At 38.7% G+C, this 121,896-nt stretch overlaps 2 long non-coding RNA genes across 4 annotated transcripts; one reads left to right on the top strand and one right to left on the bottom strand.

The window, feature by feature from the left end:
* Positions 1–75,604: 75,604 nt before the first annotated feature.
* On the top strand, positions 75,605–79,996 carry LOC138114788 (uncharacterized). The gene is made up of 4 exons (XR_011152812.1): positions 75,605–75,642; positions 76,049–76,131; positions 78,789–78,862; positions 79,847–79,996. It is a non-coding gene; the product is annotated as an uncharacterized lncRNA (long non-coding RNA).
* LOC138114787 (uncharacterized) lies at positions 78,847–119,983 on the bottom strand. 3 transcript variants are annotated; one of them, XR_011152809.1, is made up of 5 exons: positions 119,900–119,983; positions 86,310–86,506; positions 80,587–80,722; positions 80,393–80,483; positions 78,855–78,922 (listed from the first exon to the last, which is right to left on the bottom strand). It is a non-coding gene; the product is annotated as an uncharacterized lncRNA (long non-coding RNA). The 3 variants fall into 3 exon arrangements; XR_011152810.1 differs by lacking the exon at positions 119,900–119,983 and adding an exon at positions 94,581–94,608; XR_011152811.1 differs by lacking the exon at positions 80,393–80,483 and having other exon boundaries at positions 78,847–78,922.
* Positions 119,984–121,896: the final 1,913 nt, after the last annotated feature.

Raw genomic sequence — 121,896 nt, forward strand, 5'->3', positions numbered from 1 at the left:
TGACTGCTAATATGAAATTTTCAGTGGAAAATCTGTGAAGGAGAAAAGAGTCCATGCCTCTTTAAAAAGCAAGAATTTAATTATGAAAAAAATCCTGGTTTCTATACACTGTGTTAAACTTCCTCATGTCCTTTCCCTGTTAATTTATATTCTACCCTGTCCTAGATACAAGATCTTTTCCCCAAACTGCCTTCAATAATACAGAACATTGTTCGAGGGAAGATTTTTCTTCTTTCTTTCTGTTGAATGTGTGATGAAAAAGTTGAATAAGACTCAAGCAAATGCATTTTCAGGAAAATCTTGTGGGGGTTGGAGGAACAAGCACTGAAACAACTGCTGAGTCACTTCCTCCTGCCGTGCCAGGTGTCCTCAGGATCCCAGAAAGGCTTGTTGAAGGCAAAACCTTCTTCACTGGTGTAGAACATCCATCTGGGACATCATCAGATGAATTCCTGACAAGGGGGAAGGACAAGATAATTAAGGAACTGACTTTGGGATGTGAGCTGTTGTGCACTGAGCTCAGTGGAGCAGAAGACTTGTAAATGTCACCATCAAACCAGATATTTATTAGTTGGAGCTGACACACTCCAACTTCCCAGTAAGTGGTGAGAAAATATTCCCCATCACTTGAGACTTTTAAAACTGTGGCAGATTGAACATCGCCTGAAAAAAATGTTCTCTTGAGCTGAGTGCTCTTATAGCAGTGGGAGGAGTGATGAGATGAGCAGTTTTGGTCTTTCCCTCCAGGTTCTGCCCCCCTACTTTCCTGTCACCACCTCCAAGAGGCTATTGGTTGTTTCTACAATCAAAATTGTTTCCAGGGTGCTATAGAGTAAGTGAGAGCTTGAGTTATACACTAGTGAGTACTGGCCAGAGAGCAAAATAATGGGAACACTTCTAAAGAAATAATATTGACTTTTTTCCCCTCCTTGCTTACCAGTTGCAGACTGTGCCATGAGAGAAACCAATCACAGACTCATTCCCAAACTGTCCAGATGAAAAAGACCTGGAGGCTACTTTGTTTATTGCCATAACTCTCTGGAATTGCTTCCTGCCATATATCTGAGTACTATATTCAGGCTAATTTGCCATAACTTTCCACTAGAAACCTATTCCATACCCTGATAAATCTCATCTCTAGCTCTTCCTGCAACCCCCATCCTGAAGAACTCAGTCCATGTTTTCATTTGTCCATTTTCATTCCAAATCAGAGATGCTGCCTGAAATATTTAAAGGCTAAGGACCTCAACAGGCACTGGAGAATGCTGTCGATGCTTTCCCTGTCATTTTCTTTGCTCTGTGAAGGATCTATCATTGTAATAAAAATTCCAGACAGGCAAGAAAAATGATCCATATTACTGGACAATCTGCTACCCTTATCTCCTGCAGATGAAAACCTTCTTACCTATAACTTGGGAAAGTATTATTTTAAAAGTATGAAAAGAGAAGTGCCTTATTACATAGTTGGTTCTACCATGCCGAATTAAAGAAATACCTTTATAGAATATAGAGGACAAATTGAATTTCAAACTAACATTTCAGGTGTGTAGATATTCTCCTGGGCCAAGAGGATGTTGAAATGATTCAGGCTTCCTTCTGCAATGCAGAACCCAGCAGAGACTCGTGTACCCCACTTCTTGCGGTGCCATTTCGTCACTGTCTTGATGTGGGGTAGTTTATGTAAGGCTGTGTATATACAATACACTGTGATGACCTCAGAGGAGGCAGTCCCAGCTGTAAGGTAGGACACATCCTCATGAAAATCATTCTCCAGGTGCTCAGCATTCCCATAGGGTACTATATATTACCATATCATCCCTTTTTGATTTGGGAATGCTCATACCTGATTCTGTAAATGCTCATTTATCTGTTTCACCTTGTCCATGACACCTCACTTAGCCCACACCAAAACTAATGGAAAGTTTTTCTGTCCTTTATGGGGGAATTGAATCAGACTCAGCTGGAAGATAAAATGAAGTTCAGATTCAAAGATATTGTGGATAAGACCGTAAAAGTCCTTGGTTAGAAGATAGTTTGAAATTTCCTCTTCCATTGCAGCATTAATTATGTGTTGAAATATAAATATTTTGCCATTCTCATCCAGATCTTTGAGCTCTTCATCAGCTTATTTTCAAATACTGTAGCCTTAATACAGGTGTTGAATCCTTTTACATCTTTTATCAGGAATCCTTGTAAGTGTCACTAAATACAAAGAAAGCACTATTTCTCTGAGCAAGTGGTGATGAAGGTATACTGTCTTGGGAAAAATAGCACTTTTTCGTGTGTGGATTATCACTTTTGAGCCCCCTCTTGGTTATCTCTCTTTGTTTCACACAAGGATGGTATTAGTAGCCTGGAGCAATCTCTGTGTGCCCTTTCAATCGGAAACACTTCTTGATTTGTATACTTATATAGCACAGGCCAAGCTGAAGTGAGAATTTATTTCCTGAAGAAAACAGATTTAATGTGAAAGGTGATCCTCAAAAGTTTCACAGTTCCAGTTGCCTTGGATAAGCACCAAGAAAGGCAGTGCTGCTCCGAGTGAGTCTCCCACGTCCCTGAGAGCTGCACACCACAGACGAGGTGGGGGAATGTTCTGTGCACAGGCCCCTCTTTTCAAGGACAGTGCACATACTAGAAGTACTAAAGGAGGATTAATATGAGAACCATGAAATCCAGGCTTTCAGTTCCTCATTCTGCATTGCATCGTGGTTCAGAAATCTGCCCAGCACAGCCTTCAGCTCCTGCCCCTCACTAATTATGTTCTCCCTCTGCCTACTTTTAACTTTGCAATCTTCTGATTCTCATAACCCCAGACCATTCTAAACTTCATTGTGTTTATAGAAAAACAACAACAAAAAAAGAATAAAGAAACAATATTAGCAAAATATTCACTATCTTTTAGAGCACTAACAAAATTATGCCAATAAGAAGGTTTATTGGAAATTTAAGACTGTTTATACATTTGTTCTTAAATTAATGAGTGCAAAAATAGAGGGAGGACAGAGTGAGTAAGCAGCTTACTGTCTGGAGTGCTGAGAGCTGCCTAAAAGGATGTTGTACTGAGAATACAGTCCAACATGAAAAAGAGACCTCCAGGCAAACAGCTATTATCTGAAGTAATCTTCAGCAAAGAGGATGTGTCTATGAAATAACTTTTGGAGACCTTGGGTAATTCAATGCCTCAACCTCTGCTCACCAACCTATTAGATCAGAAAAGAAATGTTCATAAACCCTTTTGAAATACTATTCATTCCCACCAGAAGTGCACTAAAGTGTATGGAATATGGTGAATGAAGGATGGGTTAGTGTGTGACCTAATGATGAGATGAACAAAAGAGGGGAAAAACATTGCACCACCTTTTTGCAAGTTCCATTTATCCATAAAATAACAATTGCATTCATATTTGCATTTCCATTACACAGAATTGCATCTTCTGACTTACCAGCACAATGGTATTATTTATTTAAACTGGATGGTTTGCTTTCCATGGTGTGACCAGCTGGGAGAAAAATAGGACTCAATAATGGGAACATTTCACAGTAAATAAATTGCATTGATACAACAATATAAAAGCTGTGCTCAGCAGTTTCTGTAGGACAAGGTCTGTTCTAGAACTATGCATCCAGCTTTCTAAACACTTGGAGAACTATAAAGGTTACATCTTGGTGTATGAAATAATACAAAAATGTATTGAATTTTCACTTAGGATTCTGTTTACTCACATCTCCCCATTAAAGAAGTTACATGTTTAATTGGCTGCTTTCAAGCAGAATATTTGTCTCTCTATTTCTTGCTCATATTGCAGGCTTTTCTGTAAAATCTTGTTGTGATTAAGGACTACCCACAGCCATTGGCTCAGTTTCAAATTCACTCTATTCAGACATCACAACCCCCCAAAAAGAAAGAAAAATGAGAAAGGCTTCAGAAAGATTCTTTAGGTGTTAGAAATATTGACTTGGATTGCCTGTCAGATTTAGTGTTTTCTGCGCAGAATCCCATCTCCTCTGTGGGTTCTTCACCAGGACAAATGCTCTTCACTTCTTTGAGCTGTCAGAGACAATGGAGCTCCCTTCCTCTTCTTTGGTCTTCTCTGGATACCCACAGGCTCTCTTAAGAGGTAGTTTGCTGAGGAAGCTGTCAGTGAAAGCTCTGCTTCCACCTCCTAAGCAGGTGCTGTTCGAAGAACGAACACTCAATCTCTATTCAACACTGCCTCCCTTCCTACTGATGTTTACAAAGTTCTGAAGCTGAGGACACACTCAGCTGCAGTCACGACTGCTGTTCCACGTGGACAGTGGTATGAATTGACAACACTGCTACTGTATGGCTGTGGATTTGTTACAGCAGTCGATGGCAGGGCTTTGTGGCAGGAGAGCCCTTCCATAATGTGTTCCCTTGACTCCTGATTTCTGTTTCTCATGCAGTGCTTCCAGTGCACGGCCCAGCTGGACACCAGTCAGTCTTTGCTGGTATTTTGCCAGCAATAAATCTGTGCAAACCCCATCCTCCTCAGCAATGATAGTGTCCATCAGAGAAGGGCAGTGAATTATTTTGGTGGCACTTGAGCTTGTTTGGCCTTTGCAAGACAGTGAATTCTTTATCTACTGCTTAAAGAATTATTTTAGCATTTTGAGTTTCATAGAAAACCTGGATTCTCTCAATATGAATAAAAAATTCTTGAAGGAATTAAACCAGTGAGGTCATGTCTTAGTTGGAAGGGTAGCAAAACCAAAATGGAAATAAAAACCCTTGCCTCCTTTTAATGCTCCCAGTTGTCCTCTTTCTCCTTGTCTACTTTGTAACAACTGCAATGTTTCTATTTCTGTTCCAGTATGAAGGAAAAAGAAAAGCCTCTTGAAAATGTAGTGCTTGAAGATGGACAGCACATATTTTTATTCAGAAATTATTTAACTATTCATATGTGCATAAAAGCATCTCAAACACTTAAGTTAGAAAAAACCTCAAACCATTTTGTTTTTAACTCTTCATTATTCATTGTGATGGGGTAGTTTAGGATGGTGAACTCAAACATTCAAACTTGTTATGAACTTATGTACATAAAATGATACCCACAGTGATATACAGGTATAACAGTATTTTATTATGAAGCATTTGTGGTGAACTCTTTTTTTATAGATAATACATATAATGATTGAAATTGTAAAATAATTAAGTCAAGCCATTTCTGACTTTTTTGAGACTCTATTTCTGCATGCCTCCATAAGCATCTGGAGCATGGAGACATAACCAAAATCTGTAGCAGAAAGGGATGGAAATCATTGTTATACTTTGTCTCTCAACAAAAAAGCACACATACATTCTACACCTCCTGTTTCTACCCTGCACACACGCTGAAATACTCTCTTTATCTTTCTTTAGAGATACACTTTATATGGTGTGTATATATCCAGGGTGAATAAATTGAACAAAAAATACCGTAGCTATATTTGTATTTATCTTTAGCAAGACAACTACAGCCTGCATCCTCTGCTGATGACAATTAGAATGAAAGAGTAGAAATTACAGCAAAGAAAGAACTTCTAACACATTATGCATGAGCATCCACAACATCCACACAGCAGTCAGAAAGCTTGAAACAATTAAGCATAAAAGAGATCTAAATATTAATTTTTCTTTTTATGCCACTGGCAAATGAAAACCTTAAAAACATTGGGATTTCACTGGTGCCACTATTTGATGTTCATAAAGAAACCGAGGAATTTACATCTCCAGTTTTAATTATATATGATCTTTAATTCTATTTTTGTGCATAGAAATAGAAGCCTTGCACCACCTCTTCTGCAAGGGTGAGAAGCAGAATTTCCTCATGGTATTGTCTTTAAACACCACTTAAGTCAAAGCAGAATGGATGCTTGAGCAGACCCTTCATCTGTGTAAGGGATGGCTCTGTTTCCATTAAAGCTCCTGAAACTGTGATAAGTATCCTCAGGTGTGGATCTGGCCTCCAATTTTTTTACCAAGAAGTAACTACAACACAGCAAAGGTTGTAAAGCATTCACTTTGAAAATCTGAGACTTTCTGCAACAAACACTTTTTTTCCCCATCTCAGTATCCTCCTGCCTGATGACTCTTCTGCTGACAGTAAACTAAATATTGAACAGCCCTTCAAGGGATTTGCCTCTTTACTCCTGAGCTCTTCAAAGAAACTGATAAAATGTCTAATTATTTGAATAATCAAGGGAATGAATATTTGATCACCAACATCAAAGATGAAGCCATAATTCAAGAGCTGAGGTATATGCTTAATATTGCATTACTCATAACACAAAGAAAGTTATAATTTCCTTGAAAATGTGTTTGTTAAAGGTCTTTTGGAACAGTGGAATGGAGAAATATTGGGAATTAATTTATATATATTTATTTAATTATCCAAAACTTTCCATTGTGTCATTTGTCAAGCTGTTGGATGGAAGAAATCATGGTCAGTTAAGGACAATAATCTCAAATTTGGACACACTTCACAATGCCAGTAATGGTCTGAAGTCCAACCAGACATTGTGAATAATATTAGGTTTCACACATATGTATTCTTATTATATTTCTTAATTATTTATAATAAGCCAGGCATGGAGGCTGTATTACCTGTTTAGTGTCAATGAAGTAATTTTGTTCCTGTTTCTGACTGAGATACACTGAAAAGTGACTGTGGAACATTATCATTGCCACTACCTGCTAGATCCTGCTTGCCTTTCTCTTCCCAGCATCCTAAAGAGAAACCAATTTAGTCCTAATCCCCCTCTTCCCTCATTATCCCTCAAAGTTCAGCGCCACAGCTAGCACTGATCATTAAAAAATACACTTTGACTTTGATGTGACCTAATGCTCAAACTGGAGCCAGCCAGGAAACAAAGCAGCCATTTCTATTTTAATATTTCAAACACACCTTAAGCAGTATGGGGACCTTCCATCAAGAGCAGTTGCTGCCTAGAGAGCCACTGTCAACTTTATGAAGCCCTGTACATTTACCTGCCCTGACAAGTTGTTCATATCAAGATGCCAGGTTGTTTTGGTTGAAGATAATTAAAATTTTTAACTACTATCTATCAAGATATAGAGAACTGCAAATGCAGAAAGGCCACTTAATAGAGCCTGGGCTAATTGAGGAATGTGGGTTTGGACCCTTTCCTCCCTTCTGCAGTCCCTGGAATAAATTCTGATCACAAAAGACCAAGCCCTGGCTCACTCAGGTATGTCCAGGCACAGGGCTTCAGGCCTGGATTTGCCACTCACTCCCCTTTACTGAGGCAGAACAGTGCACAGTGAGTGCAAAGCTGCACAGAGAGAGCCCAACAACACGCTGAGAGCTCCAAGTCCAGTTCCCAGTCCCTATTTTACACATTTAATCACTTTCTCATTCATTCTGCCATGTGTTTCCACTGATTAGATCTCAAGTCATGCATCTCCCACTCACATTGAGTCTTTTGTTAGTTAGGTTGCGAGTACACCAAGCATGACTCTGAGCTTCATCGATTCATAGAAATGTTATGTATTTTCAGCAATATATTTGAACATTTTCTGGTGTGAACATGCACCTGTGCAGTGCTCAGGTGTCTGAGTGATTGCCAATGCTCTTTAGTGGACTGCAGACATCCTGCTTATTAACCTGAGTAACTGCTCACCACTCATATTCTCGAGAACCCCATCACTTCTGCAGCACAGCAACAATATTTGGGCTTTCTACTTTCTGAAAGGCATGTAGCAATATTTCACACCACGTACTAACCCAGGTTCTCAGGCAGAAAACACATCAGTCAGCTGCAGTTATGCAGTTAAAACAACAAAAAAACCAACAAAACTTTTGTATTTAAAAATGACTTGTGCTCATTTTGTTTGAATAAATTTCAAAAGAAATGAAAATTCATAGCCCCCCCCCCAAGAAGATAAATCTTCCCAAATCTTCTAAAAATTCACAGCTAGACAAAGAAAGCGAGGTCATGCCTCATTGCCCTTAAGGGCATTAGGACTCTGGACTGTGGCAGTGTCATTTGGCCACCACACCTTTCCCAAAATAAATGAGAAAGAAGGAAAAAGGCCACCTGTGTTATGCTGATCTCATTGTCAGTTAAAAGAACAAAATATTGTATGGGTTTCCTCTCAGTTATTAGATCTATAGTGAATAAATGATCCAAGTGAAAGGATAAGGAGGTTAAAGGAAGTTTGTTTACCCACAGAACTCTTCAATTCTTTGATAATAGAATTGTTCATTGTAAAAAAAAGACCCCACCTTCAACTGAGGAACAATAGCTCAAATTGCAGATATTCACTAGCAGAGACAAAACTTACTTTGAAAGAGGCAATACAACTACTATTATAATTTCTGCTGTTAAGAAATAATTGCAAATTGTACTTGTGCCTGAACCTCCACTTGGAGATCAAAGACCAACTGTAATAAGAAAATATCTCTTATAAAAAAGAGACCCCATTCTAACGAATGCCTAAAATAAAAATGGGCATCCAGACAAAATGTATGTACTGTCAACTATCCTAGGGGAGCAAGAGCAACCCTGAAGCTTCTCACAGAGCTGCAGCTACTCTTTTTTATCTTACCATACCTTAAAAGCAGCTTTTCTTCCTGTCTATGCCAGCTCTTCCACAACAGGAGCTCAGCAGGAATCCTCACGGTGTGATCCAGCAGCTGCCCTTGGACATCCCAGAGCCGTAAATTCGCTGCTGATGGGAGAGAGGGCATTGATGGGGAGAGGAGTGGCAAAGCACAGCATTAAAACACCCTGCAAAAAACCTAACCAAAGAATTGTAAGCATTCACATGAGCTAAAAAAAGAAATTCAAGGTAATTTAGATATAGCTTGGCTAAAACATAAGGCACGGAAAGCAGCCAGCAGATATTTTAAGGCCATGTTTGCACAGGAAATACTTAGAATGGAAATACAAAGAACTGTGAAGAATTGCGTAAATAGGAGAGTTCAAATCAAGGGAAAATTTAAAAAAAAAAAAAAAAGGATTTGACAGCAAGGCTGTGTAGTTGCTTCATTTTGATTTCACAAGGGAAACACTCCAACCTGTTTCACTGAATACAGTAAAACACAAAACCAGTTGGGCAAAAGCAGAAGAAAATGTACTGCAGAGAAAGTCAGCAGTCAGAGGTAGAGCATGAGAACATTTCCATCCATTAATTACCCATTTTCTGGTGTTTCACTGTGACTCTTTTATTTCCCCTCTGGAACCACTAACATCCCACCACACAGTGATCCCAAGCAATGGGACAAACATCCCAAGACCTACTTGGGACACTGATGCCACTGTAACTTAGCTGTCCGTGCCATTTGTGTCTCTGGAAAGAGCCAGCAACTGGGGTTAGGTTCTGAAAGAAATAGCCAGAAATTAACTGCTCTATTATAAGACATAAAAATGTAATCCAATCTTGAGAATCTGTGATAATTTCCCTAGTCTATTTTTATAATTGCATGGAAAATATTCTTGAACATTCCACATAGATTATTAGAGAACACTTAATTTATGCTGCTAAGTACTGCCTTAAAATACCTTTACTGGAGTCTTCAAAATGACAAACACCTGTCTTATCATTCACACTAAGAATAGGTTTCCAGCAGACCATAATAACAAAATGATAATTTGTGAGGCTCTGAAAGAAGATGGGACTAGTAAAAATCATCACAGAATTAACTTTTTAATATCCCAATATCACTGTTGCTTAGTAAGAGTGAGGTTTTGAGAATGAAATTAAAGCATAAATCCCTGGAAAAGACTTTCAGAGGCCTAAAATTCAATTATTAGGTTAAAAAAAATATATCAGCTTTAAGGTTTTAAATGTGTCTCTATCAATAGAAATGCAAGCAGAGGATGTAAGAATATTAGAAACAAGAGTTAGAAACAAGAGCAGCTCAGCACTGGAGATGTTTAGGGAATAGAATTCTTCGATAAATTCAGGGTCCAAAATTGTTCCATCCAGCATAGCAGTTTTATAGAAAGACCTCAAATTAGACAACTGTTGGTGCAACCAAATTTTTCTCCGTGAAGGTATGGAAGGAGTAAAACATGTTTTCAAGGTGTTCTCCAAAATCCTGGGCAGCTCAGACAGATGTCCAAAGATCTTCCCAGTAATTTCACAGCTCTGCAGACCTGGGACACCACAGCTGGCACCAGGAGAACTGGGGAGAGTTCCCCCACCCACAGCCACACACAGGGTCAGGTCTGGAGGGTGGGGGCTCTGTCAGCCCCTCCCCATGCAGGGGTGACCTGCAGACAGGGCTGCCCACAGCCTTTAGGAAACTCCTTGCTGAGGGGCCACAAGGAAGCCTGGAAGCCACAAGTGCTTCAAAGCCTTTCCCAGGGCTCAAAGTTTGCCCTCTTCTGGAAGGCAGTCTAATGAATCCTGGCTCAGACCTGTTTCCAGATGCAGGGATGTTTTCCATGAGATACTTCAATTTCTGGGAAATAGCAGGGTGGTTTATCTCAGCAGAAGACTGTCTTGTCTGATGAGGTCTGACTGGCCTGTTTCTGCTTCATTTCTGTAGGAGGTTGCTTAACGCTGGTCATTATTTTTATTTTTAGAAGTTCACATTAAAAAAAGTCAAGCTTCTACTTAAAAAAAAAAAAAAAAAAAAAGAAATTGCATAGCTGAAAGCAAATGGTCAGTTTTGTAAAAAATGGGAAGAATTTTCTGATGGTAAGGCAGAAGTCTATGCATAATAACATAGAAAGAGATGCAGCTGCTGTGGCTCAAGTGTGGCAAGACACAGAGCTCCTGCAGCATCCCCAGTTTATGTCTTACAGCAAAATCCAGGAAGGAGACATACAGCAGTTTGCTGCCTCAGCATTGTGTTCAGCCTGGGCTGGCAGACTCATTCAGAGTAACCTGGGTGTTTCTGTACTGACTGGTAGGTCCAGAGGTGCAAATTGCAGCAAAAAGCTACTCAGTTTGTAGAGGTGAAAGCTATTTCTACCCCAAACCTCTCTTCCTGTGATGGGCCATGAACACCTGCTCAGCAAGTGAACTCCTGCAGAGTTCACTGATGTCTCCAGGCTCAGGATCACATTTATGCTGTTGATAAGCAGAAATTTGATCTTTAGATACAGCTTGCTTCAAACTACACAGATAACGCAAGGTGAGATGCCAGAGTTTCAATTACTTTTCTTCAACTGGGTGTGTGTAAGAGAAAGAGCAAATAAAATAGACAAAACTGCTGTTATTCAGAAGACACCCCGAGAAACAGGGAGACAGGGAAAGATTAAATGTGACAGGGACTCCCTGGAGGGCTTTGGGGGAGTTAGGGAGGACTTTTTTTTAACCCCAGCACATCTGAAACTGAGAATCTGAGGCAACAAAGGAATAACAGAAGTTCAGTAACAGGTAATTTTATTCTTAATTCCTCTGAAAAACGGCTAGAGAGCTATTTAAAGCACAGTGGAACTTTATACAAATAATACTTCCTTGGACAACAAAAGGAAAAGTAAGGCATGCCTAATGTGTGAGAGGAAATTGCTGGAGAAGCTCAGATAATACTGTAGCCTTTTGTTGATTTTTCTTAATAGTGACTACAATTATAGAATGTGTCTATGTGCTATGAATAGATGCTGTGAATAAAATTCAGGTACCCTGCTAGTCAATTTTTCTTACCAATAAATACACACCCCAGAAAACATTCACCTGTGTTGCAAGTAGCATTTAATCCATGTACTTTGCACAATTGATGGAATTACAATGGGGATTCATTAGAGGCTCCCTTGAATGGATATTTGGCATTGCTGACTGTCCTTGGGCAGCTATCAGCCCAAGTGTGGGTCAGCCAGAGGAAGGATGAAGCCAGAGCCCAGCTGGAAAACAGGTGTGCTGGAACAGAGATATTAGGAATCCGTGATCTGAATTCCACAGCTGGACAGACACCTACACCACAGAGTTCTCTCTCAGCTTGGAAAAGTGAAAGTGGAGAAGAATCTCGCTGGTTTTAGTCTCTCCAAAATGAAAGGGGAAGCAGATCCTGTTTAACATGAGAAACAATATTTAGTGACTCTCAGTGACATACTTACCAAATATTTATGTGTTAATGCCACACAAAACTGACTTCAGATGGCATAAGCCACATTTCGTTCACTGGATAGTCTAAGTAATGTTTCTGCTTAGTTGTTATTGTGCTTGAAGCCCTTCATTCTTCCCAAAAATATCTGGGCAGTTGGGTGTTGCATGGTCCCCAACTGGAAAGGGAAACACACTGATCTTTCTTAACATGACTGTAAATTTATTTAATTGTGTTGGATTCAACTATTTTCATGCCTGTCCAGCTGAGTTACTGCTTAATCTGAGCTGAAATCTATGAAATCTAAGAAACCAGAGGTTTCTTTTTTTTTTTTTTTTTTTTTTTGGAAGAATCTGACTGAAAATAACACCCTAGCTTGGTTTAGCAAAGTCACATCTGGAGAACTGTCCTTATCTAAGCTTTGCCAGGAGGTGAGATGTGAGGAGCAGTTGTTGAATGGTGTTTCTTGGAAAATCACACAACTATTTCAAATAGAATTTCTAATATGTGGCATCTTAAGGTAATGAAAAGACTTTTAAATAATGGGGTTTTTTTCCTTTTTTGTTCATATTTTTTTTTCCTAAGGTCCTTCCTTTTCTCTGATAGTCAAAAATATAGAGAGGCCCTCAGAATAAATCTGCATGGGTCACCTGACTTCAGTGGTTTCCTGACAATTGCAATGAGTTAAATTTCGAGCCTTGTGATTTAGAGCATGAGATCATCCACGTCAGGTCTTAGCCACTCTCCAGCAGTGCATACCTAGGGAAAAGTTACAAGGCTAAGACTTTGCAACTGAGGCAGAAATTACACCTACTAAGTCCTCTATGGAGGTTTTTTCCTTTCATCCATTTGGCTGCTGGACTTTTAACCTCAAATATATTTCTGGCTCAGCCATGAATTTGACTAGTTGTTTAACTAACTAGTTTAACTAAACTAACCATTTAACAGGATGTTGGAAAATGACCTTGTAATTGTTTGGAACCTGTAACCTGAACAGCCCATTTGCTGTCCTCTTGTTCTTCTATTTTGAGAAACAGGGAACAATTCCTTTCTCTTAATTTCTTTATTTATAATTGCACAGACCTGTGTCATATCACCCTGACTCATCTCTTTTCCAGCCCTAGGCTTGCTTAGTTGTTTTCTCTGACAAAGAAGCTATTCAATATGTTTGCTCATCCTTCTCCCTGACTGGAGTTCTTTTTTTTTCTCTTTCCAGATGAGAAAAGATCTAAATAAATACTACCCAGAGACCTCTTACTTTCTTTGAAGACCGCAGTGATCTTTTTAACAGTGCTGTGTAAAAATGACATATGTGAAATACAATGAAATTTGTTGACACTTCCAACACTGAAGATTAAGTAAATATGATTTTACTCTCTGTACTAAATCTGCTGATGAAGAAGCTAACTTCTGATCAGCAGCAGTTACAGTAACTAGCTTGCCTGCTTTCCTCATGCTGGGGATAATTCTGCCTTGGAGATGCCACTCGTTGATATCTTTTTGCCACGACAGATGTTTAAGCTGATACTTCCTTAGATGACAAGACTGAAAATAGACTTAACATCATTTGATGGAAACCCCCCAGCATCAACAGAACCAGTACAGACCCCAAGCCCTTTATCTTGCCTCTCAGACAGTACTTTGGCAGCCCTATATAGGATAATGTAAGAATAATTGCTTATTACATCTCTGCTGTAGCATACAAGCATTGTGTAATTCAGCATTAATGTCTGACAACCCAGCTGTCATCTTTCCAAAAATACTTGCTCTCTAACTACTGTAGCTGCTGCTGCTTCTACTTCAAACCAAGGGAAGAGATTCTGCTCGGGGGCATTTTGACAGGGTGTTATCTTTTGAAAAGACAGATGTTTGTGCTGCAACTGTCTGGTGGTTTTAAGGCTCATGCACATGTTTCAATAAATAAGTGCTAAATTACTTGCCAGGTTCTGAGTTAAAGTGGACTTCTAGAGAAATATGTGGGTGAAACCCAAAAGTAAGACCAGCATGCTCACAAGAAAAGTTTCAAATCACCTTTGAAACAACAGGAAAAGCCAAGAAACTCTGGCTTAAAGGCTTATGAATATGAAAAGACACTTAGAATTTATAAACTAGATGATGGTGTCATTTTCTGCCCTTCTTCATTTAATTTCCCAAGAGAAATACTTCAAAGGGAGGGCAAATAATTTCTCCCCTTGTAAGGGATTTTATTATTTGAAGTAGCATGTTGGTCCTTATTGACCCAACTTTGATTGGTAAGATGGTGATGAAATTAATCTGGCCTTTGGTGTAACCACAATTAACTTCTCCAGAAGGGAGGTGATTCCATGTCTTGCAGTAAAAAAGTCTCCTTGGAAGGAGCAGCCCAGGGCATTTGTGCTGTTTGAGGCTTCAATAGACTCATGCCAGGCTGATGTGGTTTGCCTTCCTCTGGCTCAGGTCCTCTGCCCTGGGTGGAATTTCTCCTTGGCAGATAAATTATGGAAATTCTCTCACATCAGAACCACTGACTATTATCTGATGTGGGAGTTGAATTCCTCATTCAGATTCTCCATAATGGACCAAACAAAGACCTGGAGAATGACACTGATTGAACAGAGTTTAATATTCTTTAGAAAGCCTAGTTAACCTGTCACTGCTAAATGAATATGTGTTGTGTCTCTGTGCACTTTAGATGCTGTCTTGTCTTAATAAATGGAAGTAGGATAAACTACTTGAGCTTTAAAACAACTTGCAAGGAAATACATGAAACAGTCCCCTCCCTCTGGTAATCTGCAATTCATTACTGAATGAAGGGTGAGGAGGAAGAAAGAGAAAAGAAAAATAGGGATCCCATTTTCTAAAGTACTCTAAAACTCAGTCTTGTGCTACTGACTTACCAGAATGCCAATCTGAGGACTCTGACTCTGGGAAATTTGCTCAGTAGGATCACGTTGAGTCATTCTGGAATTACAGAAAAGCAAACATAGGGCAAATAATTCAGAAAATTCATATGAGATGTGGGGAGGCAGTTAAATGGCAGTTAAATGTATATTACAAAGTACAATGAAAGTACAATGCCTTTTATATAAATACATAAATAAATATGTATGTATATATATGTATGCACATACATACAAAAACCTTATGAAACCTCAAATTTGCAAGCTGTTCTGTACAAAGATTTAACATACATAAACTAGATCCTAGGGCAAAAAAAAAGACCACTTTGCAAGTTAGAACCTAACAGTATCTCTCCTCATGCCAACATGCTCACCCTGTTCAGCTAACCACATGCTTAATTTTATTTTGGACATTATGAAAATAGAATTAATGAAAAAAAGCTTAGTTGCCTGGTGCTATAGCTTTATTCTGTCTGATATTTTCTGCCCTGTTAGGAGCTGGAGAGGGCCATGGGTGCTCATTGATTCCAGAGGCTGGAAGAAAATTTTGTTGGAATAATTTTGATTTTCTATGCCAAAATAAGATTTTTCCATATGAAGATTATTTCTTCTCCCCTTTGTCTTCCTTGGATTACACTCCTCCCACTGCACCTCATGCCCCAGCTGGAAAACCTGAAACCAAGATTCCCCAGGAGCTGCCGTGGGGACTCCTGAAAACATCACCTCCTATGAATGTGCTGCACACTTCTTACATCCTGCTTTAGTTTTTTTAGAATTGTTTGTGGCACATCTTTGCAAGCAAGCAAGGCCACAGCAGCAGGTTCTTAGCAAGGCAGCACAGTAGCTATCAGCAGATAAAGTTTTTAGTTCTTCTTTTTCCTCTGACCAGCTGTTCAAAGCAGTATGAAAAGCTGCAAGTATTCCCTAGGGAGAAAAAAGAGAAAGAAAATTAAATTTAAAAAAAAAAGGGGAAGACAAAATGGAAGCATTTAAACATTAAAACACTTTGATTTCTTTTTTGTTCAAAAAAAATCATTTAAAAATGCCTTGTATATTTTTTTCAGTGCTCATACTAGTTTAAAGTATATGAAAGAAATGAAATAAAATCTATTTACTTGATTTCTTTTTTTTTTTAGATTGGCACTTTGGAAGCAATTCTTACTTTTTTTTCCACTTATTGCACATGGGCTTGCTTGCAAACTTGAGTGTGTGAAGCAGATTCCTTTTGCATGAGTGAGGTGGAGGAGGCACACTGGGCTCACACACAGCACTCTGCTCGTGAAGGGTCTCCTGGCACAGAGCTCAGCCTGTGCCTTCCCTCCCTGCAGCCCATCCCTGGCAGGGGAGAGGAGCCAAGTCCCACCTGTGCTGTCCCACGGGCTACCTGGAGCACTCGTGGAGGTACAGCTGCTCTACAGACACAGACCTTACAGGGCTGATGCATTCCTTTGTCTCTGAAATTCCAACAACAGCAATATTTTCAGAGAACAATGGCTTTGGAATTTCTTTAGGGCAATCTAGTGAAGTAGCTGCTTGTTCAAGGATTTGCTAAGAGCGGGAGAGGTTTGAACGTGCACCCTCTTACTTTTGTCAGGAGAACATTGGCCTGCAGCCCCTGCAGGGTTGTAGAGATTTGAGATAATCTTCGAGATGTGTGCTTGCTTTGCAGGTATGTTCTGCTTTCAGAAAAGGCTGCAGCAGGTGATGTGCTCTCCAGCTCCACTCCTCCCGTTTTTTCTGAGGATTTGGCTTCCTTATTGGATGTCTGATGGTGCACTAAGGGACGTGTGTCATAGAAATGACAAGTACAAGGTGACTTGTCCTAAACAACAGCTCTGTGCAGGTTATGAATGTGCAGGAGGGCTGTAAAAATGACAAGCTCAAAGGAGAATCAAGGCCAGGTTGGGTGGGGCTCTGAGCAACCAGATTTAGTTGGTGGGATCCCTGCCCATGGCAGGGGCTTGGATTGAGGTGATCTTTAAGATCCCTCCAACCCAAACGGTTCTGTGAAAAATGAAGCACAAACACCCACAGTTCAGACTCCTTCACATCCCCTCCACTGCAGTGCAGAGGGGACACAGATTTTCACTGCTGGAGAGGGAATTTCAGGTGCTCCAGGTGCTCTCAAAGGCAGCTCCATGATTCCTCATCAGGGGTTTGCTGTGCCAGTTGTGCATTTGTGCTGCTCTCATCCCTTCTGCAGCGGGTCCCACAGCTCCTTCAGGGAGGATGACTGACAGTGCCCCAACAGCAGTTCTTACTTATTTTCCAACTTTGACAATTAATAACTAATAAGGCCTATATAATCAAATGGGATTTCAAGCCCATGGTTTAAACTCAATTTACTGTACTTTCACAACTGTTAAATTTTTCTTTTCCTTCCCCCTAAGGCACCTGCTTCCTTGAATTCTGGGAGGTGAAGATTAAGCTGACAGATGGTATCAGCAGAAGAATGATTATGAGTTTTAAAAACCTTGATATTTTGGCTTAGTACGCCACTTTTCATGCAAATACTGACATGGATATTAGCATCCAATTAAGAAAGTATAAAACTATGCCATTCTGTTACAGTTTACATTACAATCATTTAATGTTTCATTAAAAATACTAGAAGAGCTGCTCTGAAAGGGATAAAAATCAATGATCTATTTATCACTTCTGCTGCTTTGCTCTTCTGGCACAATGTGGCAGTGAAAATGGGCTATAAATGTCCTTAAATTATTCTGTTAATTTGAGTTGCTTTCTCCATTTTTTTGTTCTAGCCTTACCAAAGGATCAATTTCTATCAAGACACACTACCTGGTGTTAAGGGAGTGTTAGTAAGGTAAAGTGTTAACTCTTCTGTGGTCATAGAGTATTTCCATTTTTTTTCTATAGGTTAGGCTATGTCTAAACATACACCATTTTTTATTTGGACAAGGACTGTCAGTGCAATTTGAACACCAAAACCAGCTGATTGTCCACAGATGAATGTTTAGAAATATCCTTTGTTTACTGTTTAGTTTTGTTTTTTGTGAGGAAACCTATTTTCTTGGCACTTCCATTGAATAATAACACACTCTGTTATTAAAAATAATGCTCTGACTTGTTTAACATCACCACATTCACACCACTTTTTAAAAATAAGGAATAAATGGAAAGAAATTTCCCAGTCTGATGTGAGGTAACACATGAAATAACCTATGTTTATTATAAAAACTTCAAAATAATTCATTTGATACGAGTATTTTTCTCTGCAAACATTATTACCTAATTAGCTTAAAATTAAAATGAAATTTGGAATGTCCTTAGAAAGTTTTCAAATGAAATGCTTTGAAAATTTGGAAACAAGTGGCTTTGGGTGAAGAAAATTCAATATACTTTTTTTTTTTTTTCATAAATGTCAGGGATTTAACACACTAGATGTTGTTATTTTAACCAAGAAAGGTGTAATTCAAAAGGTTTTTGACCAAGTATACGTACATTAGTTTAGCTCTTTCTCACAGACAGGGAAAAGGTATAAATCTCCTCCTTCTCATCATATCTATTATCAGTGAACAAAACATGATAATGAAAATTATTCAAGTCTCATGAAATTCTGGTTTTGTGAGAAATTTTGGACATGCAGCCACATTATTTAGCAAACTATTTAAGTGTTACATGATGAGTAAACTAGGGGCAACGTTGTAGCTGCTGTAAACAGAGACAATAAAATAATACAACTGAACCTTCTCATCACAGACTGCACGGACCCTCAGATTACAGGACCCTCAGCTTGGGAACAATCACCTGGACAAATGCCACTCACCCAAATAGCTCAGGCAGTTTAAAAAGTACTTGAGGCTAAGAAACCTGTGACAATTCTTCCTGCTTTGCTTTGTCCTTTTTTTATGAAACGTGAACATCCATCCCAACTCTGTGTGTCCTGCAGCTTCTGACTCCAAAAGCAACTGCTGGATACAGGAAGGATGACAAACCTGGGTGGATCAGCCTGTAAAAAAGAAAATGGAGGTTCTGAGTGCTGAAAAACAAACAGCAACAACGGAGTTGCACCATAAATAGCAACAGCTGGTTGCAAGTATTGCTTGCAGACTGTCTTCTTTATTAGGAAATATCAAAACCTCCAGTGACAATTCATCACTTTTCTAATCCTATTAGCAGTAATGGAAAAGTGCCAAGTCATTTTCCACAAATCTCCCTCAGGTCTCTTTAAATTCATAAAGCACCCAAGATTAGAGTACAACCTGAGTCAAAGAACACTGACTGGCCCTTAGCTGACCAAAAAATACCCAGCCCTCTGCTAGAGAGGCATTGCTGAATTGTTTTAAAGGACAGCAGGACATCAGAGTTGATTTTTTTTAACTGGAGATGCTGAGGCTTATTTGCTTTATTTCATTTGCACATGGGTTGGTAACAAGACTGCCCTACAAGGCCAAACTTCACCATAGCTCCTAATAGCCATTGCCTTTGATATCAAAATTACTTGTAAAATTTGAAACACCACCACAATAACCAGTAGCCTGGTTGATTTTGCAAACTCTTGTAAAATTTTTAGACTAATGTTCATTTTTATGGTTGGCATAAAGGGTAGGATATAGTTTGGTTTCATGCAATGGCTAGAAGCTAATGCTAACAAATTCGAATTCAAAGGAGTATATTGCAGATAGGTAGCCAGCAGGACAGTTTACCTAGGGAAGCAATGGATACTTACATATATAAAATCCATATTAGTAATTTCATTCAAAGAGCAAATATTTTAAATCTTTTCTACCAAAAAGTCAAAATACCATAGTCTCAAAAAGTATGAAAAAATCAGAACATTTTTTCTTAGGTAAAATATTTTGACATCTTTTTACAACATTGTTCCAGGGTTTTTACCCGTTCCCAAAATGCACCATTGCAGGTATTGTAGAACATTCCAAGAGCCAGGTGAGAACAGAGTGTGGACAATGCAACCACTCTGTAAAAAATAAAGAGTTTGGGGATTCATGCTACAACCTTTAGAACCTCCTGTGGTTTCTATTCTTCAAATGCAAGGCAGCAGTTTTACAATATCACTTAGTACTAAGTCACCTTTTCTGCTGGGATTCAGCCATACAGGATTCAGACAGGGCTGTTCCTCAGCTTGGAGATAAGGATATAATGAATACTCACTCTGTGGATCAGCTCAGTGCCGAGAGAGAGGTGAGCAACGAGTGAAAACTTGCAGTTCTCTTCACAGACGTGCCTGCCATTTATCTCACACTGTATTCTGGTAAACAAAATTCAAGGGAGAGCATATTAGAGAACAACCAGACTAATGATCTGCAGAGATCCTTGTGTTAATGTTATCTATTTATACTAAAAGTATGCTTTTAGCTAAATGCCTTTTCAGTTCCCTTCCTGGGCAGCTAAATGAAAAAAAGGGTGATAATGGCATTTTCATTATTTTAGGAACATATTTACACCTTAACAAAAGGGCTCTTGGGGGGCACAAGAGATGAAGATGCAAGTGCTTAAACCAATAAGAAAATGTTTTGTGGATCATGTTAGAAATGAAAATATAAACTGCAAACAAAGTCATCTCAAAGAAAAAACCCAAATGGTAATGAGATTTTTAAAGCTGCAGTCAAACTTCATCTTCTCATTGTATTTCAGTAAGTTTTCAGGAAGAAACCTGCAGGAAATTTTCTTGGACAACCAGGAACTAAGGAATTTTTTTCAATACATGAAATCATAGTTTTCTTTTGTGACAAATATCATCTCTTAAAACAAAGACTTCAAGTACATATAGATACCAGCAACCTTGAGCCACCAATCTATTTAAAAATGTGGGGCTCTCTGCTCTTAGCCATTTAAAAGGCATGCATTTTAAGGAAAATTTAAATAAAGTTTATGCTCTGTGATACATTACATTTACTTATGAATTATGGAGTTGTCAGGTTCTGGTCTCATATTCTTCTGGACTGTTTTCAGTGCAGTGTTCAGCAAGATGCAACTTCTCAAGTCTAACAGAGAAACACAGGAAAATTTCTCCTTTCATGTGGTTCTTCTCACTTTGGCATTTGGTGATTGGGGGAAAAAAAACTTACAAAAAAAGCCAAAACTGTGGATGAAATCTGAAGTCAAAATTTAAAGCAATGCAAAACACTGAAATATGCCAGCATTTGATCTAAGGAGCCTACAGAATTAGCATAGTGAGCATATGTTCATGTTCAAAGATAACAGACATTTTTGATAACCCTCCCTAAACTTAGGTCATCTCTGATTTACATATTTAAATGTTTTTTTTTTCTTTTTTTTGGGGGAATGACTTAAATCAGGGTCACCTTCATCATTTGTACAGAGATATATACACAGCTTTCATTTACATAAATGTTTAACTACAAATATTTCACCTCAATTTTTAAACAGTAAATCTGTATAAAATTGCTCATTTTCTTGTCCAATAATTTTTGTAATGTATAGTTATGTTTTCTTTCTCTACATATGTGCCAAAACTCTGTCTGCAGAAATGATGCCTGAATCTCGTTCGTCCACACCTGAGTTGATTATTTGTTGGATCTGTTTTCCCTGTTCTCCATAATCTTCTCTTATAAACTCCTTATTAGGGTCCTCCTGGACAGCAGCAACCTAGCTGCTTTAAAGTTTTTATCAGAACATCTATATTTCCAGAGAATATTTGGGAACTCATAATTCTAGCACAAGCCATTGCTACTAAACATTTCTGATTAGCCTAGCATTAGCCATGATAAAGATCATTTGATGTGGACAAAGAGGGTGATCTAACAGCATAAATCCCATAATTCCATTAAAAACATAGGTAAATGCCTAAAAAACCCCAATCACAAAATTATCTTAAAACATTGTGAAAGCATCTTAAAAATGCAGATGTTTTCTTTTTTCTTCCTTTTCACATGTGGCACTTGCAGGAAACATAGCACTGATGAGAAGGAGACAGGAACATTCACAATTTTACCTGAAGCAGCTGTGTGGTTTGCTGTGACCAGTTACCAGGGCCTGATGTAACATTTCAGCTGTGACCATTTCTGTCTGATTTTTGGCTGAAACACAAAGCTGTATTTCCAAGCTGGCCTTTGCTGTAGACACATTTCCATCCAGAACAAGCTGATCCTTCTGGTTTACTCACCTCTCCAACTGCACTCCTGACTTAGAGGATAAGAGCTGTCTGAAATTGGGGCCTGGCAGGGCTGTGTACAGATCCAAATCCTTCTTGGAACTGATGGGAAAAGCATCTTCTCCTGTTGTTTTTTTGCCAAGTGAGCTCTGATTAGGTTACAAAATTCTCCATCAAGATACCACAAATACTCTTATAACAATGGGTAGATGTCACAGCATTTGTATGAGAACAAGCTGGACATCTAATGAGGTCAATTTTGGAGCTGTGTTTGTGTTCCACTTGTAATTACCCTCCACAGGCCAGGGAAGCTTGCCAAGGGCACTGCTATAGCTTTTTACAGCAAGTTATGTACTTACATTTTATATCTGAATATCTAAAGATACTTCAGGGCAGTACTTCAGAAGCAAACTGCATTAGTTGCTATGCCAGTGGATATGCAGCTTCCATGGCTTCAAACAATGTTTTCCCTTTATTGGGAAGATTTAAAAGCCCTGCACCCATTTTTACACTTTGGCTACACCACTAAAAACCCCAAAATACAGCACAGAGTGTTTGAGAGTGTGCATTAGCTCTGCTATCATTCATGCTCTTGGTAACGAAATCCCCCAGGCCATTTGTCAGTGTTATGAAGCTCCCACAGCTAGTGCAGCCAGCCAAAGCATCCAGTGTGCTAAGTGCTGGGTGTACCTGCCTTCCTAGAAAGGCTTGGGGCACTGGATGAGCTCATTACAGAGTTAGATAGGCATTTTAAGGCTTTTTGCTGTTTCCATCCTCAGTCCCTTGCACTGGCTGCCGGAGGCACTTCCATACTGCCAGGACTGAACGGGGATTAGATTGATTCTTTCCCACTATGAATATTAGAAAATATACCACAGCATATCCAAGTGTTATGATACTAACTGCACCTTTTGTACATGCAATAAGTGGGCTTTCAGAATAAAATAACTCCTCTGTGCTTCTCCTCTTCCTCCAGCTCCTGGCCTCCCTGCGAGCAGTTACTGCCATTGAAGTTCTTCACCTCAGCCCTCACTTGCCCCTGATGCCATGGTCTCTGTTACCTCCTTGGTTTCCCCCAAAACCTGGGACTCGCAGGGATGGCTGCCTTTGCTCTGAGATGAGAGCAGAGGAGCCATCCAGAGGGCAGCAGAACTGGGGACCCTGCTCTCCTTGACAGTTCACCCAGGGAAAGCCACTTTAGCTGAAAAGAGAGGGAGAAGTAGAGGCACAAGCACACAGGGGCTAGAAAAGCACAAGTTCTGTATTCAGCTGCCTGGGAAGGTGCATGTGCAGGTTCCAGATGAGAATCATTGAGTCATTAAGCTTGGAAAAGACCTCTAAGGTCACCAAGTCCAGTTATTAACCTTACAGGACCAGGTCCACCACTAAACCATTTGCCTTAGCACCACATCCATGTGATTTTTGAACACAGCTACCAGAGAGGGAAATATTTTACATCAGGGTGTGCTGAACAATGTTTGGTATTCAACAGCTCTACAACTCATGGTTTAACAAGACAACATTATTAAAACGAGAGGTTTATATTCAAATGAATGCTATACATTACAGGAGTGTCCCCAAGTGAGACAGGCCCAAAGGACTGCACTGGGAATGGGTTAAAATTTAGCCTGGATAATGACCTTCTACTGCTATTAATCTAGTATGTGGCACAGGAATATAGCACATAAAGTTACAGATTTTTCTTTCCTACAATCACAAAAGCAATAAAATTAGATATTCCCAAGCTTCCTGTGTTCATATAAAAGAAAAACATAATTTTAAAAACAAAGACCTATATTTGAGTTCCAATTTTTCAGGCAGGTTTCAAATCTTAGAAGTGTAAAATAACAAAAAATTATCTCCCAACAAAAAGCACTGCCTTTCAGTTAGGTCCAAAAGCCTGCTGATATTTCATTCATCTGCATCAAATTAAGTTCAGGTGGGAGGCTGGGTTTATTTGCTTTCTTTTCTCCTAGGAAAGCTGACCTGATTATTGAACTTATCTCTGTGGTGAAAAACTAAAATATAACTTCCTTGGTGCTGCTATTTTCCCACAGCTTGCACAGTTCTGCATTCCCAGGTTATCAAAATCTGCTTATATGAAAACCTTAAGTGGGAATGTGAAATTAAAGAAAAAACTTTTTATCATTCCTCTGTTATGAAGACTAATTTATTTATTGCTTAATCTGATAAGTAAGCAAATATTTATTGAATACCTAGTCTTTAAATTGCCAAATAATTATATATTGGGCTTAACTAGTTTAGTGGCCTTCAATCTACCAGTCTTCATTTCTCTGCAAGAGTATATCACAGTCTTCATCCTTTATCTTTTAAATATTAGACATTTGTGGCCTGGTACCACCCTATGTTCAGTGTAGAGTTTTATTACAGAAGGATGAAATGGGGCTTGCAGATATAAAATCTCCCAGGTTGCCCTTGGGTAAGTATAATACTTAAATGCAAGAGTTATTATAATGAAGCTGATAATTATACCATACACAAAAGGCAACGTGGAGGATGGTGCAGGAATGCACTGCACCAGAGCTTATTTCAGCTGCAAGGGGAGTGAGAGGTTAACTATTGCCTTGCTGAATTCAAAGGCAAATTTGCCACAGTGAGCTGATGAACAGGCAGCTTCTCTCCCAACACACTCGTTCCTCTATAAACACCAACAGTTGGACTAACTTCCAAGTTGGCTCTTTTAAGCCTTAAATATATGTTTATGCAAGCAGCCACCATTTCCTGTGCTAGGTGGGAAATGCTGCACATGTTAGTTGAAAAAATAGCAAAAGATCTTGCAGTTGTGCCAGCAACAGACACTTTCCAGCAGGCGTTTGATGGAGGTTTCAAGCCTCATTGGTGCTGTATTTCCGTGTTTTGAGGTTCTAGCAAAGTGATCAAAATATGTATATTACCTTACTTAAAAACAAAATAAAACCAAGGAATAAAATTAAAAAGAAAAGACAAAATACATTGAATAGTTTGCATTCTCAGCAAATTACGATTCATGATATTCCTCCCTTTGTTTGGTTCATTTTCTGGCTTCTGAAAAGCAGGCATGCTGCTGCCTCAGTAATATTTACAGCACATGGTAAAGCACATTTCTCTGTGATCAAAATCTCTCATTTTTTACTTCCCTGCTTATTCTTAAACACAATACTGCTCTCAGTTAGGCTGCATAATAAAAGCAGGTCTAATAACAGCAACTTTTTGTTTGTGCTCCTCACATCACTGACATTTAGAGAATTATTTTACAATGGCATAATGGAGCTCATAGAACATTTTCAACAACAGTAGATGGTCACAGTTTCACTCCTACCTAGTATTTCTAGTGCATTTTACATTAATTGTACCTTAATTGGAAAATTATATCAACTGGATTAACAGACTGTGTGTCCTGCTTTTGCCTGGGATAGAGCTAATTTTCCTCACAGAGCTAACATGGGGCTGTGTTGGATTTTTGCTGGAAAGTGCTGATAGCACAGGGACGTTTTAGGTATGGCTGAGCAGCACTTACACTACAAGGGCCTTTTCTGCTCCTCACCCTCTCCAGCAGCAAGGGGGCTGGGGGCACAAGGATTTGGGAGGGGATACAGCTGGGATAGCTGACCACAACTGACCCAAGGGTGTCCCATACCCGATGGTGTCATGCTCAGCTGGGGGAGAAGCAGCAAGGGGGCACATTCAGAATGATGGTTTGCCTCCCCAAGCCAGCCTTAGCAGTGATGGAGCCCAGCTTTCCTGGGGAGGTCTGAACACCTGCCTGGACATGAGAAGTGGGGAATGAATTCCACATTTTGCTTTGCTTGTGTGCTTTTATTGTTCTTATTAAACTCTCTTTATCTCAACCTGCATGTTTTCTCCCTGTTACTTTTCTGATTCTCTCCTCAATCCCACTGGGAAGCAGTGAGAAGAGGATCTGTGAAACTGAGTTGCTGGCTTGGGTTGAGCCATGAAACACGAAAAAATTATCTTTTCTTGAGACACAGCATGAGTATTTTCTTCATCTGTAAAATGGGGCAAGATCCATATTTAATTACCTCATGGGGAGTTGGGAGAGCTGCCTAAGGATGCCGTGCAAAGGGCTACTGACCAGTTAAAGAGAGAGCAAATTCTGCTCTTGTTTAAGATGTGTCAAAGCCTGAATACGAAGGTGTGACTTGTGCAGCCAAGCCTGTGAGACACCTCGCCTGGGCAATGGCAGCAGTGCTTAAGCAGTGACACTTTGGTATGGCCTTGCACACCTTGACAAAAGGTGTGAACATGAGGCACATGTGTGGTGTTAACCCACACTCCTCCTGCACTACAGCATCTGCGCTGACAGAGGTGCCACGAGTTACCCAAGGCTTCTACTGTAACTTCATTCTGCTGGCAGGACTTCTCTTGAAATCACTTTCTGGAATAATTCCAGATATGTCACAGTGTAATGCATGTAAGAATTGGAAACAAAGCATTTATTTAGCTACATGGTTTATACACTGCTTTGTGCCCATAAACGAAATGAATTATTTCTTACGTGCTAAAAATGTTCGGTGTGTCTTAGATGCCATACACACGGCAGAGTAAGATGTTATTTGAAACAAAATAAAAAATATTTATACATATCACGTTTATATACATTTTGGATTTCTTCTCTTCCTTCTTTGAAACTGTGTTTTATATTTGCAGTTGAATCATTATGCTAAATTCTCCTTGGCACACAGACTCATATCCTTTTACAAGTCAGTTGGCTGCCTTATAGTGCATCACTGTATTGAAAATCACAGCTGGTGAGAACTGGCACATCATGGAAAAATACAGAGCATTTTACAGATATTTTAAATTCTGAAGTGGGCAGTTGGGGAAAGACAGTGGAGAACCCTTGTCAAACAAAAAGTAAATATGCAGAAACTCCTCTGTGCCAAGAAACTCTGGATAACTCAAGAATGCTGCCTGCAGACAGTGTACTTTAAACCCCCACTGATAAATCAGTGGGAAATCCAGTCAGAGCTGAAGGAAGGCCTTACCTTGGCACACAGTGATCATCCTCCTGCCCTGTGTTCAACTAAAGTCACTGTGAAAACTTCAGGGCACTTCCAAGTGTGCCACGCTTAGGGCACACTCCAGGAGCACTGGTGGACAGTGATTGATGGTCTCAGTGCATTTCATAACAGATGGAATTTGCAGCTTAAACATCTAACAGGAGATATGGTGGAGTTACCTGCACATGAAAAACCTGAAACGAGTGACAAAGCCAAATATCAGCCAAAGTCTGGTCAGAAAAATAAAAACTGAAACAAAGAAGGAAAGAATTTGGTCTGCATTGTGAGAAATCAATGTTCTCTAGTGCTGTTTCTTAGTGACAATTGGCAGTTGAGTTATGCTTGGAAGAGAGGTCTGAAAATCAAAAGCCTCGTAGAAAAAGGGAATAGTGCTGGCTGCAAATACTTCTAGTCCTGTCCTTCCTACAGCCTGCAGTGACACTACCAACACCAGAAGGTAAAAGTCCTGACTCTGGCAATACAGTCTAGGAAAACTGGGCTGATTGCATCTATTTAAAAAATACTACAAGACCAAGGGCTCAATAAATGGATCATTTCTGGAGAAGACATCGTCATTCACAGTACACCTGATGGTCGCTCTGCAGATCCACACAAGGACACACTGTCACTGTAATGCCTGGAATTCAGCCTCCTTCCCCAGCAAAATTAAGTTTTGAAGCCACTGGGATTTATGATGATACCTCAATGAATTTTTGGCTGAGTTTATTTTAAAAAGAGCTCTCTGACGTTACTAAGCAGTAAAGCAAAACTTCATTACTATTAAAGATAAACTGCTCTTTGCCCAGGTGGCCAAGAAGGCCAAGAACATCCAAGGTCATAAGTCAACCACTTTTGGGCCAAGTAATGGCCTCCAAAGAAGCAAAATCATCCAGTGTCTCTGACAGAGCTCATAGCAGCTTTTCACAGACACCAGGATCAGGATACTGGTGTCTGTAAGCTCGTCAGGTACAGTCATGTTCTGTCCTGTTGAACAGAGCATTTTAATATGGAAAGCCTTTCCTTCAATGGAAAAGGCCCTGAAAACAGAAACATTCATGTGGACTATTCATTTTTAGAACAGTTAATCATAATTGATCCTTACACAATGAATAGTAAATAAGAGTTATTATTAATAATAAATAATAGGACTGAATTATAATGGTGTGTTTATTAGGCTATCAATAATTAACAGGGATTTGCCAGTTATTGTAAATACTGTTGCTCTTTATGTTGCAGCTTTGGATGGCACAATTTATATGGTAATTTTATATGAAACAGCACCAATTACAGCATGGCTATTACAATAGAGTAGAAGCAAATGATGACTTTATCAGTTTTGTTAACTTTTTCATTTTATTCGTTGTCAGCACAGCCTGCAATGTAAACATGATGTAGAGAAGGGAATTAAAAAGTTCTGTTCAAGTCCAATAACTATGGTTGGTAATCTAACTTCCCCCAGGCAATCACATGGCAGAAATAAATACAATGGGACAGAAATAAAGGCAGGCAGGTCATAATGATGGGGCGGAAAAAAGGGTATCAGGGTTTGTTAACTACTAATGTCACTGGAAGGAAAGGCAGAGTACTGTACCAGCCAGTGTTACAGTAGTGAAAACCCAAAATACTACTGAATGAATATTGAATAGCATATTAATAAAAATACTAAAAGGATGAAATATGATTTCAAAATAAAGGACTTGGAAATATTTAAACATTTCAATATTTGGTAAATTTTCCATGCACATCAGTAACCTGTCTGAATGTTAACATTGCAGATTGTGGCTGTTTTCAAAGGAAAAGCATTTTCAACATGTTCCAAACATAATAATTTGTGAGTAAAGTAGAAGATATATGTTAGAGATAAACAGGTAGATTACACGTGATCTAGTTAAAAAAAATAAGTCTGTATTTTTAATCTTTGTATTACTTGAAGAGAATTGCCACTAAGCTGTCCACAGCATTTAATAAGAGTCTTGAAAATTTTAGGAAACAAAGCCCATCTTTAAAAACATCTAAAAACAATTCTACAACCCTGTCAGAATCTGCAGCTTTGATATTAATAATCAGTGTTTTCAGAACTGCCTTAGATGAACCTGGGTGGTACACAGATGGCAAGTTATTTACATGATAAAAAGGAGAATTGGCCCATCTCTGGATCCCTAGGGGTGTTGTGACCCAATAACAGAAGAAAGACGACCTTTACTGAATAATAATTGAGAACTATTACTAAGATAATTACAAAACCAATTGACTGCCAGAAGGCCTAGACCTTGGCTCTCCAATTTATATAGCAACTGCCAGTGATCTGCCCAGAAAAAAAAAACAGGCTTAGGGTTCACAAACACCATAACCTCAACATCTGCCTGCCATCTAAAGATAATGATCTGGTATTAATTAATTTGAACAGTGCAGTCATTGCAGAGGTAAACTGCATCACAAATCAGACACTTAACTTAACCTGAAGTTATCATGTTTCCATCCAGCCTGTATTAACAGGAAGAATGCTCTCAGGTAAATTAAATGTTGCAGGTCACAACATGAAAATGAATTAAGTTAATTCTCTTTAACAGGGAGCATGATTGTGACTCTGTGCTGGGTGCTGTACCAGTTAACATGATAAAAGCTTTTTTAAAAACGTTTTTCAAAATGCTCCTATGCTATCATTTTGTAGTGCACAAACCTCCAATTGCTTTTTCAGTTTCCTTCCTCTACAGGAAGGAGGAGACAGAAGTTATTGGCCTTTGTTAATTTTCAAAAGAGGGATTTCTGGGAACAAAACTATTAAAGAGTGTCTGTGGTGTGATACCACCAATTCTCTGTGGGGGAAATTCTGGACAGCACTAAAAATCCATGTAAGGTTCTCCTGGGCTTCTCCCATGTCTTCTGCGGGCGTTTGAGGTATAAAAACTACAGTCAGCACACCATATGTGCTGCTGATTGGATTTCCAAAATTATGCTTCCTTACATGTGAAGGATATTTTGAAGAAGCTTTAAAAGCTGAAGGATTTAACAACTTAATGCCAAGTTTCACACCTGGGAACTGATATTTAGGAATGTAGAACAGCAGAAGTACCTGGAACTCTAAAAAATCATAGCAAGCCTTCCTCCTTAAGGTGGAAACAGCTGAAATTACTGTGACAAATGCTTTGGATAAAATGTTCTTTCACCTAAAACCTGCTTCTTGATTTTTAACTCCACTACTGAGTCCCATAGTTGGGATTCTTTGAGGACTCTCCACTAAAAGGAGTGTTACAGGTAGTCATTCTTCAAGGGAGATAATTTAAGTCACAGCATGAAATTTATATAAAATTCAATTCACATTTGAGACCTGTAGTAAAAAAGAGCTGCCAACACTGACAGAATGCCTGTTCTGCATGACAGAAATGCTAATAGAGACAATTTCTTACCCAAGAAGTACCTAGATAATAGCATGTGGTGGAAAAAGGAGATAATGCATTCAATTTACAACAAGATGTGTGAGCTAGGAATCAAACTAATGAAGAGCCTAAAAAATTAACTGCACTCTCAGGTGAACTGAGATTCAAGCATGCAAGATAACTGGAACCTGAGGACACTTGCACTGAACTTCAGGAGTCTGACCAGTGGCAGGTCACCCCCACACAATGGATTGGATTGGGATTGAAGGTTCAGATTAGTGAGGATTGATAGATTGTTTTTTGGTTTTTTTTTTTTACAGCTCTACTTTTCAAGGGGAAGTGTTTTGGGGGAGTTAAAGCACTGCTGGCATTTTTCCCTCTTCTTCACATTGTCCTGACTGGAACAAAATCTGGATCAAGAGCAATGAGTCCATGGAGTTAGGGCTGAAAGCAACATTGACCAGGAAAAGGTCCTTACAGACACACAGGGCTTGGGAAAAGCGAATTGTCAATCATCTATCCATGTTTAAGTATGGAGTAACCAAAGCATGGCATTTTCAAGACCTGTCATCAGAGCTTAGACAGGAAAGCTTTATTCTGTATAATGCCTTTGTTTACAAAGACCCTCGCTTAGAAGAGAGCATAATTTTATTAAAAGTCTTTGACAATTTATTCCTGTGAGCACTCCACAGTCACAGTAATTTATTATATTTTTCTCCCGACCTGCCATAAATAAAATCTGAAAAAATAGTGAATATATGAATAGATGAATATATCTTCTAGGAGAAAGGACATCAGTGGCAATCAGAAATAGGAAGAAGATAAACACCCGATGAGACAAAGTGAATCAAACCAAAAAGTGTTTGGAAGAGGGGAATCACATTCTGGAAGAGCTGATGGAGGTAAATTCAACAAGGTGTAAGAAGGACGAGCGGGGGTTAGGGCAGAGTAGGTGCACACATTTTTGTACTAAACCAGCACTGCAACCATAGCTGACACTCCTCAGAAAACAATCCTCTGAGCTCCTTGATAGGGCATTTTGGACACAGATAGTTTATAGTGTAACCCCACCCCACCAATTTGTCTGAACACTCTCACTGTCACACATCCAACTCAGTGCAATTTCTGACTCACTCAGGCAGAATATGGAAAAGTTAAATCAATATATGCACTGTGTCCTTGGAATCAAGAAAGCATCTTGCTCTGGGATTGGAGCTACTGCAAATGTCTGGTGGCACTTTCTACCCAGTGATTTGTGGGGAATCCATCCACAAAGATTGACACTGAAGTCAGTCCATTCTTTGTGGGTTACATATTTGTGCTGTAATTCATCCTAGAAAGGTTTGGGTTTTTCAAAATTTCCTGTCAATCACCCTATTCCCATCAATAACCCCTGTGATATAACATGTTTTCAAGCAGTTTTTCCTCAAAAGATTTAAGATGTAGGATGGCCCTTATGCAGTTTTTGACTGTTGTAATTGTAGTAGAGATCAACAAAATCGGATGCTGTTCTGTCATCCTTGACTGGGCTCCTGGTGCTAATCAGGAGTTGGAAATTGCACATTCAGATGGATTTAGAGACATATAGTATGTGACAATTCAGCAAGCAGTAAAGAGCATTGTTTTGAATTCTTAAAGGTTAGTGATGCAAGCTGCAGTGACTAAAGCTTTTTGAGCCCTGAAAGAAAACCAATTAGGTGTACGAAACAAACACATTGCAGTAAAGCAATCTATATTTTCATACATTTAAGGCCAGGAGAAGAGATTAGTTCATCTACACTGAGTTTTTGTTTCAGATACTTATATTCCATCCAATTACCTCTGATATTGAGCCCCCCATTACTTGTGTTCAGCCAAAAAATAACTTTCAGAAAGTATATAGTCTATATCTGAAAGTCTCCAGAGATGACGTCTACCATTTTCCTACTGCAATGTAGCCTGCCCCAAAGTTTAATTACCATCTCTGTGAAACAGAGAGAAAAAAGCAACAGCATGTGCCTTATTTCTAATTTGAAATTGCCTTGCTTTAGCTCCCAGCTACTGGTTCTTGCTATATGTTTCTTTGGTAGATTAAAGAACCCTGTAGTATTTCATGTTTTCTTCACAGAAAGGTGTTTATACAGGCTTAACTTTCTTTTTTTATAAGCTCAACAGAAATCTCCCACTGGAATGCGTTTTCTCTGCCCTCCAAAACCTTCTTGTATCTCTACTTTGTACATATCCTTTTTTTTTTTTTTTCCTGCAGCACAGATAGCGGGAACATTCCCAATATTCCACTATTCATCTCTAACGGTTAGAGACTTTAATACCACCATACTACTTTAAATTCTGTTTTTATCCATAACCTTAAAGGAATTTTTACCATTATGAAAACTGAGCAAATTTTGCCATTGAAATCACGAGGGAAAAGCGATGAGGCATTAAATGCAAGCCAATGTACTGAAGAAAGCAAAAATATTAGGTCAGATTTAGAGCCCAATAGGCCAAACCTGCAGAGCAAGCTGGATGAGCAACCCACACATTATAATTTTTTTCCATAGTACTGGAAAAAAGCATTGCCTTCTAACAAGAAAAGCATGCATGCATTTTCAACAAATCATATCCTAGAAAAGGAGGAGGAGAAAGCTAACTCAGTTTAACTTATTATGGCTATGATAGAGCCTTGTTTTTGTGTTTGATATTATGCTAATAATGGTGTCTTTCTAATATCCTGAGAGCCAAAGGGATGACCAAACAAATACCCTGTTCCCCAACAGCCTAATGCAGACTTTGAAGGTGGTCACAGTACTCACAATTGATTTTCATTTACTAAGACTGTTTAGAAACATGAGCAGTTCAGCTTTTCCTCCCATAAATAGTTAAAATAAGAAATTATTTTTCTTATAGGGGAGGGAAGGCGGGGAACTCATAGAAGTGCAACAAATTCTGAAGCTTATGAAATCACAGCCTAATTTTAATGGAATACAGTCAATTAAATAAACATCACAGAAACACAACAAACAATGCAAGTTACAAGTCTTGTTAGCTATGGATATGTTACACATTTGTTAAGATGACCTTGGTTTGTGTGACATAAACTGGGCACCAGATGGACAGCAGCCTGAGGGAATTATCTTTACTGCCAAAGTACCAATATTCAAGTCAATTTTCATACTCACTTTCTTTTGTTCTCTTTCTTATGAATTTGGACTAGCATAAGTTCTTTGTTACTCTTCATAATCACTTTTCTCCCTGGGCAGCCTTATGCTTATTGGTTTGTTATATTGGTCTCTATCTGTGCAATGATCTGTGTTTCCATGATTTCCATGGATTTATTATTCTTACAAGAATCAGCTTTAGTTCTGCGACTGTCATGCTTCATTTCTGTTAGAAATCTTAAATATCTATGCACATTTCTTATGGATTATGGCTCACAGTCCACAATTATAATTCTGAGTTTATAAAAAATGAAGTGATGTGTGACATACAAACACGACACATAAACCATTTTTAACAGATCCTTAGTCTACTTTTATAACCTATAACTGCACTTCTAGCTAAGCCCAGCTGCCAGTCAAAGACTTAAATGCTTGGTTTTATCCCTCTCATGGCCAACAACACAATTAAGTGAAAATAAACGAGTGTCTCCCCAAAATCTGACTCAGATTACACAAAAAAAAAAAAAAAAAAAAAAGAGTTAGGGATCACTTCAGGCTCATTCAGAACACAAGAAATGTTCAAACAACATGACAACCCAGCCAGTCTGCTGTGAGGTGCTTTATTTGGGGAAAATAATTTTCTGCACATCCAAGTGCATAGGGTCTCCGTGAGTGCAGCCCAATTATTTTTTAGAAGCTGTGTAAAGCTGAAGGTGAGGAAGTTAAAGTTTTAGGAATAATCAAGATATGGTATGAAATATGCTTTTCATCTAGGATAATAAAATCTTGTTCACAAAAAAACACTGAAAAAAGATGGCTAAAAAGGTAACAGAAGCTGTAGCCATGCCAAGCAATGTGCAAATTTGGTTCATTTGTTCAGACTATTCATCACTATGCCAACCCTGGGGCACCTGCCTCATTCTTCTCAAGGTGCTTTGGAATCCTGTTTCTATGAAAAAACTGAGACTCACTTTTTCATTGGAATTTTTATGCCTTTGCTGTATAAAAATACTGATTACAGTGATTGTTCATACAACAGTCTGAGCTTTTTGAAATCAATCTTTTCTTATAATATCCAATAACAGCTTTCCCCAGCAGGCATATTTAATTTTACCAAATCCCACACCAGCTGAAGCTCATTTCTTTCCACATACAAAGCCCAACAAAGACAAATTTCTTATTTTGTGTTCGGATTTGTGCATTGAGACCATAACTCACTTTTGACCAAAGAAGCAAAGCCAAAAGTCAGTCCCTTTTCATTAAATTGACCCCAAAACTTCCTAATCACTGTAACAGCCAGTCAATAAAACCTGAATGAAATAGTTAATTTGTATTAAGTACCAAGAAAAAAGTATGCTTATCCAAAAATCAGCAATATAAAGCATTTGCAAGCTCCTATGCTTTTGTTGCTTGCACATTTGCAGAGTATTTGGGTGCTGAGATGAACTTCTGCATTTGTTCAGGGACAACTGTCCCACATGCACTCATATTTTTGGAGAGCAAAAGACACATTCACATAGTGCTGGACCTAACAAGGCTGAGTAACCTGCACACAGCAAGTAGAGGGCCATGACTGAGCTATAAAAGTGGGGAAACCACTGAAATTTAATGTTTTTCTTGAGGCAATATCTAAGGCAAATATAACCATGTGTCACTGTGCATCCCAGGTATTGTAGGAACAACAGGAATCACCTAGCACAGTCTCACAGTGCAATGGTTTCCCATCTCTTTCTGCTTTCCCTGCCTTCTGCACCACTGCACAGCCCTGAGGTAAGGCTGAGCAAGCAGGACCTGGCTCTCCCCCAGGGGAATCTTGGTTTAAATCCCATGCAGATAATCTTTGTTCAGTTCATGGCAAAACCACAAGTCTACGGGGTGCAATACATTCAACAACAACTATAAAAATCAAAAATTAGATTTTTTTTTCATCTTTTCAATTGTCTGCATTGGATCAGACTGCAGTATTGGTTACCATTTGGTTTTGGTAGGAAAGCAGCTGGAAGGTAGTTAATATTGACTGATTTTTTTGCAGTAACTTCTCATTTCACAGTTTCTGAGCACGAAATCAAGCCATTCCACAAAATAAAAGATCTGATGATAAAACCCATTTAAAACAGCCTTCTGTGTGTTGAAGCAACTGTTGAAATTAATTAAAATAAGGCACCCAACTTTTGACAGAACAAGCTGATGGCCTCTTATATTTTGGTTCTAGCATGCACAAGGAGCATATTCCAGAGACTGGCTCTGCTACTTGGATGCAGCAGTCAGTCTCTCACACCAACACAAGGCATAAAGCACCAGGCTTGATGCTCTTATAATGGGATTTAACATGAAAGGAAAGCTCTCAGGTACCTCTGGTTGCTATGAAACCATTGACATTTTCTGTTGGAAAGTAATTTGTCCTTAGTATACTACTAAATTAGAAAGCAAGTAAATGGTATGAGGTGCAATATTGAGGACTCTAATTACTTTTGAATTGAAGGTAACATCACCTGAGCAGGCCAAAAAGCTTAACATTGCAACTTCTATAGTCCAAGAGCAGCAGTGATTCTGAGATGGCCACTCTGGGGCAGCAGCTCTGTGTGCAGAAGAGCTGCCTACCTGGCATCCACATCTTTTTCCACCAAATGAGAATCTGGCCCAGAAGTTATTAAGCACCTTCATGTAAATTATGCAGTAGTCAAACAAAGATTTCAATAAATTCCCAAGCACTCAGCTAGGTAAGATTGAGAGATTTCTCAGAAATGTAATTAGGGAAGGTTGGAATAAAAAAGGTTAAGGTTGGAAAAGGCCTTTAAGATCATCAAGTCTAATCATTAAGCCAGCACTGCTGGGTTTACCACTAAACCACATCCCATAGGAAAGGAGCAGGCCGACAGGGAAATAAGGACAAGAAGTTGAGCAGAATCTTTGCCTCAGACAGGCCTGCTTCTGGGGACAAACTAGGGAAACCTCATTCCAAGATCACCCCAAAGTTAAGATCATCAGCACAAAAATGACCTTCAAAAAGAATCTTGAGAGTGCAATCACTCTCCTAAAAATTACATTTCATTTTCACATTCCTCTGTGGTAGGCTAATAGCTTCCATTACAATCAGCAGCTCAGGTCACAGACCTGAGTGTAAGAATGATCCTTTCCCTAAATTAGTTATTGGCTGCTTGGGTCTCAGAGCAAAATCAAGTTGTAAAGGCAATCAGGATAAACAAATAGATACTAAGACTTCCTGTGAGCAACAGGACAGAAAGACGTGTTTGGACATTAAGAACTACACAGTTGAAGAATATTATTGGGTCGTAAATATAACAGGACAGCATGATTTTGAAAGTTTTCTTGGGTTTATATGAATAATAATATAGAACATTCTTTTGTATTTCTCTCCTTTGTGCATTGAATTTGGTGTGTATTACCTCCACATGAATAATGCAATATAGCAAAATTGATGGCACAGTTCTTTTGTTAAAGCAGTTATGAAATGAGAAAACAAAATCTACAAGGAAAAGTTATGAAAAAAACAACATTTCTCCAAGAATAGAAAGATGAAGTTGCCTGACCGTTTACATTTGTCTCCTGTGTCATGAATATTAGATCGGATTCTTTTTATTAATCCATTGATAGTTCTGTAAGGCAGCTCATTTTTGATAAACTCTGTCAGGGCTGCTGTAAATACAAAAAAGATTTATGAATTAATTTTCATACGTAAATGACAAAACCTTCTGATACATTTGAAATATGTGCCTTGCAGTTAAAATAGAGATATATGTGCATGCATGCATATGTATTAATTTAACATTCAGATCAGCTTGTTCTTCTAGAACACAGCTTTATATCAACTCTGTGTTTCTGGGGGAAAGAACAGTAAACTAAAAAGGTAATTGACACTGAAGGCATACTAAAAATTAAAGAAATGGACAATCTGTGATCTGGGAATTGTGCTGGACTAAAGGTGTAGTGGGTTTTATTTCAAAAGCATTTTTGTTTTCAATTACCAATGGGTTGTGCAGCCAGTATGCTGTGAAAACACAGGTATCTACAGCTCATTACTATTATTACTTGAATTGTCTTTACAGCTACAAGTCCCAGTCATTAACCTATTAGGCTAAAAATAGCACAAAAAGCATAAGCTCTAAATCAGTCTGCAATTGATGTGTACATGGGTAATTCACTGCAGCCCTAAATATCTGCATAAAGCCAGAAGTATGTCTAAGCTCCACGTTTCTGTCAGCAGTAAATCACAGAGCTGCTTCAGCCCCTCCATTTCCTTCCTCTGCCAGTGAGACAGGGGCTGTGATGGCCCTGCCAGGACTGTCACTGCCAGCACATGCTGAAAAGGCAATGAGCTGAAATCAAATTTTTCTTCATTTCCTGTGTACCACAGCAGTGACCTGTGTACCAGGGCATCTGTGCTGACACTCCAGAAGTGTAGCACCCTCCACTTTTCTGCACCTTTCAGGCATTTTACAAAGGAAACTCAGAATCATTCTTTTGATTTTACAAATGGGAAAACCAAGGTACAAAACCATCTGGTGACTTGCTCCAGAAGGATGGATGTCCAGTCTTTTTCATGGACCCTTGGTTAATATAACACAAACTTGCATAGCCCCTCGACAAGATCATTTTTAAGTTCTACAAGTGACAGATAGCATTAACCAGCTCATTGCTAGACAGAAAATGAGGCAGGGATGATACCCATGAGGTTCAGTTCTGGATCTCCTTCTTGCAGTCATTGTACTTGTCTGGCACTTTGTTGTGTGTTCTGTTTATGGTGTGCTATTTGTGTAAGCTCCCTGGAGCAGAGGCTGTTAATTGTGGTACCACCCACACAAACTATTGATTAATTCATAAGAATCACAGATTAAAAAATATGCACTATCCTGTGAGAAAAAATAAAACAGACTGAACTTCACATCTACTGTGTGCTTCATCCCTGTTGTCTGGGACCTGAGTAACTTCCAAAAGCACAGAGGGCAATTTAGCCTCCCTTCCTTGTCTGTAGTGTGTTCTCACATTCTCTACACCAGGACACACTTTGTACTGTGAAATATTCTGTTCTGACATTGTTTTGACCTAGTTTTAACATACCTATAACCTGTGGCTTGGTGTAGAGGGGTCAGGTCGAAGGCCAGCAGGGTAATGGGATTTGTAATTCTAAAGGATCTTGTTCCAGCATATGAAATTGCTTCACAATGCTCCTGCTTAGCAGCCTGTAGTCATGTACTAGAAAGCCAAGTAATGCCTGACAGTGATGTGAACCAGCTTGCCTGCACTAAATCTGGGGTTACACTTGATGTAGTAACTCTGTGTTGTTTTAAATAACAGCATTACACCCCTGTTATGTCCTACAGAAGATCAGAAATACTCCTTTAGGTGAAGAGAAAGTAATAGATACACTTAATGAAAACACTTAAATGAGAAAGTTAATGCAAAAACTTGTAGTTGAGGTAAACTTATTTGCATTCAGATAAAAAGTCTAGATATACTAATCAAAGCATTCTTTTCTACATTTACTATACATTTTATATCAACTGTGTCCTGAAGCCAGACTACAAGTCTATCAATAAAGGCATTTGTCATGTGTTTACAAAATACATCCCCCAAGCTTATTTGGATTACATGAATCCTTTTAAGGTTATACAGAAATGTGGCATGTGTGGGCAGACATATTGACAATCCATGTCTAGGAGCATTAAAAATAAATAAGCAAGGGAAAAGATAAGTACAGAGAAGGATTTTGTACATCCAAGTTAATGCAGCATGTCAGGGAGCTGATCTGTCCTCCACCATCCCACAGAGTGAACCATACATTATTTCTTAGTACTAACACAGACAAGTATAGCATTATGACTCTTCATTATAGTCTCAAGAGAGACTTTGCCAACTGTGCATCACGTTCTTTTGCTCTGAAATATATTGGCTTAAACTCCTTTAGTTGTAAAGCATGCTTATTGATGCTATATTTCTTCTGTTTATTTACCTCATTACTCATTTACTTACATTACTCTTCTCATGTTAGTCTGACTTATTCAGTTAACTTTACTGTAAAATTGTTCAAGCCCATTGTACAAACCATCCATGTCAAGACCTGTTCTTGCAGATGGTTTCAAACACTGAGCAAGGAACTCTTAGTTCATATCAAAACATTCCATAATGCAAAAGATACAAAAACTTGTAGATTATATGTTAGCTTAATTGCTAGGGCAAGATGGTGGGGCTTGCAAAGTCCCAACCTCTTTAAATAGTCATTAATAAGGAAAAAAACCTAACAAACATGTACAATAAGTAACAAAATACACATTGATAAATGTTATTTTTTGTTATTAGGAAAAAAATAGTTTTATAAGGAAAACAATGGGAATAAATAGAAAGGCTATAAGAAATTAAACAATTTGAATAACTCTTACTCCTTTATTTTTGTAATATTCAAATATTTCTGTTGGCAGCTGACCAAGAAATCAGGCACATATTTTGTTGATGTCAATAAAACTATTTGGGCTAAATTCTGGTTTAGCCCATGTCAAAATGTGGCCCACCATCAACTTCAGCTGGGCTCCAACAATGTATTTCCCAGGTGACTAAATTCAACACGTGCAGCATCCTTGCAGCAATCCTGCAAGAATTGTCTGAGAGGTGGAAAAGGTAAAAGTAAAGCCCTAATGAGGTTTGAGCAGGGTGGGCTCTCACTGCACCTCACTTAAGGAAGTAGTTTAATTCTGTGTTTCACCACAGTGTTAAGGAATACACAAGAAAGCACGTTGGTGAATTACAAAATGCATCTGTCCTCTACTCATAATGTTATTTTGCTGCTGAAGGAGCTCTAAAAGGAGCAGAGAGATAGAAGGGACTGGGAGAGCTAGAACACTTCTATTAACCTATTAACTCACAGCCCTGAGGGCTTGTTCATCATGGTGCCTATCAAAGTGTCAGTCTTTTCTACTACCTTTTCCTTCAGAAGATGTCTGTCTATCATTGTCATGCTCTTCCAGCAGGATTATCCATCTTTTGGGTGAAGCCAAATCATTCATTGTCATGGCTGTCGCTGTTAGCAAGTCGGGATGGAGAAAAAAAGTGTTTTATTCAACAAAAGATAAATGATGGAATTCCCCTCTTAATAATTTTCTTTTATTACTTAATCCAAAAGGTTGGGAGGAGGCTCTGCAGTTTATTATACCAGCAGTCACAGGCACCATTATATTTCAGGGTGTAGCAATACGTCCTGCTTTCCAGCAGCTTATAAAACCAGCCATAAACATTAACTCCAGGCAAGAGTTTGTCACAGTGCTCTTGATTCAGAGCACTGGTTGACTCCTATGCTTAGTACTGTGATATCCCTTCCAGGGGTTTTTTTGAGGTAGGCTGGGATAACTGGAAATCACCATGGGTTGGTGTGATGAGCTGCAGCCTTGTGCTGCTGGACCAAGTGTGCCCTGCAAGGGATGTCACCAATGCCAGTTCTGCCTAAATGTTAGGCTCAGAGCACCTTGACCTAGGTTATTATGATTTCAATTATGTCTTGTAACTAGCGAGACAGCACAGGGCACATCCTTCTTATCGATAAAATTTTCAAAATTAAATGCTTAAAGAAAAATAATCATGTTGTTAATTCCCCATCAGCCTCTGACATAAAACAAGATGAATAGAATAATACAAGGTGAACCTTCTAGAAGTTTGGATGTAATTGTTTTTGGCTGTTCACTGTCCTAACACACTTTTTGTTATCCATATAGCTACTAAAGTTACAAGAAGAGTTTATAATGAAATATGTAGATATATTCAGAAAATGTGTTAAATAAGGCTAACAGCCCAAATTTCACCCTATTCCATGTTAATGTCCTGTAAAAGTCAGTCTCAAGTTTTGATAATGTACAAATTGAGGGGCTTTTGTAAGGAAAAATTATGACTGTGTTTTTGGCTTAGTCCAAATTGAATAAATCCTCCTCAGTTCTCTGTTGTTTTATGTGAATCTTTATATCGACTCTCCAATCACAGGAAACTAAGCTCCTGTTGCCACTATTCTTTCATGGATGAGCACTAAGTTTACATATTCTCTACCTCTGCCTTGGCTGCCTATTATTATTATTATTATTATTATTATTACAAGTTTTAGTAACTCAGTGACTCTGAGATGACTTCTGCCATTTTAGATTTGGTAAAAACTGGCTGCACATTCAGAATATATTAGCCATTGGTAGGCAAGAATGTTAAAACAGATTAAAACTAGTCATGGGCAAAACACTTGGAGTGATAATTGTAGTTGCTGTAATCAGGGGGAAAATAACGTTTTTATCAAGGAAGAAAATATCAGAGAAGTGTGACACAGTAAGGACAAACATCTTAAGCTCAGTCGTGTGAATGTCTGGCAGCAGTGTACCCTTGTCCCGGTGAGTTCCTTTTTCTACCATGTTCTGATTGCAAGACTAATGAAATAAATGGGGAATCACCTTTTCCTTTCACTAGGATTTGGATTAGGCCATGGGGAAGAGGAAGACATACTGGGTAAGTCCTGAGCCTGAGCTCATAAGGCCTGTGGAAAGGTAGAGTGCACTGTCTTGAACCCAAAACTGCTCTGCTGCAGTCACAAGACTCCTGGTCAGATTGGCACGTCAACCAAACAAACAACACTGGTGAAGTGCTCCAACATCTGCCTGAAAAATCCCATGTAAATAAACCCATCCCTGTGCAGTTACAGTTATGGAACATCCCTCACAATCTCAAATGTGACTGCACTGCAAAAACCCCTAAATATTTGTACAGAACTAGAGCTCAAGAAATAATTACTTGGCTAATTCTTGGTAGTCTGGTGATGATGTCTCATTACTCTGCAATGTCAGTTGCTCAAGTACTACTAAAGACAACACTTGAGAAACATTGAGTGTCTTCTCCTAATCACACTCCTAAGAGCTGCATTTTTCAGTGATGTCCATAAGTGGTTCCAGGATAATTGTGCTAACCTAATAAAATCCTAGGTCAAATCCCACAGAACACTTGAAAACCAACTGGCACTTTAAAATGCAAAATTTGGATTTTTGAATTGAAACTTGTACTTTTTACATTCTCAGAATCCCTTCCCTACCCAAGAACGTGTCTATTCAATGTGACAGATGTTCATTCTATAGCACTGTCAAAGGCTCTGTAAAGGTTCTTCTTTTGAAGGTACTGATTATACAGCCTGTGATCTCAGCATACTGGTCCTTTCACCTTCCTCTCAGTGGAGGATAAGGAGGTTATTTTTCCTACAGATATCCACAGGCACCTGAAGAGATTAATCTTATGCTTTTGAACCCCAGGAGCACCATAGATCTCCTGCACTGCCATGGATTTTCTGGGAGGAACACCACTACATCCTCCCTTTCCCAATTACACTTTTTTAATAGATTCTGAGAACATTTGAAATGCTTTGAGTCTCTCAAAATTCCTTATGCTTTCCTTACTTTTGCCTCAGTAACAGATCTCAGTATGTCTCAGTAATACCTACATAGTAAAACATTCGCCAAAATTATTATCCAATTTTAATATTACAATCAAGGACAATAAAGCAAAACTCTACAGAAGTAAACACTCATCAGGTGAACCATACCCTGACAAGCAGCACAAAGTGAAGATTCACCTAAATTCTCCAAAATCGTTGCCAATCCTGCCTAAAGAAGCATAATTCCCAGCTCCAGCTTCAGGTTGACAATCCCAGACACAGCATTCTGCCACAAGGCACGAGGATCTCTCATTTAATATAGTAACAACATCTATGAGAGAAGTAACCTGTGCTCACTGATATGCAAAAAGAGCAGAAACAGTGTGGGATGAATGCTGGGTGAATTCTTGGTATCCTGGCCCACGTGCAGTCAGTCCCAGTATCTGTGCACAGGATTTTCTCACAGTTCTGGTTCCAGCCCCTGCGCACACAGAGGCAGCTCAGATCCACCCACTCTACACACACATCCCATCCAACAAAAGCCATTTTTCTCTCGACCTTTAGCCTCACATAGGAAAAGAGACCCAGCAGGTTTTCTAGGAATCTATCTTTCTTGCCAGTGAAGTAATAGAGTTTGGACTGTAACTCGGATAAATGTCAGGAAATTCCTCGCAAAACTTTTCATAAGAGCTGTTCAGTTCTCTTCAAAATGTAGGAGAGAAAACCTCAAGGAAAGCTGCCTTGAGTCAGGGGTATATATTTGGAGGACACCAAGGATGCACACTTGGAGGACATCAAGTCCACCTTGCATGCTATGATCCTACAGCACCTTGAGAAAATCAACAGCTCATCAAAAAGGAATTCCCATCTGCAGCCACAGCAAAACAGGAAAGTGTTACACTTTGATTTACCAGACACGTCCCACACATATGAAGATCACAGATGGTAAAGTTTCAATCAAATATAGGTGTTCTGGGTATTTGCTGCTACAGAGTAAATAAAAATCATATTAAAGTAGACAAAAGAAGCTGACAAGGAAAGTATTAAACTTAAGCAAACCCAGCAATGAAGGTAGAAATGGATGTGGATTCTGATTTTCTGGATCAATTCAGTGATTCCTGTAACTCAGGGAAAAAAAAGAAGCAATTAATGAGTAGCTTCAAAAGACACCAATTCTATAAAGAACACTCATGGTTTTTTTAACTGCAGTTCATAAAAACAAGGAACTGTAGTCATTCACTCATCTTTTGAAACTACTGGTTAGAATGAGAGCAGGGATGGATATGGCCAGAAGGCTCGAATTTAAATAATATTTAAAATAAATCAAGATTTATTTCCTGTAAGTAGAAGAGATGCCTTTTCCTTATGATGCCTCTTATTCTAAATGCCAATTCAGTCAAGTTTATGAACAACAGGCAGCTGAACTAGCAAACTTTTCCTTTAATTATAAGTACAAAGTCAGTTGTTCACTGTCAGAAAGTTAATTACTATTAGAGACACTGAACATCAGTGGAACATAATTTCTCTTTGCTGTTCTAAACAGATATAATAAAGGAAGCAGAACCAGCATTTTAAAAATATGCCTGAAACTGAGTTTGTCCCTGATCAGAAAACAGGGAGACATGATCCCCTCTCTCTCACCACCTCCTTCAAAAGGATTAGAGTAAAAAAATTAAAATCAGGTGAAACACTGCTCTGATCCATAAGCTTCATTCTCTTATCCCCTGAATAGGTGACACAGGACCATGTATATGCCCCTTTTTCAGGCCTGACAAAACATAACAGCTTCTGTAGAAAGCAATGTCCCCATGGATGGGCCCCTGGGAAGGAGAAGGGAATCTTTCCTCCTGCCTTTAATTTTTCAGCTGAGAAGCGGCAATCAGGACACAGCATCAGCACGAGCAAACTTCTAGTGTTTATGTAAATGAGAGTAACAACTATTGAAGAGGCTGTAAGGAGTTTCTAAGAGCACAATCAGAACAATTAAACGCCTGATCTGGCACGCAGGATGTGGTATCTGTACACACTTATCAGCACACGCCTGAGCAGCCGCGCTCCCATCTTTGACAAATTACCCGTCACTAAGCAGTGCCAGCGTTCGACCCACTCGAGCTGATAATGGGGGCTGGAAAAGTGTGCCCCAGGGAGTCACCTTCTGAGCAGACTGTGAAAAATCTCGATAAAAATTAAGGGAATGGGAGGGATCTGTGCATGAATCGTGTTCCTTCAGCTTCTCCAAAGCAAATTAGAGCTCTTGCTCCCTGCCTTCAAGGGAGTTTTGCTCTTCTGTTTCAAAGTTCCTTTGAGTTAGTTTCAATAGTGCAGTTCTTTGAAAAAGGCTCTAAAACACTGCCCTTTATAAGAGAAAATATAAAGCTGTATATTAAATTATTTTCAACCAAAACCTCAGCTTAGCATGGTCTTCTCCTTCTCACAATATTCTACTTTCTTGTCAATAGTATCTGCTTTTATTTCCTTTATTCTGCTCTAAACTATTTTATTTCTATGGTGTTGCTATATAGTAGCCCTAGTTATATTTTATTGTCATATATTTTTACTACATCGTATAACACTCTACAAAATCACTTTATGCAACACTAGGGTGTATCTGCATATAATGCTTAGATTAGGTTCTCCCTCTCATTGTGCATTCTGCCTCCAGCACTGTGCAATGCACAGGGATCGTCAATGGGAGGATTTCCACTGACTTAACTGAGAACTGGAGGACGCCTGTAACTGCTGAATATGAACTTTGCTTTGGTATTTTGCCCAAGTCCAAAGAATTTAATTGAAAAAAAAATCCAAACCAAAAAAAGCACAAACAGCAAACAACTTCCCTCTACTCTCCAGGCAAGGTGCATTGTTTTCTTTTTTTAAAATAGAGATTTACTTTCTCCATCGTTGATATACTGATGGCAAGGGAGGGTTACAAAAAAAAAACCTCCTTTCCTCCCACCACCCTCCCACTCATTTTATAAACAGGTAGAAACTACTGTAAATTTCTGTCATTTTTCAAGTAACAAAGTGTAACGTCCTAGAGCAGCAAATTCTGGGAACCATTTAGTTTGTTCCAGTTGTGACAGTTCTTGTTTTTAACTTTGGGGACTTCCAGTTTAATAATCCTTGACAAACAAGACCTGGTCTTTTTTATCACTATATAATGCATATCTGTAGGTAAATCTGGGTATCTGTATGGATACACTGATGGGTGAGTTCCTGCACTGATATATTTATATGCACAGCTATTTATACATTTTTATCCTGGTCTCACACAAATTGTAACTGTTTCCACTGTGATATGACTTTTTTTTATTTGTTAAAAAAGCAGTAAAAAAATAGTTGCCAAAGCAGTTTACAGTAGAAGGAGGAAAAGCAATAACTACAGCAATCACCTAAGCTGAGACCAAATTTTCAACAAGTAAAAAAGTGGACTTTTTCAGACTTCTCCACTACTATAAGTATTACTTACAGCTAAGAACATTTTCTAGCTGTCAGATGCCAGCCTGTTATTTGCTACTGTGGAGAATTTTTCTGTCAGCCTCTCTGTCTGCTTTTCAGGGGGTTACTAAAGAAAGGTGGAATGGGAGGTAAGACAGATCTTTATGTTTGTAAATTAAGTTATTTTTCATAATTCTAAAAATAAAAATTCACCCTAGGACAGACACTTAACTGTCTCCATCTCAGCTGCAGTTGAAAATTATGCAGTTATGTGCCAGCAATATCCTAATACTGTAAAGTCACCATATAAACAAAATTCATGGGCTTGGGATGAACAGACCCACAAAAGTCCTTATTTGTGCACTTTTTTTGGTAGTGACAAGCCAGCTATGACTGCAGTGACAAAAGCAGATATAGAAGGTGGAGAATAAGGGCAGATATGTTTCCTGTGGGCAGAAAGATCAGGTCACCCTCAGAGGCACCAGGAAGAAGAAAGAACCTGCTGCAGTCTAAGCTCAGAGCATCACGTCATGGAGTACAGAGGGTGTGTATTTGTATGAAAGAATTGCATGTGAGCTAGGAGTGGTGTGGGAAGAAATACACAAACACCAGATTTTGCAACTTGCAAGGGCAGGGCAGGAGGGAGGGGATCAGTAACAGATGGTGGGAGCAGAATCCTGGTGGGTTAGAGCTGAAACAGAGCTACTGTACACCGGTAGACAGGAGAAAAAACATGTGTCTAATGGTCTTCACCTTTTCTTTATCTTCCAGTCGGCACCTACACTTCACACAGGCTGTTCACAGCAGCAGAGCCTTCTGATGGAGCTCAACAGGTAAAAAATTTGAACAACCAACCACCCAGCATTACCAGAGAAGTAACCCTGTTATGACAAGACCCTCACACCACAAACACACAGTGATGCAGAGCCAGTGCACAGGAAAGTCTTTACACTGGGAGGGACAAGAAGCATCTCCACTATCAGAGCATGGCCCTGGAACCTCTAGAGCCACAAAAGACATCACTTTATGCCTTTCAATTACTCAGAGCCAGATGAGGGTAACCCACTCATAACTTCGAGGACTACTGGAGAAACCAAGGACACCATACTGAAAGCAAGATACTGGAGTAGGTCCCATGAATCCACTGTGATTTACCCTATGAACTAAATAAAAACAATGCCAAGGGGAAAAATAAAGAATTAGAAATCAAAACCTTGAGCCTTGAGCAAACCTCACAGATAGAAAGCAGAAAACTTGACTTTGGATAATAGCACATCCCCCATTCCCCTCCCTCCTTCATTAACCTTTATTCTTTTTTATTAGCAGTCTTGGCACCGTGGTGCTGAACTGAGCCCAGCAGGCTGCCCAGGCAATGACATTTCAGAGATTGGCAGAGCAACACAGCCCATGTCTATCTTAACACTATCTTGAGTTTTTTAACTTCACAGCAGGAGGAAAACTGGCCTGTTCTTTTGGTACCTTTGAGAGGGAGATGAACAAAAATGGGAGTGAGGGGTGGGAGCATGACAGGGAGACAGGAACCAGTTAGAAAGAGAAAACAGACTGGAAAATATACCACTGAGATTTTGATAATCTGGAAAGCAGACATCACATCTTAGGCAAAACATTAGATTATACATTCTTTTCTCTCTAAACTGTATCCTTGTGGAGACTGTAGGAAAATAAGCTGAAGGGTTTTGGCTGCTACATCTTCCTCTTTCATTGAAGATTAGCAAAGCCTGTGATAGGTTACTTTAGACACGGATAGGCATAGGACAGGAAAGCACCAAAAGAATGCTTTGAGTTCATCCCTTCACCCCAAGACTAAAATTATCATTAATTGCCATCTAGTCTATCAATATAATACTGCTGAACCAACCATGAAAAACACCCAACTGCCCTTATGCATCTGTCAACCAACCAAGCTCTCTGTATTCAGCTGGAGACAAAAGGGGAAATTAAAAATGTAATCTCTTGTTTGGGGTTTTGATTGTTCTGATAGAAATAACAATAGAACAATAACTATTATACTTGTGTAATATTTATATAATCAAAGGACTCATCTCAGGTATACAAACTTAACAAATTCCCATGAACCAGGAAGTCTGTGGCAAAGTTAAGAATTCAATTTGGATCTCACCACATTCCAGGAGAGTTGTTTCCTCAGTACTAATGTATAAATGAATAATAACAAATCCCATGTAGGGATGTTTCATTTAAAGATTAAATCAGAGTTATTATAGCTGAAAATACAACTATCAGGACAAGATCTGGTGCCTTTTGTCTGCAACATGAAAAATACTAACTGTTTTAAAATATTAAGTTAGTTTCAATTTCCCTTATGTGTTATAAAGTCACAACAGTAAAAGAAAAATGAGAAGGAGAAGGAAGAAAAAATGACAATATTAATCCAGTCAAATGCAGTAGTAACTGGAAAAAACCTATTCTTCCTCAGGCCTCTGTTTAAATTTCACCAGATTCTTCGTATGGAGAATGAAGAACATATGATTGTTAGGCAAAGACGGACAACCCTGTCAATAGTAAGATCAAGATGGAAAAGGGTGGTGAAAATGTAATACCAATGTTCTATAAGCATTTAAATAAAAAAAAACATTTTAATACCAACAGACATGAACTTGAAAGGTTGAATCTTAAAAGTCATTCACATCATACAGTGTTCAAAGACTGAGTATTGGCATTGTCATTTTCCAAACACACTTGCACTATGAATGAAAAATTCTTGCTTTTAAAAGAATTAATTGTGTTGCATTGCATGTTTGCATTTTAATTGATAGTTCAGTAGTGTGTCTGGTTTTCCCTTTTCTTCCAAAACAGAATTGCTTAAGCAGACACAAGTTAAACTCAGCTCTTTTGATTAGTAAAAGCTTTTGCCTCCAGTGTTCACTAATTGCTTCCTTGTAATGCAGAGAAGGAAGCATATCTTTTTTGCATGTAAGAGTTCTGGCTTAATTAATTCTTTAAGTGAATTTTCAGTACGTTTTCAGAAAATACTACGGAAATAAGGTATTTTCTGTCTATAGAATTTACACATTTTTGATATATTAGAAATGGTCTAGACCTAAGGAGGGTTTCTGTAGCACTGTTGGCCTAGAACTGAGTGAGACCTTGGAAAGATTTTCTGCATGATGCCACACCCCAAAAAGAAATGAGGCAAAACAAAATCCCAAACTTTGAAAGTGGAGTCTTAGTAAATGGTTCAGTGCAAGATCCCATACTGCATAAACCTTTGCTGTGCCTTATTTTTGAGGGGGAAAAATTCTGTATGGGAACCAGAAAGGTATTGAAAGGAGCAGGTCCCAATTCAGAACAACCTGAGAAAAAGGACTGTACAGTGTGCTCCACCTATTTAATAGATGTAACATGACAGAGTGTTTGGATTTATCCTGACCACTGGATATGGAATAAGCTATTGAGCCCTCTGAATCTCAGTTGGGATTTATTAAAGTCAGAGGCCAGACCTGGCCATAAGAATTTTCCACTGTTTTTTCCCTGTATAGGAAAGAAAAAAATGAATACACCACCTCATTGGTTAAACAGCTCATTTGCCAGTAGAAGAGTGAATTGTTCTTTCAGTGATTTTAATGTGCTTCAAAAGCATGTGTTCATCCTAGAACCCTTGAGATCTCTATTTCCTCTTACCCTTCAAAGGATATTTCTTGTTAAGGTTTATTTGCTGTTCACCAATAATTTTCCTTGCATCAGAAATAATGGCTGCATTTTACCAAATGGGAAACATTCTTCTCAGAGGGATAACAGCTTTCATTTCCTTCCTCTCTTTCAAAATCCAGAGATGGAAATGCAGAATTGCTTTTCTTAGGAGTTGTCTAACAGTGCAGCAAGGATGTAAATGAATTAATTGTCCTGAACATGCCAGCTGCATCTCCATTTTCTACTCTGATATCCAAATTACAGCCTTGTAGAAGCCGTGTTGTTTTAACACCTCCTCCTCTCCTGTGAGCTCAGCAACACACACTGTATTCCAGCAAACTGCTGGACCAGTGCTTCAGAGATAAAGAAAAAGGCTAACAAAAGACACTCCATCCTATTAGGCTATGCTGATAATGCCAACTATCAAGTTTGCCACAATTACTGCATTGCTTCTTTATACAACCCTGATTTGTCTTTTTTATTGTATTTTCCCTGATTGTACTAGATCACGTCTCTTCTAGAATGAATGCCTCCTGCTCTCTCCTGTCTCAGCAGGACAAAAGCTTGTCCCCAGCAAGGACTTGAAACTATGAAGCTTCAAGAAACAGAATATTTTTAGAGAAAAATGTTTTAGAAAAGACAATGGTGTCAGTATAAATGAAGAACTAACAACTTATACAGGGAGAAAGACTGTAAAAACCAGTAAACACATGAGAGGAAGTCAGTTGAAGAACCAGTACCAGCACACAGACCCTGACCCAAACTCTTGTGGCATTGTCACTGATAGCTCCTGTCGTCACAAGGCTGTGAACAATGAGTGCACAAGGCACAGCTGGATTCAGTGAACCTCTAAAGTCTCTCTGAAACACTTCTTATGGCATGAAAGAAACAGAAAAATCAACGTCATTAACAACTGATTAGGGGTTGAAGGTTTATACAGAAAGCCTGCATACATGGGCACATTTCTTATTTCATGTCTTTGACACTTAATATTGGCTTTCATACATCAATAAATCCCCCCTCTATACACATAAAAATCACCAAAATCATTACAAGAATCTTTAAATAGGCTGAAACCTCTGCTGAGCTATTAAGGCAGAAATAACAATGCAAGCTCTTACTTCTGCTAGACAAAGCAAACCCTCTGACTGTAAAAAAAAGCCACCTTCACTTTATATGGAGAGGTACAATGAGAGAAAGGAGCAAATGCAACTTGTCTGAGAGCCCAGAACACGGGCACAGGAGGTGGTGAGCCCCGTGTGAACAGAGGACACTGCCCAACCCTGCAGTGCTTTGGGGCTTCTCTCAGTTTAAATCTACAGGACAAACAGGCTGAAGGGTCAGAGCCCACAGGGACACTGTCTGCAGTACAATACAAAGAAGCATGAAGTAAATATTCCAGTTGCTAACTGGAGAAGCAAAAGGCAGTTTAAAAAGATAAATTTTCCTTAATTGTTCTTCAGGTGATATTTGACTGAGATGCCTAACCTGTTCCCTACAGCATCCATTCCCTCAAGCTTCTTATCCTTAGGGAGAGAAAAAGTTTTATGCTCAAATTCCAAACGCAGGATGTCAGCTGCACTCCTTTCTCTTGGTTTCTAAATATGTCTGCTTTTGCAAACATTTCATGTTTAGGTTTGAACAAGCCTATCCTAGCTGGAAACCAGTTCATGAGCCAGAGCTCTGTAAATCTTCTCCAATATGTTTTCTTTCCTGAGGAAAACGCCAATGGCTCTCATGCCATCGTTATCTATGGCAAAGGTGGAGCAAGGCACCAAACGTTCTCCCAACTGAAAGGTGGAGATCATCATTTTCAAATAACATCTGCTTGTTATTCTCTGCTGCTGCTGGGGCTACAGGTCTGCTTTCTCCAGGCACACTGCCCCACTTCCTGCAGCCAACTTCTCTGTCACTGCCCGTGCTTTTCATTTGAGCTATTGAACCACCCAAGTGTTGTTTTACCATTTGTAAACCCTCTTGAAAGTGTTCAATCTGCTGCAGGAGCAAGGTGTTTACCTGCCTTGCTCTTGTGTGGGAGATCTCCAAGCTAACAGACGGTGCTCTCTCATCCATCTGCTCTGTCAACACTTCCTGGGAGAGCAGGGCATGGATGGAGTGCTCCAGCCCAGCAAAGAGCTGCACCAATTTATTTGCTGCCTGAAGCATATAAACCCCACAGAGATAGACTCAAGGCTTCTCTAAATGTTCCCCCATGAAAATAGAAGGGTACAGTCAACAGGAACCCCTGGGAGCACTCTTCACACGCTGCTGTGACACCTGTTCATCCACTCACAATCTGTGTGTTTGTACAGCAAGCACAACATCAACCTCTTTATGGGGTGTAAAACCAGAGAGTCTTCTGGAGCACTGACAGACTTGGCCACAGTTCCCTCTCTCTTTTTCCGAAGATGTGTGAGGAATAAATGATGGATTCAACACAAGCAGTATCAGTTGACAAAGAAATCTCTTCCTGCAAAAGACTCCTGCAGACAAAACCTTGCTTATAAAAACCCATTACAGAAAATGCGCTTCATGGAAATGTTTTTTGTGCATGCTCAAGGGTGCAGAGTACTTCACCACGTGAAAACAAGCCTGCAGTTTGTGTATCTATTTACATATATCAAGGTGTGATATCCCAAAGCCCTTGAGCCTGGAGTTCCTGTTCTACTAAACAGAACAAATCCAGCATTCCTTAGTGAATCTGTGCCCTCAAACTCCCTTGTACAAATGGTCTTGAAAATTCTAGTGTAAAAACATGTTATAATACAGATGAAAGAGATTTCAAAAAGGTTTTCGAAAGTCAAAACTTAGGCTAACCAAACAGTTAATAGTTACAGAAATCCAACAGCAAGCACTCTATTGAAGAAGAAGAGAAATATACTGGTTTGGATTCTGAAAGAACAATAGTTATTTATGTGAATTTGGACTGCAGTAATTATTTTTACATAGTATCATATACTCATTCCATTCTTACTGTTACTTACTCCCTTTAGAGGTTCCAGTAATTGAGTTATTTTGTAAAACAGACCTTTAACTTTTTTGGCTAATTCTAAAATAAGTGTCTGAATGACAGAGAAATATGATTATGTTGGTAGAATACACTGTTTTCTGCTTCCCCAAAGCAATGATTTGTACTGCTAGCAGAGACTAAATAAATGAGATGGAAGGGTGGAGAGTGCTTACACCTGTTGTAACTAATTTCCAAGTAAGCTTCATGTTAGAAGCTGAGTTTCCAGGGAAATGAGCAACCTACCACAACACCAGGTCATTTTTCTTGTTTCAGATGCAATGTTTGCAAAATAGTTATAAATACAAATTAAGTTACAAAATAAATATAAATACATCTGTGCATGTTATTTTAGGAGCTGGTAAAATTCAATAGCTCAGATTGTATTCAACACAGAAAATATTTCAGTAAAGGAAGTAAACTTAAAGCTTCATGTGTGCAAAATTGCTCCCATCTAAAAATATCCCATTCCATACAGAGACTATAGAAAAAGTTACATCTCAAGAGATACTGCTGAGTATGTGGCAAATGCTCCTGCAAAAAAAAAACCAACAAACATCTTAAAACAAAAGCAGCAATAATTCCATAAATATCTTACAGGTATACACAGCCTCAGAGGTGCCTTCCAGACCCATTTTCCTTACTGTCACCAAGGACCATCTATCTACAGATGCCCCTATATAAGAGTGGAAGGACTGTCTCAGCCCATCATTTACTAAGCCATACCAGAAGAACAAGAAAGCAGCAACTCACAGGAGAGGGAAAATGCAACTGCTCAGGAAAGGAAATAAAGGCAGAGATTCTACCTCTGATAAGAAAATCCCTAGCAGGGGACTACAAAATAAGAGAGAATACAATGAACACAGTCTGTGAATAGGGTGGGGACACCCTATTTGCAGTTTCTGAGAAGTGTTTTGATTACCTGAACAAAGTTAGATGCTCAAGATCTCTGCACTGCCTTCGGCACGAGGGGAAAACTTACAGGAATGAAAGTTAAGCTTATACCAGGAAGGGCAAAACCCAACTCTTTAAAACCAAATGTAGCTTATCTTCTCCTAAGAGACACTGGACACAATGGCCTGAAAGCAAAAACTACGGGGTGAGGTCCTGTGACCTCCAGAGGCAGAGATTGGAGTAACCTGTCCTGTCAGCCTTCCCTGGCCCCGACAGCTGCGTGTGCCTGAATTTACCAAGTCAGCAGCAACAATAACTCTCCTTTAAAATGTCTCTGTGGAACATTTAAATTAGTTTGGTCTTATGGCTTGTCTAAAATGCTTCTGATAGCACAGTGTACACTAAAGCAGTGTTATGAATGCCTAAAAATATGAATCCTAATTATGGTAGCTCTGCAACCAGAGTAATGAGAAGCGAGTGTGACTGATAAGAAGTGAGACAGGCTAACGAGCTGAACCACTGTAGTTCAAAGGAAAACAGAGGTCTAAAGGAAACACCTGTGGTATTGCTTGGGGGAAGATATGTGGACTAGGAAATACGAATGTACAGCATTAAAAAAGATATGGCATGAACTGAATACACATTATTAATTATTAGAGCAGATACTTAGCATATGGATAAAATAAATTGTTAATAAGGATGTGTAAGACTGAAGATGATTGCTAAGAAAAATGCAGCTGATGTAGTGAATAAGAAATTACCTGCTGTAGATAAGAGGAAGCTGTGACTTTAACTGTTTGCATTAATTCTGCTGGACAGGCAGAGCTCCCTGAAGGCTGCATGGCCACCACAGACAGCGCTGTCTCTGAGTAGTTGTTACTCTGCCTGAGCAAGAGCACTTGCAACACATGGAGTGGCCAGCGAGGCAGAGCTGCCAGGATCAGAGACATGGAAGGAGAAGTCAAAGCAGACATCCTCTGGCACGAATGAGAAACAGGAATGGAGGGACACAACTCATGATTTTGCCTTCCTTTATGTAAAGGACATACTCTATCAGATCAGTTAATGCATCCACAGCTGCAACAATTCCTGCTGGACTGTCAGCATCTGACCTGACCCTTTGCAGAAATTCTTGCCACCAAATAAGACTGCTGCCCAGTGAAATATCAATGAATTTTCTGTATTCATCCAGACTTGCCCAAGATCATCAATTGCTGACCAATTTGTACTCTGTGAGAAACAGTGAAAGCAAAGCATTTACTAACAACTTCCTTGTTCTACTGTGCACCAAAACTGCTGTAGAAGAAAACAGCACTCCATTAAACAGAAGATGGCAAAAGCCCAGCAATGTTCCTGCCATTCTGCTACAACCAGCACCTCACAGCAGGTTTTGTGGCTGCATGTCTGGGCCTAAGAAGGACACCTCAGAGCTTACCCTTCCATAGAATTAAAGAATCACAGAATCATTTGGATTGGAAGGGACCTTAAAAATCATCTCATTCCAATCCCCTACCATGGGCAGGGACACATTTCAGTATCCCAGGTTTCTCCAAGCCCCATCCAACCCCGCCTGAAACACTTCCAGGAATAGAGCAGCCACAGCTTTTCTGGACATCCTGTTCCTTCTCCCCTTGGCTTGTTTCTATGTGGTTAAAATACACAAGCAAGGGGACTCTTTTCTATGTACATACAGCACTGGGGGGGATGGACGATACTTGATGAGATTTCCTTTGCTCAGTTTCTCCAATTTGCATTAACAATAATGCTTTTTCCTGTTCTTACTGGTCTCCTGAAATGTTTCTCACAAATTATATAATCAAGTAATAAACAGCAAATATCTATTTGTTTTAATTCTCAGGTTGCAATGATGATGATCTTAACCTTACCAAGTATCAAAACTCTAGAGACAGTCCTCCTATTTAACAATATTCAGTAACTTACTTTCTTACCCTGCTGCCTCCACACTAGTATTTTTATCTCAGTGCTGATTTTCCAATCTGTCTAGGCTGTCATTCAAAATATGGGGAATACCAGAAATGGTGCATTTGGATTTGACAGTACCACAGACTATTTATTAAAAATAACCAAGGAAAAGACTTTACAGCATTGTTTGAAAATATTAAATTTCCATAGGAGTCAATAGAGGTGCTTCCCCTATGCAATTTATTTACTAACAAGTTCCATGGGCTTTATGAGACTATTCACCTTCCTGGTTAATAGAAAATCTGTACTTGCCATGGCAACCCCTATATCAGATGGCTCTACAGTAATACTCTGGAAATATACCATAGATTTTTTCAGTCTTCATAATCGATCTGGTCATAAATGTCACAGTAACTTGTCACTAAACTCTCCCCTCTAGCACCTCCAGTAGTTGTGTGATCCTTCCTGCCTCTCTGTCACGCTCTTCCCTGTGCACAGCTGCATTGTTCTGCATGCAGCCTTTTCCCAAACCTGTCACTTGCCAGCGGTGTCAATCCCCAGTGATACATGATCAGGGAGCTGATGACAACAGACAGGTTCACACACACCTGCTGGTTAGAGCAGTGATCACTTCCAGGCAATTCTGATAACCAAGTGCAAGCCAAGATGGAAAAAAAAAAGGGAGAATCTTGCAGTTTAATAGCAAGCTAAATTATTTGCCTGTGTTCCTCATGTGACTCCTGGGATTTCTTTTCAGGTTCACCAGCTGACAGTGGGAGATGCTGCCTTTGGGAATAAGACAGACCTGTCTCACACCAGCAGCGTTTGAAAGGAATGCCGTGTGCAAAGTGAATTGAGGAGTTGTGGTGGAATTCAAATTTCATCAGCTCCTGACTGTCATGAGACTACCAGTGTATTGTAGGCCTAATTCTTGCTGCCTTGCACTTCGCTTTGCAATCAGAAATGTGGGTGTAAAATGCTATCACATCAACATTAGTAATGCATTGACATTGACTGCAGAGAGGGAAAAATGCCAACAGGAGGGGAAATATTGAAACCTCAGAGCTAAGCATGTATTTTGAACATATTTTTTGTAATCTGGAAATACAACCAGATAGAAGTGACATTTTGCTAAGGGTGAAAGTTAAAGTCAGTACATAAAAGGGTGAAAAAATTATTTTAAATTACCTGAATGAACTAGGAGATAAATGAATAGTTTATGCAAGTCATTTAGGAAAAAAATAGAAGGTAGTGGTAGTGCAGAAAACTGCACAAAAATGGAATATATTCATTATAAGAGCACATGCTACACAACACTGAATAGGAAAATAAGGAAGTTATGGTGGGTCACTCCCTAAAAGCTTCTGCAGTGCATATAGTACACTTCAATCTTCCAAAAGCTGTGTAGCAGAAGTAAAGCAGATTTCATCTGCGTATCTGGGGGTATTGATTAAAGTCCAGACTGCTAGAAGTATATAAATATCAGCAAAATCTTTATGCAAAATGTTAGATTCATCTCATCTGATTCTTTTTCACGTGATTTCAAATATACAGCAGTGCTGTGTTATCGATGGCAGCACAGTGGTTCTGGAGCCAAGCCAGAGTAATTCAGGAGGGAATCAGATCCATTGTGTTACCAGTGCCCTCTCTACAGACAACTCATCATATTTACATTAACTAAGAGAAAGGTTATTAAATATACAAAATTTTAAATTTCCTTTACTATATTTAGACCAGTAGGAGTGAAACTGCCCAAGGTTCACAGTATTTAGGAGACACTTTCCAATGACAGAGAATAAAAAAGTTCCCAGCTGGAGAGCCTTAACTTTGTTTGGATCTTATAATTTAAGGAATCATTTTCTAAAATTACCTCTTGTACAGTAAAATGACAATGATTAGGCTTGCTATCTTACAGTCTCCTGCTGTGCAAAACATTCACTCAGTGGGCTCAGGATACAAAAGTAGCTGCTTTACAAATAATAACACAGATTAACTATCACTTAATAGCTTTGAAAACATCATACTAGTTACAAACCCTTTGGAACGAGGACAACTAATTTCAGCATCTCAGTTGTTGTCATGTTTAATCACTTTCTAATGCTGGTGGCTGTTTTGGTTTGTTTCTTTGTTTTTAATTGCTGGAAATTTTTAATTCCTGGTTCAAACAACTTAATTTCACAGTTTTTAGATTAATCAGTGATCACTTGAGGGGGAAAAAATGATTGAAGTTCATCAGGATGTAGTGTGGAGAATCAATGTAATTTTGCATTTCAATTCTACATTCCTGGCTTTAAACTCTAACACTTGAATGTAATATTGGGAGAATTGTCTGAGTACGTGACTTTCAGGGATTCTTTGCCTAATTTACAGAGCTGATCTTCACTTCCAGAACTAAGGCTGTGTCAGCTCCAGGGCTGGTGTGCTTAAAGGGTGGGAAAATAACTCACTCGCTAGAACAAAAGTCATCTCCTGGCTCCGAGTTATCATTTACACTCCAGGGAAATTTGCCTGCCTGTCTCCTCTGACTGCCTTGTGCACTAATGTCTCCTCCTGGAAATATTAAAGTACTTATACATCATTTTGCTGAAGAAACTCTGGGAAAAATGTTAGCAGGAATTCAAATGCAATGTGAGAATGCGAGCTACTTCTGAGAAAAAATAAATCTGTGAAGAGATCCCATTCTCTGTTTTCTGCACAGAATTTCTACAGCTGGCAGAATGTCTTGATGGTCATGCTGAGACCATCATGGATGTGGTGAGAGGTGCTGCCAGAGGGGTCTGTGGTACCCAGAGTGGCAGGGGCAGGGTGCAGGAGAGCACCAGAACTACCCTCACCAACACACCCTAGCTGCTCAGATTGATGAGAGAGAAGCCAAGAGCTTTAGAATCTTTCATAAATAAAAACTTCAGCCTTCAGTAAGTCAGGCAGGCAAATCGATGGGGTTCCTTTCACCCCTATTTGAATGCAAATCAAGTGTTTGACCCAATAAATAATTGTGATTTCCCATTTCCTACACACTGAGGGATAGCCCACACTGAGTCCTACCCCACTAAACAAGTTTATGTTTAGGGAACATCTATCCAACAACTAGGAAAGTGGGTTTATCAGGGTCATTCAGTCATCTCCTTGGCATTTTTTTAACCATGGCATTTTACCACTGCCTTTTTATTTTACTGTCTCCCTAAGTAAAGGAGAAAATAAGAGATATTTCCTCATGGTTTTAGAATGGCATTTTTTTATTATTTATATATAAATACAAACTTACTTGGGTTTATTTTTAGGACCAGCTCTGAATTCAAGGTCTATCCAGACATTATTTGGACACCCAACAATAAATCCCTGATTCTAGGCTTCTATGTATGTGCAGCACTTTTGCATTAGCTGTAATCCAACCAGCAATAAAAATCATAAATCACTCCTGTGAACACAAAAGTACTGAGAACATTTGTAAAGGTCCCGAAACTCTCAGATCCAATTCTCATACTAAAGCCTTCCATCACAGATAGGGCATCCCTACTCCTATAATTAAAAGTACCCACATGTCTTCTCACACCATCAGCCTCCCTCAGTCTATCCACCAGCAGCAATCCTTTTTCAGTGTTTTAACACTGCTGTTAAAGAAGATTATCTGTATCAAGGCAGTCTTTGTTCACACCTCACCAAATCCTGCAGCAGGTTCAGCAAGGCAGTAATGCATATGAGACACTGACTCATTTTAAGTTATTCTTTGTTAGATAACTTAGCACAGAATCCTCAGCGGACCCTTTTCCAAATAAATTTCTGCACTGAAACTTACCTGGGGATGCTCAAATTCATAACTGGAGCATTCCATATAATAGAGAGGAACATGAAGGCATTAATGTTTTATTTAGTCTGAAATGAATTGTATCAGCTGCAGCTACAGTGACATCAACATCTTTGATTCTTATCTCTCTTTCAATGGCAATAAACTGGTTCATTTCTACTGTTCTACTCTGATTTGATATTTATCTGATCTAGGTTAGAATCTGGCCTAGTGGGATCTTATGAAATGTAAAGCAGCCCAGAATTTGCTCCTGACTGAGCTATTTCTCATGCCACAGAAAATATGCTTATCTTTAGTCAATATATTTCACATTCCTGTAACTTTAATTTATAATTTTAGAACTTGTCATCATCATCTCTAGCAGCATGTCCCCCAAAATGCTTTAGGTATTGTGACACTATTATACTGTTAATATCTTGATGACCTCTTACATCTTATGGTATTGGTTCTATAAAACATGAGGCAAATGGTTGTGACTTGATACTGAGAAAAGCCTGAAAGCATCAAAACATGTGCAAGGAATTAACTCTGTCACGGAAAATAAAAGCTGCCACCCATTACTCCAGACTTACCTGTATCCCTAAATTAAAAAAATCCAGCATATGCATCCCAGTGGGGAAAAAAATTTGAGCATCTAAAGAACAAAATAGAATCCTGCATTTCTAGTTAGTTCCCTGTTCATTTCTGAGTTCATATACACTCAAGGGACTATTTCAGTGTTAAAACATAACTCACTGAAGACACAGGAGATAAAAGAAGCTGAAACATTTTGATGGAATATTTCTCAAAGGGAAAATTTGTTTTTGAAAGTCTCTTTTTAAGCCTTTTTTAAACCTTTAGGTCCTGTGCATTGCGCTTTTCCATAATTTTTTCCCATTTTGATTTTCACTGCTGTTTTTACAGGGTGTGAAGTCTCTTGAGCATTTCAGATCTGCCTTCTTCATCTTTTATAACCCAAGGGCTTAAAACTCTGGAAAGTAAAAAAATATTTAAAAAATAAAAATGGAGACAGACAGAGGAACAAAAAGGCCACAAGGTGTCTTGAAGAAGGTGGGAAAATAGATTATTATAGAAGAAGGAGAAAGGGGATAATTCCAAGAGAAGTGTGCAGTTACCCACCATTTTCATCATCCAGAAGCAAAGTATTTAGGGGAAACATTCAGATAAAATCAAATCATGGCTCTAAAGTTGTTTGGGTAGTGAATACATTTTTATAGACCCATGAAGAGTTCCTGCTATTCCATCTTTTGTGCACCTAAACCACAAATATCCATAAAACTCCCAAACAAAAAAATATAATCCTTCCTTATCATTCACATTTCATTTATGTGAATTTATTCATTTAATTGTGCAAGAGCAGCCATAAGCACCTGGCTGGTTGGGAGACTAATGTGAACTGAGTCCCCCATCCCTGTGGTTTTGGTATCTTCCCTCTGGGACTCTGAGTCTGGGTTCCTTGGCTCACACCCCACTCCTTCAGCTGGAAACCCAGAAGCCCTGGCTTGACTCAGATGTTGAATTTTGGCTATCAACTCCATGGTGAAAAGCTGCAGACCCAGAGATTTTGTTACAAAAAGCAGCACTCTGGAATTGCTGCCTCCATGCTGGGCAGCCAAGAACAGGCCTTGAGGGTCTGCAGCCCCTCGCCAGTCAAAGATACTGGATTTTAAGGTTACCCTTTCCTGCAATGCTCACGGAATCCTATTTCACACAGGAACAAACAAGGAAAAGGAACAGGGATATTATGGTGTTGGAGTATTTTTGAGATTGTTTTCCCCAGTAGTCTTTTCAAAATACTATAACTTCTAATAGAAAAGAAGAGTTTTTGGGAAGTTTAGTTAAAATTGACTAAAATTCAAAAGGCCTAATGTTCAAAAATAATTTGTTACTGCAGCCATCAACTGCTCCTGCTCTTCAGCAATCAGTTTCACTGCAGGTTACTGATACACTGCCTTGATTAAGCTAATGATGAAATGGAGATAGTTTCTTTTCTTGCCCGTACACTTAACTGTAGAAGGAACATGTGATGGCTGTAAATTATTTATTATTTGGAGGGGAGGGGATGGCAATCAGTAACTGCACAGTTTGTACAGATTATTCTCCTCTGCTTTGCTAAGATCTAATGTGGGCAATATTTGATTACTTGAGAGATCATTTCAAATGTGACTGCGAAAACTATGCAAGACTCAATATGCTTGAAACAGCATGTCAGCTCTATCAAATCAGCTTTAAGACCACAGCATGAGAAAACTAACATAGGCCTTTCATTATAAGAGTAAAGCAGACTTTCAAAATGGGAAAATTCAGTAGTAATAACCAACAGTTTAAGAGATATTGTCTTCCTGCAAACAGACAAATGTCAAAAAGGGATACACAGAACAGGAACATTACAGTAGAAACTGTAGAAAGCTGATCTCTTTTATAAATTTCATCTCTTTTTATAAATTTTGAGCCATCAGCAAACACCAGAAAAGCAGAAGTTTTTGCACATCCCACACCCTGATACACAAAGGTCACTGCTCATTTTTACAGGACTGCATGTGCCCCCTGCTTTACCACACTGGATGTTTGGGTAGCCACCCATCCCTGACAGTGGGATCACCTTTCCTCCCAGTAAATTCAGAAATGCAACATGGAACACATTCCCCAGCTAAGGAACACAAGGAAAGCAGCAGCACTCAGTCTCCCATGGAGCAGCTTTTAAGCATGAAAAAATCTTTACTCTTAATCTTAGGGTGAGTTTACTTCTTAGAAAACAGACATAACCAATTTTAATTCCCAAGTTTTCTAATGAAGAACAGATAATGGATAATTCTGGACTAATTCCACTAAGAGGTCGTGTAACTCAGTGGCACACTTCCATATATTCATAAACAATGATTGACAGCATCTAACTAACCCCAGAGGAAAAAGGAAAAATAAGTCACCAAGATATTCAGGTTTATTTTCAAATTCCATCAAAAATGCCTATAATGGCACTTCTGTTTACCCAATGACTTAACTATTGTAAATTACACAATTATATTTGTTCATTATTTTTGTTCTGCACAGTACCAGTAAAAGAAAACCTGGTTTGCTTATTTAGAAGAATAGCTGAAAAAGTTTAATTTCTTACAGTAGTTAGATCTGAAGGTCTTTCAGGCAGCATATTACTTGAATTCTCAGAAAACAGTGAGATTTTTCCCAAATAAAGGAAATTGGAATGAATTTCTATGTTATAAATCAAAATATTTCCAGTCATTTCCTCAAATATGTTATAAATAGATTAGGGTTATAATTCCAGAATATGCTCACAAGAGCATTAACCATACTTAAATAAATAAACCTGGTAAAAAAATTCCAACTAATACATTTCCAGTGGAAAAAAAATGTTTCAGCATACATTCACAATTTAGTCACCAGGAACACTGTGATTTTTAAAGAATCATTCAGGAGAATGAAGAAAGTCACAGATTTTCCTTATTACCATTTCTAAGTGGAATATCCTTGCATTCAAAGCCAATTTACTTTTTCAAATGTTAATAAATTTGTCCCAGGAAAAAAAAAAAAATCCCTATTACCTAGCACAAGAGTTTGCAAAAAGAGTTAAAATTTTCATGAGAATTTCAGACTGAAATGGCTGAATATCACAAGCACACGGAACTGTAATTTTTTGCAACAAGTCATTTCAACAAATCAAAAATAGATTTCAGTCTGAAAACATACAGAAGGTTAAATGAGCAAGTGAAGGGCAAGTACCATTGAGCTGCCTCCTCCTGACACACAGGGCAGGGGCATGAGGGTGGCCAAAGAGATTTTCAGGAGTTTCTCTTCCCACATCTGCTGGAAGCAATGCCCCACCAAAGAACAGAAAGATTTGCACATCCTGTGTCTTCCTGACCCAGTTTTTTTTGAGATAATACCAATTTTTCAGTGTAAAATAATGGGGGATGAGGGAAAGGGAAAGAAAACAAGCCCTTCTACTTCAATGCAAGGCTTTCAGGGAGATGTAGCATGAATATTTCATGCTCAGTCTCATCTCTATGCTCAGCTTCCTAGCTGACACTATAGTTTCCATGATGTCCTTATAAAAATGGAAATGAAGAACACAAATATAAAACCTCGTGGACTAACTTGGTGAAAGTGCTGCAAAAGGAAACCTGCCTGTGAATTAAGCTTACAAAAAGAAATGAAGATGAAGAACTGCAGCAACATTTAGAGATAAAAAAGGACAATCTAACAGCATATTTAGTTTGGGATGAAAACTGAGAGTTTTAGAGATTTGACTTAAAAAAAACCCCCTAACAAACCAGCAAAACTTCATGAAAAATTGCAGAAAAACAACCAACAAGACCTTCAGTTTAACATTTCTCAAAAAGAGCCTGTCTTTGTTGCACCCACGTATTTTTTCTGCTCTGTGTAAAAGAGAGTTTGATCTTGGATAACCTGGACAGAAATTAACCTTGACCTGACTGAATCAAGCCTTTCTAGTATGCACAAAAATCAATATATTCCATTTAATTAATAGGAAAATACAATTGGGCTAAAAATTACAGACAATATTAACCAGCAAACACATCCACGTATATACTGCAGAGCTCTGACCAAAAATATTAACTCAGATTTAATTAACACATACTAATGCTTGTATCTGTCTCTGATTTTTCACAGGAAGCATCACAGAATATAATTAATGTTCCAAAAACAGATGCAAGTTCAGAACAGCATTATCTTGAAGAATTTAATTGGTCTTACTAGTGTACAAAATACAGCAATACATTTTTTCCAATAAGTTTAAGAATGAAAGACTCTCTTTCCAAATCTAATTATAGATATTTTAAAGGTGAGGCAAAGAGAAGCAGAGATAACACCTGTATTGGAATAAAATATCCCTATTGGTGTATTCAACTCACAGTAATTATCAAATGAGATGAATTCTCAATAAACGGAATGAAAAAAAGCTGAATATTCTTATTGTAGATGCTTCGTTGTAGCAATTTAACATGTCAGTCTCAATCTGACCCTGGAATTAGTGGGACAGATCCTTAAATCAAAGCTTGCTGCCACCAGGGTGAGCAGTGCAAACACAACCAGAGGATGTCCCATAGCTCCCATAGCTTTTGCCTCTGCTGTGTCAGGATATGAGATTTGTGGGTGCTCTACTCTTTGCCATCGCCTTCTGTGAAAATGATTGCACCCAAGCCTGTCAAGCCCTGGTCTTGCCAAGCCTTACCCAACACTGGAGTGATGATTTAGCCACAGCACTATTTACATCTGGCCAGTGAAATAACACACTATTCTTTTCAAATCCCTCTGAAATGGTATTTTGGCTTCAGTAGTGAAGGAACAATAACTGCGTTAGAATTTTCCACCAGAAATTTTATACCCCATTCTTTCTTCAAAATACTTCAAGCTACTGGGGTGCCTGTGAAATGGATTGTCCTTGAGAGATGAAAATGGACGTGCAAGCATGGTGTAGCAATGGAAACATAAAGAGATGTTCTATACTTTAAGATGGAGACACTATTCCTGCAGCACCATTCCTGGTCTGCACAAATTTTTCTGACAAATTAGAATAATGAAGAAAATTTATTTGGCAGTGTCATATATAACATAAAAGTGAGAAGTGGGTGGGTTCCTGATCATAAAGAGTTCTTCAGGCAAAAGCAGAAAATTCAGATTTTGAAACCATCAGCCTTTTATGTTTAGATGTAAAGAAAACGTATTTTGTGTGGATAATTGACTATTAAATTGGGCATACAGGGATGTTTCAACATTTGATGCCTTGAAAAATCCTCTTTTCTAGCTCAATTAAAAATTATGTTGGTTGAGAGAAGCATAATTTATCAAATTCTAGTGATTCACACTGAGCAGGTTGTCATGCCAGATTATTTTAGAAGGGCATCTGTCATTTAAGTCTATCAAAACCTCTGTGTCCACGACACACAGACTGAACACTTCAGTGAAATGTTCTCATAATGCCATATGGATTCTAGAAATCAGCCTTTGCAGTGCTGTGTCTGATGCTTGATACCTTAAATTCACATTCAGCTGACCTTGGGGTTTCATTTTGTCTAGAACAGAGTTTGGCTCACTGACATGGAAAGAGACAAGTCACCATCCTGAAAGGAAAAGCAGAAAAAGCAGTATAGGTGTCCTCTTCATGTCCCCACTTCTGCTGAATGTAATTACCTCAGGACTTTCCAGATAATTTCAGTAGAGAGCAAAAAGAACAAGCTGTCTTAAAAAAAAAAAAAAAATCAAAAGAGATCTGTGGATCCCTGGGGCTTTTTGGCTTACAAGTGCTTTGATTTATTAAAAGTTATACACATTTACTTGCAAAAGTTCATATTACGGCTCCAGGTAAGCTGAGGTCAAGTTGCTTGGGAAGAAATTTGCACTTAAATGAAGCAGCCTTTCAGCCTGACAAAGATGAAGACATTCAGCATTGACGTTTCCCCAGTGGGTCTGGGATCAGGAGTGAAGGGAGAGGCAGTGCCATTTCCAGGTGCCAGCACTGCTCACAAAAGTGAAGGCAGCTTTCTGAGCAAATAATTTCAGTAGAGCAAGAGGGAAAAGAAAACACAACCAACAACAAAATCCTGACCCAACAAAATATCATCCCACAGGCTGTAGCAAGACCAGACTATCCAAATCTCACCTGAATGAGGGCACAGAAGAGCAGAGGGAAAAACCCCAACTTCTTCATGTAGGGACTGAATAACTAGCACCATGTATTCAAGAAGGACAGCTTGTGCTATCATAACAGCTTTGAAAATAACTTTGCTTTTAGGAGAGGCACGCAGAAGACTGAAAGGGAGAGGGGGCACCGAAGGACCAAAGTATATACTGTACTAAACCAGAAATGACAAAACCAGCCTCTGACCAATATATTGTCTTTAGAAAATTCTAAGAATCTCTAAGTGCCTATTTATTTCCTCTCTTGATTGCTTAGTTCAATAGACAGAGTACTCTGTGCCAGATAAAACTGTCTCCCACATATCCCTCCTATTAGATAAGAAGAGAAAAGGAAACACAAGGAAAAGGAACAGCAGCATAATGTATGGTTTGAAAAAAAATGAAAACTTTAAACTGGCTTTAAAGTACACACCAATGAAACTGAGATTAAGGAAAAATTCATTATTGTCTGAATGATCAGACCTTTAGTGACCATTCAACAAACTGTGATACCACGAGGGGTCCAAAAATACTTCCCTGGGAAAGTGGGTGCTCTTTTCTTTATTCAGCAAGGGGTGATCCCAGCTCACAGTGAGCTGAAGCATTTTGTGTGTGCTTGCAGTGCAGGTCCATGGCAGGGTGAGGGACAGACCCTGGCCTCCACAGCACTTTTCAGGGACACTGTGCACTTTTTACTAAAACACTGATGACAACTAGGAGTCCCCAGTGAACCACAATTGCTTTATACGATCATAGCATACCCATGAAAGGTATCTCAGATAAAAATGTTTTTTCCCCAACAACCTGAAGTCTTATTCCATTATTTGCACTCAAAAAAAAGGCACACAGTACCCAGCTAGTTTTCATATTACCTCAGTATCTGCATCAGAGCCCCAGATTGCACCAATGTGTTTGTTCCATATTGTATTAGCTCCGTATTCAGACCTAAGCTGCTCAGTAATATTGTAACAGGATTAATCAATATTGTGTCCCATATTACAACTCTGCATAAACAAACCTTTAAAAATACTGTCTTACTCTAATTACAGTCTCTCATGATACTGTTAGAGGACACAGAAAAAAAACATAGGTGAAAGGACAGCACTTTTTGTTGTAAATTATCTGATCACAGCTCCCCTGTAAATCTGGGAGCTGTACATATTTGTTACACCTGAAAACAGTGAGAAGAAAGCTGTACAGTGCCTCACATCTTCTCTTACCATCAGTTACTAACAACGGATCTCATTCTGACAATGAGCTGGCTGAGGCTGAGATACTGTACCTCATTATCACACAGAAGTCTCCTGAATTACCTTCAAGATGTGCACGAGGAGTCACAGAGCACACTGGTAATTATTTGTGCCACAGCAGTGTGGTGTGTTTTACAAGGGACAGTCAAGGACTCAAGCAGAATACCTGAAAGGACTTCTTTTGATGTGTTGCCAGTTTAGTTGAATTTAAGAACACATACAGGTAAAGAAAAAGTGTTCAATTATCCTATAGGGATTTTATTCTACACTGTGAGATGATGTGTAATTAGATTCTTGCAATGCCTGACTACACTTTTGGATTTTTCAATTTAGGTTTGATTACCTGATGATTAATAAAATTTCAAATTTCAGTTCTGATCTTCCTCCATAGTTTGCAAGTAGGAACAATTTCCATGACTGCAGAAGAACTTCAGCTCCTCCTGAGGAGAGGCAATCACTCCACAGGATTAGGAAAGCAATGCTGCTCACACCCTGCACTGAAAGCAGCTGTATGGGAACTGTCAGGATCACAATCCTTGCTGTTCATAATCTCTCTTTAGTCTGTAAAAGGGATAGGCTACTCACAACTCTAAGCATGCCTCTAGTTTCATTCTGCTTGTGGATGTTCCTCCCTGCATGCTGGAGATGCTCAGGAGACACAAACGTTTCCTTGAGAATTGTTCCCACTACGAGTGTCCCACTCTGTAACCTAAATGCAGACCTAGAGGGAAGCAGCTGCAGCCCTGCACCAGATGAGCCACAGCCTTCAGAGAAGGAGATGCCTGCTCTAAGGAGCAGCCTTTGGGGCACCCTTATCCACACCACATCAGGAAAATAATAAACTAGTAGTCCAAAAGCAGACAGTTGAAAAATCAGGTTAAGATAACTTACGACTTCAACCACTACACAACCCTCATTAAATTCAGACAGCCAAGGTTGGCTTGGGAGCACCAAAGGATTTAATGTACAGCAAAGGACATATTCCAGCCATAAATATATAAGACAGATGAAAAAAGGACAATCCAGTTAAGGTAGGATGTGCAGAGTGCTGGAGAAAAGATGGTGGCGAAAAAACTAAATGAGCTTTCAGCAAAATTTGAAAGGGGATGTGGTAGACGGAGGAGACAAGAGAAATACTGTGAGATAATGATTAATATCAAGGCCTCAAATCAGTAAGAATGGTTGGAGGGAGCATAAAATTCAAACAGATGAATTTATCTGATTTTTGGTCCTCAGTCCATGTGAATCATGGAAAACAACATAAATTTGACATGGGGAGAAGTAGTACTTCAGAGGGGCAGAAGGAAGACTGGAGGCAAGTCACTGCTCTTTCTATCATCTATCCAGTAGTTCCTCACTGTTTACAAAGTAAAAAAAGCAGCATTTACTGGACTGGATGACAAAAAGAATCTAAATTTTCAGCAGGAAAACAAAGCACTGGAAAGGCTGGATGAAATACAGGGAGACAGCATGGTTCAGCTTTGTTATAGAATGTACCAGACAGAACTGAGAATATCCTTACAAGCACACGTTGCTCTAGTGAGCTGTGTTGCTTTCATAATTGCAACTAATTTAGGCACTAGAATGTTCAGTCTGAAATGTCTGCTCATCACCATCTATCAAAGCCTCTTCCCCTGTCCCCCAGAGCCTGGCTGCAAGGCTCAGTGCAAAGTTTACCTCCAAGCCAAAGTCAAGGGAAAAGGAAGTCCCACTGTGCTGTGAAGAAGAGCAGCAGATCATTCCTTCTTTAAAATAAGCACTACTTTATGCTGGCTGATGTGGCTTTGTTTTCAAATTTAGCCAATCACCATAGAAAAGAACAATTAGGAACCTTTCAACTCAGAAAATGGAGCACACGCAAGGAGTTTTTGGACATTACCACAGGTTAAATTTAGTTTTCCAAGAGACATCCTAAATTTAGTTGTATTTTTTTTTCCTCCTTATAATATTTACAAGGCTCTTGCAATGGTGCCAGATTTCTACCTAAGCCCCCTACATACCAACAGAGATTTGAAATGTGAAGGATGGGAATGGAGCATGACAGAGACACTTACATCATTCCAGGGGTAACTGCTGTGGAAGAAGCATGTGGCAGAGCAAGAATGATATTCAATTTACCAACTGTCAAAGAATTTGCTAAGGAACACATAGATGAACATAAACACCCAGCAACATCCCTGAAACTTGTGATGCTTGGAACAGCAATGTACCATTAGCAAAAAACAACAAAGCAAAAGCATGAAAGACAAATCCTCCCTAGCATGTTGCCTCTTTCAGAAGACTGGTTCTCATTATGTTGAGCCTTCTGTTCCCAAATTCAGAACCTGAAAAAGCTATTTTGAGTATAAAAAAAGAAAAAAGGACTGTGTTTTTCAGCTTAAAGATGATGAATGCATCATTTGCTGCTAGAGGTAATGAGGATTTCAGTTGCTTTTGGCCCCTGTAGGATTTTCTGAGCTTTGCCAAAATGAACAAACAACAATCTGTATTAATGAACAACTCCAAAGGCTTGGCTAAGATGCATAGCTCACATTCACATGGAGTTCACTATTGCAGCACCATAAATTGTATGTGTTGTGTGTAACAGATTTAGGTGGCAAACAGATGTGCTCTAATGCAAGTTTACCTCTCTCTGTACCATAATTCTGCAGGAAAAAAACAGAAACCTTTGGCTGAAGGACAGATTGATGCACCTTCACCTCTTAAAGTCACTGCAGCACACACCATGCTCCTCCTTATCATGGCTGCAGCTTCCCTTGGCAGTGGAGGAGATGCAGGCAGGGCACAGACTGCCTTTGGAAAGCTCAGCACATGCAGTGCCCTGCACAGGGTCTGTAAAGGCACCCAGGCCATGCCATGGAAGGTTTCTCCCAGTGGGAGATCATCCCTTCTGCTGCAGCACTTCTGTCACAGCTGGAGGCTCCTGCAGCCAGACCTCTGTGGCACGGGGCACATGTGAAACACCTTGTGAAGAACATAGCCTGCTTTGCACAACTTAGAGCACAGCACCATGGCTAGGTGTGCTTTAAACTACCCTTCATGGGAACTGGTGAATGTAAAAGATATTCATGTTACCTGTGTACACACACAAGAATACCCTTATGAAACAAGGTGTAACACAGCAGCAGCAGCACCCAAACAAAGCAGGGTCTGGGGCTGCTTTTACACAGAGCTGAGTGAACCTGTTTGAAAAGGATAGAGCCAAGGACCTGAGGAGAGGAGAAAGCCAAGGACATTGGAAAATGCAGCAGTTGGATTGTGGCCCAAAGCAAACTTCCATGAGATGAGTTCCAGCATAATCACCACGTGAAAGATGAATGATGAGCAGAGCCCCACCTCCTCCTGCACTCAGAGGAACAACACTTTGTCTCTGCAAGAGTGTTACCCCCTGGGGTAAGCAGGTGGGGAAACACCCAGGCACCAAGTTTCAGCACTAATTTTTATAACTAGAACAATCCTGTAGGTCCTGCCTTTATGCTGATAGCAGTGTTTAAGAGTGGGTGTGAAGTGTACAAAACAGGTCCATGAGAGACACTGCAACTTCCCAATTCCCCATCCTCCTGCATGGTGGGGTGCAGTTTCTTCAGCCTGCAAACAGTACATGGATCTTTCATCTGACCATCCTCTGGTCATGCCACGTTCAGAACTGCATCTTACCAACAGTGGGATGAGATCAGTCACCTGAGAAAGGGCAGCTCTGCACCTAGCGGAGTAAAATCAGTGACTCAAAAAAGGTGAAATAAAACTATTATCCAAATAAATAAAGTCCTCCCCCTAGAGAGAAAGGCAGAATTCTGATGTAATGATAGTTCTTCATGCACAGTGCTCTTGAACTGCGTCCTTGCATGACAGGCAACCAGATAACTTGGAGGCAAATCAAGCCCAGAATACTCCTCTTTATTTTTTTTTAAAGACACTTATTTTGTATAGTACCACAAGAAAAATTTATGTCCCACTTCTCTCCCCTTATTTTCATGTGATCAACTGGAGTTTTTTTATTTTGGGGAGTGGAACAGAAGGAGAAGGAGGTGGCTGACGGGTTAGTAATTTACAGATCCATATTTCTTTTATACTGCAAGTATGTTCCATTTGTTCTGAAAATATGTAATGATCTAAAATGGGGACAATTTTAATGAATTGGATTCATAATATTTCATATCTTGCTGCCAGACTCTTAGTCAATCAAACTAATGTTATAAAGGAACAGCCAACAGCCAATTTTGACATCCTTTAAGCAGGTCAGTTATAAGCCAATTAGCTCTACCTACTTGGTCTCCAAGGTCTGAATAAAATATAGCCCATTTTGATTAGAAGCACTACTCCCACCAGTGTGCACATGTCTTAAAATAGACTGCAAAAATACTGAAAGCCCCATGGAATTGTTAGAGGAAGTCTCGATCCTACCGAAGTCAATTACTGTAACACAATCTCTCCTGACTTCTCACAGATTACGAGAGCTCCCAGATTCACACAGTGTCGTTCCAGTTTTATTGGACTGCAGAAAAACTAAGTGCTGCATTCATCAGAGCCCTTCCATCTGCTGAATACAACTTTTCTGCAACATAAGACAAATTAAAAGCATCAATCCTGAATTCCAGCAAAATTCCTGGAGAACTAACTTCAGCAAAAGGAAATCAAACAAAATTGCATTTATTTGCACCTCACATTAATTTCCCCAGTTTATTTTAACACAACTTTCACATTAGTAATAACTGTCAGATCCTCCTTGACTGGTTTGACAAGAAATGCAGTTATTAGAACTGGGTTAAATAACACTAATCAAATTATTTCTAAAATGAACTTTGCATTAACTTGAACTTATAAATTTTATTTTATTAATTAGTAAATATTTTTTTTCTTGTTAATCATGTAATATTTAAGAGCTGAGAAATATACAGATGTTTCTCTTCCCAAGAATCTCCTGCTTTACATTCCTTAAAAAATGGGTGGATTTTTTCATTATTTGTTCCGCTCTCCAATAAAATATAATCATATTCTTTGGAATCATACTGATGAGTAGGGAATGCTAGAAAATTCTTGTTTTCTATTAATACACTTAAAAGGACTCTGCATGTAACATATAGGGAGTAAGTCAGATTTTTGTTTGTTTTCCTTGTTTCTGCATAAGCCAAATTCCCAAATAACAGAACTTTCTGAAACCACACCAGCAGCAAATCCATTTTACTTCGTTTCACAACATGTTTGCTACTGTAATCATACAGTCAGTGAAAAAATTAGGAGAAAAGAGGTGAAAAATAAATAAATAAAGAAAAAAAAAAAAGAAAGCAAGAGAAAGATGTATGGCTAATAATCCAAGGGCACAAGAAGCAGTAAGAACAGGCTTCAGAACCATTTAGAACTGTCAAAAAAGCACCTTATGAAAAGCTGGAGGGGCCTGACGCCCAGGTATAGGGAATGGCACAAGCCATATGAAGCCAGATGGATTCCAGCCAGGCTGGCCTGGCCAAATGCACAAAGACATAACATGAGTTTGAATCCAACCTAAGAGGATTTCGTTGACAGGAACTGGAATTAAGATCATACAAAACAGCAAAAATGTAATATTGAGGGTTGTAAAATTTACTCATGCTCAGGAATGTAAATAAGCTGTTCTAGAGTAATTTAAAACAAAGATATAACTGTTTCTTACAGTGAATAAAGAAATATTGAAACCCCTTACCAAGGAACAAAAATACAACTTCCTTGATTTAATGGTTAATTATACTGAACCTAATTATTAAAATTCTTGATAACTGATGCAGTAGAAGCAATTGTATCTGCCTTCTGAAAATAAAAATCTGTCATAAACTTTTTCTGTAATACACCACCTTTTTAATTTTCAGATGATTGCCTGTCCTATGTCCATTACTCTCCTGCATTTCCACTGAGCTTTAATTAGAGTTGAAGTATGTCTTGATTTGCTTATTAAACATCAAGCAATTTAAAAGAAAGGGTCCTAATTTTAAATATGCAGGAAATCAGGAAACTGCATTTAACTTATTTCAAAAAACATAGTATTAAATCAAGTAATGTATTTTTTAAGAGAAAATTTCTGATCATTTTAAGGTATAAATTAATTTTTTACCAAGGCTGGGAAAAGCCTGACCTATTCTTGAAAATGAACCTAGGGAGCAAAAGGAATATCAACTACAGGAGGGCATATGTGTAATTTGCAGTCCAAGGTGCTTGTACTCTAATGGGTACATAAAAGGTGGAATGGCTGGAAGTTGTTCACACAGGCATGATCATTATTTCCATCCCAGAGGGACTTTCTTCAGAGACTTATCCTGCCTGTCTACACCAGCACCTTTGGTCTACAGCACTTATTTAACTTGAGGATAAAACTAAAGTCACTTGCAAGCCATCTATATGGATAAATGCATACATATTCTAATTCTTCTTCCCGGATATGGAAATGTGAAGAAATGTGTTCATTGGGTTTTTTTCTTAGCAGGACAATTTTGGGCATCTCACAAGTTGCTTTTTGGCAATATCAGAGCAAGGGATCTGTGGAGAAGGAGATTTAATACAGGTGGCCTTTTTTTCTAAAAGGTTATTCATTATAGAGAAGTGCAACCAACATGTTTGTGCATTTTTCATCGAAGAATCTTTCCTATTTCCTTTTTCTTACAAACAGCTGTCATAGCATCATTTCATTACGTAATCAGCTTTTCTCTACTCACATGCAGTCAACAGACATTGTAATTGCTAGTTACAGGCCTAATATGGGAAAAAAATAACCCTGGAATCAGAGAAATGGCTTAAAAGGAAATATTTCACATGAAAACAAAGTGACATTCTTAGACAGTGACAGAACATTCAAAATTTGATACGTCAAATTAGATACCAAGTCCCCCTACCCACGAAATGTTATGCAAGAGTTTAAGCGAACAGCACTAATCAGTACAAAATTAAATATCCTTAGCTTTTGCAGAGCTGGGGTTGTGTTCTATTGTTACATAACTCCATAAATTACTTGCTTTTTGACAGTCCTTAAGTCACTTCTTTTGGTATCTGAATGTAGCTACAGGCACATAAATTTGAACGTGTGATAATAGATTACCTAAGGCCAGACAGTGAATCAATGTCTAAGACAGAAGAGGAAACCAGGAATCCCAAGTACCTGTTGAAAGACAAGGTGACACTGCTCAGTGTAGAGAAAAACTATTTCATTTGCAGCCCATGCAAATATAAAGCAATTATGCTCCCCAAACTGGAGTTCTCTCCTTGAGATTATCTTAAACACATTGTGTATTCCTTTACCATCATTCTTAGAGAGGTAGGTGTGAAAGGATTAAAAGCACAAAAAGCCAGAGCTGAAACTCAAAGCATTCTTCACCAGGATTAAATCACTAATTGTTTGCACACTTCTTGCAGTGGTCCTAATTACACTGTAAACAAGACTATGTACAGGATCAGCTGAATTACTTAAACAATTTAATTACCCTGAAAAATGCTTATAAACAAGTCTATAGGAAGCCAACAAAGTGGCTTTGCAATTAGTACAGAAAGTTGAAGTCTAAAGTTGTGCCAAAATAACCCCCCCATACGGAAAATTTCTTATTTCGAATAAATGTGGTGCAAAATTTTGGGGCTGTCGAGGTGAGGGCAGGTTATTAACCACTTTTTACTTTTATGAACTGCAGAAAAACTATTTTAAAGAGTTCAGTACCTCTTTCCCCACCACTGCAACAATTATTCCCCTAACAAGCATCAATGGCACTAGGAAACCAGAGAGCTGGGAAGTAGATGACAGGGAATCCAATAGCTTCAAGGACCCTAAAACCTACCTACATTAGAAATTTGTCAGAGCTTCAGTGGGTTTCCACATGCTTCAGTTTCAACGAGCCTTCTTTTTCAATAGAAGCAAAAGCCTTCAGAAAATTTCCAGCTAGATTAACGAGAGCTGCTCCTTGCTTTTCAGATAGAATATAAAGTCACTTTAAGAGCATTTAAAACTGCTGTGGCTCATTGTCTTCAGCTGGGGCAATGTGAAGTGATAAAACCTGGTCACTGCCTGAGCCTGAGCAATGAACTTCTGTGAGAGCTCAGACACTATTTCTTTGGTGAGATAAGTAAAGGGGAAAAAAAAAAAAAGGAAAATTAAATTAAAAAAAAAAAAGTATTTTCCACATCTGAATGTCCCAAATGTTCCTAGCCTCCTTTGGGTCTGAAATTGCTCATTCTCAAGTCAGACCTATGACCCTACATTTTTTAACCCATGATTCTTGACAGCATCTGGTGCTCCCACTACCAGAAAATATTTCTGGATGTGGAAATGAATAAGACTTACTTAAGATGCCAAAAGACCTTTTTTGGCACTCATAGAACATCTCAAATAAGTGGAACAACAGTGATTTTTACATAATGCTGAAACATCATTTCTTTTTTTGTGTGCTGCATTATGTATTTCCTTTGGTATCTGGTAATAGCTAGAGATTGGTAAGCAAACTAAAAACCAAGTCTTTACAGAATTCAGTAGGCTCTCGATACATCCCAGGAGAGACATGGAAAATAATGCTTCACCTTCTAGAAAACTTAATGCAGTCTGCAAGGTAGGACATTCCAGGTACGATCTCTGCATTCCAAAGCAGCACGTTTGCACATGAGGCACCACCTCTGATACAGCACGAGCAGCCTCAAGGTTAAACAACCCCGAGGCTGAGAGCTGAGGCAATGGCTATGAATTACAGCTGGAGCCAAGCTGCACTTCCCTGGAAGCGAACTGGTGGCCCTCACAAGCACAGAGCACTGAAACAAATCAATTCTGGAATAGTAATACTGTTTCTGCAATTTCTAAACTTCTCTAGATTCATAATGGATAAATTTTCATCTCATAGAATCAATGAAAAAGGACTCACCATGTTTTCTTGGAAGAAGGAAGGAGTGATGTTTTCTTGGAAATTATGTCTCTTACCACCTTTGGAAAGCCTAGGCAGGTTAAACAAAAGTAGTGCACAGTGTTAATCAGTGCCTGACCAGGAGCAAAGGCAACATCATCCTTCTCAGGTGGGAATAAAAGTCTAAGAACATTCTCCAGTGGCAAGATGTAAATGAACATAGAAACATCAGATGCTCTGAGGGTGGGCACACCTCTGCTATAGAGACAGGCTGTGAGAGTTGGGATTGTTCACCTGGAGAGGAGAAGGCTCTGGGAGAAGCTTATAGCACCTCCCAGTACCCAAAGGGGGATACAAGAGAGCCAGAAAGGAACGTTTGACAAGGACATGTAGTGACAGGATAAAGGAGTTTCAAACTGGCAGAGGGCAGGTTTAGATTAAATATTAGGAAGAAATTCTTCCCTGTGAGAGGGGTGAGGCCTGAAAGATCCACGTGCATGCTGAATTTAGCCATTTTAAATGTGCTAATTTCCAGTTTAGAGCAGCAAACAAATTGGATGGCTCCTATTTGAACACTTCCCCTTAAGAGATTTGTCAGGTTTGGACTGAGTCCTCAGAATACACTGGGACTCCCACCAATGTAAGCTGCATGTGCAAACTGAAGGCAGCTCATGGTCCTGTGAGATAAACTGCTTGCCCTTTTATATCCTGCAGCACATAATTTGAAAAAAAAAAAAAAAGATCTGCTTTGCTTATTGCAATTCAAAACTGCAGTGTCCATAACATTTGAATCACATCTTGTTGCTAATCCTACTTATAATTCCATACTATCAGAAGTCCTATTTTAATGATTCTACTTTGATAACAGCCAAACTTCCTGACCTCAGCCATCAGATAGTGAAGTATCTCATACATAAGTGAATGCTCCAAGGCATCAGGTACTTCAGAAAGGCCAGGGGAAAGTGGTATTTAGATGATGACTGTGGCTCACATGGGAACCCATCATTCCCTAGATGAACATAAAGATGAAGGCAAGCCTTAAGGCACAACAGGGAATTTGCAGTCCCTGTAAGTTCTTTACCTCAAAAAACAAAAACCCTAAAAAATCAACAACCCAAATCAAAAATAGATCCTCACTGCCAATAACATGAGGCTTGTGCTAGATGCAGCCACCAACCAACTGCACTGGAACTGTTTGAGAGCAATCACCTGCCCTGCTCAGCAGGAGCACACCCACAATCCTGACAGTAGAAAATACAGAAAGCAGCAAAGAAAAAGAGGCGTGAATAAATCTTTCATCCTGTTAATTCTGGTAGATATCCAGTAGAGATGTGGAAACCCAAAACTAAATTTGGTTATAAAGACTGCTTTCTATATCCTAGACAAATATCTAAAGGCTAACACATATATTTGTATTTTTTGAAAGCAGCATTGTGTGGTCTCAGGAGATTGCAGCATTTAAATGTGGAGCATTTAGCTTTATAACTAAAAGTCGGAACAGGTCACGTCCATAGAGCCCAGTTTTCAGAAAAACAGGTATTCAGCACTTCCAGTAAATGAGGCGCAGTTCAAAGTGTCAGATCCCAGCCATTGGTAGTCACATCAGGAAATCCTGGCCTAAATATTCATCAAGGTAACTAAGGGTCTGCTCCATTATGATTCAGTATCTGGTGCCTTTTCCAACCATCAGAAGGAATGTTCAAAATGTCACCTAAGTCAAATATGTTCCAAATGTCTTGGAAACTGGGGAGAACAACTTGAGTGACCTGGAGGAGCGGGGATTCTGTTTTTAAATGTGATGACTGCAGCTGCCATTTGCTCTCTAGATCTTCCATTCAAATCCAAAGTCAGTCATACAATGGACTTCTATGGAGTGGGCTCTGACCTACACATATCTCAAGTACCAGACATCTTAAACAGCAACACAATTTCATGAACAGCAAGAATCCAGATAAATTTACATTAACTTCAGATAAAATCCTCTTATAAGCCAAACACCAGCTCTTATGGGATTTGTTCATCGCCATTGCCAGAATGTCCTGTAACATGCACCCTGACTCTGGCTGTGCAAGCTAAATTTGCTGTGATTAGTAGGGCTGAAAGAAAAACGACTGCACTAATATTCAAGCTGTTTGAAGAGAGGTTTACTGCCCCCAAAAGAATCATTTAATTATAACACACCATTTTCTTTAGATCTACATATAAAAGAGTTAATTTGCCTAAGCATGCACCAATGGGGCTAATGGATAAAGGTTTTTATTAGGGATGTGCCAAATGGTTCAATAGTTATTTGAATACTGTAGAGACCTCTCAAACATGTAGCTTTGGTGTGCAATAATTCTGTTCAATTAATGGTTTTATTTCCTTCACAGATATTCTTTCAGAAGTGCTTCATCATCCATGCAGTGCTGTTCAGAGACAAGCTGTAAACATTTTCTCTTTACTGGTAGGTTCTAAGGATATGATGCTGTTCTTTCACACTCCTGTACTTGATACGGGAAGAAACCTGCAGAGGAATACATAAAAAATGCTGTACAAATTCTCTTTGGACCCGAGTTAATTGGTGATAATATTGTTGCAACCAAAGAAATCACATCAGCTTTCAAACAGTCTCTAGCACTCTTTTCTCCACTTCAGCTCTACGTGGCAGAAGGTGGCACACTCAGCATCTCTTCCAGCATTAGTTTCCACAGACAGCCATTAATATGACTCTAAATCTCCTAAAGCAAATGCAGCTCTGATAGCTGTGCATTACTGCTGAAACAGCACACCTCCACATTAATCTGAGGTTTTAATAGCTGTCAGTAATAAATTAAAAAAAAACAACAAAAAAGTCTTTCTTCACCAAACCCACACAATTAAAGGCAGGCACAGCACAGCCCAATGCACAAATTAGCAGACATCACTGAAGTAAAACTCTTCCCTGAGTGGTCTCCTCGGCTTGTTGTTTCTGCCAATTGTTTCTGAACCCTCTTCCTTTAGTTCCTCTTTCCCTTCAATCTGAACTCTAAACAATTCCATCAATAGGGCTGGGAAAAAATCAGAGACTTGATATGGCCATTGCTATCCAGCTGTCAGCTGTCCTTGAATGGTCTCTGCCTTTAACCTTCATCCAGGTGGTTTATTCGAATGCTAGAGAGCAGCATTTGTATCAATAGACCTTCTTAGATGGTCTTAAGGTCCACAACTTCAAAAGTGTTTCAGTGCCTATCTATCATTGGAAAAAAAGTCTGGTAAATATTTATGCAAAGCTGTCTCCAGGAATTATTTATTAAAAATCTTTGCCTGTGTTACATTACAAAGATGTATTAAATCTTTATGTAAAAATATTTTTCCTATTCAAAGGGAGCACAGTTAAACTTATAATACTTGTGAATTATCTGCTCTGCGTTTAAGATTGTTAAGTTACATTTGTCATGATTTTTCTTAGCTTTCAAATGGAGTTGCAAGTAAACAACATGAAATGCTGCATGAGTAGCCCAACATGTATTGACAGAGAATATGAACATCTGAATAGGAGAAAAGTTTGAGATTCTCTCCAGGAGAATTCTTCTATCTCATCAATCATAGGCATCATGGCTCCAATACTACCTTAATTTAAAAAATAAAAATAAATCATTAACTTGGGAATACATATTTCTAAAATTAAAGGCTGTGGATTCCCATATCTGTACTCCTGTGCCTTCCTCTACACCTTGCTGTTTTTTGGCTGTATGATCACCTAGCCAGCAAGCATCTCATTTTCTGTACTGTACTACAGTTCCTGCCTTCGATACAGATGCTGAGAGACACTGGCCTCCTGCGTACAGGGAAGGGACTCTGCTTTTGCACAAGGCTCCATGACAACATTTTCCCTCTCTGAAACACCCTGGCAGCATTTTTAATTTGATATTGTGAAGCAAACTTTTCATATTCTTCAACAATTAGCAACATAATGGAGGTGATGCAGACACGTCTAGCTAGCTAAAGTCAATACCTCCACTATGGTCTTTTGGTGGTCTCTTTGTTTTTCCCCTCCTTTTATTCCTTATTTCTCAATTTCTGAGAGTTTAGGTCTTTTTCTCCTGCTATAAGCACAATAACAAAAGGAGGGCAGAAGTCATTAATACAAAAGAGCACAAACATTACAACACTTACATGGTGATATTTTTACAGTGGCCAAATGATTACCTAATGACATCTCCAGAACTTCCAGAGGTTCCACCAGTCAGGGTCACGAGACAGGTCTTCCTTTCTTCAGCTATCCAGGGTAGAAAAGGTCCACAAAGGAGGCACCTTGCTCTTTCTCTACTAATGAACTTTGCAGCTTGAGATGGAGGAAAAAGTACACAGGTTCTGGAGACTGAAACTAATCATCAAAATAATACTTCTGAAATTGTTTTCCTAAATTAAGCTATAAAAAGACATAGATACGACTTTGTCCTGTTCACCCTTCCTAGTAAGGATCTTTTATTTCCTAAACAACAGGGGCATCATATTTAAACACAGCAACTCTTTCAGCAGTTGGAATTGAATACCATTGAATACATTGACCTTTACAAAGATTTAAAAATAACCTTGAATGTTGTCTTGCATTAGCTTTCATTATTATTCGATTGCATCTGATGAGCTGGCAGTAATTTCCACTTCTGGTTGCTATTGTTTCTTGTGGAAGAAACACCTTCTCATATCCACAGGGCAAACTATATATGGAAAAGCGCACAAAAGCCTCCCTGATAAAATTCAGAGAAAATATGTCAGTGCAGTGACTGTCTGGGGCACTGGTCAGAGCAGCATCTCATTGACCCACCATCAATACATTAAACAAATTTCTGCAAATTTCTCCTATTTTTGTCCTCATACCACTCAATATTTTTAAGAGAATTTATTTAATCAGAGACATTTTCTACATACACAGAATTCAGCTACATGCTTCTGGAAAAAAAAACTAAACACAAACAGCTGAAAATTGCCATAACTTAAATCCTCTCAAGATTTGTTGTTTTAGGTAGACATACAAGACAGGTTTCCCCTTTGTCCACATTTGTATGGGTAACACCTGTTTTCTCACCTCCATTCTACTTCTACTTGCACCACACCACATCAAAGTAAGTTAACAAGTAAGTGAAATATATTGCTCTGACCTACTTGTTAGTCACTTAAATACCTTCAAGGATCAAGGACCAAACAAGTGGACTATTTTAAAAAGCAAAACACAGGGTAAGAATGCCCATTGTTTTCATTCCATCAACAGCCTCAGTGATTTACAAAACTTGATGTGTGTATCAAAGAAATGGTAATTTCCCCTCCAATGGTAACTCCCACCCAGGTATCCCACCTTTCTTGGGCAGATGTCCAAATATCTGCCAGGAAGGTGACAAGTCCTGCACAGTTGAAACGTGACTAGCAATAAGGAGGCTCAAATAATCTTTCTTGGGACCCTCCCTGGTACTTTGCTCCTTACAAGCCTTGCAGTATGATATAAGGAAAGCTATAGGCTTTTAATTATATTTTGAATGTTATGCTGCTACAACTGTTATGAGGCACTGTCATTTTTTTGAGTCAGCTAGACTCTCTGGGGAGAAATACAGGGTAGGAAAACGCAGCTTCATTGACATGAATCCATTCATAGCCACATTTTAAATCCTTGATGAAAGGTGTGATAAATAAATATTTTTTAAATAATGCAAAAAAGAAAAAAAGTTGACTTTTTCAATTTCTTGTTCTTTTGTTTGTAACTTCTAAGTAAAAACAAAAGGTGGAAAGCACTAGTTTTTCTTTACCTGCTAATGTATGTTGCAAGGATGCAAATGATGGTTCCAAAGTTATATTTCCCTCCCTGGTGTAAACAAAGTAAAGTAATTGCAGGAAAATGGATTTTCCTCTACCAACACAGTCTAAGTTCTGAATTCAGTAAGACTCTTGCAAACAACCCGAGTGGTCTGCACTAAGACCTTAGCAGATCCCCCAGGCTTAGTCTTGATTCAACACAGATATTTTCTTATTTACCCACATTCACAAAGAGGAGAACTTCAAATATAAGTAAACATTCATTTTTATAAACTGCTTGTATTAATAATTCATTATACTGCCATCAGTGACTTAATAATTCTTTTTAAACTCTTATTGTGATGATGTGAAGCTAGTAATAAAAGTTTCCTTCCTGCCAACAGTGCTCAGAAAAATAATTATTCTCTCCTGGTAGCACCCAGCCTCAATATTCCATGTGGGGAGGAATCTTTGTTTAATACCTGGCCTGCAAGAGAACAGGCAACAGCCAGGTGGGAGAAGGCCTTTCTGCAAAAGCCCCATTCCTATATTCAATTTTCATTGAATAATGATCCCACTGGAGTTCAAAATATTCTGTTCTTTGTAGCTACAAAATAAATTGGGAAACAAATGCTTCATTAGAGGAGGAACTCTTTCAAATGGTGCCAGTTACAGTGAAGAGCCATCTTTGCCCCACTGTTTTACTATTATATCAAATATTCATAGAGATATAAACATTTCTCCTTAACTACTCAAAATGCACAAGCAAGACTGGCAGCAACTTGCAACAAGTAAAGGGGCCATATGTCATTATTTACATTCTTTGCCAGGTACAATTCAGGCTTAAGCTCTCCAAAGGACAATTGTTGTTGTGTAGCCCAACAACCCCATTTCTAGGTTCTGCCAGTAATGCAAGGCCTAATTTCTAAATGTGCTATTTATTTTTATTCTGCAAACACAACATTACTGTTTTCATAGATAAGTCTTTAGGTTTCACTTATATTTAACTGGAAGGGGCTTATACAATATTTTCCAGGTCATATCCTGGCCCTAGGTTACTGGTATATGGAATAATGTCCTAGCTGAACATGTAGAAGTCATGTGACTGAGGACACTTGCAATTCTAACAAAGTTTTCAAAATTATTTCGTGCTTAACAGTTTCTGTGCTAGGAATGGTTAAATACTGTTCCAGGGGACAATAAGAGGAGTTTAGGCTTACAGATTTGTCTTACTGGGAAAGCATTTTGTATGATGTAGGGCTGCATACACAAGTCAGGTGTGTTTTAATGAGGCACAGGATGCATGGAAACAGAGGTGAATGCTGTCCCTTGTGTCTGTTGCTGTTTTCCTTGCTGCCCATGCAACATCTCCAGAAATGTGTGTGTGTGTGTGTAAGGCTCTATCCACAAAGCTGTATTTTGACAGAGATAATGTACAAAGCAGCATAATGCTGGAAAACTCATCTAGGCTGTGCTTCATCTGAGACTCCAGCTCATCTATATGCTAATTCAGATGGGATGCAAGTTGGATTCTTCCAAAGACCATGCCCCTAATATCCTTTTAGCACATAATTTAATATTATGTTTTGGGGACAGGCAGTAAAAGTTAGTGCACTGTGTTGTTCTGTAAATCCACTGATTGCTTCTTTCAGGGATATTGCACCAAGCCTTGGCTTTTCAGCTGAAAGGACAGCGAGGTCCGTCAGGCTGAGCTGGCTCATTGTGCTACTGAGCCACACACACAGCACTGAAGAGCATTAAATAGCACTTCAAAGATGCTAATATAGAATAATAAATGGCATGGCACAAAGGTATGAGGAAGTGTCTATTTTTACACTGGCAATTGAACCACTTATCACTGAAAAGGCCATTATTTGCATGTGAAAGTTACTCTCTAACACTTGTTATAACTACTGAATTCCAGACACCCATAGCTTAGGAAAAAAAAATTAAGTTAAAAAAAAAGAGAAAGAAAAAATAGCACAGATTTTTGTACTGAACTCTCAATAGTCCAAGAACAGGAAGTATTTACTACACATGAAAAAAAAAAAAAAATGAAGCTATTAATGTGTACCTCCACTTCATGACAAAAAATTTCTACAAAGATGCTCTTTGTAGCATCATTTTTTAATATTATTGTATATATTTCTTATGGATTCCTTGTACAGATAACCTACAATGACTACAAAGACTTTTACCAGATGTTTCTTCTGGAGTTATATTTTGCTTTTTTGCATTTTTTTAAAATTATTTTTGTGCTTTAAAGGCACAGTTGTTTACAGAAGAACATGAACCACGCGGTTCAGAACTGTATCCTTCAATTCTTTTTGTAGGATCTCAAGCTGCATTTAAAAGGTTCAAAGACTAAAAAAGCACAGTCATTTTTATGAATTTATTTAGTTTTCATCAGTTTCTGAAAGCATAAAATATCGAGTTCCATGTGTATATCATAACAGCTTGCCATAAATGAAATCAAGCTTGAAATCTCTACATGATGAAAAGTGTAATAAATAACTCATTAAAAGGTGATAGACAAAGGAATTTATACATATTTTGACTCTTATACTATCTAACAAGCTGTATCAACTGCATATCTCAGGAAGCCAAACTCAGTTAAGCTATAATAAAAATAACATTACTATAAGCTTTTTCTTTCCCCAGCAACACCAGAGTAATGAACACAAACACTGAAGGATCAGATCCCTTCTTACACACAGCCTCAAATAACCTGTAGCAAAACTTAAACCATAGAAATTGTCAGCTGCCAACCCCTCTGCTTGGGTCCAGTGCTGACAGGTACCACTAACTAAGAAACATCTCTAAGTGCTAAACCAGCATCAGTGCATCTGCATCTACATCCTGCAATGCTTGATAGAAATTCGGGTTTGGGTGTTAAACTGATGCTAACTACAATTTAAGAGTTCATGCAAGTTTGAGGAAATAAAAGGTTTCCAATTCCTTCAAAACCCTGCCTGGATTTCAGTATTCAAGGAAGTAGGTGGTTTGAAGTCAGTGGGTTAGTCTCTTGGTGGTAGAAAACGTTTGAGCAGAACTCTTCAAAAGAACAGAAAGTTGCTGCACAAGTCAGAAGGCCAGGACATGATTATCTGCAATATTAACTAGAGGTACAAATCATGATGCTTTTTATTGCTATTTCCTATCCTGCCTCTTCTGTTAGAATATGGTTTTAGGCACATTTTGGTTGCTCTACAGAGCCAGACTGATACAGTTAGAACTTTCCTAAGAGGATCTATCAGTACCACTGATCAGGAATAACTACCCGCTGTCAATTGCAAATATTAACATACAAGCCTTCTTATCAAAGCAAACATATCAAAAGAATATTCAGGATCAATTGTGATGATTAGTTAAAACACTGATAGGAAAAAAAGTCAACCTTTTCTTCCAATGAGGAGAGAAAGTCTTGTAGGCTAAACAAAATTATTTGCTGCATTTTTTGACTAAAAAATAAAAATCATCAGGGCTCAAGTATGCATATCTGGTAGGGAGTTTTACAGGAGCAGAATCAGCATAATTCAGTGTAAACCTGATGTTGGCAGCTGGTACAATCACTTTAAATCACCACAGCAAAATACAGCATCCATGAGGTACCACGGTCAAAGGCCCACCTGACAAAAACATCTAAATCCTGAATTTCAGATACTGACTTATTGCCAATATGCAAATGATAGCAGTAACTGGCTAATAAACACTATGTAATCAATTCAAATACTATGTTAGCAGAAAAAGAAAGTTCAAGTGTTTTCACACACGAGTTATTTCCTTACCATGGCAGTTTCTGTGAGCTTCACTTTGTAAATATGAATCTGAAAGGTAAATTCTCAAAAATATCTGCAAAGCTTAAAATCCATATCTTGTTAGAAATAAAAAAAAAAAAAACCAAACCAACAAACCACTAGCCAGTTAATATCAAAGACTAGATATACCAAATGAATTATACATACAGAAAGGAAAGTCAAATGTTGCCTTCAATGCATGGGCCAAATCTTCAGGCTGATATAAACTCATACAGCAACAGTTTTTGTACAGAGAAAGGCAGGTATTTTAATACTCTCAAAATCATTTTACCATAGGCATTTGTAGCCAATTAACCTTATTCAACAAATTTCAAGAAGTTCACTCACCTGTATTATTGCTAATGACTTGATTACAGCAGAAAACACTTCAGATTAAGAAATATTAGAGGAATAAGACCATTCATAAACACAGTTAATTTGGACAAAGAAAGAGATATTCTGGAACAGTTCTTTGTATAGATAAATATCCTCTTGTTGATGGATGTCCCACTAGATGATCAATCTTTTCCTTGAGACAGGAATCTCTGAAAGCAAAATAATCAAATCATGAAATAAATCCTGGCTGTTGGATACAGGTTTACCACACTGAAGAGCCCACAGAAGTTTCTGTCTCAAATATGATCTATAACCAAAGTTATAAAGTAATGATCTTGTGATATTTCCTAGTCAAAGCAGAAGGAAAAGAATAAGATTTCACTGTTGACATTACCCAGATGTGTGTGAAGACACGTAATTTGTTAAGTGCGAGTGCTGTTCAAAGGCATTCACTGCATCTTGGAGGAACACTCAAGAGTCAAGCAGAATGCAGCAACACTAAAGAGCAGGCTATAAATAGGATACTAACAAAAACTATAAGGATTTCCAGTGGCAGAGAGTAATTTTTCTCTAAGCCTTTCTCATATCAAAGTTGAATTCAGCTCTGCATTTGAGAAGAAGATGACAGAGTTCACAAAAGCAGATGCACTGCATCTTCACAGGAACCTTGCAGAGCAGGCCACGTGAAGCTGGTAGACACATTAAAATGAAGAATAGGTCTGAGCTTCAAAGGGAAGAGAATCACTCAGATTTGCAATAATACTGTCATATAACATCATATTTAAAGAAGACAGCATAAAAGGAATCAAAATACATTTCTTGAAGTATAATAGGCTTTATTCTTTTAGCTTGGATGTGGAAAAAAATGGAAATAGAAGAGGCAAATGACATGAAACTTTCACTGGCTTGGAGAAGGTGGTCTACCAGTTTTAAAAACTTTTCTCTGGCTGAGAAAATGTAAGATATGCATTTATCAAAGTAACTCTGAACACAGCTTAGAGTCCATGGAGTTTGCTTCAAACGCAAGAGACACTTTTAAGCTGCCAGTGCACCGTGTTGCTTATCTACACGAAGACTTACTACAAAGCCCAAGAGAGAGCTGCTGTTACCTCCTACCTGAGTGCAGCTGATTAAGCATGTCCTTGACAGAAATTGTCTGTCTAAGTGACTTTTAGCTTCCAGGAACTTAACCAAACTAAGAAGTCATCCAACAGGCAACAGGGTAGGACAAAGAAATGATAGTTCTTTCAATTTTCTTCAAATCTAACTCTTCAAGAGAGGTTTGGTAACCCAAGGGAACAAAAACATGAAGTCAAATGATTGTACATTGCAGTACTCCTCATCTACACTGCCCTTCTCATCTTCTTTCTTCTGGAGTCACAGGCTGAGATATAACCATACCAGAAAGAGAGGAAGCATCCACTGGTGTGCCTTGTTCATCCTTTTCTTTTCTCCTCTCTAGCAAGTGCACTGCAAGGTAGACTGTCATACACTTTAGGAGAAACAGAGGATCAAGGACTATTGTATTAAGATGTGAAGTGACTGCAGTCACACAGAATTCTCTATGAACAATGTCATGAGTGCTGCCTGTGTCTAAACAGCTCAGATAAGAGCTATTTTTAGAGGTTTTCATTATTATTGTGGGTTTTTCCCAGGTCACACTAGGAAGAGGTCTATTTTAGGCAACTGATACTTCATTCAGCCAGGTTTAAAACTGTTATTTTGATTTTTTTTTTTCACCACTTCCTTTTTATTGATAAGACATGGACAAATCTGAGGGCTGTGAAGAAATATGGTTCTGCCAATTACCTTGGTATGAATAGCTGCTTTGAACATCCCAAGATAGTGGACCAGTTAAAAGATGTATTTTGACCACTATCCTGCATGTGACCTGCATAGGCAGAAAAGTCTTTCAATTTGTGCAGCCTAATAGCCAGCACACAGGAGAAAAACATCAAAACTGGACAAATTAACAAGATACATATGAAACCACTAAAGAAAGCTTTTTAATTAAAAATCTAACCTGCTGATTGACTTGATCTGATTTTGATTTTTCAGTTTGACAGTTCGTTCAATAGGGACATTTTTAGATGCTCTTACATCTCTATTTCGGTTAGAAACATGTTTTCTTGATTCATTAAGGCATCTGATAGATCAGATTTAATATAGGCCAAACTTTGTTGCAAACCCATGTCAGAATGCACAAGCCTCTCTGGGGTACTGAAATTTTGCCAGCTCTTTTTTAATCCTCTGTGTGCAAAAAACAACCACCAAATTCCAGCCATTTCAGTGGTGACTGCATTTTCTACACCGGTATTATTGTCACAGTTCTGTGTAAGGGGTGTCCTGCAGTTTTTTATCACATCTAATGTGTGTCCCTTTAGGTCCCAAGTGTTTTTTAATTTAATGGAAATTTTTTTTAAAATAATTTGTGAGCTTAAAGTTAACTTCTTTTTTGTTTGTTGGTTTTTGTTTTTTTTTTTTTTTTTTTTAATCAAACAAAAAATGGAGGACAAGGACAGAATTGATGGAGATTATTTGCAGATAATGGAGGTTTCACATAAAAATCTCACTAAAAGGAGTTTTAATTACTGTTGTGGGATTATTATATTTTTTTCCTTTACTCTGCCCACGTTAATTGCAGTTAATTTCTTTAAACTTAACCTTGAGGAATCATTTGTTAGGAAGTGAATGAACTCTTCCTAGCTATGATGGGACTAATGTTTTCACTGATATTTTCCAATTGAAATACTGCAGAACAAACTACACCAAACACAGTAAAATCAGATAAGTGCACCAGTAGAAATGGGCAGGACACCAGCTAAAGCCTCATATGAATTCAGTTATAAAGTCTTGAAAAATAAAGTCTTTGTCTGTGTTTCTCCATGGTGTAACAGAAAACAGGTTGAATTGTATTCTGAATGTAAAAACCCAAGTGATACACAGACTATTTTAATTATAAACAAAGTTTTCAATGCTAAGGAGTTGTAATCTGATAAGGTTATGGGTTCTTTCTGCATTGAAAAAAAAAAAACAACAATAAAAGAACCATTTTTTTGTCTTTGAGGTAATTTGTCAAATACATTAAATTAGAAAAATGTGTGTTTTTATTACCTCTTGGTTTTGGTGTACCAGAGTTTTATTATATTCAATAATATATTTTTTGAGTCATAAAGATTGGAAATAAATACACATAACAGAATAGTGTTACCATATTATCCCAAGAACAAATAAGCATTTCTTTTCATTTTCCTTTTCATTCCACCATTTTTCTTCTTTAATCCGGTAAAGAAACTGTAGAAAGATGTCTGCTCCTGTAAATATCTCATTTCTCTATCCCCAAAAGATTTTGTGTAATCCTGAAACAACAGCTACTTCTGGTAAGAAACAGAATGACTAACAAATTATAAACATAATAAAACTATGCACTACTAGAAAAAATATATGATGTATTTGTTCCCTGGGTCCCCAGGGCTCTTCTGTTAAAAAAAAAAAAAAGAAAAGGAAAAAGACAAAATAAACAAACAAAAAGCCCTGTTTATTTTGCAACCAAATAAAGGAAAAAATACTGAGCTACGTGTTCAGTACCTAAAATTAACAAAGTGCACTTTGCAGCTGACCTAAATAATCCTTAACAAAACCCTAAAACCAAATAGCTGGGTAGCCAATCCATATATTCATAATAACAGACAAGCCAAGGTACATCATCTGGTTAATTCTGAAAAATACCAAAGACTTTTTTGCTATTACTGGAAGATGCTGATGGCCTTTATCATGGAAATCTGTGATCAGTAAATATTATTAGAGACCAGTTCAACAAAATTAGGTGTGCTAAGAACTCCTTTCAGGTCCAGAGGAACAATGAATTCTCCTTACAGAACAGAGAGACTAAAACACCAGGGCAGGTGAATATTTTTCCTCTCTTTGGTACTCTGTATCCAGGTTATAATGTCTATGGCACACCTTCAGATTCCATCTTTTTCTCCTTACAATCACACCTCTCCAATGCAAAAATTCTCCTGCTCAATTTAGGATCTGTTTCTCTTTCATGGAAGTGCTTTAGCTGCTTTAATCTTCCCATGCCACTCTTTTGCAGAATGGCTGCAGATGGATCGTGGCCTGAGTGACACGAAACACACAGGAACCCTTCATTCCCTTCTTGACCTTTTTCATCTCTTTTTGAAGATTATATCAACTACTGTTGTCTCCTGAAACCTGCACTGCAAGTTGTTAGGGAAATTCACATGCATTCCTTAAGCCAGTAGAAAGCCACTGCTGACACAAGGGTAATTAGGGGTGGATTTACACTGAATGAAAAAAGAACTTGTAAGGAAAGATGTTCAAGCATAGGTGAAGCTTACAGACCACATAGAGTGCACAAATCCCCTGCCTAGACATATCTTAGTGTCAGAAAATGGGCAGCTAGAGGGGGAAAAGCTATCAAAGATTGCTCAAAGGAAGATACATAGAGAAATTAAGAGAGAAGCAGACCTGAGCCTGGAAACCTTTGCCAGTCACTTCCCTGAGCGTGAAGGGGAAAGGAAACAAAATCTGCAGAACTTTGTAACAAAGTGCAACCTCCTGTCACAAAACCATCTCCAAATAACTCACAAATTCAGAGCCATTGCTCCTACTCCTTTGAAACAGCACAATATCTATTTCCCACCATTTTAGAGATAAAGGGAACAATGCATGGACAGACTGGAGTCACCTCGAAGAACCTGCAAACATGCTTTCTGTTACCCATGCATTTAACCTCTTTAATGATAAGAAATCTCAGGCAAGAAGAGTCTAGTTCAGCGTTTCAATCACATCATGTGCTTGATATAAACAAAGTTATAAAAGCCCAGCTGATTCATGTCACAGAGGTAATTCTTAGCCAAGGGAATAATTTCTTATGATGCAAATGGCATGACTTGCACTGAACTGAAAAAGAGGGCTCCTCCTGGCAAGGCAGCCTCCATAATTTTAGTAAAGCAGCAAACCAATTTCCTGAAGAAAGTTGTTTTCTGATTTATAAGACCAATCTTTAAAGGATATCTGAGTTTGCAGATGGAAAATATATACACATATACCTTTAATCTTGGGGGGGGGTTTGGTCAAGGCCAGAATTTTCAAAAACCTCAAGGTTTTACATAGTCCTATATTGATACACTTAGATGGAAGACCATGTGCAGTCATTCATATGTGAATTTCTGCATTTGTTTAAGTAGCATGGAGCTGTTCTGCTACTGTGTTCCAGAAAGCAGTTATGTTTCCATGGAAAGTTTAGCGTTTCTTCAATGCAGTTGACTTCTGGAACTAAATTCATGGAAGTGGGATGCTTGTCAGCACAGTGCATAACAAACAATGCAGTTTCCTACCTTCCCAGTGCTTGTTATTCAATACCTAATTTAAGCCTTGATTTTCCAGTCCACAGTCAGATTGTCTACCAGAGCAATTGTGCAGAAAATCATTGTGAAAAATGGTTTCCTCTTCCATACACATAGTCTTTGCCACCAGAGGTCAACAATTAGTATACAGATCTATTATTAATTTTAATTAATTTCTAGAAATAATATTTGTGAATATGGTCATTCACAATTTATGAGCTGATATTCAAAATCTGTGAGGTAGCCCATTTGACATACCTCATAAATTACACAGTACATTATTAGCTCATGAGAGGAGAGCATATGACTTAGAATAGATTGTGTGAAATGCCATACATATGAATTTGAAATTCATCCTCTATTAATATTCTCTAATTAGTTAAAACTTGCTGCATATGCATTTCCCTGCCAGCAAAATTATGGAACATATGCAAAAAAGCGAAAACAAAGAGGGTGATAGCAGTTTCAAAGCAAAACCTTTTGAAATTCAAATCATTATTTGTAGAGAGAGAAAAAACCCAAAAAAATCACAGTACTCGATTACCCTGTAGATGGAGAGATGGAAAAAGCAGGGAGGATGGTGACTTGCACTGTCTGAGGGACATGCAATGGCTTCACAGTTGACATACATTGAGTCACAATTAGAAGTAAGTTTGTCATTCCCAGTCTCTCTCCTAACACCACAAAATTGCTGTTTCTTCCTACTACATGCATGAAGAACACAGATATCCAATTATTGCTAATTGGTTTTGGTTTTTCATGCATAGTTAATGCAACCTTATTTATACAGGGCAACCAGCTCCCTTCAGGTATATCTAATTTCCTGTAGCATTCATATAATACATATTTAATTTTAAACTATAAAATGCATTGCATCCTCAGGTGATATAAGGGTTATCCCAGATGAAATTAACCCTTCCCCTAAATATTATGTTTTAGTAAACATTTAAATAGGCATTTTCTCTTTTCACCAAGATAACCCCATTATGGATGCTTAGGATTGTGTGGACAGATGCATCAGACAGAACCCATCAGAGAAACACACCAGGCAGCAATAAATGAGCAGAGGCCACAGAATCAATGAGGCTGGAAAAGACCTCTGAGACCTTTGAGTCCAACCTATGACCAAACACCACTTTGTCAACCAGACCATGGTACCAAGTGCCACATCCAATCTTCCCTTAAACACCTCCAGATGCCAAGCTACAGCCTAAGACATACCACAGAAATAAACCAGGACACACAGAAATCTGTCTTGTCTTCCCTTGGATATTGTGTTTTGTGTGAACACACATCTGAGTCTTTGCACTGTAAGTGCTTTCTGGTAAGTACAGGTGTTTGAATGCACTTTTGTGAGCTCTTTTTACTTCATAATACAAAACCTCCTGAACCCTTCTATGCTGTGTACAGGAGGCAGAACCTCTCTGCATTCTTCTCCTGCAGCATTTCAGAACAAACTGGAAAACAGGAGAGCTGACCAAAACATTTGGATTCAACGCCTGCATTTAAAAGCTAATGAATTTCCTCTGATCACTGTTTATTCTTCTAATATATATTCCTTGATATGCCCTCCAGAAATATTTAATTTTCCCACTCCAGAAATCTAAATCCACTGATAGCTGCACTCATCTGGCAGTCCAGACGAACTGTAGAAATTCAGTGTCTGGAGAAGTTCTGAGAGCACTATTTACCCAAGTGGCCATCAGATCACAGTTCAGGACAATATTAGACCATGCCAGTTTGATTCTGCCAGTATCAAACTACTGAGGTGTCTAGGAAAGCACTGAGAGATGATGTGACAGTGTCAGCCTTTCACCATGGATCAGGTGAAACCATAACTTGAAGAAGTGCAAAGGTGGTGGTGTTAAGCCACTGAGCACTCCCCAGAACACCTGACAGACCTTCCCCCCAGGTGTCTTTGAGGCAGTGCTCCACAACTCCCTGAACAAGCAGCTGAAGTTATACCTTTCTCTCCCAAGAGGACAGCTTTCAGTACAGGAAATTCAGACCCCTGACAAGTCAAATTATGGTCAAACAAACCTCCTACTCTCTCTGCCATGCAGCACTGACTCCTCCTCTTGCATCTCACTTTCCCAGGAAGCTCTGGTCCCTGATGGGTGCTGCTGCCCACCTTGTGCCCTGCCTGAGCTGCTCGATCTTGGAGTCCCCAGGACATGACAAGTTGCTCTTGGGAAAAGCTCCTTCCCACTGCCCTGCAGCTAGAACAGCTGGAGACAAGAGACTGCAAGGAAGCTTTCTTTGTTCCACCTGGCCTTATTTACTCTTTCAAACTTGCCACCCAATAGTCACTTTAAACTTCAGAAAAACCAATTAGGCTCTCTCTCACATGGTATAAATCAGAAGTCTTGCCATATAAAGAAATGCTAGGAAATCAGCAGAGGGCAAAGGCAGAGGCAAATTCAAAGGTAGCAGTTGCACTGGCCACCTGAAAACATGATTTTAATTTTGTTTCTGCTCAGCTATAGACTTGGCTTCCTCTGAGAAATATTGGCTCAGTATACAAACGTCAGTGCTCTCCACTCCCCAGTCCCTTTTGGTGTATGTTCTCCCATCCAAGCAGATTATCTGTTCATTTAACTCATTTAATGCAAATTAGTCCTTGCAAGTACAGTGGCTTATTCAGAAAAAAAATATAATTTGAAAATGTAGTCCTATGCATCCTACAGATGTAAGGCACAGTCTGTTTTTATTTTAATGTTCTTAAAGATAAGCATGATGGTTCACAGAATTATTCCTTTTTCTAATTTCTAACCCACTGATATCATACTCAAAAAGTACTTCTGTAACAAAAGGTCCCATACTTCTTTCTCTCTGGGGAAATATAATAGCTTGACTGAAGTACAACTGTTTGTTAATTATTTCACATTTATCATCTATGTAGCACACTCACCTCCCTTGTGGTCAATAGCACTGTCAGGGAGACCCAGCTTAATTGAGTAGATATTGACAATCTCTTTATCCAAATTGAGGCATGTAGAAGTAATTTGCAAGCACTGTTGATGGCATTTGGTTGATTAACATCTCCAGGTGTCTTTCAAAACCCCATCATTATTTTCCCTAACATATTTCACTGGGATGAAATGAGGACATACTGATCCTGCCTTCAGTTCTACTCTTACCGTTGCACACCGATCCTTTAATTCTGCAGTGTGACAACATTTGAAAATAAAATTTAAAAGCCAAACACCTTGGTCTGTGGGAACATTTATTACTAGAACTGATTGTTCACAACAATTGCACAACATCACTCCAAGGTGTGCTGTTTTGAGGAGCCTGATCTCCAAACAAACAGTTCGTTTGCTTCTCTGCCATCAAACACATGACCCCTCCAGACCACAGCATATCCCCCTTCTGGCATGAGTTCTGTGAAGGTTTGCTGGCCACTCTCTCTGGGCAGTGTTAGGCTGTACAACAGTCCTCTACAACAAACACTGGAGTACAAGCATTATTCCACCTGATGCACCCTTTAGATGTTGAACGAGGAGCCCATGTCAAAGCACTTCTATGTTATCGGTGGTTTCCAACTTATTTTACATTGAGCCTCAGCAAAGAAAGAGCAAGTGCTACGTTTTTAAAAAAGCAAAACCTCAGGTTTAGCTAAAGAAGTCTGAGACAGAGGTCTTCCCTTTGTGTTACTACACACCCTTGGGGCTCCTGCCACCTACATGCCTGAGACTTTGTTCTGATCCTCTCTGGTTTCCCTACCCTGTTACTGTGCAGCTCTCACCTGTCAGTCCAAGTGTCTTTTTCTTTTTGCACCCATGAGTTCACAACAAAAAATAGCATAAATGTCCCCCATGAGAGTCACTTTCCCATACCAGGAATCACCTGTCGCTCTAGTGGAAAACATTTTGTGGAGAGTGACATCCCACTTCCCTGTCATCCCTCCACCAGGGAATTGGGAGGGAACTGCCAGGCAGCCTGCCTGGAGGCAATGAGCTCAGAAAGACTGCCTGTTGCATGTGCAGAATTGGATGAAAGACAGAACCAATGGTGACAAGGTGAAGGGTACAACAGGGATACAGTCCTTGACTGCCCTCTGATAACACTGATGCATCCAGATTTGCTTTGGGTCCTTGCAAGTGTCTGACATGGGTAGACAAGTTCCAGTATGAGATGTTGCAGGCCTTGTTCTCAACATTTAAATCAATACATCCTTAAAACTGCATCTCCTCACAAAGAAATACTGGAATGATAGAATAATTCAAGCTGGATGGGACCTTTTAAACACCATCAAGTCCAACCCACCTGGAAGAAACAGGGACATCTCAGAGCCCTGGCCAACCTGACCTTGAATCTTCCCAGGAATGGGGCATCTACCACCTCTTTGGGCAACCTGTGGCATTGTTTAACCACACTCATTGTAAAAAACTTCTTTCTTATATCTAACTTAAATGGAATCACCTTCAGTTTAAACCTTTACCCCTTGTCCTATCAAAGAAAGATGATACTGTGTCAGCTCATTGCTGCCTTTTGAAAATCAGCCACAGCAGAATTGTTCTAGGGCTAAGCTGTCCTGACAAAGTAATATGAGCAAATAATTAACCAGCTTTTATTAAGCCATGTGTTTCAGCATCATTTTCTACTCTTGTGTGGCCCTAATCAAGAGCCAGGGCAGGGAATGTCAGTGAACTCCAGACTCAAGAGACCAGTTAACATTTGAATGTGTGAACCAGCCTCTGAATTTCACAGGTTGATGTTCAGTGACTCTCAGTGGCACAGGTCCAACTGATGTGCAATTCCACTGACTGCAACAGTTCCTGTTTTATTTATTTATCCTGGGGAGGTATTTTGTGAAAAAGGATTAACTCAGACAGGAACTTTCCCTTGAAACTAGTGGAATAAAAGAAATAGTGACATGGAAATCCTATTAGTGGTTCCTGGCGTTATTAACAAGATAAAGACAACCACTTTCTAATAATCTGTTTGCTAAAACCTAATAGTTGTTTCTCCCCTGGTTCACATGGGCACTGATCCATGTGGGGATCATGAAGCACATTAATCATGTCTGGAAGCAAGGGTTGTTTCCACGTATTTTCTATTTTGCAGCTTCCAGGTGGGCAAGGTGAAAACCCCAGGTTTTCAGAGGTGTCTAGTTCATGGCACTGAGTAGAAGTTAGAAGTGAGCTGAAGCATGGAGTCTGCTCCAGCAATTCAGAGAGATAACCCACCAACAGACTGCCCCGTCTGCAGGACCAGCCAATACTGGGATGTCAAGAAGTGAAACCATTCAGTTTTCATTAACAGATACAGTATTTGTCTGAAGTGGCCTTTAGAATACAAAACATCATCAGTAAAAATTTGCATAGATAACTAAAACCTTTTATGAAACACAACATTCTGCATTTTCAAAATGTCACAGAACAACCCTTTAAAAAAAAAAAAAAATTAAAGCAAGTAATGACAATAAGCTTCCTGCACTATAGTGAAAATGAATCTACAAATACTTAAAACATCTGCTTTGGTCTATTACATTTATTTTCCAAACAGTCTTAGATGCCAAAAAGAGTTCTTAAAGGTTTTCTGGGATAGAAACCAACAAACAAGAAAAGCATAGCCATGTGCATTTAATTGTAAGTTATGCATGCTATGAACTTTAAAATACGCATTTTCAAACAGATCTTGGAACACTTTACATTGTTGATACTATTCAAAAAGGAATATAAATGAAAATAACACTATAAATAAAGGATTTTTGCCAGCCACTATTAATATTTAAAAACCACGTGTGGAGTTTTATTAACTTGAATAAGGACTTTTGAAAAAAAAATCATTTGCATAAATTAAACAGTCCCTTGCTGTTATAGATACTTCTCCTTTTTCTGCTTCAGTTGTCTGATTATCCAAAAGAGGAAAAAAAAAAAAGGGAAAAGAAAAAAGAAAGAGAAAAGAAAAAAAGGGGGTGATGGGCTGCAGGGCAGATAGATTTCCTGCAGACAAATTCTAATAGGCCTTCCAGATATATAGCATCTTGTTAAAAATTCATGCAGGCCAGAATACTAGAAGGTCAGAAAATGTCTTTGAAATTCTGCCAGAGCTCTTTTTGATAATTCATTCAGGTTTTAAAAGGGAAAATTCCTCATTAAAATGAACGTAATGCTTATTAATTTATACTCCTAAGGCAGAGGCTGAATATTAAGCAATGGACTCTGTTAATCCATTTATTAAATATCAAAGACCATATGTTTTCACCCTGTCTCCTTGCTTATTGATTAATTGCCTTAGACCTATACGGGTAAAAGCAGAATAAAGTTAAGTCTCTAGACACTTTCCTAAACTGGTGGAAACTGTAGCACTCTTTTGTGTAGCAGATACCTTATAGAACTCAATCTCCTCTGCCTTCAGGTACACGTCTGTAATCTGATGGATCTGGCTGAAAAAAGTCCCCTTTGCTGAAAGTTATCATTTTGTGCCAACGGGTAAGTAAAATACCTCCTACTGCACTGATTTCTGCTTTCCTGGTGAACACATTAATGCACATGAAGTATCAGAAAGGCTTCTCCATGCTCCAGAAACAAAAACTTCTCTGCTCTAGGCTGGCACAGAGAGAGGGTCTGAGTGCTTTCCCCACTCTTACAGCTCTTTCCAAGGACCCTATCTAGCTGCAGAGTTCCAAGCACACTTCAGATGTGTCCTGAATCTGGCTGGGATAAAGTAAATTTTCTTCCTAGAAATGCTTACCCCAAGTGAATGACTTTTCAGTTTCCCATACTCTGACAGTGAGCAGGTGGACAAGAAGACTTTGGGGAGCATGGCCAGGACAGCTGACTGGAACTGGCCAAAGGGACACTCCATACCACAGAACACCAGTGTATAAACAAGGGGGAGTTGGCCAGAAGCTTGACCACTGCTCAGGACTGGGCTGGGTATTGGTCAGGGAATGTTGAACAACTGTCAGATGTTACTTCTCTCTCTTCTTTTCATTAAAATTATTACTATCATCATTATTATCATTAGCATAATTATTATTTTTTTCTTATCTCACAGCTACCAAGCAACCTCCATTCTACCCAGAACCCAAATATTACCAAAGCACAAGGCAACGAAAAGCAATAGAAATGCTGAAGTTTTCAGGAAATCTGTGTTTTACTGGGGTATTTTGTCATAAGTTTTGGTACATGTACATCTTCCACTTCATTGTATCACTCTCAAATGAGAGAAGAAGAAAGGCAGGATCATGTTCACTTTGTAGTGGTATAAAAGATGACTGAAGGTGCTACTGGCTCAAGAAGAGTCAAGACCTAACTCTGAATCTTTTTCTGAAATCTAGCGAACATAAAAGTAAAACATTTTCATTTCTTATGACTAACTTCTCCCCTTTCCCAAAACTGAGGATAAAAACTAAAAAAGGATGATTTCAGATTAATTAAAAAGTTCATATCAAGGATGACTACTGACATGGAAAAGTATCACATTAGACAGCAGAATCACCTTCCAAGTGATTCAATCTCTCTTCATGGAAAAAAGGAAAAAAAAATAGAAACTTGTGAGCAAAGAGCCAAACCACAGACCACAATCATAATTAACTCATTCAAGATCATCAGGTAATGCTGATTCACACCACCTTGTAGATACCAGAGAAGCATGAAAGCATCAAGCACTGGCTTAGGCTGGCTTGGCAAACCTCTTTCCCTGACTGCAGAGGGGAAAAGCCCCTTGTGGAGTGGGTATCCCCAACCACTCTGCATGTGTGACTGTCAGCTTTCAAGCCAGAATTGTGTGGTTAAGAAGAAAGTGATTACTCTTTTTGCCTTTTGAAGATCAGGTAATGTTTTATCTTACTGCTAATTTTCAGTTGCCTGCTGGCTTAGAAGTTCACAGAGACTTTTGCTTCTTTCCCAAGTGCTTCAGTAGTCAGCAGACAACTAACAAGATGGCAGATGAGCACTGGCAGATTTGAAACAACATGTATGGGGGAAACACCTGTGTAACAACAGAGGAAAATCCACAACAAAAACAACAAAAAAAGCACCTGTAACAGACATCAAATGAGGGCACTTCAAATGGACACAGTAGAGAGGACTTTAAGGTGTTTTTCTTCTTGTACAAGGGCTGCTGTGTGCAGTCACTGCTCCTTCTGCTAATTCTTGCTGCTCCCTCTGTTGTGCCAGTACAACTATCTGTGTGACTGTAAAGTGAATCAGATCAGGGAATTGGTCCGAGTTAAAAATAACCTAGGGAAAAAAAAAAAAAGGAAAAAAAAGGAAAAAGAAAAAAAAAAATAGAAGAAAAACTCAAAGCAGCTGCCACTGGAACCAAAAAGAAATGTCAGGCAAGTCACAGCCTTGCCTGGGTCTCTCCAGAGCCACAGTTACAGGACAGTTAGATTGGCATTGCATGTGAGACCTACAGTCTGCACAGACAGCAGCACAGACAGAGCCTGTCCTATCACAGGGACATGATGGACATAGGCAAGAGCAGGATTTGAAAACCTGCCCCAAACACCAACATTGGGAGTTGGGGATATAAACACAGGAACACAAGGTGTTAAACCATAATTTGAGATGGACAGAGCAAGGACAGTGCAAGTCTCACTGCTGCCCACACTTCAGTAATTCAGATAGTTAAGGTGCAGATCTGCTGTTTCAAGTTGGACTTCCAGCCACCACCAAACAGGCACCTCAGGGTGCTCTTCTCACAAGCAGGATTTTCAAAAATCAAAACCAAAACAACTCCACTCCATATGCACCAGGACATCCTCAGTGTTCCTTAGGCTAAGGGGTGGAAGAATGTTCTGCATGGAACCATTCAGAACCTGCACGGTAAAGGCAGAATATTTGTCACCAGAGTCTAGCCCTCCCCCAGTAAAAATGAAACACAGGATCAGTTTCAGTGATTCTCACAGGCAGAATGGCCTCACTTCTTCCCAAGCTGAAGTCTGCTTTACATGTTAAGATCATAATTCTCTGGGAATACAGCAAAGCCTCTTCCTGCTTATAACATGATCTTCAGCATGGCATTTAGTGACAGTCGCCTGCTCAGCACAGCACAGATAAGTTGTGGAATTTATTGCACATTTTCTGAGCTCAGAAGAAAAAGCCTTCCTGCTGGACAGTCTGCTGAAAATACCCAAACCCCATCTGTAACATAAGCTGAATGGCTTCCTTGTGAATGAAAAGAATTTATTAAGATTGTATCATACAGAATCTATTTGGTGTCTGTCTCTATGGTGTAGATCACAGTTCCTGATGATAATAAGCTCAGCCTTAAATGCACACATGCCATGATCATGCTGTGTAAATTTAAAAATGCTACTTGTCTGCCTGCCTGTTTAGCTGGCAGCTTTACCCACCAGGAACACAAATGATTTAAAACCCAGATGCTGAGCAATTTGAGATGCAGAAGCACCCTACAGTGAAGCAATTATTGCCTTGGAGGGTCTTATTATCCTCATCATGTCATGAATTCCACACAAAGTAAACATGCTTTCATTGTTATGTATTTCCCAAACTGCAGTATTGTAAAGAAAAGTTTTGAAAGGAGTTTCTCATCCTTAAATGTAAATCTCAGCAACTTTTCTCCTTGCCAAGACAGACAAATGATGCCTGCTATTTTCCTGACATATTATATTGTATTCCCCCTCCCCAGCTCCACTGGTTTAAGGAGAATTGAGCCTCCAGAACTTTTATAGCCATTTTAAACCAAGTTCATGCCAACTGTCTTATGGAATAGATTTCAGAATAAAGCAAAACATTTTTTCCATCGTAACACTATCATCTTACCAATGCACTCTACTGTATACATGTTTCCCAGTGCTAATTAAAATGTATTGAGACAAGCATCCTCTTGAACTAACTAAACCCCAATGATTGCAGACCTGGCACCTTTGGCACCATCTGATCATACCCAGGTCACCTGACCATAACTCAGAAATGCAGTTTTCAGGTATTTACAGCAAAGCACAGATATGGATTAGTAAATTGCTGCATGAATGTTTAGAAATGTATAGAATTCCTTTAAGAAAACTGCAGGGCCACATATTCTGTCTTGAATGATACAGAAAACCTTTGCCAAGTCATTCCAAACTTAAAGATTAATTGATAATGTTGTTTAATCCATACATTGATCACTCTGTGTCCTTCTTGGCAATGCATAAAGGACAGCCATATAGTTTTGGACTTTGCTTATTTTACAATACAGCAAGTACCTAAAAGAAGAAAATGCTAAAGTAACAGCTCTGTATGGAAGCACATGTGTGCAAACTGTGTTGAATCAAAGGCTTATTATTCCCTTCTACTTTCAGCAACCAGCTGCTTCCTATGTTCTTGAGACCAAAACCACACAGAATAAAGGGAAAAGAAACCTGAAGACATTAGTTTGTGTATGAAGTGAATGGGAACTACGCTAGGTAGTAATTGCAGTAGTTAATGCTTAGGTCTGTATTTTACCTGAAAATAACTGAGGCTTTTAAGGATACTTTTTTTTTTTTCCTAAACTACACAATAAATTCCAGAATAGTTGTTGAGAGCATTCCTTTTCCTGAGAGGATATAAATTCACAAGACCTCTTTTGTATGTGCATGCCCCTAACCATTATGCTGTAACATATCTCAGTTACTGCAGACACGCTGGGGTCAGTCTCAATTCTTCCTGTAGAAAATGTTCCACTAAGCATGACAGTCACAAAGAGGAGGGAAGACTGAATAACTATAAAGCCTCCTTGCTACCAAGGCAGAAAATAAGATTCCTAGTTTCTGATGCAGCAGCTCACTCCATTACACAAAGTAAGACAGGTTCAACTGAAAGAGAAAAAGCTGTACCTAGAATATGATATTGCAGATTCATTTAGCAATTTGGGACTTCTGGGAAACGAGAGAGTAAATTCCATCCTATGAAACAAGCAGCATAATTAGTTAGATTTTAATTAAATAGGATTCAACCTTAATTCTCAAATAGATTCAGATCAGAAAAAAAAATATTAACTATTCTAGAAAAATATTTGCTTATATGCACTTGAAATTTGCATCTGTGATTTTTTCATTTGTTAACTCTTCCCAGATACATCAGCTGGAATCTGTAGGTTTCACAGCAGTGCAAAGACAATGCTCTGAGTATGGCACTGCATTGTCCCATGCCTGTGCCTTAGCCTCAAGTGTGAGCCAGGAATAGTTACTCTGATAGAAGAGCTCCTGAGCTTTAGGAAATTTCGAGAAAAAAAATCAATTCAACTATTTAAATTCAGGGACAGCTCTTTATTGTAAAGAGCAGCAATAAATTTAAGAACATACAATATTTTAACCATTATAGATGAATGTATGAAACTATGCAGTTGGCAGTCAATTCTGAGTTTCAAATATTTTCGTTTTCTTATCAGCTGAATCCCAAGATCAGCCAAGTCCTCCACTTGATCAGAATCAACAATCTGACTACTGAGAAAGTGCACAGAGCATTTTATTACTCAAGTGAAGCAAATTATCTAATCTCTTCATGGTGCACATTCATCACCACCAGGAAGGAGGATGGATTATAGGAGCACTCTCCAGAATGCTTCACTTCTGCTGTCAAGTTGCAGAATATTCTGCTTTATCAAGATACTTAGCTCTTAATAAATGCCTAATAAGAAAAAATCAGTCCTGATATTACAGTTAATGGGTTTTGTTGATGCCAGTGGAGAGCAGGAATATGATTGTAATTTCAGGTTGAAAAATTCTGAACTGAAATGAATGCTGGCTGCTCTGCGGCAATCACAAAGGCACGGCATCCTTCCCTCCAAGGTGTCCTGGTGCATGCACACTGGGACACCTGACAGTGCAGGTTAAATAAGCAGCAGTGCTTAAAGCAAGAACAGCACAAGTTGTTCATTATCTGGGTAATACTAACCAATTTTTATATGTCAGAAAACAGAACAGCAACAAAGATTTCGTAAATGACCTTATAAGTCTTTCCTAAATATCCACTTCCATATTCAGCCATGAGTTACCCAGTGTCTGCCTCTAATTTTTTGGGAATAGCCAACAAAGTATTTAGGGCTCTTAAGGAAGTTATGGCAAGAGAACACTGAAGTACAGTTCCTGAATATGGCTTTCAACACGAAGGAAAATAAGTTATCATTGTAAAAAGCAGACCTGAAGCACAGAGTTACTCTGTAAATTCTCCCCACTCACATCACAAATGAAGTCACCTGACAGCAAGGTTACTGAGACCAAACTTTCTCCTCTGCATCACCTTTCATGCACACGTGTCCATCTGCTGAACGTGGAGCTGGGATGTGCACCATCTGTGCTTAGCACAAGAGGGAACTGAGACTCCCCAGTTCTACAGATTATAAAATTAACACAGGGGCAGAGCCTACACTGCCCAAGGAAAGAGCCACCATGGTTTTTGTTTCTTTATGCTCCCACAGTCAATCATCATATTTCCTACCAGAGGCAGGGCATAAATCTTAAATTCTTCTTGTACAGTTGTTCCAATACTTTTGTACAGTCACTCCACTCATGTTCAGTTGTGGATTTATTTAGTAGACCTTTGTTAAACTAATTTATTCACACCTAACTTCCCACCATTTGCACCTGTGATTATTTTGGTCCAATGCATCTTGCTGCTATTGCTGTTTGTTTATTGTCAACTCAGGCTTATAAGTATAGCAATTGATTTGTCTTACCTCTTCTCTGTCTTTCATGCCCTAATTTTTAATTAATGCCTATACATTAGTACTTTTTCTCCATTAAAATCCACAGGCTTTTTTTGTTGGTGACTTTCATTGGCCTGCCATAAAGAAGGCTCTGCTTTTTACATGTCAGCCAGGCCTGATTTCATATTATTTCTGGCAGCAGTAACTAAGCACATGACACGGCCTTTGTGTGACTGATGATGTCAAGTGACACAGGTACGAGGCAGAAGTGAAAGGGGAAGGAAACAGAGAGAAATATTGGTCCTCTCTGTTTAATACCTACACATAACAGAGTCATAGCATGTAGCAGAGAGAATAGACCCCTGCACCTATCCACCATTATCTCTGGCAGAAGCATAAGTACAGATCTGCCATTCATTTACCCCACTCCCACTCCTGTTTAATTGCAATCCTAGATTGTGTGCAGCACACTTGCCTGAATAATATGTGGAGAACAAAAGCTAATGAAAGCTAGATGAGAGTGCTCAGAAAAAAAAAAAAAAACAGTGGTGAGAAAAAAATTGCATGGTGGGAATAAAAACCATCTGTTTAGGAAAATTAAAAGAAATAAATGCCAAGATGGCTCAATTCCATAGTCAAATTGATATATGTTAGCTAGACTTCAGCACTTGTTCATACTTCTCATTGCAACAAATGTTAGGGAACACGATGTATTTTTTATTTTCTATCATTGACCTCTGGGACAGTTAAATGAAACAATACTTGCTGCAGGCTAAGAATACCTCTTCTGGACAGCCAAACTGGTGCAGAGTAACTTTTTGAATGATAGTAACCTTACTTTGAGTCTGACCTGTTAAATTTATTCAACACTTAATGTTAAAAATACATTTTGTGCAGAAAAAAATTTCGTGGCTGTGTGGTGAAAGGAAAGAAGTCTAAGAACTCTTCTGACAGGTCACCAGATGGAGTGAGGACACTCTGAGCCAGGGCTGTGCTGCATTCTCACACAGTAACTGAGAGGGACAGCTAAATGATAGATGCCTTGGCTGAGCATCAAGATGAGCTGTTGTTCTCTCAGAAGATCAACGAAAGACCATCAGGCATTCTCTGACAGTGGAAGCTGCATGATCGAAATGCAGTTTAAGATGTTAATCAGAAAATGGAACAATAAACCAAAGCACAGCAGTTCCTTTCACTCTTGCTGCCTCTGCAGCCTACAAGAGTTTTGCCACTGATTTAAAAAAGAGAAAAAACAGATAATTATAATGCCTGTGGCTCACAAAGCCCTCTACCTTGATGAACAAAGCTCCTCAAAGTGAAGCACTTCAGGGACTTTTCTACAGTCTCCTTCTACAAAAGAATTTATTTTATAGAATTGGCACATTTTTTATGAAAAAAAAACCAAAACCACATGAAAACAAAAGTGTCAAAAACAAACATTTCAAGGACCTTAAATAATTTTGTAATAGTCCATAAAGCTTCTTCACAGAAACAACAGAGAAATTACCTCTTTTAAGCGATAGCATTTTTACTATCATATATACACAGCCCTGCAGTAAGAAAGTGATTCAAAGATGAAAAAAGAATTTTTAAAATTTTCTGGTTTAATTATTACACTAGAAAGGACACTATTCAGAGAAGCCTTTTAGTAGAAAAGATTCTTCAGGTTAAGTCTCATCTTTGACTTGAGTGGAAACTAAAGAGATTCCTAAAGTTAACTGTGATCTTAAGCACTGCCTTAAATTAGTGGCTTATGAAGCACTGTCTCTGTTTAGTGATTTTTTTTCTGGTTCTACCCCAAATCTACCAAGATGTATACAAGCACCTATGTTTCAGCATATGCTTTAGGCATAATCTATACATTAGGCATAATACATAGATTTGGGGATTCTAAAAGGTTACCAAAACCTCAGAGCTTTTTGATAACACAGGTAAACCTGTAACATAGGTAAACCTGGCTTTATTAACGTGAGGGTATTTAAGAAAACTTTACTCAAGTAGGGGCAACACTGTGTTACTGGCAGCACAAAGAAATCTTGCAGTTGCATTTTGCCAATCTCAAAGGCAAAAGTCAGTTTTGAGATTGTAAAACCAAGAAAATCAGCGAACATTTTTATTTAAATTCTACATCTACATAGTCAGTTGGAAGATTTTCTCTCCCCAGGGACTACACAGGCTAGAGCAACATGATCTTCCTCGAATTTGCCTCTTTTGCCAAGTAAGAAGAGATGAGAGAGCAAAGACTAAATGGAGCTACAGTAAAATTTAGAATAGATGACCAAGAGACACCTCTTTGGGTGGATTCAGACCTGAGAGTGCCAAAAAGAGGGGTTTAATGGTGTGGCAATTTTTGACACAGGTACAGCTTCATTTCCAGAAGGATGATATGTTACCCTAAGCAGGAAACAAAACTCTGCAAAAATCCAGCATTCTTGTGGTGCACTTCTCATATTTTCTGCTCCTTTGTGTCCAACATCAAATAACTCTGAAAATCTGGGTGTTTGAAAATAATAAATTAAATCTCTGGGAACCTGTCTGGACAATACACACACTTAGTACTGAAAAATCTGCCAGCTAGAGGAAGCTCACTGGAAGCCTGAATTTAGGACTGGAAGCCTGAATTTAGTCCTACTGAGACTGTAGGACTCAACTCTGTTGAGTTACAGAGGAACTCAACTGACAACAGCAGAGCAATTTCCAGGTCCAATGCCATATTGTATGTGGATACATCTAAAATCCTTCATTAGCTATCAAATATATGTCAGAATAATCTGTGCAAAATTATAGCCCTAGTGGAAAGGGATAAAGTGTGGGTAAGTGTACTTAAATCAGATGTAGGAACGAAAATTAAAATTGTAAATTTTGACCTGGCACATTCTGGATTTACACAAGCTATCAAAATACAGCCATCTCTTTTCATTGGGCTGGTTTAACTGTGTAACTTTAAAGGCAGGAAAGAAATGATGCAAGTACATTTGTCTTTAGGATTTACTTAAATTAATATAGCAACCTCTATATCTACATACTTACATTTGTAATTTACTACAAAATTCCTTAATTTCTCATTACTACAACCATGAATGTGAAAATAAATATTAATATCCCAAAAAGAGTTTCAGACCAGATGTAACAATTCCTGTGAAGCCATTAAGTTTCATCATTTCCATAAATTCAGTCCCCATGCAATGAGCACTTTATGAAAGGGTATTTAATTGCCTGATAAGATATAGTGGCTCCTCTGCATCAATAATAAAGTCAATAATCTGCATTTTTTAAACCTCTCTAAATATCCATTGACGCAATAGGTTGTTGCAGTACTAAAGTCCTCCAGGCCCACTGGATCACTACTATAAAATGTTTGAAGCCATTAAATATACATTTAACATGATAGAATTTTATGAGTCTATTGGAGGTCAATGCTGTAAAATTATACCTCTAAAAATCCTCCTCAGAAAGTAATTTATGGCATAAAATATGTTTATTAAAAGCCCCTGACTACAGATTTATGTGATTTTATGTGAAGACTGCAATTGAATATGCTTGGGGACCAGTCCTGAGAACACTTTCCATGAAGTTCAGAGCTTATTACCCTACATAATCCCTCCTGGAGTTAATTGAAATACTCCCAAGAGTAAAGTTACTCATAGTCAAGAGTATTTGTAGCTTCATGCCCTTAAACTTGTTTCCACAGCTCTCCCTCTGATTCACTGTGTGATCTAGCAAGTCATTAGATTAGCAGTGCTTATCTGAGAAAGGGAACCATTTAATGGGTAAAAGGTGAGATAAAATGTATGTTTGCAATGTACTTAGGTGCACAGCACTATTGGTACTAATTGTTACTATTTCTGCAGCTCCAGTTTAATTAATCAACTATGACAGTGGTAGTGAACAACTTCAGAACGAAAAATGTTCTCAGACCAAATAAGATGTCGAAATCTCTTTGGATCATACCTCAAAAAAAAAAATCAAAATTCCTCCCATTCTATGCCCTAAACACCTTCCTAAGCTGAAAAACAAAAAAAAAAAAAGAAAAAAAAGAAATTAGTCATGCAAGGCTATTTCTAGAGTACTTTCAGAGCAATGCAATATTCATGAAAAAGTATTGCTTTTCTGCTGAAAATAGTTACAAAAATTCCCCACTCTTCTATATACCCCTGTAAAAAATGTCCCAAAAGTCCCTCCCCTTCTGTGCCACTGGAGCAGTTGGTTATTAGTGCACACAGCAAAGAGTAAAAGCCATTAATGAACTGCTTAATACCATTTTTATTTAGGTGCTTGTATAAAGGCTGGAAAGAAATGGATAATTTTTACGTTAATTTAAGATGCAGTTTGGAGCGTGTACTAAGGAACTGAAACATTCCCACCACCATGGCATGGGAGAAATTTGACCTTACAGTAAATTAATGAAGAGTTTATCATCAGGTAATCTTGCAATCTGGTTAAAGAGGTGCAGTTTGGCACCCAGGCAGGGAATGGTCCCACTTTGTCATGTGTGAACATCACTGTCTAAACTTTAGGAAGGATAACCAGCACTCCTCCTGGAGGACTGCTGATCTCCTAATCTCCCTTCTGCTTGTGGCTCAAGAAAACTCCTTAAAGGTGAAGTTTTGGGAAAGAAAGAAATATGGCTAGATCTCCCCACTATAACAGCAGAGGATTTGCATATCTGTGTAGGCTTTTGCTCATTCTAGAATCTTGTGATACAATAATTTGTTTAAGTACTGAGGCACATCTGCATGCCTTGCCAGCACATTAGCAGGATGATATAAGGGATATCAGGATGATAAAAGGATATTTGAGCTCATTTAAGGCATATAAAAACATATACATTTTTCTTGTATTTCTCTGTATCTGTCTTGGACCTCATTACTATGCTGTGAGCACTTACGTGACAACTTGAAGATCTACCAAAGAAAAACAAGACAAAAACACAACTATCAGTACACCATATTTTAGTAGCAAGATTTTTACTACTGGAGAAAAGCAGCTGTGAATCTTGCTCATTCTGGACTCCTGACTAGGTGCTTATTTACTACATCTTTGGGGGTTGCCAGTCGCCAGGCAACAAAAACAAAAGTATCACCCTCAGCTAGGTGAAGTTGAGCCAAGTCTTGGTTAGAACATGAAAATATGGTTTTGATAACATGGTGTTCTTACAGACATTTTGAACTTCTACTGGGAAGTCTCCTCTCTAAATGAATATGACTTTTCCCCATCAGTAGCTTGCAAAAAAGAGATTTTGGAAGAATAATGCTGCAGACCTGAAAAGCAGATTTTATTTTAATGTAGACAAAAGCCTTCAGATGTGGTACTTGGCACAGCTGTGTTGACTTCAACTGTTTCCCAGAACAGTTTCTGGACTGTCCTGACAGTAGGGGTGGGATGTGTATTATCCCTGAAGGAGGTGCTGCCATCTCCAACCTGCACACAGTGGCAGCAGCTCTTGGCCCTCCACTGAGTCTCTTTGGCACTGAATTTTATGGAAGGCCCATCTAATGAATGCTGCCACAAAACCTCCCATCTTTTCTGTATTCATACCTTGCCCTTCCCCTCAAAGCCATTAGCAAACTCCTGAGCGGATTCATCATAAAACCTAACCTATTACCACAAGCTAGAAAAGGATTTTCAAAGGACTTGTGCTGTCACCTGATAAAGGATTTGGGAGACTGTAAGTCTTACCTTATTTATGTAACACACTGGGCAGGAGGAGCTGGGATAACACACAGTTCAGCATGGGCACGTACCATAATGAAATCTTCACCTTCAGGCAAAGACAAGAACTAAAAAGGGACATTCAGGGATTAAATTGCTCCAGTCACAAGCCAACATCTAGGAGTACAGAATTTACTACAATGGCCAAAATGTAAAACAACAACAACAACAACAAAAAAAACCAAAAAAAACACCATATTTTATTTTTAAATCAAAGCTAAAATGGAAAACAAGTTTGTCAGCAATGCAGGAATGACTGCTTAGGTGTAAAGACATTTCTGTGGATGACACCTGGGGTTACTGAGCTTACTTCATTCCCAACATTTTCTTATGGTCCTGCTTTGAGGGGTGAAGCTGTAGAGGAGAGGGATTTTCAATTACTGTTCAATTATTGCAGATCTATCGTGTGGTGGTCCAGCACTTAGGATAACCTTGGATCTAAACGCTGTTAGTGACTATACCCAACCCAGCCCTATGCCCAGGCCTTGGACACCTGACAGATTTCTGACTGCACCTCCAGAACAGAGAATAGCACTCCAGAGCACCTGTAAAGGAGGCACTTGCTTTAAAGCTGCTATAAATTTTTCCATAAACTCAGTTGTACTCTGTACATAGATCTCAGTAGATCCATGTGCAAGACTGCACTCTGGTCTTTGACACGTGAGCCTTGGAACGTGTTCAGTGCCAGATGTGATGAGCTTTCAGGGAACTGTATTTACTGTTGTGACTAGGAGGAGAAAAACACAGTATCAGTGGCTGAAATTCCATCTTATTTTTCCCCCTAATCCATGTGTTGTTTTCCAGAAGCGAGAAATCTTATAAGAGGAAGTGTGTAATATTATTACATATGTAATAATAATTATATAGGTATGACATATGTAATAATAATTACGCGATAATAATATTGCGTGCTTGGCCTTACATTTTACTACTTATTTGTGACATTTATTAATTCTTGTATTAAAGATATTAAGCTACATTTACACATAGAAATTTAAGGCCGTTTTTTGCAATACAGCGAGAATATTTTGTTTACTTTTTGTTTTTAACTGTCCCAAATACCCTATCTCTGGGTGCCTGGAGAACAAGTGGTCTTGCCCTCTGGATGAGCTCTACCTTTGAGAAATTGACAGTGGGAGCAGGTAGCACCTTCTTTAGTAAGGTCATGTTGAAATTCAAAGAAATTCCTCTCACAGAATGAAATCCCCCTTTAGGAAAATAAGTAATTTATGCCAGCACTGGTTAGAAGAAAATAAAAGCACCAAAAACAACAGAAGAAGAAAAACAATTTACAGCACCACAGGGAGTCTTGAAATTTCTGACCTTTCATGTGCATTTTTTGGTGGCAGAAATTGTTTGTCTGTGAAAATAGGGCACAGCAAATAGCACAGTACAACACTAATTGCCTGGCACCGTGCTCTTGCTCCCTGTGTAGGGCTCTTTCATATCTTTCTGGAGCTCTGTACTAATTCTATATACACACTAAGATACAAAGAAACTAAGAAATCTATATTTTGGTGCTGTCTCGCATGTTGGAAATGTTAGAACATGGGTTTTTGTTTTGGGTTTTTTTTTCTAAATGGTATTTACCACATATAAAATTTTGCTGAAAGCAAAGCCAGGAATAAAACAAATATGGGGCTTGATTCTTTTTTTTCACTTGCATTGATAAAACAAGATGTTTAATTTCCTTGACTTCAGAAACACTATTATTTATTTACACTGGCATAAAAGAGAACTACTATCATGAAAATGGGGAGAATCTGTATAGACAACTAGCAAATAAAAGAACTCAGTAGTGGAGAACAATCATATCTTACAAAGATGAGGATAAGAATCACAGTAATTGGGAATGTGTTAAGATTTTGCTTTCTTTCACAGCCAGAAATTTGGAGCTCATCAAAGCTGTTGGTCAGCACTGATGGCATAGCAGTGACAAAGTCAGCCTTACTACTTGGGATGTGAGCAAACCTCTGCTCTGGCACAACTCCTCTGTTCCCTGGGAACAAAGATATTGCTGCGTCACAGCCTGCTCTGATGTAAATTACAATTTACATCAATTTACTATGCAGCATTTGGTTGCAAATTTAGTTTTTTAAGAAGCAGAACTAGAATGGAAAACATTTCAACACAGCAGAGCTTTGTCAGGAAATGCCTCTCACTAAACACAAAATGTTTTGCCCAACATTTCTCTCTTTCTGAGATTCACACGTCTCATCGGCTGAATTCCTGACAGGCTGTTGGAGAGCCCAGAACTTCCACACTGTGGAATGCCAGGGGATGAGTTAAACACACTCACACATTCTCTGAGATGGAGCTGACAGATTGAGGTCACCCAAACCACAGGGCCAACCTTCATGCCAGGGACACGAGGACAGAGGGCCACAGACCTTTAGCCTTACAGTAGAGTAAGTTCAAAGATACAGATATAAACACACATACAAGTAACTCAAAATATATTTTATAACTTCTAAGATCTTATAAATAAACACACATCCCAAAGCTTATGTTGTGGTGCACATTTACTCGGAGTTATTTATGCAGGAAAACCCCAAGTAAACCACAGCAGAACTAACAAACAGCAAAATAATCATATGTGCAAATAATGAAGCTCTAGTTCAAGCTTAGTAAAAAAGTGTTGAAATGTTACCTCCCCCCTCCCCACCAACACTTTTAGGGTTTTTTTAAACAATTAAGCAGTTCTAAAAATTTTCAACTATTCCTTAAACAACATCATTTTTCTGATATGAAAAAAATCTTCCTGGGACCCACAGCTGAAAAGGATGCCAGTTCTGTAGGACATCTTTTGGGAGTTCTAGGATACTCAGCAGGTGTTTTCCCAGGATCCTGGGAGAGTAAAGATGAGTTGTTAAAAAAAAAAGTCAATTCTGCTTTCTATTCTTATTCTTTACAGCCATGAAAAAGACCTAAACATTTTATTTTGTACCATAAGAGGTGGGTTTAGTAGTTCTTTTCATTCTCTATAATCAATTACAGCAGGAATATATAGTAGCAAATTGAGCAAAACCCTCCTCAGCAGCAGCAGCAGTTTCTAGTAGGTGTCACTGACTTGGCCCTGCTCTCCAAGTCACTGATTTTTCCTGGGAGCTGGCACACCAGATGGCCCCAGACTCGGCCTCTCCTTTAGATCTGCCCTTGCCTGAAGCCATCTGCGGTGCTCATCCTTTGTGCTTACCCCCTGTAAACAAGCAAGCAACCAACTCTGAAGAAAACAAGTTTTCAGTCTGATTTCTGTGTGTGCTAGTTTGAAAACAAACCAGTGGGAAGCACCAAGTCAGAAAACCAATTTAATGGAAATTAAAGAAAAGGAAAAGAAAGTAAAAGAAGACACTGACAGAGTCAAGATACAACCTGAGTCCCTATTAGGCAGGGTGGTGGTAGCAGTCTGGTGGAATGGTGGCTGCAGTCCTCTGAAGTGGTGATCCTGTAGTAGAAGGGGTCTGCTCTTCCTCAGAAAGTCCAGTGGTGGCTGTGTAGCTCCTGTCCTCTGGAAATCCAGTGGAAAGAGTGTCTCTGGTGTTCAGAGTCCCAGATTATATCCACGATGGGATGCTTGGTTCCTCCCTCTGGGTGGAGCATCTCACAATGGGGTAATGAGTCATGAGGCCAAGTGTTGATTAGGCTCATTAACAGAAGATAGTCCGGAGGGAGTTATCTCTGAGTCATGGGGCAGGACAATGATGGGCCATTAACAGCAAGATAGTCTGGGGGGAGGAGGCAAGGAAACACTGCCCCACCTGATTTCCACAGCTCATGAGGATGGTAATAGAATACACTGAGTGCTTTCCAAGTCATGCATCCATAGTGCTGCTGGACCTGAATTCCATGTGTACATATCCCTGTATGAGCAGTGCTGTGACAAGAAAACACACGGCTGCAAGCACACAGTAGAGATGAAAAGTATTGTGTGTTTTGCAGGTTTCCTGCCTGTACAGCTCTTGGCCTGACTTTGAGTTCACACAGCCAGGATGGGGCACATCGTGTGGTCAGTGAGAACTAAGCAGCATAAGCAGCCAAAATGAGAATCAAATTCCCAGAGAACCCAACTGATAGAAATAGCAACAAAGACACATCTTCTGCCTTTTAAAATGGCACAGCCTGTCCACAGAAGCTGTGGCTGCCCCATCCCTGGAAGTGTCCCAGGCTAGGGTGGATGTGGCTTAGAGTAACCTGGGATAGGGGAAGGTGTGCCTGCCCATGGGAAGAGTTTGGAATTAGGTGGTCTTGAATGATCCCATGACTGTATGATCAAATTTTAACATTTAATGCTTAGATACAGAGGTAAGGAACACGAGTTGGTACCATCATTGCTTCTCAGACTACTGAGGATACTGGGGTGGTAAAATACAATACAGGGCAGCTGGAATTGCCCCATAAATTGATCTAAGGAAATCCTAGAGCAAAGTGTTTCCTTTGATCTCTTATCAGCCTGTGAAAATATAATCCCAGTGATACGTCCCTGTAGGCAGGAGTCATTTCGCCAGGTTTGAATCTATTTTTTCCTAATAAACACCCATGAATCATTTGAGAAACTGAGTTCTGCATCCCATTTTTAATTCTGATTTATTCAAAAAACATTCTGAAATCAACAGGAACAGTTTTTAAGTGATCAGAATGAAGAGCTGTTAGACCAGTAAGACACTGAATATTCAACTTCCTGTAAAATACAGCAACGACCCGAGTTCCATTTCAGCATGGTAGAAACATTAGCAACCATGAAAAAATGAACCTTAAGACTAGAACCATAAGAAAAATTTGGGAGCACTTGTCCTGGAAAGTCCTAACACATGGTAAATTCTCCCTTGTACTCCACCAGACTACTTAATTTGAGAAGCTCAGATTATGAATGTATTGCTGTTTGTAATGAATGCTACATTCAACTCAGAATATTTTTGCTCTGTAGTTGTATGAGACATTAGTGACTGTAATTGATTTGGCATTAGTCTTGCCTAGTTGACTTTGTTTAAAAGATTGCACTGAGTATCATAAGTACTTGGAAGCAGACATATAGACTTCTTTAAAATGCTGATTTGAGCTGTCTCTGCATGAAATAATTGTTACATTCCTTTACTATATTGTTTTCTTGAAATTATTTTCCTGTCTATATAATTTCCAAGTTTTCATGAAGAGGAGTTTCATATTCATTTTTCCAGTATCCTTAATTTTACTGAAATGTGTTTGTATGTTCATTTATTGCTGAGAGTGACACAGGGTTGGGACCCAAAAAGTTCAATCTCTAACAATAAGAGACTGGAAATAATGTGACAAAGTAATGGTCAGTGAAGTGTGTAAAACTAAGTCTCTTGAAACTGGTAAAAAATATTAAGGATGAAATTTGTCTCTGTAGACAGGCCATTATGAGGGTAAGACAGGATATAATAGGTGGAGTTCCCTTACAAAAGCATGCTCCATCTTCCTTGGAATATGAGTGTTTGCCATGGAGGTCAGAAGAGCCTGGAGTAGAAGCAGGAATTGGGAGAATCAATACAAAGCTCTTGTGGCCAGACTCAAGGGGCAGTGAGTGGCTGTGGCTCCAACCAGTGAATTGGACTGCCTTTTATAGCCACCTGTTAATTCACTGGACTAACAGCTTCCTAAAAATAAAGCTAAGGTTTTTCCAGGTTTTGAGACTACTTTTCCATGTTATTGTAAATTCCCCCCCCTTTTTAGGATGAAGGAAAAGATTACAAGATCATCTATGTTTCTGCTGTTTTTCTTGCCCTATTTAGATTTAAATCAGGAAATTAAAAGAATGATTAAAAAATGCATGTCATGCCTAAAAAGCACAGAATATTATCAAGGGACTACAAAGGCTGATACAATGGAGGGATGAGCTAAAAAAATATCCTGAGAAGTCAAAACTGGCTATGAATGAAGTTTTCAGAGCAAGGAAATAAGAACAATAAAGTCTCCTTCAGGTGTATAAAGTGGAGTGAAGCTGACAAGAGAAGACATTAGACCACGGCAGGATATTTGAAGGAAGTTAATAAAGAAGGAGGGTAATACAGCTGCAGAATTTAATGAGGTCCCTGTAGTGTTTGCAGGAGGATCTGAAGTTGGAAAGCAAGCAATAATCAGCATGCCTAAGTTTTGCAGAAAGTATTGTGCCTAAAGGCCATAAGGTTAATGTTCAGATTTAATGAAAAAACATACATGCACACACCAGAGGGGTAAAGCACACATCAGATCTCTTCCCACTGACTTCAGTCTCTGCTGAGGGGGAAGGGAGTGAAACCCTCTCAAATATAAAACTCGTTCAAACGCTGCACGAGAAGATGAGATGAAAGAAGGTACAAACTGTGTCTCCTCTTAATTGAATGTACACCTTGATTATTTTTCTTTTAAGCAAGTTTCATTGACTGATGTAAAAAAAAAAACAACAACTTTTTTTTAGGACGTTCTAATATTTTGAAGAAAATTATTTTGAGTGTAAAGAAGAATAAACATTTATATTCATGATGTTTTATACTGTGTCTGGACCTAATCTTCCAGGTTCACCATCAGAGAAATCAGCCTCAGGAAGAGGAGGGCCCAAGGCCCCTTCAGGCTGTAACCCCACAGATGGAACTGCAGCCCTCCAAAAGTCCTGGGACTTCCTCTCCAGAGCTACAAGAATTCTCAGGAGCTGGGAGGAGCTGGACAGGTGAGCTGGAAAGAGGATTGCTTTCTCAGGCAGAGGTTAATTAAAGAGGCAGACTGCTGAAAAATATTTAGATTCACAGGAATTCCAAGGCTTTATCTGATAACCTAAATGCCACCAGAATATTTCTGTCTAGCTTTAATAGGCAGTCCATTTCCTCATATCTTTATACTACTGAATTTACTTAGCCAACACCACATAATATGAATTAATACCTAGATTCAGAGTCCCTGAAATAAATGCATGTTCATTGACAACTGTGGGCTTTAGATTATAAACCCTTAAGAAGACATTACCTATTTCAAATGACCTCTTATTATGCAGCTAAAAGCAACCAGAGATAAGACATTTTTGGAGCTGATAAAAAGCCTCCAGAGCAATGGTTCTCAAAATTAGAGTTGCAGCCTCAGGTTGGGGGATGAAGAGTTTTTGCTGCAGAGTCACAACACACTCCACAAACTTAAGATCTCATTGTAAAGAAAATTACTTCTAGCTCTTCTGGCAACAAAGATAACCTTCTGAATGTAAATATCTGAAGGAGTTTGGTTTACTTGATACAGAATTGTAGGGAATACCCAGTTCATGATGCTTCCTATAAGCATAGGGGATTTTTTCTATTCTGGTGATATAAACAGTAATAATAAAAAATTGCCAGTGTTAAATATATATACAACCAACCATTCAGGAAGTATTTCAGCTGTGTTCCTGTTATCGACACAGCACCAAAGTTTCTGACAACTCAGAGCACAGATATGCTGTGAAAGATTGCATGATGGGAATGGCTTGAATTTAGAGTTGTCTAAAGACAAATTTTAAGTTGTTTAAGTTTCAAATGCAATGTCTGATTAAGGAAGAAAAGGTTTAGATAGAGAAGACGAGATACTGCCACTGGTTTGAAATTGTGATGCAAGGAAGCACTAAGGCAGTCACAGAGATGTTTTCTAGGATATTAGGGCTCACTGAAGTTGGAAACTTAAAAACCACAAACAACCACAATTCTTCACCAAGAACAAGCCTGGGTCCATCTGTGAACATCCTGCTCGCCAGCATAAAGTTTCACTACACATAAGAAGATATCCTTTTAGGTGACTGGTAATGCACTTCAAGGACTCAACTGAGTAAGTACTTGTCAGTCTACACAGCTGTAACAAAAGAACTAGAATTCCAACTCAAAAGCACTGGCCTTATATGAAAGGTATCAGACGATCCAGTCCTTGTTTTCATCAAAAGAACAATCTGATGCTCAGCGAAGTTGAAAGATATTACTCATCCACTGTTTTCACATTCGAGAAAAAAAAGACTTTAAAAAAAAAAAAGGCAAAAAACCCCAAAGAAACAACAAATACCTGAATTCTCAATGCTCCAATGGAAATCAGTACACAGAACCCAATATTTTCAGAGGTTTAGACTTTTCTTCTGCTGTAGTTCAAAACACTTGTTGCTTAGAAGGTCATTGTTCCCTGGCTTGCAGGGAACTCATTTACATAGAAATAGAACTGGCATTAAAAGGGAATAAGCAGTGAATTTTCGAAGAAAAGCCATTATTCAGGGAAAAGAAAAGAAAAATATATGGAGAAACAAGCAGGCTAAATCTGTGTCCAAAGCACTGAATAGCACACTCAGATTTCAGTACTTCACATCAGTCAAGCATTTGGTCTAATATCACTGAACTAAGCTCCTGTCATAAAACATAGAAAGGAATTTAAGAGAAAGTAGGGAGAGCTGTAAAGAAGGGAAGTAAAGAGACAAACACTTCTGAGAAAAGGGAATGAACCTGACAGAGCAAGTGGCCTTACCCTGTTCTGTAGGTTTTTCCAAGAATAAACCTATTTAAGGAATAAAATTATTGCAAATCTGTCCCTACAGTTACTATAGTGATAATGAAAACCATTAAAATGAATATTTGATAAATGAATAAATGAATAAAAATGAAGGGAATAAATGAATGGCAAATGAATATAAATACTAAATGGTGAAAATTAAATGAATAATTCTCTTAAATGAATAAATCCGCTGTGCTTCAGTTTGTTAGTGCTCTATACAGATTAAATTCCTCTTAAATGTCATCTTGAAAGGAGTTTGCATTGCACCACAAGGATATATATACTGGGGGTTGCCAGGATAATGGAAAGTAAACATCTGCGTGTGTGACATTGCTTGGTTTCTTTAGCACACACCAAAACTGACAATTTAGTTATTAGTTACATTTCACAGTCAGTGCAGCCAGTGGCTGTTGCAGAGGAGCAGTATCTTGATTTTTTCCTGAGCTATTTATTTCTCTTATAGCAACTGTGAATTTCACATACTGATATTTATTACATACTGATATTCTTAGCATTGTAGAAGACCCAAGTATCAGCATGTTCAGCAGCCCAGTCTAGAAATCTAAGAGGAGAATGAGAGTTGAAGACAGGGTTGTAGGAAGATTGTTCAACACAGCAGTAGGTCTTCAAAGAAAGAGAAAAAAGGAAGAATTAACAGAGCAAATACTGGATGTACAAGGGAAGAAATATTCCAGAGCTATAGGAAAGGAATAAATACACAGGGTTAGGGGAATAAGTGAAAGATGGAGTGACATGGTCAGAAAAAAGAGAAATATTTGTCAATGGCCAACATAATTAAACTAGAAAAGGGTTCCCTAATTCACAGTGCTATTACAGAGAAGGTTCATCTGTGGAAGGCCCAGCTTCATTCAGCCCAGACCCCCAGCTACTCTGACTGGAATTAGCAACAACAAGAGTGTACCTGATCATCTCTGCCATTGCACTGACATCAATACTTGTGTGCAAATCTCTCCTTCATTCCTTATTGAAGTATTTCTAATGCAACCTGCTGCCAGAACTGAAGGCAAAAGTTTGGCTATGGACTTTGTAGAACCTACTGAGAAGGGCTTATTTTTTTGTTGTTTAAAAGAAAAATGCAGCTCAACTCCACTGGGAGTTTTTATCATTTTTAGCTGTGGAAAATTAAACTGTCCTTATGCTGTACAAGATGTTCCCCTTCTTCCACTCCCCCGCTGTTAAATCCTAAGTGTTCTGCAGAAGCACAGGCCCCAGTAACTGGGGAACATGACAGTCAATACAAATAAAACCCCACAATATACATTAGTATATACCCCTGAACAGATGAAATAAAGAAGTGCCTCAATTCCTTAGGACTGAGCACCAGATTTTGTCCATTTTCAAACCAAAATTCCACCTCTTTGTAAACCAAGCAATGCAAATTCTGCTCCAGAGTCTCATAAATCTGAAAAGAATACTTCATACCTGCAACCCTGCTGAAAAGGGTGAAGCATCAGTCCTGTTATGAATCATTGCTGGATGTTTCAGTTCAATTCTCCTCTCACCTGCTCGAGGAAAGGCAGTAAGGAAAGTCAGAAAACAGTCAAAATCATCATGTGTTTCTGATATAAGCACACCCTGCCTTGGGATGAGCTCTGCACAGCTGCTGTCACTTGGCCAGTAAAGTAATTTTTTCTGAATTAGGTCTCATTGGGGAGTTCAGCTTGTCTTTTTGGTGGCTAAAACCTGTAAACTTAAGTCAGTAACTTGTCTCATGAGGAGGTCCTTGTATTTTGGACTTGTGTTTCTCAGTACAGAATGTGATTTTTTGCCTTGGTGTTTCTTTAACTGAGTTTCATAACCCAACAGAAGTAATTTGTGATTTGATAATTCCTTCCTATTGATATCTTGTTCAGTTCCTGTTCCTCAGTTCTGAAATCAATACATAGTCTATACACTATAACACACAATTCCAAATACAAAAGCCAGCATAAAAACAGCTGAGCAGTCTTATGATGGCAGATCCCCTTTTCATGCTATGAAAGGAGTCAAGGCCTGTGTTCCAACATTTCCTAGACTTGACTTTTAAAATAGAATTACCAGTTAAGAACAAGAAGATGTTAATTAAACCAGAACTACTAATAGGATGCTCAAAATCCACTGAACATAACATGCTTTTCCTGTTACCCTTGTTTCCTTTTTCTGCCTCCTGAAGCAGGATATGCCCAGTAAAAACTTGGTACCTAGGTGTCTGTTTCTCCCTCTCACGATTTATCTATGCTTCTGTTGTCTTGATAGATTTACAGAACTAAACTTACACTGCATTTCATACCTTTCAGAATGTCTATTAATCTTACAGCAGCAGTTTTAGTTGATTGGTTACCTTGGCATTGAAGCAATAACTGGGAAGGGCATTTTAATAGTTTTAATTCTCTGCACCACATTAGAACACATTTTTTCCATTATCTTTGCTATCATTCTATTGTTTGCCAATCCCCAAACCTGTTGACATGCCTCAAATGCTTCAACTCTTTCAGTTAAAACAATACTGATTAGCAAAAAATTCTGAAATACGAAGCTCAGTGGGATTGTATTTACTCATTAAATGCCATAGAGCCATTTCATGCTCCTCATTCCCTTTTATAGCTATTGACTGAATGTTGCATCAGTATCAATTATGGGGATTTGAAATGGTGAGAATGGTGGAGAAGCAAAGAATGAGATTTCATGACCACATCAAAGCCATAAATACTGTCACTCTCAGTGTCTAATGTCCCTTAAGCCTTATTTAATGGTTAATTGATTGCTAAAAAATCTTTCGGGTTCATTTAATTTTCAAGAATGTGGCCTTGTTAGTATCTTGGCAGGGCCATTTTTTTCTTTCTTTTTTTTTTTTTTTTAACAGCAAAGTTATATATTATGTGGCATGAATTATAAAGCAGTTGTCATGGAGATGTTGCCAAAGCAGGAGCCTATATGCTGTGTACTTTGAAAACTGCAAAGCCTGTCTGTGAACAGGCACCTTTCCTGAATGCCCTGCAAGTGGTGCTTGGGGTAGCACCTGGATGGTTCCTTGCACCATTCCTGAGCAGTGCTACAGGCAGGTACCTCTCCCTTTACAACTTCCTAGACATTAAACTGGAAATTTTAGTGGTACTCAAAGGCTGCAATGAGGCAGAGAACTGAAATGCATTGAATTGTTCTGAAGCTGATGTCTTATCAAAGAAATGTAACATTACACAAAAATGAGATCTAGGTCTACTTTTGCTGCTTTGATATATCAATATTAATTAATTTAGCTACAAAGAAGCAGGCACACAAAAGCAATGTTAACGAACCAGTGCTTGCAATCTGGTGGCTCAAGATTTGCTTACCTCTGTAAGATTTTGGTAAGTAGGTTACAGAACTGTTTCCCTCTGTTTGCACAGCTGTGAAATGGGGACATTTGTGCCTAATTATCTTTATAAACTGCTTTAGAGCTT

The sequence above is a fragment of the Aphelocoma coerulescens genome, chromosome 9 (assembly GCF_041296385.1).
Source record: "Aphelocoma coerulescens isolate FSJ_1873_10779 chromosome 9, UR_Acoe_1.0, whole genome shotgun sequence".
NCBI lineage: Eukaryota > Metazoa > Chordata > Aves > Passeriformes > Corvidae > Aphelocoma > Aphelocoma coerulescens.